This window comes from Pecten maximus, chromosome 16, assembly GCF_902652985.1.
Source record: "Pecten maximus chromosome 16, xPecMax1.1, whole genome shotgun sequence".
NCBI classification, from domain to species: Eukaryota; Metazoa; Mollusca; class Bivalvia; order Pectinida; family Pectinidae; genus Pecten; species Pecten maximus.
The window spans coordinates 14904425-15017936 of NC_047030.1; the positions used below are offsets into that span (position 1 = coordinate 14904425).

At 35.9% G+C, this 113512-nt stretch overlaps 3 protein-coding genes across 7 annotated transcripts; 1 reads left to right on the forward strand and 2 right to left on the reverse strand.

The window, feature by feature from the left end:
* The first annotated feature begins 11737 nt into the window (after positions 1-11737).
* Positions 11738-31921, forward strand: LOC117344657 (soluble guanylate cyclase gcy-33-like). The gene is made up of 8 exons (XM_033907484.1): positions 11738-11882; positions 18361-18507; positions 18910-19304; positions 20662-20793; positions 29502-29613; positions 29866-29964; positions 30301-30392; positions 30859-31921. The coding sequence occupies exons 1-8, from the start codon at positions 11738-11740 to the stop codon at positions 31852-31854; spliced, it is 2118 nt and encodes a 705-aa protein (XP_033763375.1). The 3' UTR covers positions 31855-31921.
* Positions 31922-39891: 7970 nt separating this feature from the next.
* Positions 39892-66578, reverse strand: LOC117344619 (forkhead box protein J3-like). Of its 4 annotated transcripts, none has more exons than XM_033907437.1 (10): positions 66053-66578; positions 58555-58629; positions 55105-55191; positions 50187-50303; positions 49469-49601; positions 46150-46218; positions 43453-43581; positions 43086-43232; positions 42641-42771; positions 39892-41905 (listed from the first exon to the last, which is right to left on the reverse strand). In XM_033907437.1, exons 1-10 carry the CDS (start codon positions 66407-66409, stop codon positions 41789-41791), a joined length of 1362 nt encoding a protein of 453 aa, XP_033763328.1. In that variant the 5' UTR covers positions 66410-66578; the 3' UTR covers positions 39892-41788. The 4 variants fall into 4 exon arrangements, with proteins under 4 accessions (XP_033763328.1, XP_033763330.1, XP_033763329.1 ...); XM_033907439.1 differs by having other exon boundaries at positions 49541-49601; positions 66053-66577; XM_033907438.1 differs by lacking the exon at positions 46150-46218 and having other exon boundaries at positions 66053-66576.
* Positions 66579-73072: 6494 nt separating this feature from the next.
* Positions 73073-93251, reverse strand: LOC117344828 (protein mono-ADP-ribosyltransferase PARP12-like). Of its 2 annotated transcripts, XR_004536242.1 has the most exons (9): positions 92445-93251; positions 91776-91923; positions 90631-90918; positions 89574-89757; positions 87208-87425; positions 85016-85178; positions 81782-81921; positions 79349-81034; positions 73073-79292 (listed from the first exon to the last, which is right to left on the reverse strand). XR_004536242.1 is itself a non-coding variant. In XM_033907664.1 (8 exons), exons 1-8 carry the CDS (start codon positions 93223-93225, stop codon positions 80626-80628), a joined length of 2331 nt encoding a protein of 776 aa, XP_033763555.1. In that variant the 5' UTR covers positions 93226-93251; the 3' UTR covers positions 73073-80625. The 2 variants fall into 2 exon arrangements, 1 of the variants encoding a protein (XP_033763555.1); XM_033907664.1 differs by having other exon boundaries at positions 73073-81034.
* Positions 93252-113512: the final 20261 nt, after the last annotated feature.

Consider the following 113512-nt stretch of genomic DNA (forward strand, 5'->3'; position numbering starts at 1 on the left):
CATCCTGACTATTGGTATACTGTACATCTGTGTCTATATCATCCTGACTATTGGTATACAGTACATCTGTCCCCATATCATCCTGACTATTGGTATACTGTACATCTGTGTCTATATCATCCTGACTATTGGTATACTGTACATCTGCTCCCATATCATCCTGACTATTGGTATACTGTACATCTGTGTCTATATCATCCTGACTATTGGTATACTGTACATCTGTCCCCATATCATCCTGACTATTGGTATACTGTACATCTGTGTCTATATCATCATGACTATTGGTATACTGTACATCTGTCCCCATATCATCCTGACTATTGGTATACTGTACATCTGTCCCCATATCATCCTGACTATTGGTATACTGTACATCTGTGTCTATATCATCCAGACTATTGGTATACTGTACATCTGTCCCCATATCATCCTGACTATTGGTAGACTGTACATCTGTCCCATATCATCCTGACTATTGGTATACTGTTCATCTGTGTCCATATCATCCTGACTATTGGTATACTGTACATCTGTGTCTATATCATCCTGACTATTGGTATACTGTACATCTGTGTCTATATCATCCTGACTATTGGTATACTGTACATCTGTGTCTATATCACCCTGACTATTGGTATACTGTACATCTGTGTCTATATCATCCTGACTATTGGTATACTGTACATCTGTCCCCATATCATCCTGACTATTGGTATACTGTACATCTGTGTCTATATCATCCTGACTATTGGTATACTGTACATCTGTGTCTATATCATCCCCACTATTGGTATACTGTACATCTGTGTCTATATCACCCTGACTATTGGTATACAGTACATCTGTGTCTATATCATCCTGACTATTGGTATACTGTTCATCTGTGTCCATATCATCCTGACTATTGGTATACTGTTCATCTGTGTCCATATCATCCTGACTATTGGTATACAGTACATCTGTGTCCATATCATCCTGACTATTGGTATACTGTACATCTGTGTCTATATCACCCTGACTATTGGTATACAGTACATCTGTGTCTATATCATCCTGACTATTGGTATACAGTCCATCTGTCCCCATATCATCCTGACTATTGGTATACTGTACATCTGTGTCTATATCATCCTGACTATTGGTATACTGTACATCTGTCATCATATCATCCTGACTATTGGTATACTGTACATCTGTCCCCATATCATCCTGACTATTGGTATACTGTACATCTGTGTCCATATCACCCTGCCTATTGGTATACTGTACATCTGTGTCCATATCACCCTGACTATTGGTATACTGTACATCTGTGACCATATCATCCTGACTATTGGTATACAGTACATCTGTCCCCATATCATCCTGCCTATTGGTATACTGTACATCTGTGTCTATATCATCCAGACTATTGGTATACTGTACATCTGTGTCTATATCATCCAGACTATTGGTATACTGTACATCTGTCCCCATATCATCCTGACTATTGGTATACTGTACATCTGTGTCTATATCATCCTGACTATTGGTATACTGTACATCTGTGTCCATATCATCCTGACTATTGGTATACTGTACATCTGTGTCCATATCATCCTGACTATTGGTATACTGTACATCTGTGTCCATATCATCCTGACTATTGGTATACTGTACATCTGTGTCTATATCATCCTGCCTATTGGTATACTGTACATCTGTGTCTATATCATCCAGACTATTGGTATACTGTACATCTGTCCCCATATCATCCTGACTATTGGTATACTGTACATCTGTGTCTATATCATCCTGACTATTGGTATACTGTACATCTGTGTCTATATCATCCAGACTATTGGTATACTGTACATCTGTGTCTATATCATCCAGACTATTGGTATACTGTACATCTGTCCCATATCATCCTGACTATTGGTATACTGTACATATGTGTCTATATCATCCTGACTATTGGTATACTGTACATCTGTGTCTATATCATCCTGACTATTGGTATACTGTACATCTGTGTCTATATCATCCTGACTATTGGTATACTGTACATCTGTGTCTATATCATCCTGACTATTGGTATACTGTACATCTGTGCCCATATCATCCTGACTATTGGTATACTGTACATCTGTGTCCATATCATCCTGACTATTGGTATACTGTACATCTGTGTCTATATCATCCTGACTATTGGTATACTGTACATCTGTGTCCATATCATCCTGACTATTGGTATACTGTACATCTGTGTCTATATCATCCTGACTACTGGTATACTGTACATCTGTGTCTATATCATCCTGACTATTGGTATACTGTACATCTGTGTCTATATCATCCTGACTATTGGTATACTGTACATCTGTGTCTATATCATCCTGACTATTGGTATACTGTACATCTGTGTCTATATCATCCTGACTATTGGTATACTGTACATCTGTGTCCTATATCATCCTGACTATTGGTATACTGTACATCTGTGTCTATATCATCCTGACTATTGGTATACTGTACATCTGTGTCTATATCATCCTGACTATTGGTATACTGTACATCTGTGTCTATATCATCCTGACTATTGGTATACTGTACATCTGTGTCCATATCATCCTGACTATTGGTATACTGTACATCTGTGTCTATATCATCCAGACTATTGGTATACTGTACATCTGTCCCCATATCATCCTGACTATTGGTATACAGTACATCTGTCCCCATATCATCCTGACTATTGGTATACTGTACATCTGTGTCTATATCATCCTGACTATTGGTATACTGTACACCTGTGTCTATATCATCCGGACTATTGGTATACTGTACATCTGTGTCTATATCACCCTGACTATTGGTATACTGTACATCTGTGTCTATATCATCCTGACTATTGGTATACTGTACATATGTGTCTATATCATCCTGACTATTGGTATACTGTACATCTGTGTCTATATCATCCTGACTATTGGTATACTGTACATCTGTGTCTATATCATCCTGACTATTGGTATACTGTACATCTGTGTCCATATCATCCTGACTATTGGTATACAGTACATCTGTGTCTATATCATCCTGACTATTGGTATACTGTACATCTGTGTCTATATCATCCTGACTATTGGTATACTGTACATCTGTGTCTATATCATCCTGACTATTGGTATACTGTACATCTGTGTCTATATCATCCTGACTATTGGTAAACTGTACATATCTGCCCATATCATCCTGACTATTGGTATACTGTACATCTGTGTCTATATCACCCTGACTATTGGTATACTGTACATCTGTGTCTATATCATCCTGACTATTGGTATACAGTACATCTGTCCCCATATCATCCTGACTATTGGTATACTGTACATCTGTGTCTATATCATCCAGACTATTGGTATACTGTACATCTGTCCCCATATCATCCTGACTATTGGTATACTGTACATCTGTGTCTATATCATCCTGACTATTGGTATACAGTACATCTGTGTCTATATCATCCTGACTATTGGTATACTGTACATCTGTGTCCATATCATCCTGACTATTGGTATACTGTACATCTGTCCCCATATCATCCAGACTATTGGTATACTGTACATCTGTGTCTATATCATCCTGACTATTGGTATACTGTACATCTGTGTCTATATCATCCTGACTATTGGTATACTGTACATCTGTCCCCATATCATCCTGACTATTGGTATACTGTACATCTGTGTCCATATCATCCTGACTATTGGTATACTGTACATCTGTGTCTATATCACCCTGACTATTGGTATACTGTACATCTGTGTCCATATCATCCTGACTATTGGTATACTGTACATCTGTGTCCATATCATCCTGACTATTGGTATACTGTACATCTGTGTCTATATCATCCTGACTATTGGTATACAGGACATCTGTCCCCATATCATCCTGACTATTGGTATACTGTACATCTGTCCCCATATAATCCTGACTATTGGTATACTGTACATCTGTGTCTATATCATCCTGACTATTGGTATACTGTACATCTGTGTCCATATCATCCTGACTATTGGTATACTGTACATCTGTGTCTATACATCCATATTGGTATACTACATTGTCCCCATATTATTGATACTGGTTACAAGTACATTGACTATTGGTATATGTACATCCTGTACTATATTGCATTGGTATACTGTACATCTGTCCCATATCATCCTGACTATTGGTATACTGTACATCTCCCCCATATCATCCGACTATTGGTATACTGTAGCATCTGTCCCCATATCAGCCTGACTATTGGTATAGCTGTACAGATTTGACCATCTCAATCCTGACTATTGGTATACTTTACGACCGTATCCATATCATCCTGACTATTGGTATACTGTACTCTTTGTCTATATCAGCCTGCTATTGGTATACTGTACTGTCCCCATATCATCCATCTGACTATTGGTATACTGTTACATCTGTGTCTATATCACTCCTGATATTGGTATACTGTAACATCTGTCCCAATATCATCCTGACTAATTGGTATACTGTACATCTGTGTCATATATCATCCTGACTATTGGTATACAGTACATCTGTCCCCATATCATCCTGACTATTGGTATACTGTACATCTGTGTCTATATCATCCAGACTATTGGTATACTGTACATCTGTCCCCATATCATCCTGACTATTGGTATACTGTTCATCTGTGTCCATATCATCCTGACTATTGGTATACTGTACATCTGTGTCTATATCATCCTGACTATTGGTATACTGTACATCTGTGTCTATATCATCCAGACTATTGGTATACTGTACATCTGTCCCCATATCATCCTGACTATTGGTAGACTGTACATCTGTCCCCATATCATCCTGACTATTGGTATACTGTTCATCTGTGTCCATATCATCCTGACTATTGGTATACTGTACATCTGTGTCTATATCATCCTGACTATTGGTATACTGTACATCTGTGTCTATATCATCATGACTATTGGTATACTGTACATCTGTGTCCATATCATCCTGACTATTGGTATACTGTACATCTGTGTCCATATCATTCTGACTATTGGTATACTGTACATCTGTGTCTATATCATCCTGACTATTGGTATACTGTACATCTGTCCCCATATCATCCTGACTATTGGTATACTGTACATCTGTGTCTATATCATCCTGACTATTGGTATACTGTACATCTGTGTCTATATCATCCTGACTATTGGTATACTGTACATCTGTGTCTATATCACCCTGACTATTGGTATACTGTCGATCTGTCCCCATATCATCCTGACTATTGGTATACTGTACATCTGTGTCTATAATCATCCTGACTATTGGTATACTGTACCTCTGTGTCTATATCATCCTGACTATTGGTATACTGTACATCTGTGTCCTATATCATCCTGACTATTGGTATACATGTACATCTTGTCCTATATCATCCTGACTATTGGTATACTGTACATCTGTGTCTATATCATCCTGACTATTGGTATACTGTACATCTGTGTCTATATCATCCTGACTATTGGTATACTGAAATCTGTGTCATATCATCCTGACTATTGGTATACTGTACATCTGTGTCTATATCATCCTGACTATTGGTATACTGTACATCAGGTGTCCTATATCATCCTGACTATTGGTATACTGTTCATCTGTGTCTATATCATCCTGACTATTGGTATACTGTACATCTGTGTCTATATCATCCTGACTATTGGTATACTGTACATCTGTGTCTATATCATCCTGACTATTGGTATACTGTACATCTGTGTCTATATCATCCTGACTATTGGTATACTGTACATCTGTGTCTATATCATCCTGACTATTGGTATACTGTACATCTGTGTCTATATCATCCTGACTATTGTATACTGTAACATCTGTGTCCATATCATCCTGACTATTGGTATACTGTACATCTGTCCCCATATCATCCTGACTATTGGGTATACTGTACATCTGTGTCTATATCACTCCTGACTATTGGTATACATGTACATCTGTGTCTATATCATCCTGACTATTGGTATACTGTACATCTGTGACCATATCATCCTGACTATTGGTATACTGTACATCTGTCCCCATATCATCCTGACTATTGGTATACTGTACATCTGTAACCATATCATCCTGACTATTGGTATACTGTACATATCTGCCCATATCATCCTGACTATTGGTATACTGTACATCTGTGTCCATATCATCCTGACTATTGGTATACAGTCCATCTGTGTCTATATCATCCTGACTATTGGTATACAGTCCATCTGTGTCTATATCATCCTGACTATTGGTATACTGTTCATCTGTGTCTATATCATCCTGACTATTGGTATACAGTCCATCTGTCTCTATATCATCCTGACTATTGGTATACTGTACATCTGTGTCTATATCATCCTGACTATTGGTATACTGTACATCTGTGTCTATATCATCCTGACTATTGGTATACTGTACATCTGTGTCCATATCATCCTGACTATTGGTATACTGTACATCTGTCCCCATATCATCCTGACTATTGGTATACTGTACATCTGTGTCCATATCATCCTGACTATTGGTATACTGTACATCTGTGTCCATATCACCCTGCCTATTGGTATACTGTACATCTGTGTCCATATCATCCTGACTATTGGTATACTGTACATCTGTCCCCATATCATCCTGACTATTGGTATACTGTTCATCTGTGTCTATATCATCATGACTATTGGTATACTGTACATCTGTCCCCATATCATCCTGACTATTGGTATACTGTACATCTGTGTCCATATCATCCTGACTATTGGTATACTGTTCATCTGTGTCTATATCATCATGACTATTGGTATACTGTACATCTGTCCCCATATCATCCTGACTATTGGTATACTGTACATCTGTGTCTATATCATCCTGACTATTGGTATACAGTACATCTGTCCCCATATCATCCTGACTATTGGTATACTGTACATCTGTGTCTATATCATCCTGACTATTGGTATACTGTACATCTGTGTCTATATCATCCTGACTGTTGGTATACTGTACATCTGTGTCTATATCATCCTGACTACTGGTATACTGTACATCTGTGTCTATATCATCCTGACTATTGGTATACTGTACATCTGTGTCTATATCATCCTGACTATTGGTATACTGTACATCTGTGTCTATATCACCCTGACTATTGGTATACTGTTCATCTGTGTCTATATCATCCTGACTATTGGTATACTGTACATCTGTGTCCATATCATCCTGACTATTGGTATACAGTACATCTGTGTCTATATCATCCTGACTATTGGTATACAGTACATCTGTGTCTATATCATCCTGACTATTGGTATACTGTACATCTGTGTCTATATCACCCTGACTATTGGTATTCTGTACATATCTGCCCATATCATCCTGACTATTGGTATACTGTACATCTGTCCCCATATCATCCTGACTATTGGTATACTGTACATCTGTCCCCATATCATCCTGACTACTGGTATACAGTCCATCTGTGTCTATATCATCCTGACTATTGGTATACAGTACATCTGTGTCTATATCACCCTGACTATTGGTATACTGTACATCTGTCCCCATATCATCCTGACTATTGGTATACTGTACATCTGTCCCCATATCATCCTGACTACTGGTATACAGTCCATCTGTGTCTATATCATCCTGACTATTGGTATACAGTACATCTGTGTCTATATCATCCTGACTATTGGTATACAGTACATCTGTGTCTATATCATCCTGACTATTGGTATACTGTACATCTGTGTCTATATCACCCTGACTATTGGTATACTGTACATCTGTGTCTATATCATCCTGACTATAGGTATACTGTACATCTGTCCCCATATCATCCTGACTATTGGTATACAGTACATCTGTGTCTATATCATCCTGACTATTGGTATACAGTACATCTGTGTCTATATCATCCTGACTATTGGTATACAGTCCATCTGTGTCTATATCATCCTGACTATTGGTATACTGTACATCTGTGTCTATATCATCCTGACTATTGGTATACTGTACATCTGTCCCCATATCATCCTGACTACTGGTATACAGTCCATCTGTGTCTATATCATCCTGACTATTGGTATACAGTACATCTGTGTCTATATCACCCTGACTATTGGTATACAGTCCATCTGTCTCTATATCATCCTGACTATTGGTATACTGTACATCTGTCCCCATATCATCCTGACTATTGGTATACTGTACATCTGTCCCCATATCATCCTGACTACTGGTATACAGTCCATCTGTGTCTATATCATCCTGACTATTGGTATACAGTACATCTGTGTCTATATCATCCTGACTATTGGTATACTGTACATCTGTGTCTATATCATCCTGACTATTGGTATACTGTACATCTGTGTCTATATCATCCTGACTATAGGTATACTGTACATCTGTGACCATATCATCCTGACTATTGGTATACTGTACATCTGTGTCTATATCATCCTGACTATTGGTATACAGTCCATCTGTGACCATATCATCCTGACTATTGGTATACTGTACATCTGTGTCCATATCATCCTGACTATTGGTATACAGTACATTTTTGTTCATATCATCCTGACTATTGGTATTCTGTACATATCTGCCCATATCATCCTGACTATTGGTATACTGTACATATGTGACCATATCATCCTAACTATTAGTATGCTGTACACCTGTGTCCATATCATCTTGACCAGGTAGCTCAATTGGTAGAGCATCCGGCTAGTATTCGGAGGGTCTCGGGTTCGAACCCCAGTCTGGCGAACACATTTTCTCCTCTCCTGTTACACATAGATTTTCCCAGTGGGGTCGACAGTAACATATTTGACGAAATAAAGGGCCAGTTTGGTGGACATGATAAATCAACGTTTGAAAGTAAATTGATCGCGTTTTTCAAAAACGAGGAGAATACATTAATAAGTATAAGACGGAGTCTGTATGATGTCGCGAAACATAGCAGTGATACGTTCCCTGATGATGTTCTTTCTAAGCGTGTTACCAGATCCGAGAGTTCTGGCCAATGCGGATGCAAAAAAATATGCAAGTGACATCTACAACTTATTTGAATATATACAAGGAAACATTAGTGACACGGTCTTACAAAAAAAAGTGTCTTGAGTAGACACAGTCCTGCGGAGTTGTTCTACTAGCGTCAAAATTGGGATGGACACATCGATAAATGTCAGTAGTATTGGTAGCCCTAAACCTTCCGATAGTCAAAATTCAAACAGAAATATTTCCAGAGTAGATGATCCAAGTCGAGCTTCGATCAGCCCGAGCGATAACATATTGAACACAATAAAATACGGAAACCGACATGGTGTTGATGACCCCAATTGTATTATTGTTACAAATATGATGAAATTAAAACAGATAATGCAAGACAACAACGACAATATTGTGAACCGGTTGAATAGTATAGAAAAGTCCGTGACCTCTGACCTTAAAACCATGAAACGGATTCTCGAAGAGAAAAACATTGAAATTGGACAGTTAAAAACACAACGCGAACAACTAAAAGAAATGAGTGATCACACCGAATCTACCGTGAGAGAAAATGTCCACGATAAGCAAAATATTGACAACCGTGTTGAAACATTAACCTTGGAGAAGTCACGAAACAACGTTTCGAATGATTTCGATTTTGAAACTTTACCGGGAGAGGCAATTCGGGATCGAGATGATCATTCTAGTGCCGTTCACAATAGCCCGCAACAAATCGCAGTTATATCAGGGAACCGCGATACAACTGAATCCCCTAATGATTTCGAAACATCTTTAACAGAGCTTCGACATCGCAACGAACATAACCAAGAAAACACACTAGGTGACTTATCTGTAAGCGAACAAAGCACTGGGCAGTATTTTATATCTGACAGCCAGAAACAAAAGGGCGAGCAACATGGCATTAAGGACAACATGCCATTGGATGAATGGGCAACAGTCGTAAAGCGAAGACCTAAAAGGATTGATTACGGTAATATGTTCCCTGATCAAGGAAACCCACATCAAGATAGACTGCAAACTCTTCGAATTTGAATTCTGAAAGACACAAGACTTATGGAGAGGAAAGGAACCTACAAGGCAAATATAATGGATATGATTACGACAAACATAGGGTTGTTCCGAAAACTAGTTCATTTACGGGTATAATTCGACGTCGAGTAACTCGTTTAGTTCTTGCAAACATTACAGCGGATAGGCCGTTTGAGGTGGTCGAGCAAGGGATTCGAGAGCACTGCAGCGCAAATGGAGTAACAGTAACCTTTGTAAAGTTGTTAAAGATAAAGGAAGCAACCATATTTCGTCTACCAGCGTTTACAGTTAAAGTGAATGTCGCAGCAAGAGATACATCAGTGGTTTAAGATCCTTATGTTTGGCCCGATTGAGTTACTTGTCGAGAATGGATTTCCCGTGGAACTAATGAAAACGGAGGATATACTCAATGATGCTTATTAGTAAATATACAACGTATTCTGTCATCATACTTGTATTATCTCAAATAATGATAAACTTGAGTACATGGAATGTAAGAGATGTGATGTATGGAACATCATACTTAACGAATCACTTAAAAAGTTCAGACATATGTGTGATTTGTGAGCACTGGCTTAATGAAGAAAAATTTGACTTTTTGAAACACATCGATACAGACTTTAAGGCTGTCGGGAACATTAAACGTGGTAATATATCTTTACGCGGTTCTGGAGGAACAGCAATATTGACGAGGACCTCAAAATTTAACTCGGTACGTCAACTAAATACTGATAACATGGAAAATGTTACAGCTATTTGCTTAAGCAGCCAAACAACTGAAAATGTGTTTGTGATTGGAGCGCTGCTCCCGTCTAGCAATAGAACCGACAAACAATATTGTAACAGTTTGTATGAACTCTTTGCATTATATGACCAATGTTATGTACAAGGAACAACACTCATATGTGGGGATCTAAACACGGACACATCATTTGTCAACCAAAGGGCTAGTGCACTGCTTCAACATTTAACTGACAGGAATTTGGTTAATGTTGCGAATCTTCCTGTTCGGACAGGTCCTTCATATACATGGACAAACAAAAACCGCACTTCGAAAACCTTGATTGATTATATCGCTATTCCGTCGTACATATCAAGTTTTATCAAATCATGTGAAATTGACGGTACATGCTCATATACAATTTCCGACCATCTTCCCGTACTTCCTATGATTGAGGAGTCAGCCTTTCCGATAAAAAGAAAAACAAAACGCGGAAGGATATCCTAAATGGCAAAAAGCGTCGATAATACAATTAAGTCTTTATTCTGAAGAACTCGAACAGTTGTTACCAAAATTAAACTCGTTAGACGACTATAACTTTAAATGTCCCCCGGCATTTATAGACAGCTACGTTGAAAATATTATACGTGCGATGACAGCGGCATCTGCCGAGAACATTCCTATCGGAACATTTAAAACTCATTTAAATCCGTACTGGACAAAACATCAATTAAATCATCATCATTTAATTATGCGTCAAGCCAGAAGAGAATGGAAAGCCGATGGGAAGCCAAGGGCAGAATCCGACGCAACTACATACAAAACATACAAGGACATGAAACGAGAATTTCGTAAACAAAAACGATATTCCGAAAAGAAATGGGGGGAAAAAAAGAGGATGAAATAGTGAAATCCGCTGAGGTCGACATCCAGGATTTCTACAGGACAGTACGGAAACAACGCGGAAAGACGCCAAATGACAACCCTCTCATATACAGGGATAAGGTGGCAACCGATGATCGGAGTAAGTGTGAACTGTGGGCTCTATACTACGGCGATCTATTATCGCCGGTCCGGATGACTTGTTTGATGAAAACTTTAAAGCTGAAATGGATGAGAGAATTCGAGAGTATCTCCTATTACCATCGTCGCGAACTGAAAATACGCTTGAAAACGAAATAACAGAAAACGAACTAAAAAACCAAATAAGAAAATTAAAATTTAGTAAATCCCCCGGACATGATTGTATATGTAATGAGCATTTGAAATATGGTGGACAAACTCTCACAAAATCATTATGCGTTCTTTTCAATTTCATTTTGTCTACAGAATACGTCCCACAGTCATATAAGAAAGGAACTGTCATACCGATTTTCAAAGTAGGGAATACAAATCCTTCCGACCCGGCAAGCTTTAGAGGAATTACACTGACATCGTCAATTGGTAAACTTTTTGAAAAAGTTCTGCTGGAAAGAATGGAACAATGGATTATACAGAAAAAGATCAATTTCCCACACCCCCTACAATTTGGCTTCAGAAAGGACATGGGCTCGATTCCTGCAATATTCACGTTAAAAGAATATAAGACTCTTTCATATGTGTATATGTAGGATAGGGATATTCCACCCGAGGGGTCACAAAATGTGGTGAAACCCGAGGCTTGCCGAGGGTTTTACCACATTTGTGATCCCGAGGGTGGAATATCCCTATCCTACATACACACATAATGAAAGAGTCTTTTTCTCTCATATCATTACCGAATTTCTGGCGAAAGTGTCCCTCAGGCATCCATTTTCTTCAATTTTTTAATTTCTTTATTTGACGTTTTTACTAAATATACTTGTGATATTCTGAAAGATCATACCCTATTTTGCCAAACTATGTTTGAACACAAATTTCATTCATTTTGTGGTTAAGTGATGAACGAATGAACTATTCGCCGATAAAAATTACCGTAACTTGACCGACTTTTACGTGGCCGTGATCAAATTGTCAACATCCGAGAAAAAGAAGTTCTATCAACAATACTGAAAGCCAACGCTGAAATGAGTTTTCCAACTTCACATATACATGTAATTTGATTTGCACCTCGACATATTTAATCATTTCACAGAACACACTGTACTTTTAAATGTCAAGTCAATTTTTTTTTTATAAAATACTACGTCACTGCATGACGTCACGACTGTCATTGGAATTCCATTCATAGTTCAAGGATATTGAGAGTGATGTCGATCTCGATCGCCATGATGCGGCGATGTTTCGTGGCTGGTAATTTTAAATTCACTGTGATTTTGGCAACTTCGTGTGTGAACCAGCGAACAGTGACTCTATACGAGTATTCGATCTTTTCTGTGACATAGGATTATATGTGTTTAACCGGTTGTCTTGATGGAATGACGAAGGTAGGTCAGTCGATAGGCTAACGATGATCATATTGAGAGGCTAGGATGGCAGTTAGTTTTCATGGTTACTCTACACAAATATAGACTCTGAGTTACAATTAAAATAAATATTTTTATATGAACATCGAGGGGTGTCATTTTTACCGAATGTTCGTTCATTTAAGAGCCAATTCCCAACTTCCAAATACACAGGTTACTGAGTAGGCCTAACAGTTACTGACAGTACAGTACAGTAGAGTAAACAAATTCCAGGGCCCCCTGCTGACCCAAACGGAACCATTTCATAGGTTGTGACGTTTGACATTTTCTTCTTTATATTTTTTTATGTATGGCTTTTATTTTACTTCCTGTCATTGCCAGGTGATTGTGTGTGTTTACATGTTTTTAATGACAAATGACAAATCTGTCGGGTACTGTAGGCAAGTCTGTATTGTACTGTAACTGTTACAACAGGCCTGTAGGCGTAGTCTAACTGTTTGTTACAGTAACGGAGTTATATGTTCGCTCAGATGAAATGTCTAATCGTTTAACCATGTAGCCCTATTGATTTACTGCTGATATGATATATATTTATCTAAGAATGTATGTATTTTTATAGTTAAGTCCAACGTTTCAAAACCGACACCGACGAAAAGGACTGTCGGATGTGAACACAAGCAGACGACGTTGTGAGAGTTGTCCCCCTTGAACGCAGATTAATCCGCGCGCGTGAAATGCTATGTAAGATAGATTTATCTTACATAGCTATCTTACATGGGCAAACTCTATCCAACATGGCGAGATATGAGAGAAACTGTCATTCTTTACTAAAAGGAAATCCCCACTCTATATCGCCTTCCTTGATAATGAAAAGGCGTTCGACAGGATATGGCTAAATGTGGAATTAACATCGTAGACAGGCATATCCCTGGTCTTTTGTTGGCTGATGATACTTGCTTGATATCATCTTCCAAATCCGGCCTACAAGACTTATTGGAAGTGTCAAGGACGTATACCTTCAAATGGCAATTGGAATATAACGCCGAGAAAAGTGCGGTAGTCGTGTTCAATCAAAGAAATCAGCAAGAAGGTATGGAATTGTACATGGGTGGGAGCAAAATCAAAGCAAAAGAAAGTGTGATTTACGCAGGAACTATTATCTCAAATATGTATCCTCTAAATAAGTTAATAGAAAGGGCATGCGGAAAATTATGAGTCTTTCCACTTGCTGCGGGATATCGGTCTCCGGTTTGGGGACATTAATCCGATAGCGTCTGCCACTATTTTGAAACGCGTGATTGTACCAACTGGAATGTACGCGTATGAGATGTGGGAAGAGACACGAGGCATTTGTTTGTTTTTGTTTAACGTCCTATTAACAGCCAGGGTCATTTAAGGACGTGCCAGGTTTTGGAGGTGGAGGAAAGCCGGAGTACCCGGAGAAAAACCACCGGCCTACAGTCAGTACCTGGCAACTGCCCCACGTAGGTTTCGAACTCGCAACCCAGAGGTGGAGGGCTAGTGGTAAAGTGTCGGGACACCTTAACCACTCGGCCACCGCGGCCCCTTAGACACGAGGCACACATCTGGACAAACTTGAAATAACGCAACGGAAATGCTGTCGCATTTTGCAAGGGTTTGATAAAAACTCACCGTCTGAAAGCACTTCAGAAACTCTTGGAATATGTAGAATGATGCATATATAGATAGACATAGATTATTGTTTTTTGGAAGACTTTGTTTAACAGATACATCAAAAATATTTTTAGTGAGAAATACTATTCAAGATACTGCGGAACGAGACTGGAAAGAGCGTATAATGCGGCGGACAGATCTGAATCGGTTCCTAAATATACACGTACGAATCTCTCCACATAAACTTTGGCTGTTGAGCTTAGTGTTACCCAACATGGTCCTAGAATTTGGATTTCTAATTAAACTCGGAGCACTACCCATTACCAGTTGTGTGTGCGACTCTTGTAAAGAACACGTTAGTGACATTGTGAAGCACATAATAATAGACTGTCGAGTTTATTTGATGTAAGAGACGCTATACAAACATTAATAGTAAATCTTCTTCCGGTTGTACAATATCTTGAATGACGATGATAGACTTACAGATTTTCTACTTGGAGGAGAAACTATGGCATTGACAGTGAGTCCTGAACATTGGAAACTACTCATGATGGAGTCTGCGAAAACGTTTTACAAAATGAAACCAGCACTAACGTATTGGTTACACCGACTGTAGTGGTGTATCTATATTGGAACTGTGTGAATATATATATATATATATAAAGTCAAGCAATAGTTCAATAATCGATAATAACATTTGAACATGACGAGGAAATGTTATGAATTAAAGAAAAAAAAAGTAATGTTAATATCAATAATATATCAATCAAAGACACCTAAATGTCATATATATTTCAATATTGTATTATTTTTCATAATCTTCACTTGTTGGAGGAAATAAAGATATCCAATTCAATTCAATTCAATTCAATTCATGAGTCTCCTTCATCGTCCTTATAATGACATTAGCTGTTGCGAGGAAGAATATAAACCCCAAATACATTAGTTGATGAAATGTTTGAGATTTGTATCATTTAACGTCCCACAAACGCAAATATCATTTAAAGCCGTTACTTTCATTAATGAGCAAGCTTCTGTGCAATTGCATGTTGTCATTTCACTGCCACGTCGCTGACACATGTGATTATATCTGTCCTAGTCCATCAATGGGACAACTTAAGGACAGCTTCATGTTGTCATTTCACTGCCCCGTCGCTGACACATGTGATTATATCCGTCCCAGTCTATCATATCAACACCGGAATGACCCAGTTGTGTTTCTTTGTGTATCACTTTCAGCGCTGAGAGCCAAACAGGAAGCAGCCATTGCCGTTGTTATGACATCAAACAGCACAAGGTTTCGAGAGATGCAGATTGTTGCAGACTATGGACGTTTTGGTCGATATCATGATTTAATTTGAAATGATTCCATTACCTAACGCGATATGAAGTCAGACGTGTTTGATGTTTTTTGACATGCCTAGTAGTTTCGTTGTCACTGCTCTCACTCTCATTTGTGATTGTGACTTAATATGCAGTAACAGTAAACACGCATCACATTTCATTAAACTGTCCAGTAATGCACTTAAAGTTCTCCTTTTATTGATTGACCACTGTCTCAATCGTTATTTTAACAAACCTATAACGACAGAACTAAGAGTTGTACAAAAGACAAGCAAGATGGTACCAATAAAATTGGGAGTTGCATTCTGTACAGCTGTTTGTCATTATATGTCTGGTCAGAGATGCTAACTACATCATACAGGTGTTTTGTCCGTATATGTCTGGTCAGAGATGCTAACTATATCATACAACTGTTTCGTCCTACTAGGTCTGGTCAGAGATGCTTACTACATCATACATTTGTTGCGTCCGTATATGTCTTGTCAGAGATGCTAACTACATCATACAGGTGTTTTGTCCGTATATGTCTGGTCAGAGATGCTAACTATATCATACAACTGTTTCGTCCTACTAGGTCTGGTCAGAGATGCTTACTACATCATACATTTGTTGCGTCCGTATATGTCTTGTCAGAGATGCTAAATACATCATACAGTTGTTTCGTCCTAACATGTCTTGTCAGAGATGTTTACTACATCATACAGTTGTTTTGTCCTAACATGTCTGGTCAGAGATGCTTACTACATCATACAGCTGTTTCTTCCTACTAGGTCTGGTCAGAGATGCTTACTACATCATACATTTGTTGCGTCCGTATATGTCTTGTCAGAGATGCTAAATACATCATACAGCTGTTTCGTCCTTATGTGTCTGGTCAGATAAATTTAAGACCTAAAGTGCTGATACTAAGAAGGTGACGGCAAACTCAAAGTAGGTCGAACGAAAGGTCAAAATGAGAGGTGAAATAGCCCCATAGTTCAATAGATTTTTTTAAAATTTGCTTTGTCTAATTTGGCTGTGCTGTTACATTAACACGTTTCCATACTACTGTACCATACTGTAAACATGTTTTCTGCTCGCAAATTGATAGCAGAATGATAGGTCTATGCATGCATAATCAAAGTACAGGGGAACACAAACCTATCGACATCTCATTTAATGATATCTTAACGAAGCAACAGTTTGTACTTCCACGTTCCACTCATCCTCACCGTTAATCATTATACGAGCTACGTTGCCTCGTACATGGACAAACTCCCGGGAAAATAAACGGAGCCGATCGCTTTCATCCCTCTTTGTAGCACACTTCGATCTGGGAGAGATATCTTTGAATGCTCTACTGATGACACGATACTGGAACATAGATAAATAATCAACGTAAGTGGTTTGTCATACAGACTGGGTTGCGCGCTGGATTAGTCTTAGGGATTAGTTTAGAGTCGTGAACGTTAATGATTGCCGAATGATATGATGAAATATGATACCATGATTTTCATACGTTTGTTTTGGGATTCACAGAGGAGAACACGACTAATGAATACAAATGGTTGTCAATTATAGTTGTGATGGAGAATTCAACAAAACAATATTGAATTGAAAAAAAAAGTTTTATAGTCCCAACACTCGAGAAGAGGAATGCCATGGTACTCGATCTGCTTTTCAACGTAAACAATAACAACAACAAATGGATATAAGCAAGTGAAACGTGTATGGATAATGAAGGAACGTTAATCAATTTTCAGCATGTTCATCAACATATTATTATATCAATAGCTGTTTTATATCGGGAGAAATACTAGAAACAATGTGATAATACAACTGTAGAAAGTGATATCATCATGTCATCTGTCAAAAGCAACAAAGTTCATCCGGCACAGTCTGTCCAAAGCTTCTCGGCATATTTTGATCCCGAGAAAGGTGATTCGCCCGTCGAGGCTAGTATGAACATCTCCAGAACACGGATACCGCGGATCTACATCGTTTCGTTAGTGGCGTTCTTGTTCATCGCCGCCGTTTTGATAGTCGATATCTACATAGATTTAGCTGAGATATACATTTTTGAGGAAATGAGGGTTAAATTTGATTTATGTTATAAGCAAATATTTAATGTATTGAATATATTTAAATTTGAACTTGCAGCTTCCCTGATGGAACGGTTCAATGCCGTCCTACAAAATGATTCGTTTTCGTGCGATGTCTATGAAAAATATCTCACATCGTTCATCAGTAATAACGATTTATGCAGCTCGCCACTTGGTTACATTCGTGATTTATGTGATATCTTCAGTATGTGTCCAGCCACAAATACCACGTGCGATGCATGTGACATGATGATATATTTACAAAACACAGAGAAAACTATCGTAAGTACAACGAAAAGAGATATCAACGATTTGTCCATATCAAAATATGGCTTGCTTCATCAGATTGGCGCATTATTTGAAAGTGAAACTGTTTTGTTACTCGATACTTTTTATTGTGTAGAAAAACATTGTAATACTAATTTATCAGAGGCATTAAGGTATTATCATACTTCAAAACAATATGTGTTTGCAAACCTTCCGATAATGCGACCGTCATTCCCTAACTGGGATTCCTTTCAAGTTGGAAATGTTTCCATTTCATCTCGATGTACAGACCAAAGTAGATCGGTATCTTCACTTTTGTGTTATGTTTACAATTTGTTAGGTTTATGTGGACAAATAGAACAGGATATTGTGGCTCTTAAATCTGCATTTATCGCGGAAATAGACACCGATGAAACCTTCGATATCGTTCGTGTCGTAATCCGATCTCTATTGTGCATCTTTATATCCGCAACGATTTTCCTTATTCTGCGACAATCTAGAGCTGTCAACAGCAAGTTTTACCAGTTTGCCGTTCAATTAAGGAAAAAAACAAGAGAACTGGAAGAGAAGAAGAAAGTTACTGAAGAACTACTCTATCAAATGATTCCAAAGTCCATAGCACATCAACTTCAAAACAAGGAGAAAATATCTGCAGAGTTTTTTGAAGCTGTGACGATATTCTTTAGTGATATTGTCGGATTTACCTCGATATCAGCCCGATGTTCCCCGATGCAGGTTTGAACTTTCATTTTGATGCAATTTATATTTCCAAAAGTATGTGCGTTGATTGCATACCAAAATAGATCATTATAACGCCATAATCCTCAGAAATGTTTTGGTTCATCGGCGAATTGGCGATCATATATTGATCTATATAAGATCAGAATAACGTTAGTTACAACAGTATTTATTACATTTTTACCAGTGAAATATCAAAAATTATTCATTCTATAAAAGTGATATTTGCGCACTTGTGAAAAATATCAAAATATTAGCCCCACTCGTGAAATATATTTGGTATTACTGAAGACTTCAGATATCCTCTATTTATTATAACAGGAAAACTATACTATATTCACGGCAAGCAAAGTTGTGATTTATTCAAGAAGCAATGCTGATCCAGTACTATATAATTGAATTAGAAAAAATATATTTATTTTAATATATACTATATGTTTATAAGATATCTTATTTAAAGTTTATAGGATATATCATATGCTTATCTTATTTAATCTTTATAGAATATCTTACATTCTTTGAAATATCTCTTGTACTTTATAGATTTCTTATTTCTAAAGATATGTTTTACATAATCTATAGGATAACTTATAAAAAGGTATATACGATATCTTATGAAGTACATAATATATCTTATTAAGTGACCTCATACGGAATATGATAGATTGTATATAATTCAGTTAGTTACTGGATCAAAAATACTCTGTGAATGAATGACAACTTAGCAAGCCATAAATGCTGGTAACCATCAGTAGAATTGGAGATATGCTTTTGGCTGGTCATCCTCATGGGAGATTACTGTCAACGAACATATTTTAGCGGCAATCTTATTTTCGCGTTTTTCATGCTGAAAACATTCCGCTTATCTATAATTGCGCAAATTGTAGTCCTCTACATAATTTTCTTTGGTAAGCATTGCTGGTGCGAGTATTCATCCTTCTGCTAGTCTATTTTAATTAGGTCCAAAGTAAGTAGGTTTAAATTAAACAGGTAGGATAGGGGAACACATATTCCCAAAAGATATCAAGCAGATTCATCTTGGTTTCTTTCCTAGCCATGAATGCAAATCTCCTATACTTCAAAGGGCTTTCATATTAACCATAATCCATCATTTGTAGATATGGTCTTGATCTGCACTCAATATTGAGATGAAAATGGAAATATAAACTTCATATATTATTCTAAATACATTTAACCTTCTTCAGTGACTTTAAAAAAGGATAATGTAAGGGAATTAAAGAGTTATATCCTACTAATAGAACGAATGACATTCTATTTTCTAGAAAGTTGTACAACCTCATGCACATTTTCAGTATAGATTGTAACGCTATATGATTTATACATTGTTTTGAAGGTGGTGGAATTACTAAATAGCTTGTACTCGACGTTTGACATTCGGATAGACACGTATGACGTTTACAAGGTTGAGACGATTGGAGACGCTTATATGGTTGCCAGTGGAGTGCCTGAGAGGAACGGAGAAAGGGTAGGGCGTCTTTGTGAACACTTTATTTTACTCGACGTTTAAATATGTATCATATACATAGGAGTCGATCAAAGTAGAGCAGCCAGTTTATATAAGAAATCCATGGTCATGCGATGAAGTAAAAGCCTCACAAACAAACATGTTTTTAGACTTATTTAACTCTCGCTCCCAGTGAATACAGTTACGATTTTTTTATCCTTATTCAAGCATTTTTTTCATGTTATCATTTTAACAACGAGAACCTTGGCGCTGGTTTTGATATGGATTTTAATTCGGCGAAAATTCCAAATAGCAAAATAAATGTTTACGGCGTTTACATGGCTGGGAAATAGATTATGGCTGATTGTGACCATTTTTGCTAGTTCGCCGCGAGCTTAACATGATGAGTAACGCAACAAAGCATTCCATTTCATCTATTGATAATTATATATTAATGGTGTGTTGTTTTTAGCTAAAAAAGTTGACAATGTCGATCGGACATATCCTGAACAATTTAAATCAAAGACACCACAGACTCTTCAAGATCAGCCGCTTACCTCAATCTTTATTTACAACGTAGCTGGCAATTTACAACTAAGCTGTATGATAAGGGTGGTTCAATTTCCCTAGAGTTAAAACTTCATTTCTAGATAGCAAAGTCGATGCTTTCTCAACCTGCATATACTTGTCCAAGTCGATTTGATAAAAAACTCGACTGTTTTATAGAAAAACAAAATAGCACACATGGTGTCGTAATGAAGATCATGAATGACCGAGGAGAAAGACTGTTGTGGACACCATTATCTTCTTGCGAAATATTGAAACATTCCTTGTGCGATTGTTTTGATATGTTTGAGGCTCATTGATATGTTCCGTTGTTCCCAACCTGGTTAACATTTTGATATTGTGACATTACCCTTCTGGGACACCGGATCTTATTATTGTTTTATATTGTTATATTTCTATCGTTTTATATTGTTATATTTTTTTTCTATATATAGTTATAGTTTTATTGTTTTATATGCGTCCATTTTAAAACATATATTTTGTTGAACATTTTGCCCTCATTGTATGAGTAAGTATTGTGATTTCGTTAATATGTTGATATTTCCTGTTTGTGTTTAATGAAGAGATGAATCCTCAAGCAAAATAACTACACTTTTACCTTCAGGATTATTTCTTATGGATGTTGCGATAAACGAAAAAACAAAATAACATATCAAAGCATATTGAAAATATATCTTTTTCATGAAAATAATGAAAAGCTACATAATTACTACGGATATCCCAAGCAAACTTTCAAAGTTCTTGTCCGGCCGTTGTTCTATATTTCGTCGCATTTACAATTAGACGACAGCCTAATTTAACACGTGTCATATATCGACGTCGTCGCCGAGAGAGGGGGAAGAGGGAGGGATGGGGGTTAGTATTGATTTATGGTCAGTTGGTAGTTCTTCCTAATATAAACGCAAATAAATGCTTATATAGATGGCGTCACATTGAATTAGACTGAAATGCGCGCCCGGGCATCATGTGGTTAAGCATTAAATGGAGACGGATACAAAACATAAGAAAAAACCAAACAATTAAATTGACAAACCAAATAAACAAGGATACTTTATTCTCGGATTTATGTCGCGTATCAACATTTCGATCATAGAAACGGCTATCATCAAAGTCATTAACTAAGTGTTTGTGATATATAGATTTTCTCTCATTTACTACTGTACACGGGATGCACTTAACGCCGTGTACAACAAAACAAGATTAAAGATGATGATTTTTGGTTCGTTTGTTGGGAACATTCTATTACCTGTGTGTGAGGGTCGTATATGGTAAGTTAGTCGATATGAGGTTTATAGACTTGGATGGAGATGTTTTAATTCATTTGCGATACTTGCATACAATATGTTAATAGTTCTAATCCTAGATGCCGTGAGGACAATACAAGCGTCATACAAACCAAACCAGAAATGTGGAATAGGTTTGCTTCTCAACAGGTATTGGACGTCCTTGCGACAGACAGTGATATATGAAAACGGTTGTCAAGGAGACACCAACAGAAGAAAGCATATTTATAAAGGGACGATATCAAAGGAGTACGCGAATAAGATTCCAAATATAGACAACAAGTAAAATTTGATCTCTTCATTGTCCCACTGAGCATTGTGACAATGGAAAAACAGGATTCTGTAAGAAGGGAATATGACATACAGTATCCTCAAAATGCAGTAAATTTTCAATATTGGTTTTCAAAAGAACGTCCAGCACATGTTAGAAGTGACTGAGACTAATAATGCTGATAACGAATTACTTTGCGTATTCTATTCTCTATTTATTTTTCAAAGAAAAGTGCCAAATACCATGCAATCTTTGACAAGTCTATGTTAAATAGCTTTTAAAATAACAGTTTTTTGCTTTTTGTTTTTTGTTTTTTGTTTGGTTTTAGTTTGTTAGTTTTAATTTAGATTTCACGATAACTGCTGTGGCGATTTAAGATATCTGACCGACCCCAATAGGCACTTAGCAATAGCTGTAGTCGGTTTTCTATTAAACATATTTGTCTCATGAGTACCTGTTTACTTATCTAATTATCGCACCTTGTCATTATTGCCATGACTTTCGTTGAAATACCTTTAATGGTATTTAAGCAAATATCCATAATGAATGATCTAAACAGCAGAAGACAAGACTCCAATTACTAATTAAGCAGGATCAATACCTGCATGGTTAAATGTGAATAATTTATCTATAGTAAGAAGATAAAAAAAGGTGCGAATCCAAAATAAAAACTTCATTAAGACAAATAAATGTTTCGCACGAAATCAAACAGTCAACACAATTATCTGGTCTCTATACTTAAAATTGGCTTATCAAACGACCGCGTTGCGTGCTTGGTTTGTAGCTACGTCATAACCACGTTCACGTCCTCAGGTGATAATTAGAACTAATAGTTTGGCTGTTTATCAGAGCGTATTTTGTTGTAATGAAGGATTTGTGACATCGCATTGTAATGATTGATTATACGTTTGTACCTTGCAGAAGGGCAAGTGAGCTTTTCGATGGCATGGTGACCGTCGCATGTCCATCCAGTGTCATATTTTTTTTCTTTAAACGACTTCTCGTCAATAATTATGACGGTTTCATGAATTTATGCCAATAGCATGCTAAGTAAATGTTCATACAAGTGTCGTATACATATTACAGTGCTGTATATTGAAATCTTCAAACCACTTTTGAATATGGTTCAGAGTGGCTAACTGAAGAGCTCGATTACAAGTTTATTATGCCAGTAACATATTAATCGAATTCAACACAACACACACTTAAAACGAAATCCTAATCCTAAATAATTTGATAATAATAAATATATTAACAAATTAACCAAGGTTATAAAATCCAGGTTGTGTCACGTCCTGAATATGAGAGCCAGTCCTTCCCTTTCAAGGGTACTGAGCATAATTATAGGGAACATGTCACTGGATATCGAATTAAAATGACCATGACACATAATGAGTAAGGAAGGGATGTCAAAACGAAAATTGAAGACAACGCGAGAATGATAAGCTAAATAATAGAGTTGTAAATGTGAAGGGCAACACAACTTCATAATATAAACATATTACATATGTCACGATTTCCCGTTGTTTTGGTTGGAAAAGAGCTGTTCACATGCAGATCGATATATACCATATGGACCCCATTTTTCTAAATTAAGAACAACCGGACTCGGGGCGATGCACCTTATAGACCCCAGAGTACAACACACTATGTGTTTTCAATAGTGACTGAGACTAATAATGCTGATATCGAATTACTTTGCGTATTCTATTCTCTATTTATTTTTCAAAGAAAAGTGCCAGATACTATGCAATCTTTGACAAGTCTATGTTAAATAGCTTTTAAAATAAGCTTTTTGTTTTTTGTTTGGTTTTAGTTTGTTAGTTTTAATTTAGATTTCACGATAACTGCTGTGGCGATTTAAGATATCTGACCGACCCCAATAGGCACTTAACAATAGCTGTAGTCGATTTTCTATTAAACATATTTGTCTCATAAGTACCTGTTTAATTATCTAATTATCGCACCTTGTCATTATTACCATGACTTTCGTTGTCTTTAATGGTATTTGAGCAAATATCCATAATGTATGATCTAAACAGCAGAAGACAAGACTCCAATTACTAATTAAGCAGGATCAATACCTGCATGGTTAAATGTGAATAAATTATCTATAGTAAGAAGATAAAAAAAGGTGCGAATCCAAAATAAAAACTTCATTAAGACAAATAAATGTTTCGCACGAAATCAAACAGTCAACACAATTATCTGGTCTCTATACTTAAAATTGGCTTATCAAACGACCGCGTTGCGTGCTTGGTTTGTGGCTACGTCATAACCACGTTCACGTCCTCAGGTGATAATTAGAACTAATAGCTTGGCTGTTTATCAGAGCGTATTTTGTTGTAATGAAGGATTTGTGACATCGCATTGTAACGATTGATTATACGTTTGTACCTTGCAGAAGGGCAAGTGAGCTTTTCGATGACATGGTGACCGTCGCATGTCCATCCAGTGTCATATTTTTTTCTTTAAACGACTTCTCGTCAATAATCAAGACGGTTTCATGAAGTTATGCCAATAGCATGCTAAGTAAAGGGTCATACAAGAGTCGTATACATATGTACAGTGTTGTATATTGAAATCTTCAAACCACTTTTGAATATGGTTCAGAGTGGCTAACTGAAGAGCTCGATTACAAGTTTGTTATGCCAGTAACATATTAATCGAATTCGACACAACACACACTTAAAACGAAATCCTAATCCTAAATCATTTGATAATAACAAATATATTAACAAATTAACCAAGGTTATAAAATCCAGGTTGTGTCACGTCCTGAATATGAGAACCAGTCCTTCCCTTTCAAGGGTACTGAGCATAATTATAGGGAACATGTCACTGGATATCGAATTAAAATGGCCATGACACATAATGCGTAAGGCAGGGATGTCAAAACGAAAATTGAAGACAACGCGAGAATGATAAGCTAAATAATAGAGTTGTAAATGTGAAGGGCAACACAACTTCATAATATAAACATATTACATATGTCACGATTTCCCGTTGTTTTGGTTGGAAAAGAGCTGTTCACATGCAGATCGATATATACCATATGGACCCCATTTTTCTAAATTAAGAACAACCGGACTCGGGCCAATGCACCATATAGACCCCGGAGTACAACGCACTATGTGTTTTCATATTCAATATAATTATAATCCTAGAATAACGGAATATGCTGATATACATTATATATATATATACATTTTGTATATCTCTTAAAAATAAACCATTTGTTGACTAAAAGGCATTTTGGTTGGTCTTTTAAATTGAAAATTATATCTATTCATATACTGTAAACGTATATATTTCAGCGGTAACATTATTTTAGTTTCTGTCAATAGTTTCAATTTATACGACAATTTATACGACAATTTATACGACATTTATTGTACGCCAATTCATCATTTCTTTTTTCATCTTTTCTGTTTGAATTCGGTTATGCGCTAAATTTTGGAATTTGGTTATGCGCTAAAATAAAGCACGTTTACAGTAACTCAATTATCAAATCACTGGAAAAAATGTGCAAATGTAATATAAATACCTTTGATTTCGGCTAATATGGTGTTTTATCAACCTGGTAGAAAATATTGACCTCAAGCTTCGCCCTCGGTAGACCATATTGTCTCATTTAAGTCTTTGATTTATGAATATATCAACTGTAAAATGAGTAATAGTAATTTTTTTTAGTGAATATGAACGTAAACGTCTCTGATGTTCACCTAACAATATCTTAATGAACAATATATATTGGGAAGAACTTTTAAAGTTTAATTTAATTCGCAATCTCTATGTACATTTGTATAATAAGTTAGATGGAATTTTGTACAGCATTACAGATTTTATGGGCCAAATTATTTTGACCAATCGAGGACTTCTGTTTTAGTCGTGACAATAACATGGAAAAAAATAAATGAATGTTAAACCTATCATATATATACCAACAAAAGTTGGATTCGATCCAGTAGATAGTTAGATAGTAAAAAGTCTCATCCAGATCAGTTGTAGGAATTGAGACAAAGATTAATCTATCTTGCAACAAAGACAAAATTTTCTAACAACGTCCAATTCAACGCTAAACAGAGATAGACAGGTACCAGTCTTATATACATGGGATTATCGGTCTTACCCAACCATCTCTCGTGTGGGGTTCGCGTAGGTAGGAAAGGAAATGGTAGATAAAGAGGAAAATTATATAATGGTACAAAATGTAATGGATGTACTGGATTAATTTAACTGTTTTGTCACCATATACATGTAGATGACATACAATCACACATCAATTACCTATTAAACCATACAATATGTAACAACAAGAGTGCCTTTTCATTTCCTCAATCCCTGGCCTGCAATAATATACATTCGATCTAAATCACTAACCTACTACATGAACATAGACGTAAACATTAACAAGCATTCGCCAATATTTTCTCTTCAATGAATCCCCATAAAAGTCGACAGTAGTATTGCGTTCTCAAAAGGAGACAACCACGAACAAACTTCCAAAATCACACTTGCTCACCCACGCATCTCGACCATAGCTGTTACTAGGACGTTAAACGATACAGACAAATGTTGTTGATAAATGTGAAAGTGCAAACACAAATTATCGTTTAAATGTGAGGGTAGGAATTATCACGTACTTCCGCTACCTGTCATTAGTGTAAGGTAATAATTTCTATCTTCCTTGTCACATTTTTGGATAACAGCTCTGAACGCTAGAAACGTTCGATCACTAATCACGGATGAAATAGTGATTACAGTGGAGATATCTTTTCTCTTTTATCTAACGTGTCACACCACACCTCGCCATAAAGACTAATTATCTCTAAATGAATCTTCGATTGGACCTAATGCGTTTCACGTCTCTGTTGCTAGGTGATATATCAGAGTCTAGTGTATTTAGATTATTGAATGTCTGCTCCAACCCCCCACACACTCCACACACACACACACACACCTCCCTCCCCACCCCCAAACCCGCCACACACACTCTTCATTTGTCACGGTTTGATAATAGGAAAAATTATAATGTTCAATTTGTGTTTAAATATTTTAACCTAAATAAAGTATCAATCACCCGAGAAAGTCGAATATAAAAATGAAACTTACAGTATGAAATGAGTAAACCCAGTTTTATCAATATCCATTAACTTAAATTTCCCATAGGAAAGCATTTCAGAACTTAATGATAGACTTAAACTAAGAAGTTTTCATAACGCGTGCCTATGGGCAATTTAATCGTAATGAATTTCCTAAATATAATGATGAAGCCGGGACCAGATCGGGGAGATATACATACTGATGCCCAGTTTCATGGCATATGTTTGAATTTGGAACAAAAGCAAAGGACTAAAAAAGAATACAAAAAAAGAGAGAAGAAAAATCGCATTTGTCTATGCAACGAACTACCCTATTCCTTGCTTGGTAAACCGCACTGTTTCTACAATTGAACGCCCTCCCAAAGCGTAGAAGGTCATGTGTTCTGTTCCGTGACCAAAACGAACGTTGATAAAATTGACACTGTGTTTCCCTTGGTGTTTTGTTTCTTCGTAGTCTCCCAATAGAGGCCACAGCAGAAGATACAGGGTATTTTGTTTCTTCTTTCCCGACTTCACTTTATTCTGAGTTTTATTTCCTTGAGTTAATATCTCCTATGACTCCTGTTCCTGTTTAATCCTGGCTGTACAACCCGGTTAAATACATGTTATGATTGCGGCCATTAAACATTTCCATGTCTTCATCAGCCTTCTTCTCTGGACACCCTGTGTTGTATGTTTTTTTTACCAGCAGTCGACATTTGCTATGGACATATTTGGAACACACCCTTGAATATCGAATCAACTGTGACAAGTAAACGCCAAAAGCTGAGAAAGAACGGGTGTTACTTAGAAATGGAAAATTAAAAATGGAAAATAGAAATATCATAACGCTTATCATACAGCTCAATTGTACGCTGCCTCTGCTGGTTGCGTTGTAAGTTAAGATGGAGGTAAACGGATAATGTGGAAAAGTCTGTAGTGGCATTGATTTCAAGTTAGTTCTCGAGTAAATGTAATCAATAAAATTTTTACTGTTCAAAGACAACACATCATCAGTACGCAGCTAAAAGTAAAATTGAAGGACGTTGTATGGTCTTTGTCACCTGTTCTGATTAGATCTTCGATGAGGCTGGTCTTGTATGAAATTAAAGCAAGTCAGTCAAGAGAGGGGCACGATTTGTTCCCATGGATATGCGAATAGAAACCTGGCAGTTCTTACTTCAAACCTCATCAAGATGATATAAACTAGAAATGCAATCATTCTCACGATACCAACCTCAATATTTTTATATTGGCCAAACCGGATAAACTCAATCCTGCATTGAGCTTCACAGATATATCTTGGGACAAACCCTAGAAACTCCCTGCTTTGAAGAATGATTAACACAATTGCAAGCATCAATATTTGGACAAAAAGAAAAGGCATAAAAAAAATCCTACCACAGATTTCTGTTGTAAGGGCTTTGTATAGCATTGTTTGGGAAATCTGTAAAGCATATGTAACAAAGTAGTATTAATGACGACTGATTGATTGGTGATATGCATTGGAATTTATCATTTTAGCACGCGGAGGAGATCGCCACTATGGCCATAGATCTACTGGCAGCTATCAAACAAGTGAAAGTACCACACACTAACTCTGATCATGTCCAGATCAGGATAGGCTGTCATACTGGTAAGTTTATGGTCCAGTTTTATCAATAGTCCATTACTTTAGGAAAATCCTTAAAATTGCCATAAAAAGCATTAAAGAATGTTCTTCAGAACACTTGGACGAGTCCACTCAAATATAGGATTATGATGACTATCAACTATCTTCTACTGGTTTCACTGTGATACTCGTCCTTTACATGGCCCTGAGAGGAATGGAAATGCAAAAAAGAAACAAAAAACTGTTAAAATAGAACATATGTTTTTTTTTTCAAAGGCGCATGCGTGGCTGGAGTTGTCGGGCTAAAGATGCCTCGTTACTGCCTATTCGGGGATACGGTAAATACAGCATCGAGAATGGAAGCAAACAGCCAACGTAAGTTAATTCAGTTATGTTTCTAGTGATATGGACTATCATAACTTCTCTTAATGATTATGTACTAGCATTTACAAAACAGATTTATTAATGTAATCAAATTTAAGCGCATGACTGCATTTATACATATTAGCGTGGAAAGGAATAGCACATCGGCAATATTTACCAATGGAAACAATATAAAGACACTGAAATAGCGCTATCATAATTTAGGGGAACACTTTCTGTGCGGAAATCGGTTAAATACCATTACCGCTAAAATATGTATGCTTGAAATATATTATGTCACGTTTAACTGGATAAATGTATTAATTCAAATTATTTGTTAATTACCAGCATTAAAGATTCATGTCAGTAAAGATACACGGGACAAGCTTGAGGTCACCGATAGGTACACGTTGGAACACAGAGGTTTGATAGAAATTAAGGTAAACCCCACACTTCGACAGTTGTTATTGTAATGTACATACCACCTGTATCTTTTAACTTCGAGATAGTCTAAGAATAACTTATTTCTATAGAAACAAATATGTAAATACTCAAAATATATAATTAATGAAAATATTCAAATAATGTAGGTAAATCAGATATAAATCAACCCCTGTCTCGGGTTCATCAATATTCGTTAACTTAATTTTCCATTTCCCCTGAAATTCTGTAATGCTTTCCTGTCATATCTTTTTATTAATAATCACTTGATCAAGGATTTTTTTTAGCGAGTAGCATTGATGAAACCGGAATCTGATAGTTTAAAGGGTGTGGAATATGTTCTTAAAAGTAGTCGAACAAAAGCTGACTTTTAAAATCAACTTGACAAATTTGAAACTGGAGGATTTATTAAGTTTTTCGTTAGCATTAGTGATTTTAAACGTTTCATCTGTATACCTTTTGCAGGGAAAAGGGCAGATGGACACTTACTGGCTGACCGGACGAAGAGACATGGCAGAGGCCAATGACAGTATGGTATGCAAATGGCAACCACGTAAGAAAAAGAAGAAAAAGTTAGACAACAACTTGAGCGCTGAACACTCAACAGTGTCTTCAGAATCATCTCGATTGGAAAGTCAAGCAGATGACAACACTATCACGACAGGAAGTGCAGTTTTGTTAAAGGAAAATCAGAATGAAATGAAACCAGATTCGATCGAGAAAGAACAACCGATTGACGAAAGAAATGAAGCAGCAGACGACATGACTCAGGAAGAAAGTAAACAGGTCGGTGATAGTTGTAAATTAGAATCGAATGAGGGCAAATTACCTGTAATGAGTGACTTTGAGGGCAAATTACCTGTGATGAGTGACGTTGAGGGCAAATTACCTGTGATGAGTGACGTTGAGGGCAAATTACCTGTGATGAGTGACGTTGAGGGCAAATTACCTGTAATGAGTGACGTTCAGATTCAAGTGACTGAAGCATCGTCTGACGGTGTTCCAGATACACAAAGTTACCATAGTGACACGGAATCACGTCACTCTTCACCAACATCTGACAAAAGTTTTGAGCATTCGTCCGAAACCCATGAAGAAACATCGACAGATATCACAAATAAGTCAGCAGACGACAAAGCCACAGACAGCATAACGCTTAAAATGTCTCCGTCAAAACAAATGAACTGTTCATCGCCGGTTCGTTCCGAGTTACCGTTAAAAACTATATACGAAGATCAGCGTAGTGTTGAACCTTACACCTACACAAATGGTAGCATGGCTGAGGGCCACAAATCAAACACCAATGGTAGCATGTCTGAGGGCCACAATTCAAACATAAATGGTAGTATGGCTGAGAGCCACAAATCAAACATAAATGGTAGCATGTCTGAGGGCCACAATTCAAACATAAATGGTAGTATGGCTGAGAGCCACAAATCAAACATCACAAAGGATGAATAGAAAACAATGTTTGAAACGAAAAATAAACAGACTAAAACAAACTCTGTCCTATGTATGAACAAAATCAGAAGAGCAAATAATGACATGATAAAATGTTGCTCATGGTAATTTGGTTTGAGTTTTATTTTTTATTCTCCGCCTTTGCATGTAAAGTGGGTATTGGTCATGAGTATTGTGTTTCGGGAGGTTTCTTTTTTCTCCAAATCTGCATGTAAAGCGGGGTATTCCTCGTGGTAATTGTGGTTTTGGGGGTGGGGGTAGGGGTAGTGGAATTCTTTCTCCAAATCCATATGAAAGGGGGTTTTCCTCATGGTAATTTGGTTTCGGTGAGGGGGCGGGGGCAGTTGTATTCTTTCGCCAAATCTGCATGAAAATATGGTATTGCTCAGGGTAATTGCGGATTGGTAGGTTCATTCTTTCTTCGAATCTGCAAGAAAAGAGGTTATTGATGATGGTAGCTGGGTTTTAGGGGGTTGATTCTTTCTCCAAATTTGCATGTAAATGTAGTTTTCCTCATGGTACTTGGGTTTCGGGGGGAAAGGGTATTCTTTCTCCAAATCTGCATGAAAATGGGATATTGTTTATTGCAGTTTCGATGGGGTAGGTTTATTCTTTCTCCAAAATCCGCATGTAAAGGGGGTATTACTCATGGTTATTGGTCTTGGGAGGTTGATTCTTTCTCCGAAATTGTTGGTAGATGGAGTTTTCCTCGTGGTAGTTAGGTATCGGGTGATGGGGAGGGGATTCTTTCTCCAAATCTGCATGAAAATGGGGTATTGCTCGTGGTAATTTGGTTTCGGAAGGCTTGCTCTTTCTTCAGATCCGCATCTAAATGGGAGTATTGTTGATTGTACAGTGTAATATGGTTTTGGAAGCCTTATTTTTCTTCGGAATCTGCATGCAAAGGGGGCGTTGTTCATGGTACTGTATCAAGAGAACATGTACATAGACAGTATCAGTAGCCGTCATGTGGTAGGCAACACCTTTGTGTTAAAGTAAATGTAAATTCTTTACAGCAATTACGAAACAAGTCATATTAACTTATATTTACACTCTTGTTGGCATGACTGGAAGCGCGAGTGGAGTCTTATCGTGGAAGAAAACTGGAGAACTCAGAATTCCAAATCAGGAATCGATCCCCGGTCGCCAAGATGAAAGAAAAGTGTGTTACCTAATTTACAATAGTGTATTGGACCCTCCCTCTGCCCCAAGGAATATATGATGCACCAAACCAAATACAAATTGTTTCCCCTTCCCCAAATGACGCAACTGACCAAATCAGGTCTAATATGTTTACGGACGGCGGACACCGCGCAATGGCATAACCCCAACCGATCCTTCGATCAAGGTGAGCTTGAAAATCACATTCACATTACACCAATGACTAAATTACCTACATGGAATCGAACAAACTATAAGCATACAGTTTGGATCGACCGTGGCACCAGGTCAGCCAGAAAACAAACTTCGTTTCAGACTAATGAGAAAATTAACCACACGTAATCGATTTTTTAGGGGAAGGTTAATGAAGCATTTGAAAGTACATGTAATCGACTAAAGTGCGTATCTCACTGGCCTGGAGACTAACTGGCGACCTACTGGCGACTCGAGTCTCCGCTAGTCGAGGCGTCGTCGCTGCGACGTCTCATGGAGACTAACCGAGTCTCCGTGGAGTCGCGGGAGAATCGAACATGTTCGATTTTTTTTAGTCTTCAGTAGGTCTCCAGCAAGTCTCGGCGACGTCTCCGAGACGTCCCTGCAACGTCGCCGCAACTGATGGAGATTAATTTTGTCCGCGACTAGAGAGACGTTTTTGCGACGTCGCGGAGACGTCTCCGCGACGTCTCCGAGACCTAATAAAGACTAATAAGACTGAGGAGACGTTGCGGCGACGTGTCCGCGACGCTGCTTGACGTATTTCAGAGACCACGTGACACACCCCAAGCTCACATCGCCGATACTGCCGCGACTAAGGAGACGTTTCAGCGACGTTTCCGCGACATCCCGGCGACTTTTCGTGCAAATTGATCGTCAACTTCTCGGAAGTCGCCTTGATGTCGTCTTGGTGAGAGTGCACGACATTTTTTTGTCCCGAGTCGCCGCACAGTCGCGGAAATCGCGGCGACGTCTCCGCCAGTGAGATACGCCCTTAAAGGACATTAATACTAGACCAATACCAATTAATCAGGAAAACATACTTTACACCATTTTCGTTTTCGCGGTTCGACCGTTTTTACCAGACCTAGTGATTTTATTTTGTTTCTGACGAACCTTGCCAAAACCTTTCCTCCGATATCAATATCTGAAGGTATGTTAAGATTTTTGCCGCAAATGTTACAACTTAAAAAAAATGACGAACCGGTTTGTTCGCACGAATAGGTCACTAGTTTTTTTTTTTTTTATCGTGTTTTTGTTTTGAAATGTTAGGATGTATCTTAATTAACACACAATAATATACTCCATAAAAAGAAAATCACGGTAACCTGTTTCAAAGAGATTACACGTTTACTATGCAAAATGCCCAGAACACATAGGCATCATATTGCTAAAAGTTGGTGACATTGTTCAGATTCTATCAACAAGAGCGATACTCGCGCCTCTATGCCGAGTTCAGCGATTCAACCAACTTTGCGAAGGAAACAACAACAGATAATTGTATTACAAATGTTGATTATTTTTTAGCTAGACTTGCTTCTTTTCTCGGTCAGTGTGTACTTTGAAGTGTAAAACCCGTCCTACATGTATGATAGTCCTGGTCGTCATCTGGAGAAGACCATTCCCTAAAACAGTTAAGTAACCTTGATTACAAAACGTACCAAAATGTATTACTGCTTTAGGTCATACAGCATTTTCATTTTTTTTTAATTACATAATTGACCCTATGTAATGTTGAATGTAGGTCAAACCATTTGATATGAGAAAACAAATGGAGGTCAATGTCAATATCGCTCATCCCAGCAGCATGAACACTGGCACTTCAAGTGATAGGTGCACGATACAAATCGAGGATATTGGATTTTAACTCTGGTTGTCAACTGCCAGATACACACGACTGTGGGTTTGGATAAGATTTGACCTTGAACGTAGGTAAAAACTGAGTTGACCTTTTGAACATCATTTCTAACGCTTCACCCCTGCATGCTACTAGCATATGACCACGAGCCACTTGACCATTTATAAATCTTTTTTAAGGATCTTCTGGCGATTTTAAAAGGTCTAGGTTCCTGAACGAATCATTGCCCTGGGGTAAGTGAATGAGAAGTTTGTAAAATAGTTTTACAGGGTGGACATTTGTGACCTTGAATATATATTATGTATGATTTTAAAACATTCGAGTTTGAAAGTAGGTCAAGGTCAACCAACCAAAAATACAAAACTTGGTAGCCCATTACCCCACCATACTGTAGGTCGCTAGGTCATGAAACAATCTAAGTTTGGACTTACGTTGAAGATTTTAGACTTAAGACTGCTTCACGATCCCCGGTCAGGTCTCTTGTTTATTTTGAAGATTTTAGTGTACATTATTTGACCAATGAACTGTTTCATCAGAGCATGCTTATAAGCCAACTATCAGATATCTGAGCTTCTTGCTTATTGAACAGTTTTTTTTTAAGGGGAAAAGTTGACATTGGATCATGGCATTAGCTCACTTCACGTCGTTTCAGGTCAACTAAAATATCCAAGGAAAAGAAAATGAAACACTTTGTTAAAGATTGTTTCTTTTATTTCTCATCAACTCAGTCTAATAACTGCTGATACTAATTTATCATCTTCATCATGATGATGATATATATAATATATATATATATATATCAGTTCTTGCCAGCAGATCATTAAAAACAAAAATAGTTTAAAACATCAACAACTTTGTATAGATATAGAATTTGTTTTTGTATGTATGGTGTTAGATTATTCTCAAAAAACAAATAGAAAAATTATTTATCGACTATATACACATGTACAGTGCAGATAGTATGGTTACATATATGTAAGCAGATATAACAATGAATTAAAATATCCCCAACATAATAAAATTTGCATAAAGTATTCATTACATCCTGTCGACATAGATGTAATCATGCTGGTAAAATATACAGTGAGATCAAAGTGAAAGTGTATTGTCTAACTAGGCCCTGTACATACACCAGGAGGGGATGGTGTACAATCATTAAATCATGTTCCATCTATGATGTGACAGTACGTAAATTATTTCTTAGAAATGGCTACATCAAAAGAAGAACATCAAAGAGCATTTCAAAAAGCAAAATAATCACCGAAGCTCATGTGATATATTTTTAGAACGCTCGGACGTCATCAATTAGCTCATCTTGTTTTTTAAACTGCTAGGACACACAAATTGGATCACCGACTGAATTCTTTAATATTGTACACTTTCTTTTTCCAGAGCATGTCATTATATAAGAATGATCTTTGGAATTTGAAGGAAGAAAAGAATTTTTAGTCTAGATATTTCTAATGTCAGTACGTGTTGTATAACCTTAAATTACCTGGTTCTTCATTACGCATTACACATATTATCAAAATCTCTTTTGAATTGTGAATGTTTTTTGTCGAATCCAAAACCTCATTTATATTTGTTTCCAATCCGACCCCCACCTCCCAAGGTATTAAATTCTTGGCAATAAATATATTGTTTTGATATGTAGTGACATATTACAATATGTATACATATGAATTTTATTTCTTCAATATTGAGCTTAAATGGATGTCAGTACAATAGGTTATATGTGTCCTATATGACCATAAGTTTCATATCGACAGAAATATCAAATCCAATATCTGAGCTAGGTCCAAAACAAACATACAGAAACAAAAAAATGCAATGTACATATGTCTGTGTTCTATAAGTACTAAATTCCTTTGATCACTTTAAGTACAAATCCATATTGTTCTGTTTAATCACTGGGAATTTCTCTCTACACCAACAACACTAAGAACAGCTGTCTGCCTGTGAGGTAACAACACTGTGTCACTCAATAACTGACAGTTAGCAACAAAATACAAAATTAGTTTCATAATGTTACTTTGAATTTTGCAGTGATGAAAGTCTAAACCATCACACAGTATTAGATTAAATCCACTTAATACACGCTGTTTGCATTACTAAATATGATTACTTTTTTTTGTTAACTTTTTCTACAAACATAAAAGCTGCCATTTTGAAAGTTGAAATATTGCAAATGAATTTACACTATGAAATATTCATGCTGTCAGTTCACTTTAAGATATGATCACTTCAATACAACGTTCATTCAATAAAACAAGCAGATGTCAATGGTGCAGAATAGACGTCGGGGTGTATACTAGTAAATTACTATGTAAAGTGAAATGTTTGTTGTGTATAAACTTTCATTAATTTTGTGGTTTCTATGAAGCAATGATATAAATACAACAAATAGTGTTGTATGTATTATATTATTGTTCCATGGGTTAACCATTGAAGTGTGTACCCATGAAATAATTTGAAAGCTCCAAACCCTAAAAGAAAGTACACAAACATTTCATGTTATACCATACATGTTCTCTTCAATCTTAGTACAGGACTTTCAATGATAAATCACTTATATTTGTACCTAAAATTCCCTTTAGTAGAGTCGATCACAATATTGATATCTTTAATTATTGATTACAATACATATAAAGATATACATACTTTGTGAAGTGTAACATCTTCCCTTATGTTATTTTCAGCATTTAAGGAAATATGCTACCATAATAATAACTTGCTATGTTTAAAGAAAAGAAAAGCGATTTCACAACCAATGACTTTTGATTAAGAATAGTACCAGGTAAATGGTTACATTTCCCTAAAATCACTTGGTTTTCTTTTAAAAGTATCAAGCAGTAACAGTTAGCTCATGCAAACCAGTAATAATGACAAAAACTCAGAAATTCTCATAACCAAATTTTACGTTTTTCAGTAAATAATGTTATCTGTTTGGTTGCGTAGGAATACAGGTAGGTTTGAGGACATAAAGTTCATTATTCGATATGTAATAAAATGTATGTAATCTGGGATTTTGTTGCTTAAAAGATTCATGCAGAAATAAATGCAAAATGTTGAATACACACATTGTTCTACGTTAATCTTAAATCAGTGGTTTTCAGTTATTTAAGTACTTTACCAACATGTATTTCAAAATATTTTGAGACTGTATTGTCTGTACCAACATTGTAACTAGAAAAGCCTTATCAAACCTCAACTATTGTTGGGAGTCTTAGGGTGGTCTTCTGTTATTGAAGGTAGGAAGTGTCCAAATGATTTTGATCCAGTTGTGTTCACAGCTGCATGGGTGCCATTTCTTCTAGTAGCGTTCAAGACTGAACTTGCATAGATTTTTTTTTTTTTTTTTTTAGATATGCTGTGATACGAATTAACACACTTCCATCTTGTTCATTTGAATTGTGATCACCAAAATATTTGCTTGTTTTTTTTCTATTTATCACAGGATACATGAAATTGGATAATTTAAGACATGTCCATTTACAAATTACAAGAATATTAAGCAAAGTAGAACACTTTTTTTTGTTTTGCCTGGTTTATTGCCCAATGAACAGATAGGATCATTTTGAGGCGGGATATCCTTGTAGTAGTTGGTGACTACCTCAGTGAACAACATACAAGATGCCTGTCACAATTACAAGAATACTGAGCAATGCAGTATACAGCCTTATCTATATAAAGATAAACATTATATTCTAAGAGAAATATATTTGCAAAATATAAAAAATAGAATAAAGTGTGAGTGTGTACCAAATCAGAGCCCCAATCACAGTGTCAACAAGGTATTCCTACGCACCAGACTAAAGTTTACCGAAGCGTAAATGCAAATTTCATTAGTAAGGCCAAATAGAAAATACATGCCGGAAATGTAAATAATGAACTATATAATTGTCTTCATATTTAGAAATGTGTGTTTAATCTCTGCTGATTACCTCCCTTTAATTTGTGTCATGAAATGATTTCTTCCTGTTTCTCTCGGTGTGAAAATTAACATCTGACAAAACTGTATGCAAACTCAAAATCTTGGTATTATTATAAATATTTGATGTGATTAAAGGAATGTGGGAAAATTTTGACATATTAAACATGGCAGGACTCTTACCCAGTAGTTATTAACAATGCAATGGAAAAAAATCCTTGAAAATTTAAAGTAGAATCATCTGTTTCTATATATATATATAAATATGTGGAGCTGTTGTAGTTGTACAGCTACATGCACAAAGGTTAAATGCCCAACTACACAAGGAAAATAGTACACGCAGAAAGTTTTCACCAAACTAGTATACCTGTATTAAAAAGCCTTAAACTGTAGATTATTGGAATAAAGGACCAGAGTAAGATTCACCTTCATCAACCTTACTCCAGAATCAAACGAAAAATATCAAATCAGTGAAACATTCCTTACATTGAAATATTTACGTAAAATGTTGTATCTGTTCTTTACGTGGGAAAACAACAACACAGCATATATATACCTAAAATTAGAGAATTATTTCTCTTCAATTGCACAAAGTTTTCATAAAATACAGCAACAGTGAATTGACATGATATGATCACTATGTTATGATTTATGATAAACACCTGTTTTCACAAAATATACATATATTCACGAGTGACATTCCAATGAGTCAGGTTAATTTTATTCTTTCCCAATGTCCAAACAAACTGGAACGGGTAAAAGACATTGAATTTTCAGAAATAATCATTTGGTGCAAATGATATATATTTCCTCATGAAATTCAAATAAACCTGTTTAATGGTTTAAAGAAATATTTCAAAATATTCAGCCATACCATAAATATATATATATATATAGCAACCCTGTAAATAAGCTATCTTGATTCACACAAGAAGTTTCATACATATATGCATACATTTCTGCTAATAGAAAAACCAAAATCTAGTCTAAAGGAAACTGGATGATCATGATAACATGTATAAACCACTCTCTCTCCTTCAGTGAATCTGTGAATTTGATTGTCCATCACTCCCCCCCCCCCCCCCCCCCCCCCCCCCCATTACCTGAATTTACTTCTAATTATTACAAGGAAGTAGCAGGATAATGTAAGCCACAAATAATGAAATATTTTGACAACCCAAACAAGACATATTACTAAGCAGGCATCTGGGACAAAAATACCTATAAAAAGAAAAACTTACCACTATAGTTAGTGGACTTCAAATGTTTCAAATACACATGTACCTGGTAATTCATATTAAACATAAAATATTTGATTCAACATATTTCAAAAGTAAAATGTCAATATATATCTATGTATATATATAATGTAGTGTACAATAACTTTCATAAATATATCAATTTTTATTACATTTTATAAATTATCACTGAAATCTCTTGGAAAATAACTTAGTTCTGTACAATAGATACAAATTTGTAGATGTATAATGAAAGTACACATTGTTTCAATCAAGTCATTTGAACAAAATCACCATTTGTACATGTATACAAGTAGGAATTGTATCGTGGACATCACTGTGTGGGGCAGTAGCATCCTGCCCCTGTATCTTCACAAATAAAACATTTTTGAGAAACAAACATCAAGTCAAAATTTACCTCACAACAATATACACATACAACTGATCATATTGTATGTAGGTGTTAAAATCATTAAATATAGACAAAATCTATTTGATGTTACCTTTATTATAAAGATTTGTTGATTTCTATATTAATATTATTCAAGTTTGAACTGGTTTCAAATTTTAAATCTCTCTTTTGAAAATGTCATCCAGTCAATTTGAGAAAGATATGTGGGCCAGATCTTTAAGGAATCTGAGAACTTTGAAGTGTGTAGCATCCACCCTAAGTGTACACACCAAATCACACACACACGTACCTATACTATCCACACCTACACACAAATTCTGTCGAATAGCTCATCACATTCATGGTTAATAAGTCAATATCATTCACATACACACAATATTATAATCAAATTTGCCATTTGTATTAGATTTGAAGTTGACTAACAGAAACCAGACAATGATCTAGACTAACACTACAATTCTATAGTAAGTAGAATTACTGAAGATCACTTGTAATTCAAGTATTTGTAACCTCGTGGGCAAATTCAAATAACTGAGTCAACATATTGCATGTAAAATTAGTCTCCCAAGTTAAGTCACACATGTTGAGAAAACCATAAATTAAAACATTATAAAGTGAAAAAGAACAAAAAGAACAGAAAGTATTCATTAATAAGTAATCTGCCATCCTCATTCACATCGATGTGAATATGTTAACTTAATTATTAATGGATCTAGGAGGTACAACTTGTCTAGTGAAATCACAAATTAGTCAAGCTACATAAATTCAGTTGCCATGAGATTGTTTGTCTATATAGCTCTTATCTCTAGTCCATCCATTCAATCATCAATAAATCTAAATTAAAAAAAAAAAAAAAAATCTGCTCCCATCCACTTAATAAAGCTCATTTTCTACGAGTCAGAAACCCTTTGCCTTAAGCTATAACTTGTTTCTGTTTCCAAAATCTGCTACAGCCAGTATCATATATTTAGTTAGATATAGGTAGTATAATCATGGGATTAACAGTCTGTTAATTATTTTTAATCAATGATTCATTACAAACTTTGTGAAGATATTAATAGCACTCCTTTATTTTGTTCTCTCTTCAGTTTTTCATTGTTATGATCAGGTATCCTCCTCCATTCCAGCACTTGAGACTTTCTCTCTCTTTTTTCCACGAAAATTACATTAACCACGAAATTCCACAATAATCTTTGCACAGCTTCCCACATTTATAAATAACAGACCACACGATTGATGAATGACAGTCACAAAATATAATGCACAGCGTGATTACGACGATAAAGTATATGTAGATGAGGAGAATGAATGATGATGATAATGATAGTGGGAACAGTGTATCATAGTAGCTTGTCCCAGTTAAAATCGTCCTCTATATCATCCCGTAACTGATACTGCGCTGTCTGTGTGGGTTGTACAATGACAGCCTGGGAAGGACTTGGACTATATCCCCCACCCTGAAATAAACAAAACAATTGTAATTCACTGCAAAATATTTCAATGCTATGAGCCATAAGACATTGGTCAATATTTCAGAACTTCATGAATGATGAAAAATAGCTTTTTTTCTGAAAATTGTTGTTTAACTACAGCCATGGAAATCATTACATATACTTGAATAAAGATTTGCCAGGAGGAGATAATTACAAAGATATATAAATGTATATAAAGAAGATGTCTATCTTATAGTTGGGAAGGTCAATTATCATTGTCCAGCTGGCATGTTTACAAGACAACATGATCAGGGGAGGTAACCTTGGAACACTATCAACATGATCAAGGGGAGGTAACCTTGGACCACTATCAACATGATCAAGGGGAGGTAATCTAGCTTGGACTGAAGATTTTTCTGGTGGAAACGAGCTCGAGACATTAATATTACAGGAACAGAAACAGGAATATAACAAACTGTTGACAGAGGACCAATTTAGGGGACACAGGTGTTTATATAACAGGAATGTAACAAACTGTTGACGGAGGACACAGATTTTTATATAACAGGAATATAACATACTGTTGACTGAGGACTGATCTATGGGGACACTGGTGTTTATATAACAGGAATATAACATACCATTGACAGAGAACCAATTTTGGGGACACAGGTGTTTATATAACAGGAATGTAACAAACTGTTGACCAATGACTGATTTTAGGGATGCAGGTGTTTATATAACAGGAATATAACATACCGTTGACCGAGGACTGATCTGTGGGGATGCGGATGTTGATGTGATGGGAAGAGTGAGGTGTGATCCACTACTATTATTCAATGATGTGATGGTGGAGTTTGTATCGGAGCTGTAGTCCTGTTTTATGTTGACTGAAAAAAATAGAAACAAACAGGTAACTTGAGTTAGAAAGACATTGCTCCAACATAGGGCTATTCCAGTATATGTATCCTATAGGAGGACTCCAGAAATAGGAGACTTCCAAATGGTCAAACCTGGAGTCTCATGATGGGTAAATCTTTTATTGGAATAGCCCTAATACTAGTAAGAAATCTCTTTTATTTGCTTAATAGTAACATTATGTTATGTTTTCAATTCACAGGAATGATACAGATGTTCAAAAAGAAGAATATCTACTTTTGAATCAATAACAACAGCCTTAGAAAAATAAATATAGTAAACATACCTGTCAATGGATTATTCGGTGGAGTTGGTGGCAGGTTTGAAGAAGACTGGTTGAAAAAGTTATTTAAAGATGAAGCAAGATCTTGAAACTGCTCAGGGTTGAGAGACCAGTTAGACTGGTCTGCGTTCTTCATCGTGTCCATCAGACCTAGAAGTGACAGTTCACAATTTATACCTAGTGAATCTAGATCGTTCTTAAATAAACATGAAAATACCTCAAGTAGAGAAACAGACCAAACAAAAGCACAAGAGCTGGACAGAACAAACACCTATGTCTTGAAATCCAATATGTATAAAAGGGAGTTTAGGAGTATTTACTAAATTACAATTCTAGATTTTCAATAGAATAGACATATACAATACAATACCTTGAAACTGAGTGATATCAATATTTTGAAAGTCGTAATTCCCAGACCCTGCCAAACGTAAGCTTTCCTTCAGAGAATCAACATTTTGCAGCCAATCTGTCAGGGAACCTCCTAATGATGGTGTTTGACCTAGAAAGACAGAAAATCAAAATCCCCACTTGCATAAATTGGCCTCCCAAGACACAATCGAACCATAAAATCTTTTTTCTGACGATTACTTCGAAAAGAAAATTAATCACATTTTAAACTCCTTTGGCATGCATCTTTTTCACAAATTGTATTTAAAACAATTTTTTTTTTAAGACATTTCACTCTCTTTGCCAGTGTCACATAAACATGATATTAACACATGTATATGATATCAGTGCATTAGCAGGTTTTATTAAGAGGAACATTTTTTTTGAATCAAGCTTTGAGGATGAGATACTGAAGAAAGGTGATGGTAAGAAAATGAAAATTAACATAATTATCTGAATATAGTATCACAAATATGTTAAGAATGATTTCGGGGGATAAAATACTGTATACCTGGTAATTTTCGCCCCCGTTTAATTTTCGCCATTTTCGCCCTTTGATGATAGGGCGAATTTAAGATGACGGCGAAAATTTCAAGCTCAATTGCAGGATTTACAAGTTATCGTACATAGGCTACTTGTAGTCGGATCCAAAACATACCCTCGTACTTTCCAAGTGTGTTATATCCTATACAATTACAGGCAACACGTGTTATATATTTACACTTAGTTTATAAAATAGGTAATTGTTTTATTCCAATCTGTGCATGTGAAATAAAATCTAGATCTAAATATAGGCCTTGTAAATTTGCGATATCACGTGGAGTTAAATCGAAAATATCGGCTAAGACAGCGTACTAGGTTTAGTATATTTCATTTTAAACAAAAGCTTTAAATACTAAGTAACTTTTAAAATCCAAACATGTTTTAAAATTATGCACACAAATAGGTCTCTGCCATTGTGAAGGCTGATTGTATGACTTCACCGTCGCTTGTGGCTTCAATCAATGACAAATGAACAAAAGAAAACACTGGTCAGTAGCTATAGACTTGTAATTAGTCACGGCACGGTGAACTTACCACTCATCGCGTTTGCTTAAAATCGACCATGCATACCTAATACTATTTGAATCAATATAGGCTTAAGTAAATCTGAACACAGGTAAACGTTGTAAATTTCACACCTGATTACATTTCACACCTCAGCGAGATATGCGAAGAAAAGAAAATTGGGGAACTCGATAAATCCCGAGTGTTCCGAGTGCAATTGCATCGAGAATTCCGAACGGAATTTTCCGATTGTGAACGAGGAAAATACATTTCTTAAAAGTAGTTCAGGGCGAAATTAAAACAGGGCGAATATCTTTTGTGTTGCTCAAGGGCGAAAATAACCTGGGGCGAAAAATACCAGGTATACAGTAGTAAGAATAATTGTGTGCACAACAAACTTCAAAGCTAAAGATTTCATCTCAAAGAATTTAAATTTACCTTTACACAGAAACAAAATTCAATTGTATTCAGACTGAAAATTATTCACAAGGTGAAATGTTTATTAATACAGTATTTCCATGCAAAAAGAAATTATTTTTATCTTTATTTAGTTTACTTCCTGTCAAAGCAAAATGAAACATATCTCGCTACTCCACAACATACCATATCTAAAGGAAATTTCAAGGAATGAGGAAGATACCTTCTTCAGTTGGAAACAAAAATCATAATGAGGTGAAAGGTTTAATTAGGTTCTTTAGCATTGTTTATCAAGACAATTATCATAATCAGAGCAAAGAAAAAGAAGTCATTTGGCGAAAAAATGTATTTGTAATTTGGAAGTTGGTAATATTAGCTGAAAACATAGAAGTGCATTGTGTATGAGTGATTTAATACCAAAATCTTTGCTTCAGATAAATATGAGATGTATGTTTACAGAGACTGGAATTAATGGTTTATACTTAAAGGCTTGGTGTTATTACTTAGACAGAAGTGAAAGGCAGACAAGGGATTAGAAATGTAGGATTCTTAAAGGAAGTCTCAGATACAAGGTTGTGTGATCAGTGAGCAATCAGGGGAAACAGGTAATGAGTATCAAATGAGGTCATGAAATAAACAGGGTGACAGGCCTACTGCAAAATCAAAGGCTGCTGCAGGTCACCCATATGTGGTATATATTTGATTAACAAGAAAATCACAGTCCATCCGTCAAACAGAAACATCATAAATTCTCTTGACTCTTACATCTACTTTCTTGTATCGTATTTCTGTATTTGGTTAAAACAGATAACCAAGCTATAAAAATCTGCATCTATGTTTTAATTTTAACATAAAAAGGCCATTAGAAATTTTAAGAATTCTGGAAACGAAAGAAACAAATTGAAATGTTGAATGCACAACTTATAAAGTTACATGTTCAAATTATAATAAAATGAATCTATTTGAAACCTGACTTGTTTTTTAAACAATCAAATATCCACTTAGATTTAATATAATACCTGTTAAGTTATAGCCAAGATATCCCCCCTTAAACAACATTTTCATTTTTTATGCAATTGAATCATATTTGACTTGGATTTGATGGAATATGATAAATGAAGTGAGTCAAATGATGGGTTACAGATGCCAACATATCAGCAGTGTTCTAAGAGTACAAAGCAGTGTCTTGGTACATAGCAAAGGTCACGACCTTTACCTAGGTTCGTAGATCCATTCAAGAGCTTATTAATGTCAGGTTCTGGCAAAGTATCGGTGTTGCTTTGGCCTACAATAAACACATACAGTTGTCAATAAACATTTTTTATCACCTACTGATCCACCATTTCCACATCACTAGCGAAATGTTTTTACAAAATCTGTAATGGTGTCTATAGTGTTTTTTTATAGGAAATGTGTTTAACTGTAGTTTTTCTGATTCTGTTGGTTTAATATCGTATCACCCATCTGAAACTTTAAATATTCATGAGTAACTGAGCAAAACTAACAGCGTCAAATTAAAGGTTATAATAAGATATACAATATTACAAAATGTAATGAATATTTTACTGGTAAGCGATTACAGAGTTTGTTTAAATGCAGCTCAAATCCTTTTTGTTTATCTGCAATAATTCCAAAACAACAGTCACGTACATCATACATACTGAAAAAAATATTCACAAGAACGGAATGGGAGACTGTTTCTAATGTCAATGGAGAAGACATTGAATTGTATCAATTACTGATAAATTCTGTGTTTGTTAAAAAAAGATGTGTTCATTTTAAGAACTAAAAGACTGAAATGAATTTGAAATACTGTATTTCTTATCAGTTTAAGCCTGGCTATCTGTGTTCATCAAAATAGTCTCATTGAACTCTGACCTGTGATCTTCTTACATATGTATGCAATCTATGACCTTCCCTTGACTTCAAAAAGTGTCACTCCCAGAAATTGTCAGAAGTAACAGCTAGAGGACACAATTTGAACATATCTCAAAATAAATCCAGATTTTTTTTGAAACTTTTGAAAGTAACAACATCAAGGAAGGAGTTTCATGCTTGGAAAGGATATAGTTCATGCAACAGTTGTAAAATTTACAGCACAACAATTTTCACAATGTGAAAGATTATAAGACTCTTTCATATGTGTATATGTAGGATAGGGATATTCCACCCGAGGGGTCACAAAATGTGGTGAAACCCGAGGCTTGCCGAGGGTTTTACCACATTTTGTGATCCCGAGGGTGGAATATCCCTTTCCTACATACACACATAATGAAAGAGTCTTTTTCTCTCATATCATTACCGAATTTCTGGCGAAAGTGTCCCTCAGCCATCCATTTTCTTCAATTTTTTAATTTCTTTATTTGACGTTTTTACTAAGTATACTTGTAATATTCTGAAAGATCATACCCTATTTTGGCAAACCATGTTTGCACACAAATTTCATTCATTTTGTGGTTAAGTGATGAACGAATGAACAATTCGCCGATAAAAATTACCGTACCTTGACCGACTTTTACGTGGCCGTGATCAAATTGTCAACATCCGAGAAAAAGAAGTTCTATCAACAATACTGAAAGCCATCGCTGAAATGAGTTTTCCAACTTCACATATAATTTGATTTGCACCTCGACATATTTAATCATTTCACAGAACACACTGTACTTTTAAATGTCAAGTCAATTTTTTTTTTAGAAAATACTACGTCACTGCATGACGTCACGACTGTCATTGGAATTCCATTCATAGTTCAAGGATATTGAGAGTGATGTCGATCTCGATCGCCATGACGCGGCGATGTTTCGTGGCTTGTAATTTTAAATTCACTGTGATTTTGGCAACTTCGTGTGTGAACCAGCGAAGAGTGACTCTATACGAGTATTCGATCTTTTCTGTGACATAGGATTATAACGTTATGTGTTTAACCGGTTGTCTTGATGGAATGACGAAGGTAGGTCAGTCGATAGGCTAACGATGATCATATTGAAAGGCTAGGATGGCAGTTAGTTTTCATGGTTACTCTACACAAATATAGACTGAGCTACAATTAAAATAAATATTTTTATATGAATATCGAGGGGTGTCATTTTTACCGAATGTTCGTTCATTTAAGAGCCAATTCCGAACTTCCAAATACACAGGTTACTGAGTAGGCCTAACAGTTGCTGACGCAAACGGAACCATTTCATAGGTTGTGACGTTTGACATTTTCTTTTTTATATTTTTTATGTATGGCTTTTATTTTACTTCCTGTCATTGCCAGGTGATTGTGTGTGTTTACATGTTTTTAATGACAAATGACAAATCTGTCGGGTAGGCAAGTCTGTATTGTACTGTAACTGTTACAACAGGCCTGTAGGCGTAGTCTAACTGACCTGTTTGTTACAGTAACGGAGTTATATGTTCGCTCAGATGAAATGTCTAATCGTTTAACCGTGTAGCCCTATTGATTTACTGCTGATATGATATATATTTATCTAAGAATGTATGTATTTTTATAGTTAAGTCCAACGTTTCAAAACCGACACCGACGATAAGGACTGTCGGATGTGAACACAAGCAGACGACGTTGTGAGAGTTGTCCCCCTTGAACGCAGATTAATCCGCGCGCGTGAAATGCTATGTAAGATAGATTTATCTTACATAGCTATCTTACATGGGCAAACTCTATCCAACATGGCGAGATATGAGAGAAACATGTACTACACGCTGCACGCAATATAAAATCAAGTGTTTGTATAAATGTAAAATAGCCGGAGTGAATTGTATTTTTGCCTCATGACTACTCTTAATTTCTCTACTTATTAATGTATCCAGAATTTTGATGACTAGAATTGTTTTTTTATTCATACCTGAGCTTCAATTTCATTTGTTTCAAAAATGGAACTGCATAAGTGTTACTTAAAATCTTCCAGCAGCAAAAAATATCAAAATAAAAAAGATTTACATATACCCATATATTCTGTTTAGTTTGTGTTAAATACATGAAAATATTTGTGGTTAAATGACAGATTATATGGTTTATTAAAACAGTATCTATTATCCAAATTCATTTTATTTAATTTTTGATGTAAATCCTCAGTCTCAAGTGTATGGCAAAATGCAACCAAAACCATTTTATTCATATTTTGAATTAATGAAAAAAAACAACCAAGAAAATAAAACATAAAAAAGTTTTGTTACCACAACACATGCATCTCTATCTAAATTGTAGAACCATGCAATTCTATTACAATCTTTAGGGTAAACAATGTCTGTATATAGAAGTCTATCAATAGACTTAGGGCCCTCATTCTCAGCATTTCTTTCATATTTTCTGATTTTTTAAAACTAATTTTAAGCATTTTTTTTTTAAATATCTTTTCTCATCAAATCATTTTAAATGCTAAAAATGACAATTATCAGTTAATATCATAGAATCTAACTGACATGTTTGTTTCCTAACTGACATGTTTGTTTCCTGAGTGGGCCATACACTTGCTATAAATAGAACCTAGTTCTATATATAGACATCTATAAATAGACAAGTTAGTGACCTGGTGGTCCCCCTCCGCCTTCAAACATGGATTTGTACAGACTCCTAAAGGATGCACTAAGATCTTCAATACCATGGTGACTGTCCATGAATGGTGGTGGTGGGGGAGGTGGCTGTCTGTGTGCTTGGGACGTCTGCAACAAAGTAGGCCATACACTCATAATTATCTCAAAATATTGGTCAACAATCAATGTAGGTCATAGACTCGTAATTGTCTCATAAAACAGGTCAGCCTTCAATGTAGATTGATTGTGGGTAGCTAGATTATGCAGGTTATACACATCAACAAAAAGTAGGTCATACCCTCATACAAATATCAAAATATAGGTCAACCATCAAAGAAGTGATCAAACACTTACACAAACAATATAGGCTATTTACCTAACAAGAAATCTTACCAAAATATATGGAAGCATTCGATGAAGAACTGATTTAATGTTAGATATATAGATGAGGACAATGGAACCAAATTTCTGACCTTCCATTTTTTCTCAACCATCTATATAATTATCCTTAAACCTTTTCAACTGTACAACAACTTTGTGTGAGTCGAGGTCAGAAAACCAGAATCAATGTCACCTTTTTAACAATAATACTTTTGGAAGCGGCCTACTACACAGGCATTTACATACAAGAGTTAACTTTAAAATAATTGAACATATGGATATGTATTACAAAGCTGTGAAAAACATATATCCTTGACGTGGATTTAAGCTTACCTGGTTGTTTGGAGAGACAGGCAATGCACATGCGGTTACCTGTACATTGAGTGTGGGGCCAGAATTCATACTACTAGGACTCAGACTCAAACCTGATTCTGGACTGTAGGGGGAACCCTAAAAAGTGAAACACAGAAGTATTAAATACAGGTGTAAACACGTAATGTTAGTGTTTAGACTCGCACTGTAGGGGGAACGAGGTGTCAACACGTAATGTTAGTGTTTAGACTATGACTGTAGGGGGAACCCTAAAACAGGACGAGGTGTAAACATGTAATGTTAGTGTTTAGACTCGCACTGTAGAGGGAACGAGGTGTAAACATGTAATGTTAGTGTTTAGACTCGCACTGTAGGGGGAACGAGGTGTAAACATGTAATGTTAGTGTTTAGACTCGCACTGTAGAGGGAACGAGGTGTAAACATGTAATGTTAGTGTTTAGACTCGGACTGTAGAGGGAACGAGGTGTAAACATGTAATGTTAGTGTTCAGACTCGCACTGTAGGGGGAACGAGGTGTAAACATGTAATGTTAGTGTTTAGACTTGGACTGTAAGGGGAACGAGGTGTAAACATGTAATGTTAGTGTTTAGACTCGCACTGTAGAGGGAACGAGGTGTAAACATGTAATGTTAGTGTTTAGACTCGCACTGTAGGGGGAACGAGGTGTAAACATGTAATGTTAGTGTTTAGACTCGCACTGTAGGGGGAACGAGGTGTAAACACGTAATGTTAGTGTTTAGACTCGCACTGTAGGGGGAACGAGGTGTAAACATGTAATGTTAGTGTTTAGACTCGGACTGTAGAGGGAACGAGGTGTAAACATGTAATGTTAGTGTTTAGACTCGCACTGTAGGGGGAACGAGGTGTAAACATGTAATGTTAGTTTTTAGACTCGCACTGTAGGGGGAACGAGGTGTAAACATGTAATGTTAGTGTTTAGACTCGCACTGTAGAGGGAACGAGGTGTAAACATGTAATGTTAGTGTTTAGACTCGGACTGTAGAGGGAACGAGGTGTAAACATGTAATGTTAGTGTTCAGACTCGCACTGTAGGGGGAACGAGGTGTAAACATGTAATGTTAGTGTTTAGACTTGGACTGTAAGGGGAACGAGGTGTAAACATGTAATGTCAGTGTTTAGACTCGCACTGTAGGGGGAACGAGGTGTAAACATGTAATGTTAGTGTTTAGACTCGCACTGTAGGGGGAACGAGGTGTAAACATGTAATGTTAGTGTTTAGACTCGGACTGTAGGGGGAACGAGGTGTAAACATGTAATGTTAGTGTTTAGACTCGGACTGTAGGGGGAACGAGGTGTAAACACGTAATGTTAGTGTTTAGACTCGGACTGTAGGGGGAACGAGGTGTAAACACGTAATGTTAGTGTTTAGACTCGCACTGTAGGGGGAACGAGGTGTAAACATGTAATGTTAGTGTTTAGACTCGCACTGTAGGGGGAACGAGGTGTAAACATGTAATGTTAGTGTTTAGACTTGGACTGTAGGGGGAACGAGGTGTAAACATGTAATGTTAGTGTTTAGACTCGCACTGTAGGGGGAATGAGGTGTAAACACGTAATGTTAGTGTTTAGACTTGGACTGTAGGGGTAACGAGGTGTAAACATGTAATGTTAGTGTTTAGACTTGGACTGTAGGAGGAACGAGGTGTAAACATGTAATGTTAGTGTTTAGACTTGGACTGTAGGGGGAACGAGGTGTAAACATGTAATGTTAGTGTTTAGACTTGGACTGTAGGGGGAATGAGGTGTAAACATGTAATGTTAGTGTTTAGACTTGGACTGTAGGGGGAACGAGGTGTAAACATGTAATGTTAGTGTTTAGACTTGGACTGTAGGGGGAACGAGGTGTAAACATGTAATGTTAGTGTTTAGACTTGGACTGTAGGAGGAACGAGGTGTAAACATGTAATGTTAGTGTTTAGACTCGCACTGTAGGGGGAACGAGGTGTAAACATGTAATGTTAGTGTTTAGACTCGCACTGTAGGGGGAACGAGGTGTAAACATGTAATGTTAGTGTTTAGACTTGGACTGTAGGGGGAACGAGGTGTAAACATGTAATGTTAGTGTTTAGACTTGGACTGTAGGAGGAACGAGGTGTAAACATGTAATGTTAGTGTTTAGACTCGCACTGTAGGGGGAACCCTAAAACAGGACGAGGTGTAAACATGTAATGTTAGTGTTTAGACTCGTACTGTAGGGGGAACGAGGTGTAAACAGGTAATGTTAGTGTTTAGACTTGGACTGTAGGGGGAACGAGGTGTAAACATGTAATGTTAGTGTTTAGACTTGGACTGTAGGGGGAACGAGGTGTAAACATGTAATGTTAGTGTTTAGACTTGGACTGTAGGGGGAACGAGGTTTAAACATGTAATGTTAGTGTTTAGACTCGCACTGTAGGGGGAACGAGGTGTAAACATGTAATGTTAGTGTTTAGACTTGGACTGTAGGGGGAACGAGGTGTAAACATGTAATGTTAGTGTTTAGACTTGGACTGTAGGGGGAACGAGGTGTAAACATGTAATGTCAGTGTTTAGACTCGCACTGTAGGGGGAACGAGGTGTAAACATGTAATGTTAGTGTTTAGACTTGGACTGTAGGGGGAACGAGGTGTAAACATGTAATGTTAGTGTTTAGACTTGCACTGTAGGGGGAATCCTAAAAACCCAAAAATGTGAAACACAGGAGTCTTTAAATACAGGACGAGGTGTAAACATGTAATGTAAGTGTTTAGACTCCAGAATGTAGGGGAATCCAAAAATGTGAAACAAAAACAGTCAATACATTATACGAATATATACATAGCAACCATGTAATGTTAGTGTTTAGGCTCCAGAATGTAGGGGAAACCATTAAATGCGAAATACAAACATTAAATACAGTAGTAAACATGTAATGCCTGTACTTATAGACTCCAGACTGTACATGCATGGAACCATAAACACAATATTCTTTTTTCAATGTTTATCATGACAATATTTTGTTTGTAAATTCATGTAAGTATAGGGTATATTGCAATAACTAAATGCAAAAATATAGCACAAGATCTTTGAAGGTTTTGTCACATACGTACATATATACCAAAGTATATAAATGAATCACCTTTTTGGGGCTTCAATAACAGGCATTCATTTTATGTATATATATTATTTACTTTAACATAAATAGAACTCATACTAATGTACTAAGAATGTAGCTATATTTATAAACCTATTTAAAGTGTAAGCGGAGTGATCTTACAAACTCTAAATATACCATCAGTATATTGACTTGTTATGCTTCAGTGACTCCTAGTACTACGCGTTATATACCTGTACACACCAGTGATCAATACTACTGAAAAGGGAAACCCCCATCAACTTTCCATCTGTAATCATGTCGACACAAGTCAAATGAATAGGAAAAGGATATCAACCTTCAATACAATCAATTCCAGCCATAGAGTCATTTCATTTGAACCATTCTGGATCAATATGACATCAGTGTTGTAGCTGGTGTTGGTGAAAAGTACACGCACCAAGAAAGGCACCGTGAGCAGGCCTATGTGCTACTGTAATATTAATGGTCTGTGAATCAATTTGTCGGGTGGCTTGTCAACAAGATGCTACATGTAACACATTTATCTCTTTTATTTTCAACTCATCCGAATGGCCTCGACCGACAATATTGGTATATCGTAATAAATATCCTTCGAAGTATATGAAGTACATAAATATTTTCTATTAATAATGATTTTAAATATTTATCAATGATCAATAAAACACAAGGAATATAATAATTATCTATTTTTTCAGGAAAAAATAGTTTCATAGCACTATATAGTGTATGATTAAATTAATTTGATGTCACAAAAATCGTATAGAAATCAATTCAATGATAAAAATATACACATTTCTAACAACATATTGTTGATAAATACATAATAATGTGTGATGTGTTCACATCAAACTATGTATACTGTATGTTGTATTTTACAAGGGACACTGTTTCAGTAGGAAATAAGTGTATTTAAATAGATAATATCATGAGCTTGACTGAACAAGCCATCTCTGTATGATTATGGAATGGCCTTGGCATGTTTTACACTACACTCTTGATGAGTATAGCCTATTTATACACACACTTATACTACAAAACCTCTTTGTTAGAATTACATACTGATCACAGTAAAAGACGACCCCTTTAAAAATGTCGCTCAACAAGTTTCCAACCCATGTGAATGATAAATGTGAATGGTAATTATATAAAAGAGCAGAAAATTCAACTTGCTGGTTCTTGTTAATTACTGGCATACACTGTGATAATTACAGAAATGTCTCGGTGTGAGAATATATATTAAGAATAATATCATTCATATCTGATAAATTCTTCATGCATACACATGTACATTGCTCCTTAAATACACAAACTGTATTTGTAATTAAAAACAACTTGGAATCTGCTGATTCAATTATTTATATCAAATGATTGATTTTATATAAATCCTTTCACTGTTATTATGCCACAACCCTAGACCATTAATTTCTGACCCTGAAAGCACAATGACCACAGTTTATCACCACCTAAACTACTAAATATATTTGGTAATCATCAATTATAATATATAACTGTCTTTATTGACATCAATATTTACAGCACTGCCCCATCACATACTCATTTGCAGCTGAGTTGACTGGAACACATCATAGTAAAGTATCTTGTTTGAGGATACAACTACATGTACCCGTGCACATGTCAGGACTCAAAATGTATATATATAAAATGTAGTAACGCATTGGCCACATAGCCCTCTATACTACCACTAGACCATTGAACCACTGTGCTGTACATATGATGAATCTTACTACCCAGTGATCATGAGGTTAAACATTTTGCCTGAAGCTCTTCTGTATGTGTCCTTACCCGATCTGAGAGGATAAGTTTGCGTTTTTTGTGTCGTGCAGGAAGAGGGTCATCGGGAGGGTTACTGTCTATTGCCCAGTATGATCCCTGTAAAACAACAAATCAGCATGTTAGCATATTTTGCATACTATGTTGTAGAATATCTTGACCATATGTATAGTAGTTGATAATTATATATATAATATAACTACCATTTTAAAGAACCAGCACCGACACATAGAAATGTATACTGCATATGAGGAGCAGAAATTATCTAATTATTATTCAGTAATCTCTGTATTCTGCTCATTAGTGCTCAATTTGATGGTCATATTGTATTTTAATTCTAAGGACAGGTTACCAGTGATTAACAAGAAAAATATGCATCAGGAAAAGATAATTGTATGAAATATACTATAAATACAACAAGGTAATTGTTTTTTTACTTTCAGAATAAATATTCGGAAACTTGAAATCAATCCATTATTGATTATAATCAGTTTTCTAAATTTAGCACAGAATTGCCCTTTTGTAGAAAATGTATGTACATTGGAAGTTCATTTATTACACATCTTAGCTTTTGTTTTTATCAATAAACAAAACATTTCATGTTTCTTAATATATATATTGACCAATGAATATATTGGTAAATGTAAGAGCAACTACTTCATTGGTTTGGTACCATTACAAAAATGCACAAAAGCTGAAGACTAACAAACTTTTCCAGAATTTTTCTGATTAATTGCATTTTCAAAATCATAATTAGTGAATTTTCCATCCCCTCCCCTCAGACTAATTTTCGATCATCAGCCCACTAAACAACTGTATATGCATGTGTCAAGGTCGCAATATTTTTTTTTTCATCTTTTTTTTTTATATACAGTGTCTAAAAAATAATAAGGATTAAGTTTACTTAACAAAATTAAAAGTAAACTAACTAAAAATTGTCTAAACTTTAGATTTTCTTGTAATCAGTTACTGTTCTTTACAATTTCAATACTTTCATATTTATAATCCTGTTCATTTTGCATAAAAAGTTGTGAAGACTCTTATATGTGTACATTTTTATTCTCAATTTGTGTAAAAAGAATTTACTAATACAATACTGAACAAGATTTTCTGGCCGATGTATAATCAATACATCTAGTAGTACTTCCAGATTTGTTGATCTTGTACACCCAAGGTCAAACCATTGCATTTCTGTTGATCAGTTATACTCTCAAGTTCATACTGGCTCAGTGTAAACTATGGACTGGCTGATGCGGGTCTTTCTTTAAGTACTATTTTATAACACACCTATCCAACACACTTCCCATAGCCAGTGTTAATATATAGCCCCCCCAAAATTCACTGAGGACATAACGGGGAGCATATTAAAGGCTGTCAGAATAAATACCGATTAAGGGCGAGTGGAAGAATCTTTATTAAATTTCGTGAAAATTAGAACACCGACAGCAATTGCACAGCTTTGTGAATGGCAATATCTTCAAGTTTAAACAGTGGCCTAGCTTGACTACACTGTCGACTACACATTGCATATATTTAAGCATGAAATTTTACAGATGCTAGATTCTGAGATAATCTCTTTTAAAATGACAAGAAAGTCTGGAGTGTCTGAGATAGATGAAGGAAATCTCTATCATTACATGTTGAATGGCCCATGGGTATGAAGTCATTTTAACAATAAAAATGTAAACTTCAAAATAACATAATTACAAGAGCTATGAAAATGTATACCTGAACTTTTCAATCATATATATCAAGAATGCATGAAGTTCCTAGACTATCCAGAAAGCTTAAGGAAATTGAACCTATAAAATACCATATTGGAGACTTTGAGGGGACAAGATTTGAAATACATGTACAAGATTGTAAACAGAATTTATGATAGGCAGACATGTATTTTGTTAAACTTTGAAATACATGAGGTGAGGAATCTAAAACATTTAAAGAGTTAGCTCATTTATATCCCCTTTCAGTCACGAAAATCCTTGAGAAGCTATATTTTATATTAATGACTTGTTTAGTCAAAACCTGAAACACTCTTCTGGAGAACATATTTGCTCAAAATATGATAGAATAGATAAACTTTGGCAAGATGAAGAACTGTACGTATTATAAATATAAGGCAAATTTTAAGTAAAAATGAACTCCCAACTGTATTCTGTACAAGTCTGCTCATTTTCAGTCCAGGTGAGGAGCTTTATCAACACCCTTGGTGGAAAATCAACTTGATTTTTACAATTATACGCCAGTTCTTTTTTCACACTTTGCCACCTAAGCGTACCCCCACAACTCTAGATCTGTTGACATATGACTCAGATTCCAAGTAGTTGAGATGATAATGTGGAAACTCTTCACACACTTAGTCTGTTCAAATTACAGCTAATAACAGCCATATCCACAACTGTTGATTTAGGACTAATGTGACCTGATTTTGATTGGCAATGCAATTGATTTACTTTCTACAAAGTTTGCTTTTTACTGAAATTTCTTCAAATAATTCCCAGAGTTTGGATTCAAAGAATATTTACTCAGAAGAACACTGGCTAATAATACCAAGCTTTACTAAATCAGTAGAGTTTTGAATAGACATATATGGAATTGTGTATTTTAGTTTATGGTACAATGCAACATGTATCCATTTCTCATTAGGATCGTACAAGATAAATGTATATATATCAACGTTAAACTAGGAAATGTTCTAGATGTCTTTCTCCTTGTATATGTACTTGACAAAAATAAAAAGATTTGTATTTAAACAAGACATGAATTAAAACAGAAGAAATATTACCCTGTAAAATTACATAGATATTCTTGGAAATTAGTCTGAAATTGTTTCCACAGTATACGTAGCATTCATGGTCAGAATATAGAACAATGACTTTACAACTAAATTGACCATAACACATTTACATTTATATATAATCAGCACTGTACAAGTCATACCTCAACATCCTTAAATTACAGTATCTACAATACTACAGCTATATAGGTAATAATCAATTACTTTCACAAACTTTTGTCAGAACAGGGCATCCAATAGACCCTTGAGAATATGTTTTGGACTGCCCATAGTCAGATAAGACTCTTGGGTTTGAAGGCACATATATCTATTTGACATATGTTCTGACCCTTCAGATTTTTGAGAAATAATGATTTGACTTCTGAAATTGCTAAATCTTAAGGGTCAACTGGATGCCCGGAGAACAAGGGTTGCATGTCCATAGGTAAGGAATATGTTGGTTCTGTTGGTTCTGTGTGAGTACCAAATTTAAACTAGGGATGTATAGTTTTATGAATTAAAATTGACTATCAATTCTGATTTGATTTTGAGAACTAAAATTTCTACAAGCAGACAACAGATAACAACAGTTCTTTAGTTAGAACTACACATGAATTAATTATTTGTATGAAGTAAGCATTATAATCCTCAATAACTAAATAATTAAACATCAAGTTTATACTTACTTTTCCTGGATCATCTTTAGATCTGGGTACTTTTAAAAAGCATTTGTTTAGCGATAAATTATGCCGTATTGAATTCTGAAAATAATAGAACAAATATAAATTAATATGGTGAAACAAAAGATAGGGTTTGTTTAAATTTCCTACATCTTTAAAACTAGAAATAAGGTTGACACTAAAATGTCAAGCTGCAGGTCACCTTCAATTTTTAAATAATGATTAAAACCAACAGGTGGCCATGGACCTGCATGGTAATATTTTGCTGACATAGTATCCAGACAATATGTATAAAGCATTACATAAAAGTCAAATCAGGCAAAAAGACAATGCTTCATAAATTAAAGAATATTTTGACCAAAAACACATGCCTAGAGCTCCTTTTCCCTTACTAGCTATAGGCATTTTTTTTTTTTTTTACTCAACTTACCATTGACTTTCAGGCCAAAACAAGAAATTAATGCAAAATTTGCACTTATTTGACAACTGACCTTGAGGTCAAGATTACATTGACTTAAGAGCAGTGCACTGTACACTAGCTTTAGGTGATGCCAAGCATGGTCTAGGTTCATCAACAAATCTTTAAACATTTTAGAAGTAATTAAGGCCTGGCAAGGCTTGACAAAAATAACTGTAAAAATCACACTTATTTGACATTTAACTATGAGGTCAAGGTCACAGTAACCTTATGGTAGTGCAATGCATATCGGCTTAAGGTGATGCTTGTTTGTTTTTGTTTAACGTCCTACTAACAGCCAGGGTCATTTAAGGTGTTAAAGTGTCGGGACAACTTAACCACTCGGCCACCGCGGCCCCAAATGCAAGTTTCCTTCAAATTTCATTGACATATCTTGAATATATGAATAGTGTTAGTGAGATCACATAAAACACACTTCCCTGTTTTAAATTTCCATGTTATTATCAGTATAGTACAGTGGAACTTCGTTAACTCGAACTCGGATAACTCGAATACCCCGCTTAACTCGAAGTACCTCGCCGGTCCCGGCCGAATTCTCTCTTTATCTTAGTAAAAAAAACTCGGATAATTCGAATTCGGATAACTCGAAAAACTCGGATAATACGAAGTAAAAATTTGGTCCCAACAATAAAAATCCTACTTGAAATGTTCGAATAACTCGAAGTATAAGTTTCGTCGATCGGTGGCAAACGCCGACATTTTTTAAGAGCTAAATTCCGTTTGTAATACTGAACATATCGGCACTACTAACCTACATGCTATTATAAGTGTTTCATAAATTCATAAAAGAAATCGTCGGTTGAATCTTATAACAACAAGTCTTGGTGATAATAAGTACTGCTTTACTTACATCGGGTAATTTCCCAAGACGGTCGCCGATATCAGTACACACGATAGTCAACAACTCATCTGCCCGTTCGCTCAAGCGGAACTAATCTCTGACACACCGGTAGATCTACCCGGCTGATGTTTTTACAGGTGTAGAAATGACACAGTCACCGGCGCCTATTAAATCTTTAAACTGCTGAAACAATAGCGTAATTACTGCCGAGGTGTTCAGAGTACAACTGTAACGGTCAGTGCTGTCTATTAAATCGGATAAAACGCCAACTCAGTTACAGTAACATTTTATATGCACATGCGCAGCCCAACTTCCGGTGCTAATACACATGGAAATGGCGTGGTTATCAATAAAAAGTAAGTAGGCCGATCAAACAGTATTTTATATATGTCCAATAAAAGGTAATGGTTCCGTTACGTTTTGTATGCAATCTGTGTTAAACTTAAACGGTTATTTGTTTTGACATTAATAACTTGTTATTTTGTCGAATTCCGTTTTATCGTTTACCTTTTGCAAACATGACTTGCACATCAGATCATTATTGAAGTGACTAAGTGAAAGAAACTTTATCGTGACTGTATATCGGCAAAACTACACCAAATTACAAGTGACATAACGAAACATTACATATATATTTACATGTATTGACCAGTCTTTACACTGATCTGGTGAGCGACGGAGCGAAGTTATTATGATTATATAATGTTGACAAATATTGACCAAACTTTTCACCAAAAACGATAACTCGCTTAATTCGAACACTCGGATAACTCGAAGTTTTTTCGTGGTCCCGTCGACTTCGAGTTAACGAAGTTCCACTGTATATATTACCCGGCATATAAACATTTCACAATGTGCACTAATGTAGTGGAAGTCCAAATCGTTAACATCAGAAGAACTCTTTGGATTAACATGTATACCAGTAGATTTTTTTTTTTTTTTTTACAGATTTCAAAATCTCTCTGCCAAGTTTATACTTTTTTGTTCTGTATATATTCACTTGTAATTTTCATCTGTGTCACTTGACAAATCAAAGGAAATGAATATTTCTGTTTAGCGAACTATGTTTCTTTTACTATGAACAGGGATATCCGTATCTCACTTAAGGGTTGAGACAAGCTACAATTGTATGATGGTGAGGCAATAATACCATGTCATGGCAACAATACACTGATGTCATTTTGACAATTGGATCATGGCATGTCAGCTACGTCTTGCATTGATGTTACGTTAATTTTCGATACATACAATGGTAAACAGGAGATATAAGTAAGAGAAAAATAACCATTCATCACTCTTGGAAGTGAAATGAGGGATTCTCAACCTAAGAAAAAGATTCTTTAGTTGTCAAAAAAGAGGCTTGCTGACATGGGTGTGTGGCAGCTGAAGAATCTTATCCCGAGGGATGAGATCGCCCTGTCTCACTCCCAAGGGGGTGAAAGTTAGCTCATCACTACAGCGCTAGCAGTACATCAAGATATAAATTCCAAGCAGCATTTAGTCAACATTTCATCAATTTATTTTTGTTTCACTACAAGTGTATCTGTTATAACTGCATACATTAATCTTTAGTTTCTGAAACCTCTTTCCTTATTCTGATAGAACCTTTTTGTTTTTAACCTTAACTTGTCTCTCTCTGGCACATGTGAAGCTATATTTTTTTATCATAATTACGTATATACTATTAAAATAAACAGGTTCAATATCCAATGATCGCGCCATTTTTTTGTTATAGAACTAATGCTAGTATTAGTAACCCAGGTGACCATTCGGAAATATTCAGGTTTCACCCAAAGAACTAAATTATGCAAAAGTGATCTTGACAGTCTGCAAAGCAGACATAACTTTGGTCTCATTTACCAAGAAAATGACAGCTTTTCTATCAGATTTTAACATTTTTTAATATTAAGAATATATACGTGTCCAGCAGGCGAGTAGCACACACAATTAACAGTCACTTATTTTAATTTGTCCAAACCAATTTTCACTCCTACCAATGACTGTGCTTTTCCAGAACCCTGACCAATGGCCTACACCAGGGGTGTAAAAAAAATTTCACACTCACTAGCCCTGGGCTAGTAGGGTATATTTTTTCACTAGCCCTGACTGGTTTTGTACTAGCCCGTGATTTTTTAACATAAACTTTTGAATAATATCGATTACAATTATACCTAGTATTGCAATAAACTAACCACCTTTCAGTTGCAGTGCAGCACTATTCAACACAACTTAAGATAATATTAATTCTATCAATGAGTTTTTTTTTAATAAAAAACAGTAAATAAACTTATGAATCAGATGTTCTAACTTAAAAATGAAATGCATGGTGGAATTATGTATGATTTATGTAGCAAAATAGCACTTTATCGGGATATAGTTAACTACTAAAGTACTTATTTCCCGAACCCTCCTCCTTTACCCGGGCTTGGGACCGGCATGGACTTACATTAGCGGAGTTAAGTTTTATTTAATAAATTTTTTTTTAATTATTTTTATGTATTTGTTTTTTGTTGTTGTTTTATATGATTTTATTTTATATAACAAAGTCACTTAGTGTGATATATGTTTGGACTTTCAAGTGATTGGACAGAGCCATTTGCAGACATTTCATTATGTATAATTGTATTATTACAGAATAAAGTGAGTAATTTGAAGACTAGCACACGACTTTTGTCATTGAAAACAGTAGCAGACGATTTATTTTATCGTTCATGCTTATAGGCCTAAGTCAATTCGTCTCAGATACAAAAATGCACGGTGTTTGATTATTAAAACTTTATTCATATGAACAAATTATGTTATGAAACACAAATAAAAAATATTTAAAACAACAAAACAAATTGGGGTTGCATTGTTAAAACAAATATTCGTTGCCGAAATTGCATATTCGATCTGACACAAAATATCAACGAAGTCGCCACGCTATATCAATTGAAAGTACAATTCAAGTCAAATAAAACAATATTATTCATGACATAAAGAATGCTTTTTATTGTGTTTTATGCCGTTTGTAATCTTTTTATATGGCTTTATATGACGTAATGTTCGCATTTATCTTCCAATGTGTTTGGGCGAAACGTCTCGTCCCGTGTCACACTGAGAGTCCGACAATCGCGACATAACCGCGTTCCTGATGTAACAGTTATCGCTACATAAAAATGGATACAAGTCGTGATTAAAATTATATATATCGATTAAATGATCAACTTTATTGAACAAACATTCAGAAATAACTTACATTTTGTTGAAGTCTCTGTATTTTAATGCATGTTATCCCGCAGTGAAAGCGATACGATTGTAGCCAATCACGTTACAGTACGACGTATTGCGTCACTGTTCTATAAAAAGGTAGAAGGGTATTTCCAACTTTAGCCTACGATACAACAGAGCGCAATTTAGCGAACCGTTATGAACAAGAACAAAAGAAGTAATTTACTTTTACTTTCGTGGATTCGACAATTAGAGAATGTAGCATTTGACAAGATTCCTAATTTAGGAAACAATGATAAGTCGTCCCCTACTAGCGAAGGACCAACTAGCCCGGGGCTAGTAGGCACATTTTTTCAGCTAGCCCGTCCTGGAAATTCACTAGCCCCGGGCGTCGGGCTAGTGGATTTTTACACCCCTGTACACATGCATGTCTATTTCAATGTCTCTTCAGTATTCATTACAATGAGCGAATTTATACATAGAAATGTCATTCAAATCATGTAATTTTATGCGATGTCAAATATAAATGCACATACATATATATATGATATTTTTCACATTATTAACTACTGTAATGCAACTACGTATTTAAGACTGACATCTTTGTATAAATTTACCTTACAGGTAAACTCAGATGGACAAGCTTGACCTCTCTGGCCCAATATTTGACCTCATATTGCCCTCTCCCATATTATGCAACACATAGGACTGTCATAAAATTGCTAAAGGCTAAGACAAGGATCTGTAAATAGTGTAATAGGCCTACTGCTCTTTCCTGATTATCAACACTCAAAGGTCACCAGGTACATGTACATTAGCTACTTGTACACATGTATGTACTGTATTAGCATTTAGTCTGACAAGTAATTTATCAGCTTGAAAATGAAGCCCACAGTACCAGCCACCAGCTGTTGCATTATATACTCACAAGACATATGACAATAGTCATATCTTTATCAATTTATAAATGTATTATTCCCATTTCATGACCTGCCTCTCATCAACATGCAATTTAAAAACAAACAACATACTGGTATTCTTTAATTTGTATGTCTGATGACAATGACAGCAAATTCAGTTGAAAAACACTTTAGTTTTAATAAAAAATTTTTTAGCCTATTTAACTTTACACTGCCATGTACTTACTTAATTATCACTTCATAATGAGCTGCAGAGCTACTAATGATTCTTTAATAAGTTACTTAACTAATTGCTGTGTATGGAATCTAAGGATGCATATATATTAAAAATATTAAGAGATATATGGCATCTTGAAATTGCAGTAAAGCTATAAAACAACACCCACAGTGCCAGTGGTACAGGTAATGAACATACATGTCAACCTCTGAAACCTCCAATGAGGGAGATCTCAAAATTAACTGACCATGTCAAATGAAGCCACCTAGCTAGGCACAGATGTAATGTATAGACCCATCAGCACACACAGTGATTTGAAGCCACCTATAGCTAGGCACAGATGTAATGTATAGACCCATCAGCACACACAGTGACCACCCACTCCTCTCAAGCCCAGGGCCAAGGTAGCTACAGTAATTATAACAGGTTGAAGGGGAGTTTTGTTTATACAATCAGTCCAGGGTCAAAGTGTTCGAAATTTACAGGGTTTTATGAGGGATGATTGCTCAAATCTGGGATAAATTTAACCCTGTTTCTGTACCAAATCGGGAAATGTACCAAATCGTGATTTAGGGAAAATATTAATGATTTTCTGGGCACTTCCCACGTAACATGTAATCCTGGATGATTGATACCTATGAATGAAGAGAGTTAGCATTAAACTAAGCTGTCATGTTTGATAAAGGTATTATAAGACTTATATAGTTGATATTTAAATCAATGTCTTGGATTTAAGTAATTACAATTGTCTGTTAATACAGACATGTGGCTCTGGCCTCTTTCCAGACATACAGATCTTGCAATCACATATATATGTGAAACACAGTCAGAACTTGGACAAAATTTAATATAATTTCATGATATAGAGAAAAATGAAACTGTCAGTGCATATAAGATATGTATAAAACATTAAATTGTCCTCATAACATCACTGGGGACATAAATAAGGAAATAAAAAGGAATCCTTCTTGAACTTTTTGATAGGTACAACACCACTGAGAAAAGCCACAGCAAAAACCAAATCCTCTAGTGACTTCAAAAAAAAAAAAAAAAAACCCCAATACACATCCTTCACGTTGTCTGTGTCCTAGATCCTATATATATGTCAGTGGCAACTGACCTAGATGATTAATTCTACTGTCAGTCTATATAGCTACTAACACAATCACAGAGCTCTGCTAATTAAGCAGTCATTATCACAAATCATTAATTTAACCCAGCAAGAATAATTACGGAATAGACTGGGAAAGGTCAATCATGTCAATTGCATACCAGCCATTGACAGGCAATGGTTATGGAATAACTGCCATGTGCAAGTTTATAGGTTTATAAGTTGGTGGATGGCGTATAGTATTGTGTACTGTCCACAGAATCATCTCTGGAATGAATTTCCTGAACAGGTAGAAAATCAAGTTGACATTTGTACTTAATACACAACCTTCAGCGAAAACTAAGTTTAAAATTTGAAGGACTATACTGAATCAGACTTTTCATATAGCTGCAATATATACAGTTTTGACAATTGTTTTTTTTTTGACAAGATATAAATTATCCTTTGGAACACGATCAACAAACAGTAGGCCCACACGATATTTGTAACAATATTTGACAAGATTCCAAATAAATTTAGTGACCTAGCAAAAGCGTATATACATGCCAGGTAGACTTCACGTAAAATATATACGTGTTAGCTAAGTATATATATAAAAGCTTATAGTAACATAATTACTTTTAATTATGGCTGTATGTATCAAATACCTACAATCTACATAATCACCCTTCACCTTATTTTTTACTAATCAGCAAATTGCACAATATCCTCGTCAGACGTCACTCACCTTCCAACCATTCCCCGCCTCTTTATAATAAGGAAAGTTATCACATATCCATTGATATATTTCACTTAATGTCATTTTCTTTCTCGGTGAACTATTAACAGCAAATGTGATTAAATTAGCGTAGCTATAAGGTGGCTTTCCGTCCCTTTGCCCAGTTACTTCATTTTGGTCTAAAGTTGCACTCGTATCTAAAGGTGAATTCGGCCCTTTTCGTAGAGCAACATGTCCACAACTTCCTTTTGCTAATGCACCATTTGTTGTCCCTTCCTTTCCGACGGCGGCTCCAGCCATCGCGCCTCCAACAGTTAATCTTGGAAGCCAGTCCATGGCCGTGAGAGAACTCTCTAAGTCCGCCATCTTGGTTATTTGGATTCCGTCGACCGCTTCACCTATGACGAAATCGCGTATGGATATCTATTTCAGATATCAATAGTTTACGGTTATATTTCGCGACGTTTTGCTATGTTATCATACTGAAGAGTATTAATTTTAATTCATTACTATCACTGATAAATTTCATAACATATCTTACAATAAATTAAAACGATTATTTTGTCCGATTTTTGATCGCGCAGTTGTGCGACTATTTGCCGCCGAATGGCTTCATTACCCCCAGCAATGTTGCATAGCAGCGCAAAGTGCCCTCTATGATCAGATTTCGCGGGAGTTTCATCGTGTCGAAAATGAAAGTAGAGTATATCAGGGATTACGCAATACTGAATAATAAAGCTGCTAAGTTAGTTTACATTTTATCATAGCAGAAAACACACTTGTACACAACTTTCATTCAAACGAACACAGATGTAGTGACTATAAATTAACATTTAGTAGTTATATCAGTGCAAGAGACGTGTGTTACAATTATAAAGCTATATATGAGTTATAATTAATCATGAATTATGGACACACCCCCCCCCCCCCCCCCCCCCCCATCCCCTCCGATATATACTTATAATACAGCATCGGATTAAAACAAATCAAACTATAATGATGAATTGGAAAAAAAAAGTGGATAACCGCAAAGACGGAAATATCTAATAATCGAAAAATAAACATTACATATTACTATCAATTAATTAAATTAATTTCATACTTATAGGAAAAAGACAGATCCGGGTGTATAAAAGAAGATGAAATACTTAAAATTACATCCAAAAAAAGAAAGAAGAAAAATTAGTAACATCGGCATGATAGCTTTTAATTAAAACTTCCCATTTCATCAAATTAAGAAAGGTTACAAGACATCCAATGGATGATTTATAAAGTACATTATTTTGTCAAGTAAGAAAAAAATCAATTGATAAGATAATCCATCGAATTCAAATAAGATTAAGTACACTATGTTTTATCGTGTTGTATTCAGTTATTATAAAAACCGATGGAAGTACTTTTATATATTCCATTAATGGCTTATTTTGTCGTATTATACGGACATATCGTAAAAGGCTATATTTATGGCATCACACATAAATATCTGTAGTGAAAAACACTGTACTACATAAATTATGTACATGTACATTGTAAACTGTCTGTATAGACTGAATCAACTCTTAGGCCTACAGGGGAATGTAGTCGAGTTTTAATTTGATTTTGTCAGTTATGGAAATATGATAAATAAAACTATACACTGTGTGATACTGAATTTGTTCATTTTAAAAGGACATAATGCGTCAGTCGCCTAAAGACTTCTGACATATCAAAGCATTATAAACTCGTTTACAATAGAACTTTACATTGGCACTCCTATCTGTAGAGCTAACGTAACTTATGCGTTTGTACAATATCATCTACATTTTAAGACCACTATGACGTAACAGTTAACAACTTAGTAACCAACTGTTTATTTATGCGTATAAATATATGGCGAGATATTTATTTTTACAATATGGGGTTCTCCGCCGCCCCCGCACATATCCGGCTGACCTACATTGGACTGGAAGCACGCGTCTGTTTATAATACCAGGGCCTACTTTTTTTTGCTCGGTGCAAGTAAGAACAGGTACAATCTCGATATCATAACGTGCTTTGTCACCCCGACATCGGTGCAATTACTGACGCATGTGATAGGACGTGTTAGGACATTTCTAACCCAATTAAATTCAAATTTACGTTTAATTATAATTACAATCTGATACGCTACCGGGGACATATATATATAATACGCTACACAGGTGGGGAAAATGAACTGAAACGTCACGGAGAAAATATCCAATACTGGTTGTAATATGAAAATCTATTAATTTACAAAATACTTACTAACCGGAAAAAAAGTGTCTGTGGTAAAGCAGATATTTCAGTTTGAACAATATTCTTATTTACACAGTAAAGCTTTAGCCTACCCTAACACAAATATACAATAAAAATTGGAAAACATGCTGAAAACTTATATAATTCAACATATCAACGCGAACGAGCAAAACGAACATCTAGTAAATGTTTCGACACGAGTTATAGTTTAATTATCAATACATTTTTATCAAACAATTAGCTTATAATTAATATTAAACTATGATATTTTAATTTTATCTTTATCAGAAATCAATAAACTATATTTCATTCTTATGCATACAAAACATACAAGAATTCCAATATAAAACATACAAGAATTACAATATAAAACGTACAGGAATTACAATATAAAACGTACAGGAATTACAATATAAAACGTACAGGAATTACAATATAAAACATACAAGAAACACAATATAAAATGTACAGGAATTACAATATAAAAATACAAGAATTCCAATATAAAACATACAAGAATTACAATATAAAACAATTGCAATATATATCATACAAGAATTACAATATAAAACAATTGCAATATAAATCATACAAGAATTACGTATACAATATAAATCATACAAGAATTACAATATAAAACGTACAAGAATTACAATATAAAACTTAAGGCATTAATTTATAAATTGGATTCGGAATCTTCAAACTCATTTTTTTTCTGTAAGGATTTTCGTTACACAAGCAACCGAATGCTGTATTATTGTAATTGAACCGAAACTCGACTCTGCTACACTTTGCCTAATATCTAGTCAAACTTATATCAATAAATGTAATTACTTACAGAAGTAAAAATAACATGAAATTAAATTTTATTTCGATCAGAATGGGTCTGGAAACTCTATATAAGAAGAGATATGTTTGCTAGGTTTCGCTGACTACACATGGACGATGTTCTGTCGGGATCAGCGTTCTTGTTCTGTCTATTGAATTGAAGCATTTTGGTTTGTTTGTTTTTGTTTAACGTCCCATTAACAGCCAGTGTCAGTTAAGGACGTGCCAGGTTTGGAGGTGGAGGAAAGCCGGAGTAACCGGAGAAAAACCACCGGCCTACGGTCAGTACCTGGCAACTGCCACACGAAGGTTTCGAACTCGCAACCCAGAGGTGGAGAGCGATCGATAAAGTGTCGGGACACCTTAACCAATTGAAGCAAATGTTGATCCTCATGTTGGCGACAGTTATGGATATGCTTATAATATATCGAACACAATACGAGATTCCAGTAACCATGGCAATACTGTCTCTACAGTAATATCATTGTCTTTAAACTGCAACATAACATATAGTCAATACCGATCCATTATCTAATTATAGATATCGGAACAAAAACACTGGATTGTGACCTGCCAAGTATGCACCTTCCAAGAAAATTGAATATTATACTATATATATTATTTCATTTTAATTATATAATGTAATGTACATGTAACACTATTGCATATAAACATACATTTTACAGACATGCGGGGTACAGTAACTTTTGACTTTTTTTCATCATCATTATTTTAAAAAAAATGCGGTCATATGTATATTGAATCATCCATGTTTTACGGGAGAAGACGGGTTATAAGTTTTGAACTTGTGTCTGATCCCATTTGTATATTTGTAAAATATGTTAAAATCAAATTTAATTAAATATCTTATATAATAAATGAGATACATTTCTGAAAGATACATAATTAAGTTTATCAGACGGTAATATGAGACCATATGATCAGCCTAAAACCTAATGAATTTGTACTACTGTAAAACCCAGACTAGCGAAAATCAGATAATAAACATAGTCTCTTTTATTTAGCAAAACATTTCTAAAATAAAACCCGATTGTTTTGCAGAAATGTCGCCTACCGTACGCGTGTGGCAGGCGAACCGTACGGAACTGATTCCAACAGTGCTGTGGGAGTTATCGGTCTCCGTACGTGACTTTATATTGCCCGTTAAAAATCTGAACTGGTCAATCAAATGATTTAGATTTTCTTTTGTAGTATAAATAAGATATGGTGTGTAGAGTATAGACAGTCTAAGTATCATTTAATCAATGTCAGTATCTAATCCCATCCAGTATCAGTGACATGTATATTATCCCACAGGCGGCTGGATCTAGTATTATAGTACATTTTTTGGATAAAAAATATCAGAACATACTCGTTAAAAATGGAGTAGGGGTTAATACTGTTTACTTGGAATACTAACCAGATTCAGACGCCTGTAATTATACAAGTTAATAATTATGAATTTTGGCCCAGATCCGACAGTCCAACGCTTGTTAAGTCGTCCATATTCAGTAAGGGTTTGAAGTTCATCATTAGATGAATATCGGAACGAGAACATTTCCGTAGTCCCTAAACCTACTCAAGGTGCAAATGAATTTTGGCGGAAATCCGACCATCCGAGTTGACCAGTCTCCTCTTAGGTCCGTTTTTATTTCAGTGCTGAAAGTCAAGACTTTTCTATGTAACGGACTGAAGACAGACAATATCGCCTTCCTGACAGAGGAACCGCTGAAGGTCAAATGTAATGATATGTATATGTAATGGACTGAAGACAGACAATATAGGCTTCCTGACAGAGGAACCGCTGTAGGTCAAATGTAATGACATTTATATGTAATGGACTGAAGACAGACAATATAGCCTTCCTGACAGAGGACAGTAGGTAAAATTCTTACGAGGTAACAGCTTGAAGGTGTGACCAATGGTGTGAATCTGTCATAAATTCATTAATTATACAGATGTTTAAGTCACACGGTGTATGTTTTTGTCATCGCCGCGTTTCTCGACATAGTAATGCTGGTGCCCGTTTGTGCCACAACTGTTGTTCGCGGTCTTGATTCTAGGGTTTATATTACACAGATAAAATAGACAGCAATCTGGAGTTACTGCCCATGGCTTAGCAGCTTACATACCACCCATATCCCATACCATCTTGCATCTTAAATCAGTTTATAAGGATGATTTTTAAGGTTTAGTGTCCCAGCGCTTTCGTTGTTAAGCCTTCATGGAATAATGATATATTCTTTCGTACCAAATTAATTTTAATCGGTCAATAGGCGATTCAGACCATCTTTAAAAGAAGTTGAGGATCGATCTGAATAGAGAGACTAATCCTGAATTGAGGGAAATGCGTGTCTAGTAGTATTGTTCCAGCATCCATTCATCGCTCAACACTTTGAGATCTTAAACCATTGGGATAGCGTTACAGTAATTCAATATATGATATTCATTTCTCACTTCTAATGGACTATTGGGAGAACTTAATCCGAAGATTTCTTATGGTTTTCTGCATTTTAAAGATCTGATAAGAACATCAGAAATCTTCGGATTAGGGAGGGCTCTCACCACTTGTCTATCCACAATTAATGTGGAATTAGATATTAAAAGAAAGAAGTGAAATGTATCTTTGGAGCTCCCGGATATGTGGCATTTGCTACAGGCAAAGAACAATGTTAACTGTTGCACTGGAAAGAAAGAAAACACCATAATTCTGGTGCAGATAAGTTGGGGACAAAACGTGACATCTTTTTTGTAGTAAGTCATCACTACACTTTTGGGGAAATACACTCTTTATATGAACTGTCAAGAGAAATGTCAATATTTAAAAAATCAAATAAAGACCAAAGACTAATGTGGAAGGACAAATTGAAGAATACAACCTCAGTAGATGATGAGTTTTTATAGTGAGGTAATATTTGAATCAATATAACACTATTATATGTAACCATAGTGGAAACTTTGAATTACCAGTGTGTGGCTGGAGTAAAATTTTAAATACTCTTAAAGAGCACTTCAAAATGGTCACCTTAGCAACCATCTTGGATATTGGACTTACCAAAATATAAGAACACCTGATCAGGACTATTAAGTGAATACTTTCGGGATATCAGGTAAGTATTCCTGGGATTAAGCCGTGGGAATTGATTTTCCAGCCATACTTACTATCTGACCGACTTGAACACTTGATCAGATAATTATCATCAATGAGTTTTAATGGAATCACAATGGCAGTATTTGAGTTTTCTATAAATTTTCAATGCCAGCTATCATAGGAACCAGGCTGTCCTGAACACTGACAACATCTGGCCAGTACCATCTATTGAACATATTAAGTTTCACTTAAATCTGTACACAATTTTAAGACAGATACACCGGTGCTGTTTTAACATATGGACAGAGAACATGGGTAGATAACTGATATCTCGTGTCCCTTCCATTGGAACTTCTAGGATGTGCTACACACTCATGTAGCGGGAGTCACATTCAAAAGGTTCAAAGAGCTGTCCCTTCCTGCTATATTAACTAAGTGAACCAAGCAGCTGTGCATCAGAAAGGGCAGGTATCAGGGGCAGATAACTGATGTCTCCTGTCCCTTCCTGCAAGGGAGATAACTAAGTGAACCAAGCAGCTATTTTTTTTGTTTGTTTTGTTAACAATAATGGAAAGGATAGCAGTTACAGCTATAGTTAAAAACACACAATATTAATTGAGAATATTCAGGATCGTTGTTTTGGCTATATATTTGGGGAATTATTACAAAAAGAGCATGTTCCCCCAAATTCCCTTCACTGAGAGTTTCATGGAGGGATTTCCATGTATCAAAACACCATTATTGTTATGTTTGCCTTTAACACCTATTGACACAACTATTTTCTCATAATGTCTCTTTTGGATATTTGAATCTCCGAAAAACCTTTTCTATAGAAATAGAAAACAAACAAGATATTATTTCTAAATTAAATATTTTTTTTATTTACTAAAAAGAATTTAAACAATTCATCACTCAAGAATAAAAAGACCAATGCAAAATACAGAGTACCCGGTTGAATTGGCCCAAGTGTGGGCCAAAGAGTTTATATAGATCTTTGAAATGTGCTACGAGTTGTATATAAAATTTGACATACAATGTTTTGTCAGACCACATTAGACCACATTAACCTATCATGTTTCTATTAATTACCTTTCCGATTACAAGCGAGTTTATACTCCTGTATGGAGCAAGGAAACAGAAATGATCACCAAAAATAAAATGTAAGCTACAGGTGAGACAAACTGTTATAATATCTCGGGGCATACATTATGTACTCCATGCACCTGACCAATTAACAGATAGGTTTCTTAATGAGGGAATAAAAACACTCTATATGAATATTACATGTAACAGTTGACATATATATATAATTAGTCATTATGGTCTGACTACAATTAATAAAACTAAATCAAACATTTATATAAATTGCATATAGGTTTTGTAAATGATCTTCAAAGTAAAAAAACCAGATTAATATCACTAATATTGCAACCTCATGTGCATTCCTGAACAACGCAGGACAAAGAAAAGATGAACAGCATTAATAATTGAATTATCAGAGAATCAATTAAAATTCTAGAAGACATTTACACAAAAATATTGATAGGAAATTTTCTAAAATTGAAACAAAATTTTTATATCCTAACTCTTACCTTAAATTCTTAATATCTCAACTGTATTAAATCTTATTATCTTAACTGTATTAAATCTTATTATCTTAACTGTATCAAATTAAAGCACATACAAATTCTATGATTGAAACTGCTTGCCAAGATTTCAAATTAAAAACCCTTTGTATCACCAATACAGAATCATGTGTTAGGTATCTAGCTAAGTACAACCACACTTCATATTAAACAAAATATACAGTAACATGCTTACAATGGCAGGTACAGATGTATATACAGGTAGTGCATCAGATTACTGGTACAAATACCAGTATGGGAAAACACAGTGTAAACTGGTAATTAATTACAACAGTGAAAACTGGTAATTAGTTACAACACAGTGTATACTGGTAATCAATTACGACAGTGTATACAGGTAATTAATTACAACACTAGTGTACCCTGGTAATTAATTACAACACAGTGTATACAGGTTATTAATTACAACAGTGTATACAGGCTATCAATTACAACAGTGTATATAGGTAATTAATTACAACACAGTGTAAACTGGTAATTAATTACAAAACAGTGTAAACTGGTAATTAATTACAACAGTGTATACAGGTTATCAATTACAACAGTGTATACAGGTAATCAATTACAACAGTGTATACTGGTAATCAATTACAACACAGTGTAACTTGGTAATTAATTACAACACAGTGTAAACTGGTAATTAATTACAACACAGTGTAAACTGGTAATTAATTACAACACAGTATAAACTGGTAATTAATTACAACACAGTGTAAACTGGTAATTAATTACAACAGTGTATACTGGTAATTAATTATAACACAGTGTAAACTGGTAATTAATTACAACAGTGTATACAGGTAATTAATTACCAGTGTATACTGGTAATTAATTACAACACAGTGTAAACTGGTAATTAATTACAACACAGTGTAAACTGGTAATTAATTACAACAGTGTATACAGGTAATTAATTACAACACAGTGTATACAGGTAATTAGCAACAACACAGTGTATACAGGTAATTAGTAACAACACAGTGTATACAGGTAATTAGTAACAACACAGTGTATACAGGTAATTAGTAACAACACAGTGTATACAGGTAATTAGTAACAACACAGTGTATACAGGTAATTAGTAACAACACAGTGTATACAGGTAATTACAATGTGGGATTCCCCGACTATAGACTACAATGTATATATTATCATTACTGCCATAGGACATGGTTATAAACACAATGCTATATACAATTTAACAGTTTATGGTATTGTCAAAGCACACATACTATAAATGATGTCAAGTTTATAATATATGTGTAAAGTTTGAGACTATAAGGTCACCTTACTAGCTCAGGCTACAGGGAATTTGTCTTTAGTGCTAGTGGTAGGATGTTCACCACAACTAGGAGAGCTGAAGGTCGCTCATTCGAGGCCCAGCATGAGCAGGACTAGTTTTTACTCCTCCTTTCAATTACAATACTAGACCAGTGTGCATTTTACATACTATGGCATGTATTACTCCACAAAGATATTGGATCAGTTATAAAACTTTAGTAGGAGAATAGTCTGAACTATAGTCACATTCATATCCTAGAAATTTTATACAGTCTACCCAATAAACTAAATTGTCATCATTTTGATATTCCCAGCACATTTCTGCTGTGGTTAAAAATACTGAATTGTATCAACATTTATGTTGAACAAAGAATAGCCAAAAGCCTGGCTCACTTATTTACAGACCCAGAGATGGGGGTCTATTACACACAGTGGTTTGATATGAAGTTGGCTTCATTTTTCTGATCCTTGATAGGGATATGTTACATCTGTGAGACATCATCCACTAAATTAAGGATGTATGTACACTCAACATTAAGACACATACTCTCTGGATACATGTTTATATTACATCAACATGTGCTACATTTGTGAGACACATCCTTTAAGTTAAGGGTATATGCCACATTAATGAGACAATATCTTCTTAATTATGGAATATATGTTACACGAGTCAGAAACATGTATATATGCTCATAAATAAGGCTTTTAAATCAAGGGTACATGCTACATTCATGACACATACACTAATTTATTGGTACATGTATCTGGTACATCAATTAGCTAGAGTAGGACACATCCTTTATGTTACCATGTAGATATTGTTTTCTGTAATACTCAACACTTACAGACTCAGAATAACAAAACAACTTGATTCACTATCAAAGAGTCCAAATGTAGAGATTCAAAAGGTTCCAGTGTGTTGTATATTAACCTGATGTTGGCCTGCTAACCTACAAATCAAACCACTGTCCTACATTTCCATTGGTCAAACGGTCAAGCGGTCAATGCTCACTTTTAGTATCATAAAAATACATTATAAGAAAATCTATCAACTGTCCTTGACAGCTGCTAAATACTCTAATTGGGGTTCATAGAAAATTGTCCACTTGACCTTCTGGATCCAATCCTTCTCATTTTTTGTTTTTATTGTTTTTCTATTGTTATTTTTTTTATTTTAGGTGGCATTTCAATAATCCCAAAAACTAGACCAGACACAAACTTACAGTGATATCATATACAGAATGTTATTACAGAGATGGTGCCAGTATTTGGGATCACTGAATACCTTTAGGTATTTTTGGATGAAGCTTTAGGTATTTTTGGATGAAGAAATTTATCTAGGTATTGAAAATGATTATGATTTTACGTTATATTTTCACATGAGGGATAATTGTGATTTAATACATTAATGGCTAAAATGGTCAAGGAAGTCAATATTCACATAACTATATATATATACATAATTACTATGAATATCAATATAAAAATTTTGATTTCCAAGAACATGTTGTATGAAAAAACTTAATTCATTCAAAGAAGTATGATAGTCTGTCATTGATTCAAGATAAGATTAATTTAATATAAGATAATCTGTCTGATGTAAGATAATCTGTTAATGATGTAATATAATTTGTCATTGATGTAAGATAATCTGTCTGATGTAAGATAATCTGTCAAAGTAAGATAACGTCTAAAAGATGTAAGAAAATCTATCAAAGAAGTATGTATGATAATGTAACTGATAGAAGATAATCTGTCACTGATGGAAGATAATCTGTCACTGATGGAAGATAATCTGTCACCGATGGAAGATAATCTGTCACTGATGAAAGATAATGTCTAAAAGATATAAGAAAATCTATCAAAGAAGTATGAGTATGATATTCTGTCATTGATGTAAGATAATCTGTCTCAGAAGTAGGATAATGTCTAAAAGATGTAAGAAAATCTATCAAAGTAGTATGATAATGTAACTATTGAAAGATAATCTGTCACTGATGGAAGATAATCTGTCACCGATGGAAGATAATCTGTCACCGATGGAAGATAATCTGTCACTGTCACTGATGGAAGATAATCTGTCACTGATGGAAGATAATGTCTAAAAGATATAAGAAAATCTATCAAAGAAGTATGAGTATGATATTCTGTCATTGATGTAAGATAATCTGTCTCAGAAGAAGGATAATGTCTAAAAGATGTAAGAAAATCTATCAAAGTAGTATGATAATGTAACTATTGAAAGATAATCTGTCACTGATGGAAGATAATCTGTCACTGATGGAAGATAATCTGTCACAGATGGAAGATAATCTGTCACTGATGGAAGATAATCTGTCACTGATGGAAGATAATCTGTCACTGATGGAAGATAATCTGTCACTGATGGAAGATAATGTCTAAAAGATATAAGAAAATATATCAAAGAAGTATGAGTATGATATTCTGTCATTGATGTAAGATAATCTGTCTCAGAAGTAAGATAATGTCTAAAAGATGTAAGAAAATCTATCAAAGAAGTATGATAATGTAACTATTGAAAGATAATCTGTCACTGATGAAAGATAATCTGTCACTGATGGAAGATAATCTGTCACCGATGGAAGATAATCTGTCACCGATGGAAGATAATCTGTCACTGATGGAAGATAATCTGTCACTGATGAAAGATAATCTGTCACTGATGGCTAGCCCATTAACTACACAGATTAAGGTGTTAACCCGTTAGCTCCCAGGATTTACTATATCAACTAACCTTTTAATTATCCGGTTTTAATCTGTTAACTCGATTATTAAAATTAATCATGTTAACCCATTAACTACACAGATTAATTATGTTAACCCATTAACTACACAGATTAAGTATGTTAACCCTTTAACTTCCATGATTTACTATATTAACCGATTTACTTCAGTTAAAGATCCATTCACTCAAAGTTTAAGAACCACTCTCATCAAGACCAATTGTATCAACATTGTTTTTGGAAAAACCTCAGCTGTCAGAATGAACGAAGTCAAGGTCGTCAGACCAGGTATTATACATTACAAACTAGAGATATACCTACATGTATAAACTCTCAAATAGATATATACCCATCAGGTTATAAACTCAATGATTATATACACATAGTTCATATATATACCTTTCCATATATTCAGGTTTCATTTAGAAGTGCAAACCAGCATTACAAACATGTCTATATGTGCTATAGACTTCTATTACTTTTATCTGCAGCAGAGACCCAGCATTTCTATAACATGTGCAGTATTATAGGTTTTCAAAAAAAAATAAAGCAATGTCAGTGTTATTTCCATCTTAAATTTACATAGTAAAACTTGTCTGCTTCAATTGGGAAATTACTGATTCATATTTTTTAAAATGTTCATTTTTTAAGGATACTTCCTTTTTTCAACTGTAAAATAGGGCAAAATTTATCACTGTAGTTCTACAGCATCCATATATTTCAAACACTCCTTTATACATTTATATACCGTATACATAATGTATCATACATGTACATTTGTAATACAATATAGACCTCAAACTCAAACATTACAGTTAAATTCTTCAATACCTTCTAATGAAAAGCTATGAATCAATTATCTATAATATGGAAAGTTTTATGTACAGTATAAAGATTTTTAACATATTGATCTACTTTTACAGATCTCAAGCATTTTTCTTATTTATGTAGAAACACTACTGTGTACCTTTATCTCAAACAAATGCATCTACTGTACACCTTTAATACACCTATCTACAACATAAACTATTCAGTTATATACAATTTATAGAGAAATACCACACACATCAATGATCATCCAGTCTTAACCACTCCCATTTATAAGTACATTAACAACCTCACTCCGATCTTTATGTCAATCAGCATTCATGTACATCATACACCTCGACCACTCCCATCTACATGTACATCACAGACCTCAACCACTCCCATCTACATGTACATCACAGACCTCAACCACCCCCATCTACATGTACATCATATACCTCAACCACTCCCATCTCAAGTACATCATAGACCTCAACCACTCCCATCTACATATACATCAGAGACCTCAACCACTCCCATCTACATATACATCATAGACCTCAACCACTCCCATCTACATGTACATCATACACCTCAACCACTCCCATCTACATCATACACCTCAACCACTCCCATCTACATCATAGACCTCAACCACTCCCATCTACATGTACATCATAGACCTCAACCACTCCCATCTACGTGTACATTATAGACCTCAACCACTCCCATCTACATCATACACCTTAATCACTTCAATCTACGCGTACATCAACAACATCATTCCATTCTACATCAAAGGTTGTAAAAAAAATGTCACTGCTCCAACTTTTATGGAAATGGATTAAAATCAAATATCTATAGAAAAACTCAAAATGTGTAAATGTTGGTAGGAAAGTTAACTTCAAAACGTTTCAGAAATTAAAATAAAAATAGGTGCAAGAGCACAACTTTGAGGCATTACTAAAGGAATGTCCTGAGTGTAAGAAGTATTGTACCAATCTTCTCTCCACAAACAGAACCTAATACAAGGGACAAAACCCTTAATCACTGAAATACAAACTTAATTCAATTAATGTGCACAAAAACAGTTCATGTACATGTATATCCAATCTATATGATATTTGATAGGTTCTGCCTCATTACATCTGACTCTCCATTGCATTAGATTTTCTAATAGAAAAACATAAATTGATACTAAAAAATTGCATCAAGCATGATTCATACCAAATTATGTAGCTGGATCAACTTATACAGGGTGCAGGCATAGACAGTTTATCAATAAAATTAATAGCAGGTAAATATTAAATACACAGAAAAGAAATAACAATGAATAAATGTATAGTATTTTTTTTAAATAAATAATTTTGTTAAATATCTTAAATTCTAAACTTCTATGGTAAATTAGGTATAACAAGAAACTTTAGTCATACAAAGGTTTTAAACGATACCCCAACTAGACCTGCAGTAAAATAAAAACAAAGTGAACTGGAATCAAAACTGTCAAAAACATTAGTGATAGTGCACTCAATACAAAGATCAAACTTCTAAGAATATTCTGTATTTGTGCATGCAGAACAGTGAATTAACAAAAGATAAATGTGTATAAAAAAGCAAAAAAAAGTTTAAAGCTTCCTAAATCTTGACATTCTTTAGCAAGCATGGGGCCAAGAAATAATTGAAAAGATAAAATAAACTGAAATTTTATTTTTAAAAACTTATATAGTACAAAGAAACCCATTATCAAAGCCTGTTTAGCATTACCAGGTAATGGAAATATTTTCCACATTTTTTCACATCAAAAATTGTTTTGATTACATGCATTTTTTATGGTATTACCCCCCCCCCCCCAAACTTTTCCTGGCATCATGCCCTTCTTGTATTTGATAAATTGCATTTTTTGATGGTATTACTCCCACACTTTCATTATACCACACCCTTCTTGTATTTGATAACATACTCAGGATAAACTTGGTCAAAAGTAAACATGACAAAAATTCCTGGATTTGAGTCGCTGTCCACGCAGGAGTCGTACAGCTCAAAGGGATCCTTAGGGTCGACGGGCGGTGGCCGAACAAAGGATGATTGACCATGGGTATACCGACCAACAAGAACACGAGCAAGAAACATCTCCCCTTCATTACTGTAGTGATCGGCATAGGCTGCAGACTTAGCAAAATAACTACCACGTCCATATTTGGTACCTGATGTCTTCCCAGAGAAACGGAAGTCGAAGCCCTGACGACAAATAGCATCCACATACTGTCCATTCGTGCCATGAAATAGCTGTTTCTCATTTGGGTCGTTCTTCTTACGCTTCATCTTTTCTTTCTTACTGAAAAATGAAATAAAGAAAACATTACAGAGTCTGTATGACAGTTTTTATGTCACAAATGTACATCATTACATGTATTCAAAGTTCAACCCTACCTGTATGGTCTACTGTGAAAATGAGCTCCATTATAATGCTCCAACCACTTACTTGTCCCAGTATCAAATCAATGGCTTAATGGGAGAAACAACATCTTTTAATTAAACACTGGTATAGTAATTCAGCCATCTTAATATCCAGCCATATTTGCTGGAAAAGAAAGTAACTGTACTATCTAATGGGAATGAGTCACTTGAATATGAAATCAAATACTGTATTCAACCAAATAAGTGCACTGTGCACTTAAAAAACACACAAGGTCTACACTTATCATTATTATACATTTACAAACTTTTATGTAACAAAAAGTTCGGTTAAAGGTCTGAAGATTATATTGGAAGATCAGTGAGGTATTCAAGGAACTTTTATATTTCAATTAACACATACATGTACATACTCTTTTCCTGAAAAACAGTGGGGTGCGCTTGTAGGGGCAGATGCATTATTTAGGTCAAATATGGTTCTAGGAATATAGGTGGCTTCCTTTACTGTTAAGTTTTAACATAGTTAAGTTGCATAATTGATAGTTTGTTAATATTTTGGGGTTTAACTTTCCTTGCAACAGCCAGGGTTATATGAAGACGAGTGTCGAGGAAAGAGTTTAATAAGTTGCCTCTTACGACATGCAGCTAGTAAATTTAAGTACCATACCTAACAAAATTCATCCAGAGTTCACCATTCTCCACCCGGTCAATCCCCAGTATCTGTGCATTCTGTGGCATTGTCATATAGAACAGATCCTTTATCTTCCGACATTCGTCTCGTACTGATGGCAACGCCAGACTGAGAATCTGTTATAAGTGATAAAAGGGTTGGGTTGAATAAAACATATAAAGTTTCTAATCTACAAGATCATAATTTATAAAAGTGAAATCTCTAGATTCATTAGGATTTGATATAGATAGCTTAATTGCTACAGTAGGTCTTAATGGTTCATCAACACTATAAGGTTACACAGGGACAGATAATGAGAGGAACCAAGCCCGTATTCACACAGGGACAGATAATGAGGAACAACGCCAGCAGTAAGTGTACCAATACTGACCAACAAGAAAGAGGGGGTAGACAACGCTAGTAGTCACACAGGGACAGATAATGAGAGGAACCACGCCAGTAGTCACACAGGGACAGATAATGAGAGGAACCACGCCAGTAGTCACACAGGGACAGATAATGAGAGGAACCACGCCAGTAGTCACACAGGGACAGATAATGAGATGAACCACACCAGTAGTCACACAGGGACAGATAATGAGAGGAACCACGCCAGTGGTCACACAGGGCCAGATAATGAGAGGAACCACGCCAGTGGTCACACAAGGACAGATAATGAGAGGAACCACGCCAGTAGTCACACAGGGACAGATAATGACAGGAACCACGCCAGTGGTCACACAGGGCCAGATAATGAGAGGAACCACGCCCGTATTCACACAGGGACAGATAATGAGATGAACCACGCCAGTAGTCACACAGGGACAGATAATGAGAGGAACCACGCCCGTTTTCACACAGGGACAGATAATAAGAGGAACCACGCCAGTAGTCACACAGGAACAGATAATGACAGGAACCACGCCAGTAGTCACACAGGGACAGATAATGAGAGGAACCACGCCAGTGGTCACACAGGGACAGATAATGAGAGGAACCACGCCAGTGGTCACACAGGGACAGATAATGAGAGGAACCACGCCAGTGGTCACACAGGGACAGATAATGAGAGGAACCACGCCAGTGGTCACACAGGGACAGATAATGACAGGAACCACGCCAGTAGTCACACAGGGACAGATAATGAGAGGAACCACGCCAGTGGTCACACAGGGACAGATAATGAGAGGAACCACGCCAGTGGTCACACAGGGACAGATAATGAGAGGAACCACGCCAGTGGTCACACAGGGACAGATAATGAGAGGAACCACGCCAGTAGTCACACAGGGACAGATAATGACAGGAACCACGCCAGTAGTCACACAGGGACAGATAATGAGAGGAACCACGCCAGTGGTCACACAGGGACAGATAATGAGAGGAACCACGCCAGTAGTCACACAGGGACAGATAATGAGAGGAACCACGCCAGTAGTCACACAGGGACAGATAATGAGAGGAACCACGCCAGTGGTCACACAGGGACAGATAATGAGAGGAACCACGCCAGTGGTCACACAGGGCCAGATAATGAGAGGAACCACGCCAGTGGTCACACAGGGACAGATAATGAGAGGAACCACGCCAGTGGTCACACAGGGACAGATAATGAGAGGAACCACGCCAGTAGTCACACAGGGACAGATAATGAGAGGAACCACGCCAGTAGTCACACAGGGACAGATAATGAGAGGAACCACGCCAGTAGTCACACAGGGACAGATAATGAGAGGAACCACGCCAGTAGTCACACAGGGACAGATAATGAGAGGAACCACTCCAGTAGTCACACAGGGACAGATAATGAGAGGAACCACGCCAGTAGTCACACAGGGACAGATAATGACAGGAACCACGCCAGTGGTCACACAGGGACAGATAATGAGAGGAACCACGCCAGTAGTCACACAGGGACAGATAATGAGAGGAACCACGCCAGTAGTCACACAGGGACAGATAATGAGAGGAACCACGCCAGTAGTCACACAGGGACAGATAATGAGAGGAACCACGCCAGTAGTCACACAGGGACAGATAATGAGAGGAACCACGCCAGTAGTCACACAGGGACAGATAATGAGAGGAACCACGCCAGTGGTCACACAGGGACAGATAATGAGATGAACCACGCCAGTGGTCACACAGGGACAGATAATGAGAGGAACAACGCCCGTAGTCACACAGGGACAGATAATGAGAGGAACCATGGGAAGAACATTTGCCCATGACTTTGACAGGCAGTACTTGGAGCTATTTTTGTTAGAAGACTTTCTAACATTCCCATACTTTTTGTCTTTATTAAGGTTAACTCCAGAGAATTCAAAAGTAATGATGTCAGAAACAATCAGAAGTATTCTACTTTCATTTTTGGACTCTAAGTCACAGAGAATGCAGACTGAAAACTCCCGAGTTGGGAAGCAATTTTAGAAGCGTTTAAGTTTTATTAGTGAGCATAAACCTGAGGATTAACAACTTTGAAAATGGAAATCCCAACATGTCACCTCACCCAGCCAGTGTAGCCAGTGTAAAAGGGGTCGTTGACCAATGATGAAGACTTGATTGAACACTTTGGTACCCTACTAAAATGCTCACTGCTCAGTACTGTACAGAATTGTGAAATGAAAACTTACTGTTACCCTACTAAAGTATGATATGAAAACTTAACAATACTCTTCTAATGTGTGTGATCAGAACTAACAAGAAACCTACCAAAGTGTGAGATAAGAACTTAACAGTTCCCTACCAAAGTCTGACAAGGAACCTACCAAAGTTTGAGAGAAGCGCTTACCGTTAACCTTTGAAAGTGTGAGAAAAGAACTTACCAGAAACCTACCAAAGTGCGAGAAAAGAACTTACCAGAAACCTACCAAAGTGTGAGATAAGAACTTACCAGAAACCTACCAAGTGTGAGATAAGAACTTACCAGAAACCTACCAAAGTGTGAGATAAGAACTTACCAGAAACCTACCAAAGTGTGAGAAAAGAACTTACCAGAAACCTACCAAAGTGCGAGAAAAGAACTTACCAGAAACCTACCAAAGTGTGAGATAAGAACTTACCAGAAACCTACCAAAGTGTGAGAAAAGAACTTACCAGAAACCTACCAAGTGTGAGATAAGAACTTACCAGAAACCTACCAAAGTGTGAGATTAGAACTTAACAGTACCCTTCTAAAGTGTGAGATTAGAACTTACAGTTACCCTACCAAAGTGTGAGATGAGAACTTACCGGTACCCTACTGAAGTGTGAGCTGACACGATTGGACAGGTCTGTATTCTGGGTACGATCAAAAGCCCACTCCATGGGTACATACGACATCAGAGGCTGACTTAAAGGCCCAGCCATTATTACTGCCGAGTTGGCTCCTTGATGGCTTTTGCTCTGTGGATTCCTGGAGGATTAAGATCAAAGTTTATTTTCACTGTAGGTTGTTCAATATAGATCTTACTGTGAGACAAATACATTTCATGACAAATATCTTGGTATCTTATGATGCGCACTACTGAAAAGAACCAAATATTAACCTCTTTCATTACAAAGACATGCAAACATTACTAACAACACTATGGCTAATCCTCTGTACTGTATGCTAACTAACAACACTATGGCTAATCCTCTGTACTGTATGCTAACTAACAACACTATGGCTAATCCTCTGTACTGTATGCTAACTAACAACACTATGGCTAATCCTCTGTACTGTATGCTAACTAACAACACTATGGCTAATCCTCTGTACTGTATGCTAACTAACAACACTATGGCTAATCCTCTGTACTGTAAGCTAAGTCAACACAGACATCGGTCTCTCCTACCCTGGACAGGGATATCCACAATTTTAACGGTGTGAGATTTCTGATCTCACCCTAAGGTTGAGACAAACTATACATGCTCTTTTCACTTTCTCAACATGTCACATCAACGATTAAATCACATCAAATCAACATTGTCTTGCACTGATGTAACAGCAATTATATTGGATACAAACGAGGGTAAATATAAACAGCGTAAGAGCAAAATATTCTCACATACTTCACAGGGTTATCTGTGGTTGCTAGGGAAAAGATAAATCAATCTGGGTTATCCGTGGTTGCTAGGGAAAAGATAAATCAATCTAACACAGGGGGTAAAGACAGCTATATAATGCTGCTCACAATAACGTAACCCACATTCCAATGAGCATGGCAAATGGCATGATGAAAAACTTTCATAAAGCTTACATTTGCTTGCAAGTATGTGAGAAAACAATCAAACATGGGATGTTCCACGAACAAGGATATCTCAACCCTTGTGCGAGAGTTTGGCTGGCCAGCACGAGGAAAGCTCTTACACTCGGGTTGAGATATCCCTGTCCATGGAACAGACCCATTTTGATTCTATTAATCATTCACCCCCTTGAGAGGGAGACAAGATCTCGACCCTCCTCTAAGATTCTTAAGCTGCCAAACACTCAGCAAGCCTCAAGTTTGACAACTTAAGAATCTTGCCCCTAGGGTTGTGATCCCCATTTCACCCAGAAGGGATTTGAAAGATTGATATAATATTTCATGGGCCTGTTCTGTGGACTTGAGATATCTCTCAGTGTAAAAGTTTTGAGTGCTGGCATGAGGATTGCCGAGTGCTGATCAGCCAAACTCTTACACAAGGGTTATCCCTGTCCTGTCAACAGTACATGCTCATGTTTTGATTTTTTTTTTCGTAACACACTGAAAAAAGTTGTAAAAAGTTGTAAGGTGTTGTGAAACATTTTCATTTCAATTTGTGATTCAGTTGACAATGCTATGCTATTATGAGCAGCGCCATAGCATGTGTCAGCTGTCTTTCCCTACCCCCTGTGAAGTTGATTTATTCCATCCTCCGTCCCCAGCAACCACAGTATCACCCTATGAAGTATGTGAGAATCTATCTATCCACACTTTATTTTGGTGTGAAATTTCCTTACCCCACCCAAGGGTTGAGACAGGGGAGATGAATTCCCCGTTCATGACTGTATGATGTGGAAACAATGCAATGACATGTCAACAATTCATTCACATTACATCAACAACGTCTTTTATGATTGCAAAGTCAAAACAACATACATGTACACGGAGGGCTAACTGTGTACAAGAAAACTAATTACAGTAAACATACTTATTTTATCGATAGTTTAATTTTAGCACTTTTCGCACTGTTTGTGAAGCAATAATTTATGTACAATGCTATTTTGAATTTAAAACTGAACATGTACAAAGTATGTAGTGAAACCTCACTTAACAACCATCTCAAAATTACTGTACCACCATCCAATTATTACACACACTTTTTTCAGTCCCGTATATACCAAATTCCAGATTTTCCCTGGCTATGTACGAAACTAAAAAATCCTCCACTTTTCCAAACTACAATGTAAATTCTTATCAGACCAGTTATTTACAAACCTCTTCTTCCGCTCCTCCACATCCTTTGGGGCTACAAAAACCGGTCGACGTCGCACAACTCTTTCAGTTTGATAAAAGAGGTTCTGTTGCACCATCTTATCAAAATCCATGAGGTACTCATGGCCTAGGGTAGCAAAGCGAAGCTGTCCGGTAGGATTCTCAAGGTATCTCTGTTCCATTTCCTCACTGCTGATTATAGCCTTGTATCCAGTAGTGTTCTATACAAAAATATGAGTCTGGTGTTAGTGGATATATAACAAAACGTGTTATATGACCTTCCCATTTCATCAGTCTGTGTATCTCTCCATTTCTCCATTTTAAATGCGACTACTATCCATACTGCAATTTGGCCATTGCATACAACAGCTCAAGGAAGTAAAATAATTGCACCATAAACAAAAGATTCTGCCAGATGGACAATATCACACCATAACACTCCCATTAGATGAAGGCCCCGATATAAAATTAATATGACACTACTATACAGTTTTTTACACAAATCTTTAGGACTAGTATTAATACATATTAAATTTAGTTAGTTTTCTACCCAAAATACTCCACCTGCTGTTATACAATCATATTTTTCATTCTTTCTGATTTGCTTAAATAGTATCAAGTGATTCCCGATAAAAAGTCATATTGACTAAATGTAAACATAGCTGGTAACAAGAGGCCCATGGGCCTTAACGGTCACCTGAGATTTGAAATATTTCAGTTAATTTAATTAACCCTTTTTGAACCCACCCATCAGCCCCTAGAGGTCAGTCAGGGCCAACAGGTGTATACCATTAAGCTGTCATCCAATGCTGATAATGTCAACAAAGTTAGTAGAATGAATTCCGATAGAAACCAAACAAATAATAGTCAAAAATGTTATTTCCCTATATAAACTATAGTAAAATCTACACCCTCCCCAGGGGCAAACTTGTGACTCCTGGGTCATGAAGTTCATTACACTAGTAAATCACTATAAGACCCTTCCACCTATGAAGAGTATTTGATTCTGTCTTAATTAGGTCTTGAGAAGAAGATCTTTGAAATTTCTGTCTATTTGACCTTTTTTTGCCCCGCCCATCAGCCCCTGGGGGTCAGTCAGGGCCAACATGTGCATACCATCAAACTGCCATCCAAAGCTGATAATGTTAACCAAATCAGAATGAATTCCAATACAAATCAAACAAATAATAGTCAAAAATATGATTTCCCTATATAAACTATAGTAAAGTTTACCCCCTCCCCAGGGGCAAACCTGAGACCCCAGGGTCAGGAAATTCACAATTTTGGAAAAGCACCTTAAGACCCTTCCATCTATGAAGAGTGTTTGATTCCATCATATCTGAGAGTAGAGAAGAAGATTTTTGAAGTTTTTGTTAATTTGACCATTTTTAGCCCCGCCCATTAGCTCCTGGGGGTCAGTCAGTGCCAACATGTGTATACCATCAATCTGTTATCCCATACTGACACTGTCAACTAAGTTAGAATGAGTTCCAATAGAAATCCAACAAATTATAGTCAAAAATGTGATTTCCCTATATAAACTATAGTAAAGTTTACCCCCTCCCCAGGGGCAAACCCGAGACCCCAGGGTCAGGAAATTCACAATTTTGGTAAAGCACATTAAGACCCTTCTATCTATGAAAAGTGTTTGATTCCACAATGTCTGAGAGTAGAGAAGTAGATTTTTGAAGTTTTTGTCAATTTGACCCTTTTTAGCCCTGCCCATCAGCCCCTGGGGTCAGTCAGCGCCAACATGTGTATACCATCAAACTGCCATCACAAGCTTTGAAGACTTTGAGACTTTGTCTCAGGTGACCTAAAAATGCTAGTCAACTGGGTGTTTCTAAAAATAGATTGATTATGAATTAACTCCCATCAGTAGTGTCCAACAGTGTAAAATATCTTGCACACTTTTAAAATGTGACAAGCAATATCTTTGATTGTTAGAAAATTAAATTATCGTAAGAATTAATGTTTTTAATGCTGCACGTTTTAATGTATCTGTTTACTTTTGATTGTGTAGTGGTTAAAAAAAGATATGATGAAATATTTACAAATGCTTTACAAATCAGTCTCTACCATGACATGTTAAATTGTTACCTGCATTCATTCCATGGTTATTAAAAATCAAAACAGCCATTTTATGATAAAACTATCAAAGCCTTTTTATTTGATTTCAGTCATTACATGGTTTTACTGACCTGAAAAAAAGATCCACCTTTGACTTCCTCCTCGGTGAATATTTTTTTTTTTCAGGTTATTAAAACCATGTATCGACCTGACTAAAAGTCTATAATTGTATATTGTCCAAACTACATTGTATATCCAACTGCTACTTATTGTACTCAAGTCCTCAATGTACTGTTTACCTGTTCTCCATACTCGCGCCATGCATTGCCCTCATCCAGCCAATACCACTTCCACTGGGTCGCCAGAGATGTGAATTTCTCTGCCCCTGATGAGGCAGTAGACAGCCTCCGTATTTGACGAGACACATTATCCTTGTCCACCCCAATCATAGTGTTAAAGTTCAGCTGGACTACCACTGGCTGCCTGTGGTTATTAGATAGAAAACAATATGGTGGGGTTACAATATCTATGTAGATCTCGATTCCTAGTAAAACTTAAATCTTACACATGATCCTAATTAGTTTCTTGGTTATTCAGAAATTGTTTAGTTTGACATATTAGAGCAATATTGAGATATGAGTGTAAGAATGTATTGACCACTTAACTAGAGAAAAGAACTGTACTCGTTGGCTGGGGTTGGGGGTACAAGACCATAATTACTAATAGTGGAGCTCAAACCTGTTTAAATAAACTACTTGTCTTAATCTTTAGCTATATGTAATTATAATATACCCTTTTCAAATGCTTTTATGTAATATGCATAAAGCTGTGAAAACTTTGTGTTGCTTAAAAAATAAAAAATAATTCTATGTTATCAGAATGTATACTAATTGCATTTTTACCATATACAACTTTTTGTTGTTTTCATATAGTATGATTAATATCTCAAATATATATAAATATTCTTTATCACTTTCAAAATTAGTTTATTGCTTTAAAATTGAGTAAAAATGTTGATATTCATGTTGCACACAAATCTCCCTTATTTTAGGCAAAACTCCCTTAAAAAAATCATCATTCTCCCTTATTGGTCTCCTGAAAATATGGCATGTATGATAAATAATAAATAAACTGAAAGGAAGCTTTTTAATTTTTCTTTAATGAGAAATATTTGACCTAGGTGACCTAAAATTGTATTAAGTCCATCTAACATATCAGCCCTTTATCCTAAGATGCTGCTGCCAAATACAATGATACTGGGCTACTTGGTTATTACAATGATGTTAAAGATAATTTCTATCTCATCTTTACTTAAAGCTGCAACAAAACCAAGTTAATACAGAATTTATTACTTACATCACAGTTGTTAGTTTTACAAAACACACTTCCTTTTCCACATCACTATAGTTAATCTCTAGGTCAACATTTGAACTCGGGGGTAGATCAATCCATTTCTGTCCAGACTCCCGGTATTGCCACTGGTATGGTAAATGTTGGTGTGACTTGTGACAACCTCGACCGAACCCACATTTGCCACGAAGGTGGAAGATACAGATTTCTTTGGTAGGGTGTGCCTGTGGGGGACCATCTATTTCTTCATCCGAACTCTCATCTTGGCTCTGCAAGCTCATCTGGGACATTTGTCTGCATAGAATAAACGGAATAAAGCTGAATAATTTCCAACATGAAATTAACAAAATAAATATTGAACAGAACATTTTCCTAAATAAACTATAGTTAATTATTCCCCTTCATAAGGAACAAAGCAAAACTTGTAGTATTATCTTTAATAGATCTATATCTTGAGTAGGATATTGTTGAATGTAAAGTTAATTTGACCCCTTTCTTCGTACCTCTATAAGATTCCATGTGTGGGCCAGGCTTAACTTTTAGAGTATCAAACTGTCATCTCAGGTTATAATTCCACTCTTGTCAATTGAAAATGACCTACAGTAGACTCACCCTTCCCATGAAGTTCAGGTACTTTATTTAAACTTTTATCCAAGTCATGGTTGGGATGGGAAATAGGACTCTTTACCTTACCTTTGTGTCTAAGCCGTTATTGGGATCGGAACTAGGACTCTTTATCCTTACCTTTGTGTCTGAGCCGTTATTGGGATCGGAACTAGGACTCTTTATCCTTACCTTTGTGTCTGAGCCGTTATTGGGATCGGAACTAGGACTCTTTATCCTTACCTTTGTGTCTGAGCCGTTATTGGGATGGGAACTAGGACTCTTTATCCTTACCCTTGTGTCTGAGCCGTTATTGGGATGGGAACTAGGACTCTTTATCCTTACCTTTGTGTCTGAGCCGTTATTGGGATGGGAACTAGGACTCTTTATCCTTACCCTTGTGTCTGAGCCGTTATTGGGATGGGAACTAGGACTCTTTATCCTTACCTTTGTGTCTGAGCCGTTATTGGGATGGGAACTAGGACTCTTTACCTTACCTTTGTGTCTGAGCCGTTATTGGGATCAGAACTAGGACTCTTTATCCTTACCTTTGTGTCTGAGCCATGGTTGAAGAACTCTGGCTACTCTGGCTCATGTTGTCTTGTAGGTCTTTGGAACTTAATACTGATTCTCTCAATTCAGCTAAAATTTCTTTGGGTGCTCTCTTCAAGTTGATGCCATGTTTAGCAAGGATTTCTGTAAGGTAAAGTTGTTGGATTACATTCAGTTTTTACTCCATTACATAAATCTTGATAAATGACAAACTAGAAAAATATGAATGGTATTTTTGATTACATGGGAATACATGTAACAGCTGCATTAAGGTATATGTGGTTATCATTAGATACATCTTTTATATATGTATAGTGTTAATGTCAGTCAGAATGTACGAGACCAGATACAAATATTCATACTAACTTATATGTACATGCACTGCATGCAAGTTTACATTCTTCCTCGATACTTTTGGGATTACACTCACATACTCTTTAAGCCTAATGCTGACCTGCCAAACTCTTCCATGGACAGGGATATCTCAATGTTACCCTTGTGTAAGACTGTGGCTGGCCACAAGAGGCTTGAAGAGAGTGCATGTGATCATAATTCCTGGATTATCGAGGACGATTATCATTTTAACTCAGAGGGATGAGTCAGGGCATTGGCATTGCCTCTTAACTCATGTATCATTAAATTAACAATGAAGAAACAAAACAAACCTCTGACTTGAGCATGGTTTATATCATGGTTCCTCTTGCATCCCTGACCAAATTTACACTGGCTCATCACGTAGTGTCGACATATGTGGAGATACGGACAGGGTATACCTTGTGTCAGGTGTCTGCATCCTGCTGCTCCTACGTTGTAAAACTTACAGATGTGGGGCAGAGTGGACTCTGTTCGGCTCTCAGTCGATTGAAAAAGGTATCTCAGCTCCTGAACTGTCAGATGTGAAAACCAGTGCTGCTGCAGAGCAGCTCTGTTATGTTGGGTAGTCAAATCGTGACCAAACATACACGTACCTTCATTGGTTTTAGAAAACCTACATGAGTTTGATAATAGATAAAATTTGCATATATGTAACTTGTCACAAACAGGAAACCCCATGCAGGCGGTTTTCCTGGTGCAATGTTCGCTACACAAACCCAGTTTAGACACAGCTTGGATTACGTCTAAGTTTGTTCCCTCTTTCCTCATGATACAAAAGTTGTTTGGGAAACCACGTAACAACATATGTAGTTGTTGTTCACTGACTCTGGGCAAGTCTCGAGCAACATTGTAAATCTCCACTGCCAGGTCGCGTAAGTAGAGGGGCCCGCCAATATGACATAATAGTTTGATGGCCGCTTGCACGAGACTGCCAACCTGTACGTCGCTAAGAGGGGCAGCCATTTGTGGTGGCATTGGCTGCATTTGTTGGTAATAGGGGTGCGCCATCATGGCACCGTTGGGTGGAACGTCAGGCACCCCCGGGTTACCGGTAAACTGAAAGTAGCTCATGTCATTAGAGTGACGTCACATCCGGCAAGGCTAATACTAACGACCAGAATGAGGATGTGAGCAATGTCAGGAATTTATTCAAACGTGGCATTAAATACAAATATCTGTCACAGGAACATAATGTAATTAACAATATAATTAGTTATATAGTTTAAAGTATTGGGTTGTACTGTACATCTGTCACCTGTGTATTGTAGTGTGGAAAGTTCGTATACCTTGTTACTAGTCCAGTCTTACCAGTATTGTTTGGTGGTTGCAGGTGTTGTTGACAAGTTATATGTAAGTTAGAGTGTGGATTTGAGAGAATGTGTGCAAGTCTTCTTACTTAAGGTCAAATAACTTTTTTGACATTATGTGGTTTTATCCTTAAGGTAAACAAATTTGACCTCAATGTAAGACATAGTTATTGGACCTAAGGTCAAATCTTTTTACCTTAAGGGAAAATACACCCGAAGTCACGATTTAAACTGTGCCCTGAATATAATGGACTCGTCCAATCTTTCCTCTTTTTCTCTGTGCATGCTTCTTGTTTATATTCAGAAATATATGTGTATATATAAATGTTATCCTTGTAAGTTTATTGATTAAAGTTAAAATCTGGTCAAATAGGAAATGAAAAGCTGGCAAATATCAAATAAATATTACTTCTTATGTACATTTGTAAATTGGCGCAGACGGTAACACTGTGATCTGCATTAGATGTGATGTCCACTTTGGTCAGTTTATTTCTCGGTGATTTTTATGGTGAAAAATACTCCCCTCTCGCAAGACCCATATACCCGTGCAAGAACCTATATATATCTACTTGCTTAAAGTGATCCTTTTTATAATAACTCAAATCGCTCTTGTTTGGTTTTCAGACATATGATCTTTGATTTTATCTTTAGAAGTAGACAATTTTAAGATGCCTATCTGTTTGAATTGTGCATGTTTCTTTTTTTAATCTTTTGACCTTAAGGCAGAGACCTATATACTAATATATAGGTCTCTGCCTTAAGGTAAATAAACTTTTGACATTATGGCCATTTATGACATTTACAGTGCACTGGGGAACCGCCACGTGTGGAATTCCCGCCATTTTACACTTCGAATCCTACGTACGTCATTCTGTTTTCAGTAGGAGTGCGTATTTTTGATTTTCAAAAATCTCAAGACCCTACTCTTTATTCTCGGAGACAGAACGTATTCATTTCATATGTTATTTACTCAGGAAAACAGCTACAATCTTAAGAAACCACCTGATTGGCTGATTTAGTTGTGTGAGTCCTGAATGCCTAGCATGTATACGTATCACTAGCGGATCCAGAAGGGGGAGGGGGTGGGTCCTGGGGGTCACATAAAGGGTCACCCCCCTTTTTCGGAGGAGGAAATTTGACAAAATTTGCTATAATCATTTCATTTTCCGAAATTTTGGCCCCCAGACCCCTCGCCAAAAAAAAAAATCGGCTCGCGCCTACGGCGCTCGCACTACCACTAAAATTACTGGATCCGCGCCTGCGTATCCATGTATATTAAGTACTACTAACATGTTGGCAGATCGAACACACCCTGGCCGTGTGCCAAGTATGAACGAATATTATGTGGAGTTACCTCCAAAGTGTGGCCATGGTTTGCACGTATCCTCTTCCTCCTGGTGTCCGGATGTTTGTTGAGAGTAAATCTGTTTTTATCATCATTCGCAACAACACGATTAATGTCGTCGTACCTAAAATCCTGTAGTGAGGGGAGCTTTAAGATATCGTCTATATACAAATATCCGTCTGAAAAGGAGTGTAAAACCGAAAGGTTTATAATAAACAACCCTTAAAACATATTACAACGAAATATTAAAAACGAAGATGATTGTAATCAACCGTGTTCCCCGATGATATATCTCTTCACTAGGTTTACCGATATTCTATTTTTACAAACGATTGGTGCAATTAGCACTCAGACTCAGTCGACTAAATGGTAGAAACAAGTATTCCTATATGTTTGATAACCTGAAGGTTTCTCATGTCTTATCGGCCTTTTGAAATATCCCAATTTGGCCCATATCACAATGTTTTAAATGCCGATGAAAGAAAATACAGAAATATTCGAATAATACGTTTGAATACGTAAGATCGATTATCTTGTGAATTTGGTTTTTACCGGACTGTATATTGAATAGGTAAATTTGATATCTACAAGCAAGCTTATATGTAAATAAACGGGACTGGTTTGGTAACTCAAATGGTTAAAGCGTCCGTTTGGAGGTCCGAGGTTCGAATCCCAGTCTGGTCGTGCACCATTACGGAGGAGATTGCAAAGCATTGTGGGAGAAAACGAAACGTACCTGACATCAATGTAAGCCCTTCCTGCGCTGCTCCGTGGCGTAGGAGAAAAGTCAATGTCCTTGAAAGATATACATCTGGATTGTCATCCTGTGAAGCAGAAGTACAACCATCTCATTCCTGCCATTAGATGGTACAATTTCTCAGACCCATGCCTATAATTCTTTTGGAAGGACCACTACTGTAATGTCCTCCATTGTGATGACAAGATGATCAATGAGAATCTAAACTGAGTATGTCAGAGACACAACAGGGGGTAAATCTTACGAACTGTACTCAAACATCGGTCTGACGTTCGATTTGAAATCTTTTTCTCGGGAGATAGCATTTTATAATTGTTTCATATCCCACTAAATCTCCTTTCACCAATTCTCCTATAAAATAGTAACTCGTGTAAGTTATGTCACCGAAAAAAAGAAGTGAAAATTATCTACTGGCGTTGTTCGATGCTATGCGACTTTTGATTTTGACTTAATTTTGACTTCTGACATTTTTATTGTATCATCCCATGGATAAGCATTTAAACAAAAACTGACTGCTGTAAGCCATTGTACGAGATCCTTAATGATTCCCGTTACCAGTACCAAATGACGCTTGTTTTTGCTTTGTCGCTACTACTTGTTGGGAGTTTATGCTATATTGAAGATTGGGGTTTGCCCACCCTAATTATCTTACCCTCCCCTTGTTGGAGGTCTACTATGATGTTATATTGAAGATTGGTGTGTAACTATATCTAACTATCTTACCCCCTCTCCCTTGTTATATACAAGATTGGTGTTTGTCTGCCCTAATAATCTTGCCACCCCCCTCCCCTTGTTATATACAAGATTGGTGTTTGCCTATCCTAATATACCCTCGTTTTACTTACCTTTCGTTTCTGACGATGGCCGTTTTGGTTTGACTTCTGATACCCTTCTGCCATAGTTGTCTCTCTTGAAATCCTTAAATAGATGTACTTCTGTACCTTAGATTTGGTATTCCTTGGTGTTGCACTGGTCTCTATCCGATCTGCAACATCTGGCAATTTTCTGTTCTTGGAAGGAAAACAATGATTATTTTTAATGAACAAATTTATAAACAAGGTTATCTTCTGGAATTGAGGCAAAGAAGAACACCACCAATTTGGAATTTTCTTTACCAAAAATAGAGAATGCTGCAAAAATAAACGTACGTCAAATGCAAATTAACACGACCCAGAAATAAATAATGAGTTAATAACAATTGAGTAGCCTAAGTTCAAAAGAAAGGAGGTCAGATTTTAAACTAGTGAAAGATTATAATTAAAGAGAAGACCAAAGTGGATTTTCGTCAAAGTATTGATGATCATAGCTTTTAACTTTGCCAGTAAGAGAATCTAGCGAACAAACCAGAAAACTAATATTCAGTTATTTTCAATATAGCATACTGTATCCCATCTTAGGTAGGGGACATGACGATAGTACAAATACATTATGGTACTGTGTCCACTATGTCAAGAGACGTAGTTATATCTATAGCGTGCAAGGATACAAATCAGGATAATCTAAAGGATAGTATGTTTAGTTATACTGTCCGTACGAACTATAAACTGATCTGGCCTAGTTTCATCGACGCCCCTTATGGACACTATTCTGAAAACGTTAAGGAATATTCCTTTACTATGCTGTCCCCCTTAAACCTAGTAATGCGTTTTTATTGAAAATTGATTAAGTTAATAGATTTCGTGAAATTGATGATCGTTGATGAAACCGCGGCCCGTTAGGTTACTGAAGTAGTGGAGACTGGATTGCACTCTATATACATTGTAATGCTGTATAAAGACGAGAATATTTAATATAATCGGTGGAATATGTTTTTAGGAATACACTCAATCAGGAAACCGAAAATATAAGAAAATGCCACATGACTACCCGGTATCAACTTATTAACATCTCAGTTATATTGTTGCATCTTGTATAAGCATGTCTCATTAATCATGTTTCACAATGATTTGATGTGTAAAGGACATGCTAATAACTTACTGCAGTCTGCTAAATGTACACTTTATTTCTTTAATAACAATTGCAAAACTAGTTACACCAAAAAAATGAAAAATGATAAGCAATAGACAACTTTTTTTTCACAAACGTATCTATTTGCTTTGAATTTCCCGGTATTAACATTTGAGCACAATTTCATTGGCCAACACTGTACCAAGTGATCTCTGACCCCTGTTTCAGCGTGTGAACCCCGCAAGGGCCAGATCAAATTTCTAGCTGACCGCCATCTTTAACACTTTCAGACACTCAATACAATCAAAATAATCTCATTTGTTTATATATTAGAAAAACCTGATTGAACCCCCCTACCTCGCCTCCTTTATGCATCCCCCCATAATTACATGCATGTTTATTAGGTGCATCATGATGTTATAATTAATTTTCCATTGTTTGTACGCAGAATGCAGCTTTCTGATTGGTTGAGATTTTTTTTTCATTCAAGCATTGATGTCATTTTTTTTAGTTTCATCGGGGTATGAAACAAATTTTGTTTGCAAACTGTATGAATCCGCGTTACAAATTTTGTTTGCAAACTGTATGAATCCGCGATTCATACCCCGATGAAACTAAAAAAAAAATTGACATCAACGCTTATAATTAATTTTTTAAAATGATTTTCTAATTTAAAACATGTTTTTTTTTTTACAATTTTACTGGTTTTAAATGGGATTCTTTTTCTCAAATCAATACGCAACGTCAATTGTCGTATTGTGACGTCACATTTTTCGCGCCATTCTCGGAATTTCTTTCATAGAAGAATGAAAGAATTTTTCGACCAATCACATTTGAGTATTTACCATGAAAAGAAAGAAAAATTAATTATACCACTATGAAAAAAATTCCGAGAATGGCGCGAAAAATGTGACGTCACAATACGACAATTGACGTTGCGTATTGATTTGAGAAAAAGAATCCCATATAAAACCAGTAAAATTGTGCATAAAGCATGTTTTAGATTAGAAAATTATTTTCAAAAATTAATTATAAGCGTTGATATCAATTGTTTTTTTTAGTTTCATAGGGATATGAAAAAAAATTGTTTGCAAACTTCTGTAAGAATACGCGGATTCATACAGTTTGCTAACAATTTTTTTTTCATACCCCGATGAAACTAAAGAAAATTGATAGTAATGCTTAAGTGCAATTTTACATTGTATGTTTGCATACAGTTTATTTACCTGGTGCATCATTTTGTTTCAAAATGTATAAATTTTCCACTGTATATGTGTAATGTAGATACATAACATTTTAGCTTTAGCATCTCTTAAGTTAATCTTCAATGAAAGCTGTTTTGACGACCCCGTAGACGACGCCATTCCCGACCTCAACCAATTTTGGACGGAAGCTTAGGATTAGCTAAAAATGAATGTTCAGGGACACAGGTAGCCACCCATACTCGAAGCTCTAGGAGCACCTTCACCTTCACTCTCTGCTCCCCTAGAATATGTCAGGATAGGAAGATTGAGGGCTCGTTATTCTTTGTCCTTGTTCAATGTATCAGTACTCAGTCTAATGTCTATAACTTAGGCGAGCCAATTCATACAGCTATGTTGGATAAAGTATTGATATACCAAATTGTATATATAATGCACACATATCAACTCTAAATAACCGTACCAAATGTGATAAAATAGGTTAACTACATTGGTCATAAAATAGGTGGTAACTAACACAGTCCTAACATTACTTACCTACATTAGTCATAAAATAGGTAACTAATACAGTCACAACATTACTTACCTACATCTGTCATAAAATAGGTAACTAATACAGTCACAATATTACTTACCTACATCAGTCATAAAATAGGTAATTAATACAGTCACAACATTACTTACCTACATCAGTCATAAAATAGGTGGTAACTAATACAGTCACAACATTACTTACCTACATCAGTCATAAAATAGGTGGTAACTAATACAGTCACACTATTACTTACCTACATCAGTCATAAAATAGGTAGTAACTTACAAAGTCACAACATTACTTACCTACATCAGTCATAAAATAGGTGGTAACTAATACAGTCACAACATTACTTACCTACATCAGTCATAAAATAGGTGGTAACTAATACAGTCACAACATTACTTACCTACATCAGTCATAAAATAGGTAGTAACTTACAAAGTCACAACATTACCTACCTACATCAGTCATAGAATAGGTAACTAATACAGTCACAACATTAGTTACCTACATCAGTCATAAAATAGGTGGTAACTAATACAGTCAAAACATTACTTACCTACATCAGTCATAAAATAGGTGGTAACTAATAAAGTCACAACATTACTTACCTACATTCGTCATAAAATAGGTAACTAATACAGTCACAACATTACTTACCTACATCAGTCATAAAATAGGTGGTAACTAATACAGTCACAACATTACTTACCTACATCAGTCATAAAATAGGTGGTAACTAATACAGTCACAACATTACTTACCTACATCAGTCATAAAATAGGTGGTAACTAATACAGTCACAACATTACTTACCTACATCAGTCATAAAATAGGTAACTAATACAGTCACAACATTACTTACCTACATCAGTCATAAAATAGGTGGTAACTAATACAGTCACAACATTACTTACCTACATCAGTCATAAAATAGGTGGTAACTAATAAAGTCACAACATTACTTACCTACATCAGTCATAAAATAGGTAACTAATAAAGTCACAACATTACTTACCTACATCAGTCATAAAATAGGTGGTAACTAATACAGTCACAACATTACTTACCTACATCAGTCATAAAATAGGTAACTAATACAGTCACAACATTACTTACCTACATCAGTCATAAAATAGGTAACTAATACAGTCACAACATTACTTACCTACATCAGTCATAAAATAGGTAACTAATACAGTCACAACATTACTTACCTACATCAGTCATAAAATAGGTAACTAATACAGTCACAACATTACTTACCTACATCAGTCATAAAATAGGTAACTAATACAGTCACAACATTACTTACCTACATCAGTCATAAAATAGGTGGTAACTAATACAGTCACAACATTACTTACCTACATCAGTCATAAAATAGGTGGTAACTAATACAGTCACAACATTACTTACCTACATCAGTCATAAAATAGGTGGTAACTAATACAGTCACAACATTACTTACCTACATCAGTCATAAAATAGGTAACTAATACAGTCACAACATTACTTACCTACATCAGTCATAAAATAGGTAACTAATACAGTCACAACATTACTTACCTACATCAGTCATAAAATAGGTGGTAACTAATAAAGTCACAACATTACTTACCTACATCAGTCATAAAATAGGTGGTAACTAATACAGTCACAACATTACTTACCTACATCAGTCATAAAATAGGTGGTAACTAATACAGTCACAACATTACTTACCTACATCAGTCATAAAATAGGTGGTAACTAATACAGTCACAACATTACTTACCTACATCAGTCATAAATAGGTAACTAATACAGTCACAACATTACTTACCTACATCAGTCATAAAATAGGTGGTAACTAATACAGTCACAACATTACTTACCTACATCAGTCATAAAATAGGTAACTAATACAGTCACAACATTACTTACCTACATCAGTCATAAAATAGGTGGTAACTAATACAGTCACAACATTACTTACCTACATCAGTCATAAATAGGTGGTAACTAATACAGTCACAACATTACTTACCTACATCAGTCATAAAATAGGTGGTAACTAATACAGTCACAACATTACTTACCTACATCAGTCATAAAATAGGTAACTAATACAGTCACAACATTACTTACCTACATCAGTCATAAAATAGGTGGTAACTTATAAAGTCACAACATTACTTACCTACATCAGTCATAAAATAGGTGGTAACTAATACAGTCACAACATTACCTACCTACATCAGTCATAAATAGGTAACTAATACAGTCACAACATTACTTACCTACATCAGTCATAAAATAGGTAACTAATACAGTCACAACATTACTTACCTACATCAGTCATAAAATAGGTGGTAACTAATACAGTCACAACATTACTTACCTACATCAGTCATAAAATAGGTGTTAACTAATACAGTCACAACATTACTTACCTACATCAGTCATAAAATAGGTAACTAATACAGTCACAACATTACTTACCTACATCAGTCATAAAATAGGTAACTAATAAAGTCACAACATTACTTACCTACATCAGTCATAAAATAGGTAACTAATACAGTCACAACATTACTTACCTACATCAGTCATAAAATAGGTGGTAACTAATACAGTCACAACATTACTTACCTACATCAGTCATAAAATAGGTGGTAACTAATACAGTCACAACATTACTTACCTACATCAGTCATAAAATAGGTAACTAATACAGTCACAACATTACTTACCTACATCCGTCATAAAATAGGTAACTAATACAGTCATAACATTACTTACCTACATCAGTCATAAAATAGGTGGTAACTAATACAGTCACAACATTAACTTACCTACATCAGTCATAAAGTAGGTAACTAATACAGTCACAACATTACTTACCTACATCAGTCATAAATAGGTAACTAATAAAGTCACAACATTACTTACCTACATCAGTCATAAAATAGGTGGTAACTAATACAGTCACAACATTACTTACCTACATCAGTCATAAATAGGTAACTAATACAGTCACAACATTACTTACCTACATCAGTCATAAAATAGGTAACTAATACAGTCACACCATTACTTACCTACATTCGTCATTAAATAGGTAACTAATACAGTCACAACATTACTTACCTACATCAGTCATAAAATAGGTGGTAACTAATACAGTCACAACATTACTTACCTACATCAGTCATAAAATAGGTGGTAACTAATACAGTCACAACATTACTTACCTACATCAGTCATAAAATAGGTAACTAATACAGTCACAACATTACTTACCTACATCAGTCATAAAATAGGTAACTAATACAGTCACAACATTACTTACCTACATCAGTCATAAATAGGTGGTAACTAATACAGTCACAACATTACTTACCTACATCAGTCATAAATAGGTAACTAATACAGTCACACTATTACTTACCTACATCAGTCATAAAATAGGTGGTAACTAATACAGTCACAACATTACTTACCTACATCAGTCATAAAATAGGTGGTAACTAATACAGTCACAACATTACTTACCTACATCAGTCATAAAATAGGTAACTAATACAGTCACAACATTACTTACCTACATCAGTCATAAAATAGGTGGTAACTAATACAGTCACAACATTACTTACCTACATCAGTCATAAAATAGGTAACTAATACAGTCACAACATTACTTACCTACATCAGTCATAAAATAGGTAACTAATACAGTCACAACATTACTTACCTACATCAGTCATAAAATAGGTAACTAAGACAGTCACAACATTACTTACCTACATCAGTCATAAAATAGGTAACTAATACAGTCACAACATTACCTACCTACATCAGTCATAAAATAGGTGGTAACTAATACAGTCACAACATTACTTACCTACATCAGTCATAAAATAGGTAACTAATACAGTCACAACATTACCTACCTACATCAGTCATAAAATAGGTGGTAACTAATACAGTCACAACATTACTTACCTACATCAGTCATCAAATAGGTGGTAACTAATACAGTCACAACATTACTTACCTACATTAGTCCTACTTCCGTATGTTGCAACGTACACACTTTGTGACCGATATAACGTTATCACAGTGACGATATCCTAAGCCCGGCACAAATATGAATTATATACGACACAAACAACACATAATGAAAAAGTATGTCAACCGTGACTTGTAGATCCTGGGCAAGTTCCCTGTGATACGTTATATAGAAACATACTCGGAAATACCAGACAATTCCGTCGTAGGAATTAATTTGCTTTTCATTCTTTGAATTAAAATTCAATAAAATGTTTACTGTAAAATGGATGTCAAGGTTACTCTGAATGATATCTAATGATTGCGATGAAGTCCCTACATATACTGGCTGTGTCAATGTGTATATTTTCAGTTTCATTTTAAATACGAGGAAAATGGAGTCGATAGATTTGCATATGCACAGGTAAACAGATGGTTACAGTATCGACAAGTGAAGACTTTTAAATGATTTCACAATATACAAAGGCAGCTTACACCATGAATAGCTTACGTAATATAAACAAAGGTAACATACAAAAATTGTATATACTCCAATCTTATTCACGCGAGGAGCATACCACAATGAACCATGGATATAAAATATCCATTTCTGCTAAATGATATATAAACAAGAAATATCTTTAAAAAAGATAAACGGCATAGTTTTAATGCTGCTGGTTATAATGTTAAACTGCTGGTGAAATAAATCAACGAACTAATGCGTATCAGCACAGATAACAAAATTATTTAAGCATTGAACGGCTTTCAGTTGGCATTCATATTGACTATGAATTCCAACTGAAAGCCGTTCAATTCTTATATTTACCATCTGCGATTTTTTTATTTGTCATGCGATTTTTGTTTTAAAATTTTAAAATTCAAATTTCCCGCGCTTACCAGTAGCAGAGATCACTTCCTGTTGGCAGTTCATAGGCTGGTGAACTCGCAACTGAATTGGTAGGGTTATATAGTGGCAGTGCCATACAATGGTAAATATATCAGTTTGAATCATTTCATAATAAGACTGCATTTGAATCAGGAATATAATTTTATTAATGTGTCATTTGAAAAGATACATCCACTTATTCAGCTTGCATTCGATCTTAACTTTGTTTCGTTTTTAACTGCATGTCTGCATTTTGCATTTACCGCTACATTGACCAATCACATACTTCATCTTGACCAGTAACGCCTCCTGTCGCGTCATATCCAGGGCCAAAAGAATATTATACGGCTATGCCGAAAAAGAGGATGTCACATAAACTATCCTCTTCAAGTTCCTGGGCAATTTCAATCTATTTCAAAACAATTAATAACAATAGTTTCAGCCTAGAGTCGTTAGGCAAACGTGGCTGATGTTTTGTTATGAAAGGAGGTAATATACTGTATGTCTCTTGTACATTACTTGACAGGTGGTAGGAACTACTGATGGACTGTTGTTCCCAATGCTTGCTGAAACATCAAGCCACGTTTTCATTCATTTGTGGCATGATTCAGAATACACTGTATACATTGACATTCTTTTAAAAAAAACAGTATAGTTAATTTGTAGATTATGATATTTGTTGACTTATGGGACTGTTGACCTTCCCATCCAGATTGTGAGATTTCTTAAGACTTTTATTGAGTTTCCTCCGTCGCCTCTTTCATCATTAACACCTTGTCTCTTAGCATCACTGACGAGTCCTAAAGGTATCAAAAAGTTATATGATGTCCCTAACGTCACTGACGAGTCCTAGAAGGACGGAACAGCTGTTTGATATCCCTATCATCACTGACGAGTCATAGAAAGACGGAACAGCTGTTTGATGTCCCTATCATCACTGACGAGTCCTAGAAAGACGGAACAGCTGTTTGATGTCCCTATCATCACTGACGAGTCCTAGAAAGACGGAACAGTGTATGATGTCCCTATCATCACTAACGAGTCCTACAAGGACGGAACAGTGTATGATGTCCCTATCATCACTGATGAGTCCTACAAGGACGGAACAGCTGTATGATGTCCCTAATTTCATTGTCTCTACTGTATCTCTTTGTTTGTTTTGAAAGGAGCTAATACGTAATAGGGAATGTGTATTTTGTATACTCGGTTGGTTGAATAACAACATCAAATACTCAAACAACATGATGCCATTTTATTATCAATGTATGTTTTCATTACATTTCTATTAGTTCAAAAGTTAAAAAAAAATTATTCGTTAGGACAGCATTGCTCGAGTAGAAACATATGAATATATCCTATCACTTATTAAAGACTATATTATCAACCTTTCTATTGCGACAACTTTCCTTCGCTTGAAGTCAGATAACAAGGACACATTCAATTTTACAGACGGTTAATTGAGCTTTTTGTTTTGGCTTTCGTCCAAGCTGTTGTCTTCACATGTAACCTTGGTACCGGTTGTGTCATAGAATTCAACCGCTTCACATCCTAGACAGTAGTTGGGACTGCAAACAAAGACAACCTCAAGCAAGTTATGACATTTACATAGGGATTCAATGTTTTCATATTAATTCATGTTAATAAGCAAGTCAATTTGAACAGGTCACGGGTTGATGAATATGGCAACTTTTTTCTACGTTATACCAGAGAAGGCATATTTATTGGTTTTAGATACGAATTGGTTTTTTTTTCGTGGACCTAGACTTCCCCCATAATTAAATAAATTAATTAATGAATTAATAATGGTTAATGAACAACATCTTCCAACGTACTATTGCACTCAAATATAAGTTCGTCATTAAAACAATGGCGAAGTAGAATTATGAATTGGCGCGTCAACATTATTTGTAAAAAAGGCGTACATGTATACGCCTAACTGGCGTAAGGCGCAAAAAAAAGCGCGAAATATGAAATATTTAACATTAAAATAATTGCAGCAGCTATGTAGAAATGTCCCAATACTTACCGACATGTTAACGTAGGGTTGTGACTACATGTTCCCAACTGAGATAAATCACATGGGTTTATATAGCAATGATGTAGTCGTCTACCATCAGGACAAATATCTGTGTAAACATGATTTAAACACGGTCACATAAAAGCCGCAAGTGGAGATATATTTAATTTTACACACAAAGTATGTTATTGATTTCAATATGTTGTCTGAAACATATCGATAAATCCATAAAAACATAAAAACAACAACTTGATATATCAAATGAAAACTCTATGATTTTAACAGGAATGTATATTATAACCAGAAGTGACAGTTAATAATTTACAATATTAAAATCATGTAATATAACACTTACGAATAGGGTCTCCTATTACAAGGTACATTGAAGCTGAAAAAACAAGACGGAAATTAGATATGTGGCATAGTTTAATTATTACAAAAGCTTGTGCTTGAGATCTGACACTTGGGACATGCATACAAATGTATATCAAATTAAGACTGAAAATATTGATGGGGAATTCCTTTGTTTTCTAATAAAATCATGGTATGGGTTTATTGTCATCCGACTTAATTCTTAGTCCAAAGTACCAACACAGTACGGAGATATAAGATCAAATTAAGTTACACATTCAACAGGATATTTATACCTAACAAAGACAAAGAGTACATAGGTTTACAACATACATAACTGTCATGTTAAAGATGTATGTTTGATACATAAACTGGGTATCACACACATTTCGTTTCCCTTCTTCTTTGTTTTGTAGTAAACAATATTTCATCCTAATAAAAGCAGTAAGACTATCTGAGGGATAATAAAGACTTATTGCCCTGTCATAAGTCTGGTTCCCATTCTTTGAGGATGGTAGGTATTACCGACAAAATGACGAAACCATGATTCCATTTTAAAATCGATAAACCGAGGGCGAACATGAACTATAGATTCTCACGGAGACTCCGGAACAAGTACAAGGAGAATAAGACCAGGTGCTTCATAAGAGTAAGCGTCTTATGCTTCATCGACGACATCCGCCAAACAAAACAAGGTCAAGTCTCACTCTCAAAATCCAATCTACCAGGCAAATCAATATACATCTAACACCGCTGACTTAATATCACATAAGTTAATAGAATATTTCAAAACTAGACCATGATATTAATAATCTAACTTTTCGATGAATTTCATCAACCAGTATTTATGTTAATCATTTTCCAACGTGCTCTATTTACCTATTGTTGAACCGTGATATACAGAAAATATAAGAACATGATTTGTACACAAACTTAGAATTTTACCTTTCTTCTGTCAAATGATAGTCTTCATCAATCTTAAACAATAAAACATTTTGTTGTTGTTTTTGTTGTTGTTGTTGTTGTTGTTTTGTTAACCTTTCATATTCCCTCTGATGTACAAAACAAGTAACATAATCCGCTTTTGATCTAAGATTTGTAGTTGATAGAGTACTGCCCGAATGATAAACATAAAACTGTACCAAACAGCTGTTTGGTCAGAGAACTTAAATGTCAGTGAGATGACCAAAACAAATGACATCAAAAAAGAAAGATAGAGATTAATATGCTCGACATCGACAACCTATTTGGCGCGTTTGAAAATTACTTTACGGCTTGTGGATGCATTTCGGTAACGTCAAACTCGATAAGCTATTGGAAGAGAATTACTCATGTTATCATTAACCCGTAAAACATTGACCCACGGCAGCGTGCTCTTTTGATGAAACATGTTTAGAATGGATTCTATCTTGGTTTCTTCGATTGATACATCCAATGCGAAGGACATTTTTATCTGTCCTTCAAAGACAAAAATAATTTTGATCAACACCAAATGTAAAAGTAGATACGTTTAATGTCAGACATTTAGACAGACGGATGTCTGGTGTTCCGGGTTTCTAGTCTGGCCTCAATGTCAGTCGGTATAGTCATTAGATAGATGGATGTCTGTGTGTCCGGGTTTCCTAGTCTGGCATCAATGTCAGTCGCTATAGTCATTAGCGGACGGATGTCTGGTGGTCCGGGTTTCCTAGTCTGGCCTCAATGTCAGTCGCTATAGTCATTAGATAGATGGATGTCTGGTTGTCCGGGTTTCCTAGTCTGGCCTCAATGTCAGTCGTTAGTCATTAGACAGATGGTTGTCTGGTTGTCCGAGTTTCCTAGTCTGGCCTCAATGTCAGTCGTTAGTCATTAGATAGATGGATGTCTGGTTGTCCGAGTTTCCTAGTCTGGCCTCAATGTCAGTCGTTAGTCATTATATAGACGGATGTCTGGTGGTCCGAGTTTCCTAGTCTGGCCTCAATGTCAGTCGTTAGTCATTAGTTTGATGGATGTCTGGTGGTCCGAGTTTCCTAGTCTGGCCTCAATGTCAGTCGTTATAGTCATTAGACAGACGGATGTTTGACATCCCTGGTTTCCTTGATCATCTATTGGTTTTACGGAGAGAAATCTGCAGGTGTAATTATTACAAAACTACTAGTAATATGATTTGGTCATCATTTTCAACCATTACAAAAACACGCGACACGCAATTGATTCATGCTCGGTATTTGATTATTCTTACTCTGAACTGACTCTTTATCTAGATATCACTGAATATTTTATGTGTAATATTATGAGGATTACTCCACAATACCAGTCACAGGGTTAGTATCAGGGGAGGGTTATGACTAACACTATACCACGAGGATTACTCCACAATACCAGTCACAGGGTTAGTATCAGCGGAGAGTTATAACACAAACACTTTACCACGAGGATTACTCCACAGTACCAGTCACAGGGTTAGTATCAGGGGAGAGTTATAACACAAACACTTTACCACGTCATTAGACAGACGGATGTTTGACATCCCTGGTTTCCTTGATCATCTATTGGTTTTACGGAGAGAAATCTGCAGGTGTAATTATTACAAAACTACTAGTAATATGATTTGGTCATCATTTTCAACCATTACAAAAACACGCGACACGCAATTGATTCATGCTCGGTATTTGATTATTCTTACTCTGAACTGACTCTTTATCTAGATATCACTGAATATTTTATGTGTAATATTTTGATGTAATGAAATGTACTATGCTGCAATGTGGTTTTCCACCTACCTAATGAAACACAACTTATATTGATCCAGAATCATGACACATGGATATTCACAAGCGTGTTTACCACTTGACCTTCATTGCAAATAATGTAAAGCTATATATAGCGAAACATAAGTGTTTTAAAGAAGGCAATCTAGAAAGCAATGTTAATCTCGTTATTTTCTTCAGGGCCCCGATAGCAAGTCCCATATTTTCTCTAAGGTTAGTGGCCGGCTTCTAGACCCGTGTCGGTTTGTGTTTCTCGGGAAGCTGAGAAAGGACCGGCCTGGGCTGTTGTGGTTGTGTCCTAGTTTACGATTTTTATCCTGATTACTCCTTGATGTCATGCGACGGGCTTCTCATAAGTTGTTCAGGAGCCGGGAAGGATACAGGGAGACCCCACCTCAAAATGACAGAGGACGAAAAAAAAACAAAAAAACCAAAACGCAAAGCAGAACCATAAAGTTATGTCCTTAATAGCGGTTATGCCTTTAAATTTATCAGATAATTTTCGTCACAAGGGAAGTGTGTATAAGGAAGTTTTGACTAACATTATACCACAAAGATTACTCCACAATACCAGTCACAGGGTTAGTATCAGGGGAGGGTTATGACTAACACTTTACCACGAAGATTACTCCACAATACCAGTCACAGGGTTAGTATCAGGGGAGGGTTATGACTAACACTATACCACGAGGATTACTCCACAATACCAGTCACAGGGTTAGTATCAGGGGAGGGTTATGACTAACACTATACCACGAGGATTACTCCACAATACCAGTCACAGGGTTAGTATCAGCGGAGAGTTATAACACAAACACTTTACCACGAGGATTACTCCACAGTACCAGTCACAGGGTTAGTATCAGGGGAGGGTTATGACACACTATACCACGAGGATTAATCCACAGTACCAGTCACAGGGTTAGTATCAGGGGAGGGTTATAACACAAACACTATACCACGAGGATTACTCTACAATACCAGTCACAGGGTTAGTATCAGGGGAGGGTTATAACACAAACACTATACCACGAGGATTACTCTACAATACCAGTCACAGGGTTAGTATCAGGGGAGGGTTATAACACAAACACTATACCACGAGGATTACTCCACAATACCAGTCACAGGGTTAGTATCAGGGGAGAGTTATAACACAAACACTATACCACGAGGAATACTCCACAATACCAGTCACAGGGTTAGTATCAGGGGAGAGTTATAACACAAACACTATACCACGAGGATTACTCCACAATACCAGTCACAGGGTTAGTATCAGGGGAGAGTTATAACACAAACACTATACCACGAGGAATACTCCACAATACCAGTCACAGGGTTAGTATCAGGGGAGAGTTATGACTAACACTATACCACGAGGAATACTCCACAATACCAGTCACAGGGTTAGTATCAGGGGAGAGTTATAACTTACACTATACCACGAGGATTACTCCACAATACCAGTCACAGGGTTAGTATCAGGGGAGGGTTATAACTAACACTATACCACGAGGATTACTCCACAATACCAGTCACAGGGTTAGTATCAGGGGAGAGTTATAACTTACACTATACCACGAGGATTACTCCACAGTACCAGTCACAGGGTTAGTATCAGGGGAGAGTTATGACTAACACTATACCAGGAGGATTACTCCACAGTACCAGTCACAGGGTTAGTATCAGGGGAGGGTTATGACACACTATACCACGAGGATTACTCCACAATACCAGTCACAGGGTTAGTATCAGGGGAGAGTTATGACTAACACTATACCACGAGGATAACTCCACAATACCAGTCACAGGGTTAGTATCAGGGGAGAGTTATGACAAACACTATACCACGAGGATTACTCCACAGTACCAGTCACAGGGTTAGTATCAGGGGAGAGTTATAACACAAACACTTTACCACGAGGATTACTCCACAATACCAGTCACAGGGTTACTATACCACGAGGATTACTCCACAATACCAGTCACAGGGTTAGTATCAGGGGAGAGTTATAACAAACACTATACCACGAGGATTACTCCACAATACCAGTCACAGGGTTAGTATCAGGGGAGAGTTATGACAAACACTATACCACGAGGATAACTCCACAATACCAGTCACAGGGTTAGTATCAGGGGAGAGTTATGACTAACACTATACCACGAGGAATACTCCACAATACCAGTCACAGGGTTAGTATCAGGGGAGAGTTATGACTAACACTATACCACGAGGATTACTCCACAATACCAGTCACAGGGTTAGTATCAGGGGAGAGTTATGACTAACACTATACCACGAGGATTACTCCACAGTACCAGTCACAGGGTTAGTATCAGGGGAGAGTTATAACACAAACACTATACCACGAGGATTACTCCACAATACCAGTCACAGGGTTAGTATCAGGGGAGAGTTATGACAAACACTATACCACGAGGATTACTCCACAGTACCAGTCACAGGGTTAGTATCAGGGGAGAGTTATGACTAACACTATACCACGAGGATTACTCCACAATACCAGTCACAGGGTTAGTATCAGGGGAGAGTTATAACACAAACACTATACCACGAGGATTACTCCACAATACCAGTCACAGGGTTAGTATCAGGGGAGAGTTATGACAAACACTATACCACGAGGATTACTCCACAGTACCAGTCACAGGGTTAGTATCAGGGGAGAGTTATGACTAACACTATACCACATAGTACCAGTCATACTAACAGTAGACGGCAATGTTTGGAGCTTAGTGTCTAGTTAAAATCAGATGTTGGTAATGTTTGCAATGCCATTAGATATATCAAATAAAAATGAGATTGCAAGTCCCATGAAATAGTGAATCTGTCTATGCTGTAGCGTGAAAACATCTCTAATCACACCTTATGAAACCCTACTTACCTAGTGAAACACAGCAAAGGAATATAGCACCCTTCATCTTTTCATACACAAACGGCTAAGAAATATGTTGTACCTAGTGTGGAGATCCTGTAGTTAGACTGACTTGTACGTATATGTTTCAGACAGAAATATTACCTAATTGAACTAAGCCGGAAACGTGACAAGACATCAAGTGCGGATCTCTTTATCCCCTCTTACTTTAAGTTATACACTTGTTCAGTGTATGTTAATGTAGTAAAATGGCATGTATATCGAAATGTGATAATGTTCATGACTTAAAGCCACATACTCCCAAAGAAATGTTAACATTTCGAGCTCTTTACAGTTTTCAGACTTAATACATACCTAACAAATTATCGCGAATCAAAAACTGGAGGAAAATGTATATTTATGAAAGTATACGGGAAATTCTCAAAAATAATACCTGGGTCCGACAGACCAAGTTTCTATGCGAAATAGTCCCATAATGCAACGGGCAGGTTATCAGTCTATACAAAATAGCGGAACGCCGAATGCGACAGCCTGCTAAAACACAGACAGATTCAGCTAAAAAGAATGTAAAAGGAACTGGAATCGGCAAAACTCGAGTATTTCTTCAGGAAAGGACATGATTCGTTGGAACTTAGCGAGAGAGTAAAAGGGAATAGACTCGAATTCCGATTTTGCCTATTTTGTTATAACCTCGTTCTCGGCTCCGAGGCAAATCTCGCGATAAAAATAAATGAGTTATTTTCATACACTGATGTCTCAAGGACTACCCCAGTTACGCGTCCAGGTCAGTGGTCGTTTTAATGTTAGGAGATCGTGAATGAGCATCTTGGATTGTCATTAAATACTTGTGTGCAACTATAACTTTAGGTTATTTGGGAGTATGTGGCTTTAACAGTAAAGCAGAAATCACGTTTCTCTTCCTTATTTATATTTTTCTAAAATTGAAAATAGTATGCTGTATAAATAAGTTGATAAATCGAGATTAGCCTTATAGCAAATAAACGTTTTGAATTCTTTCTTATATTTGTGGTTTTGACTTGAACATGTGCTTTAAGAGTCGACAAAAATGATGGCACCCGCTGAAGAATAATGCCATTGCTTTTATTATGCCAAAAGAATATTAAAGGAATGATGGATCATTATTGTAGATATGCAGAAGTATTTGTTGAAGTAGATGATGTAGTATATCATATATTTTATCACGTGACCGGTCTGATATCCAGTGTACAGTATTATTTGCATACGTCACTGGCGTATTCTGACCTGGAAAATGGTGCAACAAAATACATGTAACTACTTCCATTTGTTTTTTTCTTCCACACT

Excerpts from the sequence above, each read along its gene's own strand:
- LOC117344657 (XM_033907484.1), top strand. The coding sequence starts at position 11,738 with ATGGGGGGAAAAAAAGAGGATGAAATAGTGAAATCCGCTGAGGTCGAC. Across the intron at positions 18,508-18,909 it reads TGATTTATGTGATATCTTCA|GTTTATGTGGACAAATAGAA; the intron begins GTATGTGTCCAG and ends ACAATTTGTTAG. Across the intron at positions 30,393-30,858 it reads GAGGTTTGATAGAAATTAAG|GGAAAAGGGCAGATGGACAC; the intron begins GTAAACCCCACA and ends TACCTTTTGCAG.
- LOC117344619 (XM_033907437.1), bottom strand. The coding sequence starts at position 66,409 with ATGGCGGACTTAGAGAGTTCTCTCACGGCCATGGACTGGCTTCCAAGA. Across the intron at positions 49,602-50,186 it reads CTGTCTCTCCAAACAACCAG|ACGTCCCAAGCACACAGACA; the intron begins GTAAGCTTAAAT and ends ACTTTGTTGCAG. Across the intron at positions 41,906-42,640 it reads AGATCAGTCCTCGGTCAACG|GGTGGGGGATATAGTCCAAG; the intron begins GTATGTTATATT and ends TGTTTATTTCAG.
- LOC117344828 (XM_033907664.1), bottom strand. The coding sequence starts at position 93,225 with ATGAGCTACTTTCAGTTTACCGGTAACCCGGGGGTGCCTGACGTTCCA. Across the intron at positions 87,426-89,573 it reads GGCGCGAGTATGGAGAACAG|AACACTACTGGATACAAGGC; the intron begins GTAAACAGTACA and ends ATTTTTGTATAG. Across the intron at positions 81,035-81,781 it reads CTCTGGATGAATTTTGTTAG|TAAGAAAGAAAAGATGAAGC; the intron begins GTATGGTACTTA and ends TTCATTTTTCAG.